Source organism: Mobula hypostoma, chromosome 4, assembly GCF_963921235.1.
Source record: "Mobula hypostoma chromosome 4, sMobHyp1.1, whole genome shotgun sequence".
Lineage (NCBI taxonomy): Eukaryota > Metazoa > Chordata > Chondrichthyes > Myliobatiformes > Myliobatidae > Mobula > Mobula hypostoma.
The window spans coordinates 204,114,212-204,258,390 of NC_086100.1; the positions used below are offsets into that span (position 1 = coordinate 204,114,212).

General features: G+C 44.2%; 2 protein-coding genes across 6 annotated transcripts; one reads left to right on the forward strand and one right to left on the reverse strand.

Moving 5' to 3' along the window:
• Positions 1 to 45,352: 45,352 nt before the first annotated feature.
• On the reverse strand, positions 45,353 to 92,246 carry LOC134345912 (uncharacterized). 4 transcript variants are annotated; one of them, XM_063047253.1, is made up of 4 exons: positions 92,114 to 92,246; positions 91,617 to 91,853; positions 64,638 to 64,706; positions 45,353 to 51,733 (listed from the first exon to the last, which is right to left on the reverse strand). In XM_063047253.1, the coding sequence occupies exons 1-4, from the start codon at positions 92,187 to 92,189 to the stop codon at positions 51,420 to 51,422; spliced, it is 696 nt and encodes a 231-aa protein (XP_062903323.1). In that variant the 5' UTR covers positions 92,190 to 92,246; the 3' UTR covers positions 45,353 to 51,419. The 4 variants fall into 4 exon arrangements, 3 of the variants coding, with proteins under 3 accessions (XP_062903323.1, XP_062903325.1, XP_062903324.1); XM_063047255.1 differs by having other exon boundaries at positions 45,353 to 51,896; XR_010017790.1 differs by lacking the exon at positions 64,638 to 64,706 and having other exon boundaries at positions 45,353 to 51,896; positions 91,617 to 91,932.
• Positions 92,247 to 92,327: 81 nt separating this feature from the next.
• On the forward strand, positions 92,328 to 119,982 carry LOC134345039 (gastrula zinc finger protein XlCGF57.1-like). Of its 2 annotated transcripts, none has more exons than XM_063045176.1 (3): positions 92,328 to 92,446; positions 116,801 to 118,322; positions 119,221 to 119,982. In XM_063045176.1, exons 2-3 carry the CDS (start codon positions 117,205 to 117,207, stop codon positions 119,393 to 119,395), a joined length of 1,293 nt encoding a protein of 430 aa, XP_062901246.1. In that variant the 5' UTR covers positions 92,328 to 92,446; positions 116,801 to 117,204; the 3' UTR covers positions 119,396 to 119,982. The 2 variants fall into 2 exon arrangements, with proteins under 2 accessions (XP_062901246.1, XP_062901245.1); XM_063045175.1 differs by lacking the exon at positions 92,328 to 92,446 and adding an exon at positions 112,923 to 112,968.
• The last annotated feature ends 24,197 nt before the right edge of the window (positions 119,983 to 144,179 follow it).

Below are 144,179 nucleotides of genomic sequence, written 5' to 3' on the forward strand. Positions count from 1 at the left end.
GGGCAACATACATCAAAGTTGCTGGTGAACGCAGCAGGCCAAGCAGCATCTAGAGGAAGAGGTGCAGTCGACGTTTCAGGCCGAGACCCTTCGTCAGGACTAACTGAAGGAAGAGTGAGTAAGGGATTTGAAAGCTGGAGGGGGAGGGGGAGATGCAAAATGATAGGAGAAGACAGGAGGGGGAGGGATAGAGCCGAGAACTGGACAGGTGATAGGCAAAAGGGGATACGAGAGGATCATGGGACAGGCGGTCCGGGAAGAAAGACAAGGGGGGGGGGTGACCCAGAGGATGGGCAAGAGGTATATTCAGAGGGACAGAGGGAGAAAAAGGAGAGTGAGAGAAAGAATGTGTGCATAAAATGAGTAACAGATGGGGTAAACGGGCAGACTGTTTTTTAAATGGAGAGATAATTCAAAGTTCTGAGATGCATCGGAACTTGGGAGTCCTTATACAGGATACCCTTAAGGTTAATCTCCAGGTTGAATCGGTAGTGAAGAAGGCGAATGAAATGTTGGTATTCATTTCTAGAGAAATAGAGTATAGGAGCAGGGATGTGATGTTGAGGCTTTTTACGGCGCTGGTGAGACCTCACTTGGAGTACTGTGGGCAGTTTAGTTTTCCTTATTTAAGAAAGGATGTGCTCACGTTGGAGTGAGTACAGAGAAGATTCACTAGAATGATTACGGGAATGAGAGTGATAACATATGAGGAACGTTTGTCCGCTCTTGGACTGTATTCCTTGGAGTTTAGAAGAATGCGGGGAGACCTCTTAGAAATATTTCCAATGTTGAGACGCATGGACAGAGTGGATGTGGCTAAGTTGTTTCCCATGATGCGGGAGTCCAGTACGAGAGGGCATGATTTAAGGATTGAAGGGCGCCCACTCAGAACAGAAATGCGAAGAGATTTTTTTAGCCAGGGGCGGTGAATCTGTGGAATTTGTTGCTACGGGCGGCATTGTAGGCCAAGCCATTGGGTCTATTTAAGGCAGAGATTGATAGGTATCTGATTAGCCAGGGCATCAAAGGTTATGGTGAGAAGTTGGGGGAGTGGGACTAAATGGGAGAATAGATCAGCTCATGATAAAATGGCAGAGCAGACTCCATGGGCCGAATGGCCGACTTCTGTTCCTTTGTCTTATGGCCTTATGGACAGACATATTCTACTAAGGGGGAATATAGATGGAAATGATATTACTTTCTTTCAGAAAATTACTGATATTGTGGTAACGGAAACAAAAGGTCTCTAGATATGTCGGGGAGACTTTAATTTACCATTACAACCAAAGTTAGACTCTTCCAATAGAAACACTTATGAAACAAAGTCCTTACATAAGAAAGATAACACCGTTTATGAAGATGTTGGTCTAATTGATATATGGATGGACCTTTTCCCCGACAAGAAGGGATTACACTCATTATTCTGCCCCTCATTCCGTATATACAATAATAGCCTATTTCATAACATTAAAAAAAGACAAAGACAAAATAATAACCTGTCGAACTGGGACAATCGATGTAAGTGACCACACACCTATATATATATCTGTTGATTTTGACCTACAACCAAGGAATACTATTTGTAAACTAAATTCAAGTCGACTCAATGATCACTATTTTAAGGAAGAAATTAAAATAGAAATTAGTCTTTACTTAGAATTCAATGACAATGAGAGGTTTCACCTCCCATTCTATGGGATACGCTGAAGGCTGTCTTAAGAGGGAAAATTATAACGATATCTCCATATAAGAAAAAAAAGAATAGAACATTAGAGGAATTACAAAATGAGCTGAAGGAACTAGAAAAACACAAATTGAGTTTGGCACAGGATACACTAGAGAAAGTTTTTAAAAAATGAATGAAATTAATAGTTTGGCTACACAAGAAATTAGAAAAAAAGTAATGTTTCTGAAACAGAGACACGATGAAACTGAATCTAAATCTATGAAACCACTGGCGTGGAAACTGAAAAAAAGATAGCAGAAAATGCAATTCACAGAATAAGGGATCCAAGAACAAAAGTGATAAAAAAAAAAAGCTAAGTGAAATTCAGGAAGCTTTTGAAATGTTTTACAAATCTCTATTTCCAAAGTTCCAGGGGGAATACTAACCCAAATTGACACCTTCCAGAATTCTTTAGAGTTACCCTCTTTAACCAAAGAACAAAATAGAACGATGACTGCTGACATAACTGAAGCTGAACTAAAAACTGCAATTAGTAGACTTAAATTAAGCAAGTAACCATGATCACGGCAAGGATAAAATGGAATGTGGGTCATTTAAACCAATATCTGTTCTTAATGTGGATTATAGAATATCTATTTCCATAATGGCCAAACGATTAGAAGAGTTTCTACTCACACTGATACATAATGATCAGACAGGTTTTATACAACAACGCCAAACAGAAAACAATATACGAAGGACACTTCAAATTATGGATCATATTTTTAAAAAAATGAAATTGAAGCAATAGTGATGAGCGTGGAAGCTGAAAAAGCATTTGATTCGGTTAACTGAAATTTTCTTTACAGAGTTTTACCTAGATTTGGTCTATGTGACACAATTATTAAAACTATACAGGCACTATACGACAATCCTACTGCCATGATATTTATCTCATAGTTTTAGCCTAGAAAGGGCCATGAAACAGGGTTGTGCATGGTCATCACCACTCTTCATATTATATCTGGAACCATTAGCTCAATACATCAGACAAAATGAAGATATCAGGGGAATTACTATTAAAGGGACAGAGCATAAATTGGCCTGTTATGCGGATGACATTTTAATCTATCTATGGCAACTAACATACTCTTTACCTAAATTGATGCAGTCCTTTGAACAATATGGCTAATTATCAGGATACAAGATCAACATAGATAAAATCCAACTACATTCAAATATCTATAGCTCACCAAGAGAAATTGAAAGTAGGTATCCTTGGGTATGGCAAAGAGAGTCCGCCAAATATTTGGGCATCAGTACACCAAAAGATTTGGCAAAATTATCAGAATGCAATTATCAGCCTACATATTAAAAAATAAGAAAGATATAACAAGATGGAAACTAATTTATTTTCTTGGTCTCAGTTCAAGGATTGAATCTATTAAAATGAATATACTGCCCAGACTATTATATCTCTTTCAGAGCCTACCAATAGAGATTATCCAAAAACAATTCAATGAATGGAACAAGATTCCATCAATAGAAACATAGAAATGCATAAAATAGGTGCAGGAGTAGGCCATTCGGCCCTTCGAGCCTGCACCACCATTCAGTATGATCATGGCTGAACATCCAACTCAGAACCCTGTACCTGCCTTCTCTCCATACCCCCTGATCCCTTTAGCCACAAGGGCCATATCTAACTCCCTCTTAATTATAGCCAATGAACTGGCCTCAACTGTTTCCCCTGGCAGAGAATTCCACAGATTCACCACTCTTTGTGTGAAGAAGTTTTTCCTCATCTCGGTCCTAAAAGGCTTCCCCTTTATCCTTAAACTGTGACCCCTTGTTCTGGACTTCCCCAACACCAAGAATAATCTTTCTTCATCTAGCCTGTCCAATGCCTTTAGGATTTTATACGTTTCAATAAGATCCCCCCCCCCCAATCTTCTAAATTCCAGCGAGTATAAGTCTAGTCTATCCAGTCTTTCATCATATGAAAGTCCTGCCATCTCAGGAAACAATGTGGTGAACCTTTTTTGTACTCCCTCTATGAAAATAATGTCTTTCGACCAAGAAGGGGACCAAAACTGTACACAATACTCCAGGTGTGGTCTCACCAAGGCCTGGTACAAATGCAGTAGGACCTCCCTGCTCCTGTACTCCTGTACTTGATATATATCAAGATATATATGGCAAGGTAAAAGGCCTAGGGTTAGTCTCAAAACTTTGCAATTAACCAAGGAAAAGGGGGGATGGGGCCTACCTTCTCTTGGAGATTATTATTTTGCAACACAGTTGAGAGTCGTGATGAGCTGGTGCAACCCATCAAATGACGCTCAATGGAAAGACATTGAGGAGGGGATACTTTCCATTCCCATACAGGAAATTTTGGCTGATAATAACCTACAAAGTTACATAAATAATATTGACAACCTGTGGGTGAAATGGACTCTTAAACTATGGAAAACTATTATAAAAGGAATATGAACTAGAGAGACAACGCAATTCTTAAATGGTGTGCATATGACTCGGATTTTACGTCGAATAAACTGGATGCTAGATTTAAGGACTGGACAGCTAAATGATTAACAGCTATTTGCAATATAATGAAACAAGGAACACTGTTCAGTTTTCAATGCTCAAAGAAAAACACTTGTTAGAAACACATGTCTTTTACCGCTATTTTAGATGCGACAGTATGTTAATAGGACGGTTAAAAAGGTAACCAAGGCAAGTACATGTCTGATAGAGCTGTTTACAAAAGCATATAATTCAGATAACGTAGTAGAATAATTTCGAGCGTGTATATGGGTTTGTGAAATCTTAAAACCCATTCGAATTCATACATTAAAACAAAATGGGAGAAGGAAGGAGAGATAATAATATCCGAGAAAGACTGGACAATTATATGGAGGTATCAATGAAAGTGTACCAGTTCAGAGAAATGGAGGGAGTTCGGATGGGAAATACTTGATAAGATATTTTATTACACGCTTCAGAAATCCCATTATAAAAGTAACTCCCTTGCTTGCTGGACTATTGAAGTGGGATACATAATGCCCTACAAGGCACCTTTGAATGTAAAAAACCCTTACAGAGTAAGACCATATATTTTGGGTATATACCTCAAAAATGGTTGAAAAGAGATAAATATTTAATGAATGTATTGATGGTGGCTGGTAAAAAGACCCTTACCATGAAATAGTTATTTCAGGAAGGCCCAACTTTAAATGTATGGATGGAAAATAAATGGAAATTTACCAAATGGAGAAGATAACAACATCTGTTAATCGTAGATTGGAACAATTTCTTCATACTGGAAAAAAGAAAAATGGTTCAACTACAAAATACCTCATAGGCCTGATTTTATTCTCACAAGTCAATGAATATATTGTAAAAAAAATAAATCATTCCCTACTTTGTACATAGTTCTCTTCTTTCGATTGTTCTTTCTTTCCTCTCCTTTCTACAAGTGTATACCTCAGACAAATATTATGTGGAGATTTGTGACAAATATGATTACATGATATGTATGTACAGTCTCTGAAATACATCTTATGGAATTGTTTGTTTGATGATGAAATTCAATAAAAAATAAATTACAAAAAAATGTGTCACCGTTGATTAGATGCAATTGTGCTGGCAAGGGGAAAGCAACTTGTGTTTCCTGATTTCATTACTGGACGTTCATCGTCACGCAAACTTGCCATATTACTCTGCCCCACGCCTTCATTAACTAAGAAAACCACTTACCTGTACTGGGATCTTCCTCGTCCTTGCACAAATTTTAATATTTATGTGTGTAACTATGCTAATCTGGAGGGTTTATTACGTATTGTCGTTGTCTAGACAAGGGTTTTAGGGTGAGTAGACCAGGTTTAGTGGCGGTGTGTGGCCCAGCGTTTCTGTGGCTGTGAAGGCCAGGTTTACAGTTGTACGAGAAAGTTTATAAACCCTGTCAAATTTTCTCAATTTCTGCATAAATATGATCAAATCTTCATTAAAGTCCAAAAAACCAGATACAGAAACCAACTAAATAAAGAACAAAAGAAAAACTTTATATTTGCTCATTTATTTAATGAGAAAAAAAGTGATCTAATAATACATATATTTCTCGGATAAAAATATGTGAACCTCAAGGGTAATACCGTCTACAAAAACTATTTGGAGTCAGCTGTTCTTTCCTGTCAACGAGATGACATTGGAATTGTGTGTTGCAAAGGTTCCCTGCCCTTTTAACAATGATTCACAAAGTCAGGTTACCGACAAAACCTGCTCTGTTCAACAAAGACCTGTTTATGTGCACCATGACTCGATCAAAAAAAAAATTGTCAGCGAACCTTAGAGGAAGTACTGTAGATATGCATGAATATGTAAAAGATCTACAAAAACATTTCTAAAGTCACGAGTTTTCATCAGTCAGTAGTAAGTGAAATTGTCTATAAATGAAGGAAATTCAGAACTATTGCTATTCTCCCTAGGAGAGGGCGTCCTGCAAAGATCACATAGGAGAATCCGAAACGAGATGAAAAATAACCCAAGGGTGACAGCAAAATCATGCAGAAATCTCTAGAACTTGCTAATGTCTTGTGTGTCCACTATAAGGCAAAACAATGAGCAGGAATGGTTTTCATGGACGGACACCACGGAGGAAACCACTGTTCTCCTAAAAAATTCATTGCTGCACATCTCAAGTTTACAAAAGGCCACCTGGATGTTCTACAAGGCTCCTGGGACAATGTTCTGAGGACAGATGAGAAAAATATTGAACGTTTTGGCAAAAATGGACATTTCTGTGTTTGGAGGAAAAAGGACACTAACAGCAGAACCTCATCCTAACTGTAAGACATGATAGAAGGAGCATTATGGTTTGGGACTGCTTTGCTAGGTCAGGGACTGGAGAGATTGCAATCGCTGCGGGAATGATAACTTCAAAACTGTATGAAGACATTTTACAGGAGAATGTCAGGATAGCAAAGAGTTGGGAATTTAATAGGTGAAAGAGATACAGGACTGGAAAAGGAGAATCTAATATAGGACAGATGGGTATCGCCTCTGTCTGGAGTTACAGCCTCTTTTACTTTCTTCCATTGCCTTCTTTACTTCACCCCTACACCCTCCATCAGATTGCACTCATCACCTTGTGTTTCTCCCTCTCATCCCCACAGCCACTAAGCCTGAATCCTCATCTTAATTCCACCAGTCCTGATGAGGTCCCAGCCGGAAACGTCGTCTGTACTCTCTTCCATAGATGCTGCATAGCCTGCTGAGTTCGTCCAGAAATTTCGAGTGTGTTACTTGTTACCCTGTCACCCCCTCTCTTCTTGCCTGCTTATCACCCTTCTCTGGTTCCACTCGTCCTTCCTTTTTGTCAGTGTTATACTCTACTCTCCTATTAGATTCGTTCTTCTGCAGCTCTTTAACTTTTCCAAATCTCATCTCCCAGGTTCTGATTTCAGTTCCACCCCCTCACACCAACCTTGCCCCTCATCTACCAACTGCCAGCTTGTACTTCTACCACTTTCCTCAATTTATCATTCGAGCATCTAACTCCGTCTTTTCCGATCCTGTTGAAGTGTCATTTTATTAAAAGCTGACTGTTGTCGGTTAATTGTTGACTGCTGTCTACAATGGGCGTATTATTGCGGCTGGACATCAGCACGTGGGAGTGCTGTACACAGTAGACCTGTCTTTGTGGCAAGACTCACCCGCTAGGATTGTTGTCCATTGCAGAGCTGCCTTTGCGGCAAGACACCACCAGGTGGGAGTGCCGTCCACAGAGGACCTGCCATTCCGGCAGGACACCACTAGGTGAGATAATTGCGCACATAATATACTGGAGGAACACGCGGGTTAAGCAGCGTCAATGGAAATTAGTCAACAGCTGACATTTCCAGCTGAGACCGCTTTTCAGGACGAGAAATGAAGGACAAAGCCCAGAATTAAAAAGCGGGGGCAATAGAAGCAGGATGTCTACAAAGTGATTGGTGAAGTCCGCTGAGTGGGACAAAGAGCTAGACTGTAAGGCATCTGATTTGAGAGGAGAGGTTGGACAATGGGAGAAAGCGAAGGAGGAGTGGGAAAATAGGAGGTGATATGTACTTGAGAAAAAGAGGTAAGAGCTAGAGTCGGGATAAAAGATGAGGGAGGGGGAAGGATAAAGATTACTGGAAGGAGAAATCGATACTCATGTCATCTGGTTGGAGACTATACAAAAAAAAATATAAGGTACTGCTCTTCCACGCGGAAGTTGGCATCAACATACCATCATGGCATTAGAGGAAGCCATGGTCCGACAAGATGGAACGGAAATGAGGATAGGAATAAAATTGTTTGCGAACAGGGAAGTTCCAACTTTGGCAGATGAAAAGGAAGTATTAGAAACGGCGATTCCCCCAATTTCCGCCAGGTCTCATCAATGTGGAGGAGGCTGCATCAGGAGCACCGGATACAATAGAGGAAGTGTTGTCTCTCCTAGAAGAACCTCTTTGGGCGATGAATGGAATAAGGGAGAAGATGAATGGGCAGGTGTAGTATTTATCTCGCTTTCAGAAAAAGATGCCAGGAGGAACATTAGTGGAAAAAGAGAAATGGAGTGAGCGATCTCTCCAGAAACCGGAAAGTGGTGGGAGGTAAACATGTGTTTAGAACAGAAGTGATAGGAACAGAGTCAGGCCATTCGGCCCATCTCGTCGGCTCCGCTATTTCATCACTGCTGACCCTCCAGAACCCATTCTTCTGCCCTCTTACCGGAACAATTCACTCCCTGAATAATCAAGAACCTATCAACCTCCGCCATATTTACACTCTATAACCTGCCAACACAGCCACCTGTGGCAAAGAATTCAACAGATTCACCACCTACTGCTCTCAACCAGGCAATTATAGGCCGGTGGGACTGACAGCAGAAGTACTAAACCAATTGTATGATCTAAAGGCAAGTCCTGCCTCATGGCTTCGGCCCGAAACGTCGAATGTACTCTTTTCCATCGATACTGCCTGCCTTGCTGTGTTCCTCCAGCATTGTGTGCGTTGCTTGGATTTCCAGCATCTGCAGATTTTCTATTGTTTGTTACAATCAGTTGCATTCATTTTACGGACAGGAGGGTTGGTTTACCATTTTATCTGGAACTGAATACTTTAGTTTTGAAAACTATGAGTGTTATGTTGTACTACGAAGACCCTAACCACTGTGCTTTAAATGAATGTGTTCCATTCGTGTTCCTTCTCGTAAAATGTTTGAATAACTTGTGTTCAGGGTGTTGTGAGCGCGGCTTTGCCATGTGTCTGTGATGATGTTGCAAGTATGTTTATCAGTGCAGCTGTGTTTAATGTCATTTTCTGTACACAAATGAAAAGGAAACGAAAATGCTTGTTACTCCGGATCGGATGCAGCAATGAAAAGGAAACACACAATGAGAAACAACACAATAATAAAAATGCAATACATATAAATACATAGGTTAGCTTATATACACAGATTGATTGTATGTCCTTAAAGTGACATTAGGCTGTACATGAGGTGACTGACAGGAAATAATAAAGTGGTAGTGATTGTAGTGTGGAGGGGTGGGTTAATGGTAAGAGGTGTTGATCAAATTGGCAGCGTAGGGATCGTAACTGTTTTGAGTCTGGCGTGGATGCTACGTAGCCTCCTCCCTGAAGGAATTGGGTCAAACAGTCCGTGAGCAAGGTGCGTGGGATCCTTCATGATGCTACTGGCCTTTCAGAACACACCTCTGTATATATGTCCCTGTTGGTGGATAGGCTGATACCACTGATGCTTTGGGCAGTTTGGACCGCCAGGTCAAAGCCTTCCTGTCAGCCGTAGTGCCGTTTCCGTACCGTGCAGTGATGCAACGTGTTAGGATATTCTCCACTGCGCACCTGCAGAACGAAATGAGTATGGATGTGCATAGTCCAGCTCTGTGCAGCCTCCTCAGAAAGTAGAGGCGTTGGTGAACTTTTTTTAACGGTGTAGGCTATGTTCTGTGTCCAGGAAAGGTTGTGTGTGGTGTACACACCCGGAAGTTTGAAAGTGCTCGCAGTTTCCACGGCGTTGCCCTGATGTAAAGAGGGATGCAAGTGGTACGTGTCTCCGAAAGTCAATAACCATCTCCCTTATCCTATTGACATTGAGTAAGAAGTTATAAGCACCGCACCAGGCCTAGAGCTCTTTCACCTCCTCTCTGTCGGCCATCTCACAGTTGTTGGCGATCAGACCTCCATGTTTCGTGTCATTATCGACCCTGACGATGTGATTACTCAGGTGTTTGACCGCGGAGTTATGTGCAAGCAGTGTGTATGGCAATGGGCTCAGCACACAACGGTGGGGACACTGTGTTGAAGATGATAGGAGACAGAAACAGCTGAATTTCCTGACCATCTGACGGATAGTGACATGAGGGGTTGTGTCTGGTATTTAAAATTCTTCTTTCTGTTCTCCACTCAATGACATCTCTGTTGCTACAACCTCTGGGCCGTAATAGACGTGTCCGGTTAAAGAAAACGTTTCTGCTGTAAGTTTGGCAGCACTGGGGTTCCACAGGGGACTGTCTTGTCTCCCTTTCTCTTCACCATTTACACCCCGGACTTCAACTACTACACAGAGTCTTGTCATCTTTAGAAGTTTTCGGATGACTCTGCCATAGTTGGATGCATCAGCAAGGGAGATGAGGTTGAGTACAAGGCTGCTGTAGGAAACTTTGTTACATGGTGTGAGCAGAATTAACTGCAGCTTCATGTGAAAAAGACTGAGGAGCTGGTGGTAGACCTGAGGAGAGCTAAGGTACTAGTGACCCCTGTTTCCATCCAGGGGGTCAGTGTGGACATGGTGGAGGATTACAAATACCTGGAGATACGAATTGACAATAAACTGGACTGGTCTAAGAACACTGAGGCTGTCTACAAGAAGGGTCAGAGCCGTCTCTACTTCCTGAGGAGGCTGAGGTCCTTTAACATCTGCCGGACGATGTTGAGGATGTTCTGCAAGTCTGTGGTGGCCAGTGCTATCATGTTTGCTGTTTTGTGCTGGGGCAGCAGGCTGAGGGTAGCAGACACCAACAGAATGAGCAAACTCATTCGTAAGGCCAGTGATGCTGTGGGGATGGAACTGGACTCTCTCACGGTGGTGTCTGAAAAGAGGATGCTGTCTAAGTTGCATGCCATCTTGGTTAATGTCTCCCATCCACTGCATAATGTACTGGGTGGGCACAGGAGTACATTCAGCCAGAGACTCATTCCTCGGAGATGCAGCACAGAGCGTCATAGGAAGTCATTCCTGCCTGTGGCCATCAAACTTTACAACTCCTCCCTTGGAGGGACACCCTGAGCAGATAGGCTGGTCCTGGACTTATTTCATAATTTACTGGCATAATTTACATACTACTATTTAACTACTTATGGTTCTATTACTATTTATTATTTATGGTGCAACTGTAACAAAAACCAATTTCCCCCAGGATCAGTAAAGTATGACTATGACTATGACTATGACCAGTTCATAATCAGTCAGATGAGATATTTCAGCATATCAGGCGGTGAAATGTAAATGTATCAGAGGATTACATGTCAGAGGAAGGTGTCATAGATAATCAGCGACGTTGGGCAGTTCAAGAGTGTCTGCACCTCTACAGCAGAGCTGGCGTGCAAGCCTATCCAGCAGAAGACTTCCATGTGTCCTGGAAATGGAAAAGGAAGTCAGTTATAATGCAACATACATCAAAGTTGCTGGTGAACGCAGCAGGCCAAGCAGCATCTATAGGAAGAGGCGCAGTCGACGTTTCAGGCCGAGACCCTTTGTCAGGACGGTGTATGCACCGGTGCCATCTCTTAAACCAATATGCTGACGGGCTGTCTCATCAGTGGCAGCCTTACACAGTCCCTTGAACATTTTCCGTGGTGACATTATTAATGTTATTAATAGCATGTCACGCTGGGGGTCGAGTTCTTTGATCCTGTCGTCTGTTAACATTAAAATTTTAACCAGAATCCTGGATCCCGGGAGTCTCAATCTCTCCTTATAGTCATTGTGGAAAATAATTTATCTTACCACGAGATGATAGAGAGTCCACATTTGTGGAGCTCTGAGTTTGGATCCAGTGGCAGACAAATGTGTGTGTCCTTAGCAGAACAGGTGTGTTAGTTCAGAAAGTTCTTTCCCATCCGTCTACACTTATCTCATTTGTACAGCTGTATTATCGTTCTACTGAGAGGTTGTGGTCAGCACAGTAATCTTAGTTCTGCAGACTTGCAACTGAATTGTATGAATACAGGCTGTCAAACCACCAAGCTTCAACAGCACACAATTCCTTTAACCCCCTCTTTCCCCTCACACCCTTCTCGCTCTGCCACCCTCACCTTCTCTCTGTATCTCTCGCACCGCTCTCCACCCTCTGAATTAGAGGGAAATCAGCTTGTGTTTGGTTCCAGTAGCAGACAAGTGTGTGTGACTTTATCAGAACAGAGGAGTTAATTCAGAACGTTCTTTCCCATCGGTCTACATTTATCTCATTCGTACAGCTGTATTATCGCTCTACTGGGGGGTTGTGGTCAGCGCAATAATCTTAGTTCTACGGACTTGCAACTGAATTCGATAAATATAAGCTATGGACAAAGTCACAAAGCTTCAACAGCACACAACTCTTTTAACCCTCTCTGGACCCCACCTCCCCTTCTCTCCACTCTCACCCCTCTGAGTTACAGGGAAATCAGCTTGTGTTTATATCTAGGAACAATCCACAAGACCACAAACTCTTTTGACTTTATATTTCAAATGTTCTTAAACAGGGCCGGTGACTTTAAATGCCTTGGCGCTACCAATTCAGAGAGCTGATACATACAGTTGCAGTCAGTAGTTTACATACACCTCAGTGAAATACATCTAAACTCAGTTTTTCACATTTCGTGACATTTAATCCTAGAAATCATTCTCTGTCTTAGGTCAGTTAGGATCACTGTTTTATTTTAAGAATGTGAAATGTCAGAGAGAATGATTTATTTCAGCTTTTTTTTTCTTTCATCACTTTCCCAGTGAGTCAGAAGTTTACATACACTTTGTTAGTATTTGGTGGCATTGCCTTTAAATGGTTTAACTTGGGTCAAACATTTTGGGTAGACTTCCACAAGCTTCTCACAGTAAGATGCTCGAATTTTGTTCCATTCCTCCAGTAAGAACTGGTGTAACTGTGTCAGTTTTGTAGGTCTTCTTGCTCGCACACGCTTTTTCCGTTCTGCCCACATTTTTCTATTGGATTGAGGTTAGAGCTTTGTGATGGCCACTCCAATACCTTGACTTTGTTGTCCTTATGCAATTTTGCCACAACTTTGGAGGTGCTTGGGGTCATTGTCCATTTGGAAGACTCATTTTCGACCGAGCTTTAACTTCCTGACTGATGTCTTGAGATGCTGCTTCAGAATATCCACATAAATTTTCTTCCTCATGATGCCATCTATATTGTGAAGCGCACCAGTCCCGCCTGCAGCAAAGCACCCCAACAACATGATGCTGCCACCCCCATAATCCACGGTTGGGATGGTTTTCTTCGGCTTGCCAGCCTCACCCTTCTTCATCGAAACATAAGGATGTTCATTATGGCCAAACAGTTCAATGATTGTTTTATCAGACCAGGGAAATTTCTCCAACAAGTTAGATCTTTGTCCCCATGTGCACTTGGAAACTGTAGTCTGGCTTTTTTTTTATGGCAGTTTTGGAGCAGCGGCATAAATGTTCACTCAGGCCCTGAGACCACACAAACCACAGACACAAACACGTGCACGCACAGACACTCACTCAGACACAGGCCCACTCACTCACAAACTCACGCTCGCATACATACACGCACACACACACACACACACACACACACACTCACACTCACAGGCTCACACACACAAACACACTCACACACTCTCCACACGCACTCACACATTCACACACCCAGCCGCACGTGCTCGTGCAGAGAGGCGCACATTGACATAAATGTGCACACAGGCCCTGAGACTCACAAAAAACACAGACAGATACACGCACATCGAGATGCACACACGTGCACGCACACACACACATACAGTGCATACACACTGACACACATCAATAGAAACAAACAGGCACACAGATTCAAATACACACTCAGATGCTCACAAACATACCAGCTCGCAGAGACGATTCATGGAGACAGAAGCATGCACACAGAGACAGGCACATACAGACACAAAAGGAGACACAAACGCACGCACCACACACACATACACATGCACACACACACAAAAAAAAACTATCACATCTCCCTCAGCTCCCCACTATGTTTTCTATGCTTTCAGTTTTAGAGTAGTTTCATTCTTCTAAACTCTGCAACTCCAGGCCTAGAGCCGTCATTAATTTGGCAAAGCATTCAGACGCTGCGTCCTCTCGGGGCAAACTAAAGGTGTTTTTTTTTTCTCTGTCTCTGCTAAATGTGTTTTATATTCGGTTGAGAAGGACACCCTTCTTACCTCACAGTGGCAGGGTCCGGAATGTCTCTGATAGGGTGCACGACATCCTGGTACGAAAGGGAAATCAACGAGAAGTCGTGATACATGTTGGGACCAACGACATAGGCAGGAAGAGGGATGTGGTCCTGAAGTGTGAGTTTCGGGAACTAGGCAGAAGGCTGAAGAACAGGACCTCAAGGGTGGTGTTCTCATGGTTTCTGCCAGTGCTACGTGACAGTGATGGTAAGAATTGAAGGAGATGGCAGTTGAATGCGTGGCTGAGAAGTTGGTGCAGTGGGCAGGGTTTTTGGTTTTTGGATCATTGGGATCTCTTCTGGGGAAGGTGGGACCTGTACAGATTGGATGGGTTGCACCTGAACTCGAGGCGGAGCAATATCCTTTGCAGGTAGGTTTGCTAGCATGGTTCGGAGGGTTTAAACTAATTTGCAAGGGGGATGGGACCCGGAGCGATAGAGCAGTGAAAGAAGTGCATGGAGTAAAGCTACGGAGTAATGTTACAATGAGGTTTATGAGGCATTGGTGAGGCCGGATCTGGAGTATTGTGTTCAGTTTTGATCACCAAATTACAGGAAGGATATGAATAAGGTTGAAAGAGTGCAGAGAAGGTTTACAAGGATGTTGCCGGGACTTGAGAAACTCAGTTACAGAGAAAGGTTGAATAGGTTAGGACTTTATTCCCTGGAGTGTAGAACAATGAGGGGAGGTTTGATAGAGGTATATAAAATTATGGGTATGAATAGAGTGAATGCAGGCAGGCTTTTTCCACTGAGGCAAGAGGAGGAAAAACAACAGAGGACATGGGTTAAGAGTGAAGTGGGAAAAGTTTAAAGGGAACGTTCGGGGTAGGGGGGGCTTCTTCACACAGAGAGTGGTGGGGGTATGGAATGAGCTGCAAGACGAGGTGGTAAATGCGGGTTAATTTTTAACATTTAAGAATAAATTGGACATATAAATGGATGGGAGGTGTATGGAGGGATATGGTCCGTGTGCAGGTCAGTGGGACTAGGCAGAAAATGGTTCGGCATAGCAAAGAAGGGCCAAAAGGCCTGTTTCTGTGCTGTAGTTTCATTGGTTTCTATGGATATTTGTTGCAGGGAAATGTACTATGGACATGCGGTCGATGTTTAGGGATCTCTTGCAGGAAGTTAGGGATAAATTTGCCCCGGTGAGGAACATAAAGAATGGTAGGGTGAAGGAACCATGGGTGACAAGTGAGGTGGAAAATATTGTCAGGTGGATGAAAGCAGCATACATGTGGTTAAGGAAGCAAGGATCACAGGGGTCTCTTGAGGAGTACAGGGAAGCAAGAAAGGAGCTTAAGAAGGGGCTGAGAAGAGTGAAGAGCAGGAAGCGGGCACAAGAAGGTCTTGGCGAGTAGGGTAAAGGAAAACCCCAAGGCATTCTTCAATTATGTGAAAAACAAATCTATGATAGGAGTGAAGGTAGGACCAATTAGAGATAATGGTCGGAAGATGTGCCTGGAGTCTATGGAAGTGAGCGAGGTCCTCAATGAATACTTCTCTTCGGTATTCACCAATGAGAGGGAACTTGATGACGGTGAGGACAATATAAGTGAGTTTGATGTTCTGCAGCATGTTGATATTAAGGGAGAGGAGGTGTTGGAGTTGTTAAAATACATTAAGACGGATATGTTCCCGGGGCCTGACGGAGTATTCCCCAGGCTGCTCCATGAGGCGAGGGAGGAGATTGCTTTGCCTCTGGCTAGGATCTTTATGTCCTCGTTGTCTACGGGAATGGTACCGGAGGATTGGAGGGAGGCAAATGCTGCCCCCTTGTTCAAAAACCTTTGTACGGATATTCCGGGTAATTATAGACCAGTGATCCTTACGTCTCTGCTGGGAAAATCGGTTAATGCTGTGTATTGGATTTTCAGAAGACCTTTAACAAGGTGGCACAGAAGCGGCTACTTAACAAATTAAGAGCCGTGGTATTAGATGGAATATACTACCATCAATAAAGCAGTGGCTGAGTAGCAAGAGGTTAGCAGCGGGAATAAAGGGAACCTTTACTGCTTGGTTGCCGGTGACTAGTGACGTTCCGCAGGGATTTGTATTATGCCAATAATTTGTATGAATTGATTGTTTTCCTTTTAATAGGATGATTAAGACCGTTAGTATTCCAGGAGACAAAATTAATAATAGACTCCATAAATCCTAAAGTCAACCCACAGCGAGGAAGATTGAGGATAGGCTCGACCCACGAACCCGGAGAGGAAACAGAACATACAAAAGATACCGGGAAAAAGGACGCAACCAGTACTTCAATAATGTATATAGCCCAAAGAAAAAAAAACTAAAACGTGAAGCCCCTCCCGCCACCCCCCGCCCCAAGACCCCAAGGCAAAATCTAAAGCAGACCCGCCCGAAAGAAGCAAGCGCTAAAACTACCCCCATGACTTCCGGTATACGCTCCCTAAAAAAAGGTATAAATATGAAAAAGATCAGCTAATTGTAAAACAGTAAAAAAGTTTAAAAAAAGGTAACTCAATTAAAATACACACACAACAGAACAAAAGCCAGAAAATATATATTAAAAAAAACCACAATAAACCCCAAACCATGAATAAACAAAACAACAACAAGAAAAAATAAGATTATTAACATAAACTAGCTATAAAAAGCAAAACAAAATAAAATTTTTTAAAAAAACTACAAAATTTAAGGCCACACAGGAAATACGTAAAATGACAAAAAGGAAGAGAAATGACGCAGTTAAAAAGAAAGTTTAGCAACCATATTAAGAAATCAAAAATAAACTTTTCTGCCCAAATAAGGCACGAAAAAGTTAAAACCAACCAATTCACAGCCTCCGATCAACGGAGATAATTAAAAAAATAGCAATTAAGATGTTGAAGGTGAAAATTGATCCAGATAACTCTGGGCATCCGATGGAGAATCAAAAAAACGAAGGGCTCCATCTAACATGCGAATCCTTAGACGTGCAGGGTACAGCAGCGCTGGTCTTAAATCCATCTTATAGAATTCCGACATCACAGATCTGTAGCGAACCCGTTGGTCCCAGATTGGTTTACTGAAATCTTCCACGAATCGGAACTTAAGATCTGAAAAATCAATGAAACCTTTAGATCGAGCGAATCGAAACAGTCTCTCCTTGTCTTGAAAGTAATGAAAACGTAAGATAACATGTCTAGGTCTATCTGACCTAGACGAGTGTGATGGGATTCTGTGAACACGATCCAGTAGCGGTGGTTGGTCAGGAAATACAGTAGGGAATGCATCTTTTAAAAGTTGAGAAAAAAACTTCATGGGGTTGTTAGATTCAACAGCTTCACGCACCCCAATCATTCGTAAATTCTGCCGTCGCATTCTAGATTCCAAGTCAGAGTTTTTAAAAGTCAGAAAGTCAAGTTTCTTCTTCATTATATTAATTGTTTCTTCGATTTTCCCCATCTTAAGCTCACTTGGTTGCGCGGATTTTTGAAGATCAGATATAGCTGACTGATGTTCCGCAATAGATGTTTGCATCTTATCGATTGAATCGGCAATTTTCTGAAGATTAATTGAGATTTCCGTATGAATCAGGTCCTTAACAGAGACTGCAATTTCCGTACGAATCATCTCCCTAACAGAGGTTGAAATTTCCCTCTGAATTAACTCCGATATAGCTTTCAAAGTCACCGGTGATTCAGTCGGAGGAAAATCCATGCCTTTCGGTTTAACCGGAGGTTTACCATTCTTGCCGTTTTTCCCGTTCTTAGACATAGCAGATCTAAGATACATCCAGTTATCGGAGAGTTCAATTTAATTCAAAGTATTGCAAGAGTTGATACCTTAATGGTTAATTAAAGTATAGCTGATCATAGAAAAATAACTCAGAGGTAATGGAGCGAGTCAAGAACGCGACTTCACTCCATGAGCGCTACCGGAAGTCCCCCGAATTGATTGTTTTGAGCAAAGTTTCCAGCCAATAATAATATAGCTGGAGGAACAGATAGTTTTGAGGAAATAGAAAGGCCACAGAACGACTTAGTCGGATTAAGTGAATGGGCAAAGACGTGACAGATGAACTAAAATGTATGGTCATGACTTTGGTAGAAGAAATGAAAAGGATGATATTTTCCCCAGATGGAGACAAGACACAAACATTTGAGGATTAACGGGATATGGGAGTACTTGTGCAGGATTCTCTAAACCCAACTTGCAGTTTGAGTCTATGGTAATAAAGGCAAATGCGATGTCAGCATTTAGTTTCCAGAGAACTAGGTATAAAAGTAAGGATGCAATTTTCAGATTTATATAGTATATGCTCAAGGAGATCAGTGTTTTTTTGTCAGAATTATGTAATGGTCTTTTGGAGGTCACCTGATGTGATTTTCCCGCCGATGTGAGGTCACGTAATGACATGTGCTCCATATATAAGGGAAGATTCCAGGTGACGTAGTTAGTTTTTAGTTTGTAGATTTCAGGGTAGAACGTGCTGTGTCTCCGTTTCTGTCACGTGTTTGTTTTTGTGACGCACTTTCATTTTTAAAACGGAGTATTGCGTTCTATTGCCAGATGCCATATTATTGGACTGGAAATTTTTAGCTCGATGAGTTGATTTGCTCAATTCCAACAGTAGAAGGGAGAGTGAAGAATTTATCCAAGTACAGGATCGAAGGATCGAGAGGAGTCGGCATCGTTCGGCAGTTTAACAAAGGATCGAGCTTATTGAGTCTTTGTTGACGGAGCAGCAACCTGCATCGGGGATAACTCTTGGCAAAAAGACAAGGAGTTCATGCAAAGGTTTTTTCTCTCTCTAAAAGAATTTAAGGCCAGTTGTTTTAAACTGTTTATTTCCTGCATCGTTAATCCTGTCGACAGAACCAGCAGGAAAGTCCAGTCTATGAAGAAATCCTTCTCCAGAGAAGTCTCTCCAAATTGAACATATAAATCTGTTGGACTTTAGAAGTTATCGCTTTAAGAACTATATGTGACTTTATCGCTTTCAGAATTGTTTTCGCATTTAACGCTTTAGGAACCAGTGCCGAGTGACGAGTTGGTGAACGGCTGCATATCGGTTAAATTCCGGTTCAAGTTTTCGTTTTATTATCGTATCGTTTATACATGTTTAATAAATGTTCGGTTGTTTTTATGTAACCTGTCTCGGTTGACTGTCTCGGTGGCGTGGCTGAGGGATTGGAGCAGGGGGCAGGGATTCAAGTTATTGCATCATTGGGACCTCTTTTGGCGCAGGCGTGACCTGTACAAAATGGACGGGTTACACTTGAATCCTAGGGGGACCAATATCCTGGCAGGGAGATTAGCAGGGGCTACTGAGGTGACTTTAAACTAGAATGGTTGGGGGGTGGGAATCAAATTTAAGAGGCTAGGCGTGAGGAGGTTAGTTCACAACACGGGGATGGGAACCAGTGCAGAGAGACAGAGGGGTGTAAAGTGAGGGTAGAAGCAAAAAGTACTAAGGAGAAAAGTAAAAGTGGCAGGCCGACAAATCCAGGGCAAGCATTAAAAAGGGCCAGTTTTCAACATAATTGTATAAGGGCCAAGAGAGTTGTGAAAGAGCGCCTGAAGGCTTTATGTGTCAATGCAAGGAGCATTGGTAATAAGGTGGATGAATTGAAAGTGCAGATTGTTATTAATGATTATGATACAGTTGGGATCACAGCAACATGGCTCCAGGGTGACCAGGGATGGGAGCTCAACGTTCAGGGATATTGAATACTCAGGAGGGATAGACATGAAGGAAGGGGAGGTGGGGTGGCGTTGCTGGTTAAAGAAGAGATTAACGCAATAGAAAGGAAGGACATAAGCCGGGAAGATGTGGAATGGATATGGGTAGAGCTGCGTTACACTAAGGGGCAGAAGACGCTGGTGGGAGTTGTGTACAGGCCACCTAACAGTAGTAGTGAGGTCGGAGATGGTATTAAACAGGTAATTAGAAATGTGTGCAATAAAGGAACAGCAGTTATAATGGGTGACTTCAATCTACATGTAGATTGGGTGAACCAAATTAGTAAAGGTGCTGAGGAAGAGGATTTCTTGGAATTTATGTGGGATGGTTTTTTGACCCAACATGTCGAGGAACCAACCAGAGAGCAGGCTATTCTGGACTGGGTTTTGAGCAATGAGGAAGGGTTAATTAGCGATCTTGTCGTGAGAGGCCCCTTGGGTAAGAGTGACCATAATATGGTGGAATTCTTCATTAAGATGGAGAGTGACATAGTTAATTCAGAAACAAAGGTTCTGAACTTAAAGAGGGGTAACTTTGAAGGTATGAGACGTGAATTAGCTAAGATAGACTGGCAAATGACACTTAAAGGATTGACGGTGGATATGCAATTGCAAGCATTTAAAGGTTGCATGGATGAACTACAACAATTGTTCATCCCAGTTTGGCAAAAGAATAAATCAAGGAAGGTAGTGCACCCGTGGCTGACAAGAGAAATTAGGGATAGTATCAATTCCAAAGAAGAAGCATACAAATTAGCCAGAGAAAGTGGCTCACCTGAGGACTGGGAGAAATTCAGAGTTCAGCAGAGGAGGACAAAGGGCTTAATTAGGAAGGGGAAAAAAGATTATGAGAGAAAACTGGCGGGGAACATAAAAACGGACTGTAAAAGCTTTTATAGATATGTAAAAAGGAAAAGACTGGTAAAGACAAATGTAGGTCCCCTGCAGACAGAAACAGGTGAATTGATTATGGGGAGCAAGGACATGGCAGACCAATTGAATAACTACTTTGGTTCTGTCTTCACTAAGGAGGACATAAATAATCTTCCAGAAATAGTAAGGGACAGAGGGTCCAGTGAGATGGAGGAACTCAGTGAAATACATGTTAGTAGGGAAGTGGTGTTAGGTAAATTGAAGGGATTGAAGGCAGATAAATCCCCAGGGCCAGATGGTCTGCATCCTAGAGTGCTTAAGGAAGTAGCCCAAGAAATAGTGGATGCATTAGTGATAATTTTTCAAAACTCGTTAGATTCTGGACTAGTTCCTGAGGATTGGAGGGTGGCTAATGTAACCCCACTTTTTAAAAAAGCAGGGAGAGAGAAACCGGGGAATTATAGACCGGTTAGCCTAACGTCGGTGGTGGGGAAACTGCTGGAGTCAGTTATCAAGGATATGATAACAGCACATTTGGAAAGCGGTGAAATGATCGGACAAAGTCAGCATGGATTTGTGAAAGGAAAATCATGTCTGACGAATCTCATAGAATTTTTTGAGGATGTAACTAGTAGAGTGGATAGGGGAGAACCAGTGGATGTGGTATATTTGGATTTTCAAAAGGCTTTTGACAAGGTCCCACACAGGAGATTTGTGTGCAAACTGAAAGCACACGGTATTGGGGGTAAGGTATTGGTGTGGGTGGAGAATTGGTTAGCAGACAGGAAGCAAAGAGTGGGAATAAACGGGACCTTTTCAGAATGGCAAGCGGTGACTAGTGGGGTACCGCAAGGCTCAGTGCTGGGACCCCAGTTGTTTAAAATATATATTAATGACTTGGATGAGGGAATTAAATGCAGCATCTCCAAGTTTGCGGATGACACGAAGCTGGGTGGCAGTGTTAGCTGTGAGGAGGATGCAGGGTGACTTGGATAGGTTGGGTGAGTGGGCAAATTCATGGCAGAAGCAATTTAATGTGGATAAATGTGAAGTTATCCACTTTGGTGGCAAAAATAGGAAAACAGATTATTATCTGAATGGTGGCCGATTAGGAAAAGGGGAGGTGCAACGAGACCTGGGTGTCATTATACACCAGTCATTGAAAGTGGGCATGCAGGTGCAGCAGACGGTGAAAAAGGCGAATGGTATGCTGGCATTTATAGCAAGAGGATTCGAGTACAGGAGCAGGGAGGTACTACTGCAGTTGTGCAAGGCCTTGGTGAGACCACACCTGGAGTATTGTGTGCAGTTTTGGTCCCCTAATCTGAGGAAAGACATCTTTGCCATAGAGGGAGTACAAAGAAGGTTCACCAGATTGATTCCTGGGATGGCAGGACTTTCATATGAAGAAAGACTGCATGAACTGGGCTTGTACTCGTTGGAATTTAGAAGATTGAGGGGGGATCTGATTGAAACGTATAAGATCCTAAAGGGATTGGACAGGCTAGATGCAGGAAGATTGTTCCCGACGTTGGGGAAGTCCAGAACGAGGGTCACAGTTTGAGGATAGAGGGGAAGCCTTTTAGGACCGAGATTAGGAAAAACTTCTTCACACAGAGAGTGGTGAATCTGTGGAATTCTCTGCCACAGCAAACTGTTGAGGCCAGTTCATTGGCTATGTTTAAGAGGGAGTTAGATATGGCCCTTGTGGCTACAGGGGTCATGGGGTATGGAGGGAGGGCTGGTGCAGGGTTCTGAGTTGGCTGATCAGCCATGATCATAATAAATGGCGGTGCAGGCTCGAAGGGCCGAATGGCCTACTCCTGCACCTATTTTCTATGTTTCTATGTTTCTAAGTATTTCACATATTCAAAGGAATGGGCAGGCTGCTATATTATACAAAAATAAATACTGGAAATTGGCAGACGAATCGATGCATGCCGGCTGGAAATGAACGAGAGAAAGACAAGCGTGAGGTAAATTGTTAGGAGAGCGGGGGAGAGAGGGAAAGGGACCGAGAGAGAGGGAAGAGAGGGAGACAGCGGGAGGAAGAGAAAGAGAGGTGAAGATAAAGAGAGAGAAGGGGAAAAGAGGGAGAGAGCGGGAAGAACAGAAAGAGAGGGGAAGATAAAGACAGAGGGGGAAGAGAGAGAGAGAGAGGAAGGGAGAGAGAGGAAAGTGAGAGTGGGAAGAGAGAGAGGGGAAGAGAGATAGAGGGGGAGAGAGAGAGAGGGAAGAGAGGGAGAGAGCGGGAGGAAGAGAAAGAGAGAGAATGATAAAGAGAGAGGGGGAAGAGAAAGAGAGGGGGGAAGAGAGAGAGGAAGGGAGAGAGAGTGGGGAAGAGAGGGAGGGAACAGAGGGGAGGAAGAGAGATAGAGGGAAGAGAGAGGGGGAAGACAGGGAGAGAGCAGGAGGAAGAGAAATAGAGGGAAAGATAAAGAGAGGGGGAAAGAGAAAGAGGGGGAAGAGAGAGAGGAAGGGAGAGAGAGGGGGAAGAGAGAGGGGGAGGGGGAGAGAGAGACAGAGAGAGTGAGAGGGGAAGGAAAAAGGGAGGGGGGGAGAGAGAGAGAGAGAAGCCGATAGGCAAACGGAGAAATAGATAGGTCAAGCAGGCAGAAAGACAGCCAAAAACAGATGGATAGATTTCAGGATTGTGCAGTTTCTCCAGTATCTCCTAGTCTCTGGTACAGTGTGAGAGTGTGGAGATCATTCTGTACCTGTCAGTCTATGCTTCTGAGTGAGAGTGTGGAGTTCATTGTGATCTCTCAGATCGCTGTGTAAAGAATTGCTTTCCGATGTTAGTCTGAAATCGCCCTTAACCAGTCTCCATGTTTCCTTGCAGATGGATTAATTTTGATGTCGTACTTGGCATCCTACTTTACCCTTAACAATTCTGAACATTTCTGTCATATATCCTCTCATTATATGTCAACTTAGGCCAAATAGATTTAATTCTCTCAATCGTTTCTGCATAACTCACACCCTGCAGTCCTGCAGTGAGAGGCTACTTCCTTGCCCTTTCTCCTAAACTGTCTAAGTGCTTCTGCATCCTATCTGTTTCCTGAACATACCTGCCCCTGCACCAATCTTCATATCATCTGCAAACTTGGCAAGCAATCAATCCATTTCATCATCTAAATCATTTATATTCAGCAAAATGTAGTAGTCCTAACACCAATCCCTGCGGAACACCACTAGTCACTGGCAGTCATCCAGACGAGGTTCCTTTTATTCCCACTTGCTGCATCCCTCTTCTTATCACATGTTTTTCCAACTCGATCTTCATTAATGTTTCCCTTATCTTATGCACGATACACATTAAGCTTACTGGTAAGTAGTTAAAAAGGTCAGTGCTGTCACCCCTCTTATATACCAGGAAAAATTTAGGCCTTTTCAAGTCCTAAAAGACTTCATCAATCTTCATAGAGTTCTGAAAAATTCTTATTTTGTGTTTGCATTTTTAATCATAGACTTCTTTAAGTACCCTTGGATATCTGTTGTCTGACACTGAGATTTATCAACGTTCAACCTTTTCAGCTGAAACAGGAACTTACTTACTAAGATCTCTGAATCAGCTCAAGCAACTTTATTTTTAACATCTTTGCAGGTGAATACTTTAGCAAAATAAGAACTAAGAGTATCCGTTGATTCCTTCTCTTCATAATTTAACACCACACTATTATTCCTAATGCACTTAAATTTCCACTTAACATTTCTTTTATGACAGAAGTATTGACAAAATCTCTTGGTTAATTTTAAACTTATCAACAATCTCCTTCTCAACCTGTCAATTTGAATTTCCCACTTGACTCTAGCTCTCATATTTTCATATGGTCTATGATTAAAATGTATTACTATTTTTTTCTGCATTCCTTACTTATTGTCTTTTCTTCAATATTTTTATAAGTCTTTGCTCATCCATGTAGTTGACCTACTGCTTTATTTTTGCATCTCCTGACCTTGGGTATGAACGTTTCCTGCACTACATGTATTACCCATTTAAATCGATGTTCATGCAATAAATTATTTTCAATCATTTATGGACAAATTGTACTCTGCATACAGTAGATCACCTCTAAATCGAAAGGAACTGTCTGAATGTGTCTCTCAACTAGAACAACAATTTTGAAAAATAGGCCATGTTCTGGGCATCAGGTGGGCAGCTAGCTCGTTTCGAGCAGTTTCAGTAGTGTGGCAAAATTATGAAGCACTGTGTTTTCATTTTGAAAAAAAAAGGCAATGAAGGATGGAACAAGATCTAGGAGTGACAGAAAAACCTATGAAGGTCAGTTGAAAAGACGCTGTTCAGAACAGTTTCTATTGGACTTAGCTCTAATGTATGACACGTTGCCTGAACTTGGTTTACTGTCAGAGTGTTTACAGAAACGCACTACTATGATTGCTTATGCAGACAAACCGATCCAACTGATGAGATCACTGAATGGACTGAAAGAGCAAACTGGTACAAAAACTCTAGAAGCTCAAGAGGCAATTGAAAAGGGGGAGTTTGGAGAAATTACCTTAACAAGCAACAACGAAATTGTCTCCATTAATTTTCTATAGTTTCTTACTTATGCTTGTAAATCACATGGACCTCCTCTAGTTCAGTGGAATGATGAGCCGTATGTCACATCATGGCTGCGGTACCACTGATCAGCAGATGACTGCAGGACAAGAGTTGCTTCAGACCCCCGAACATGCATTTCGCCTGACCTTTTGTTGAAATTGTTGTGAAACTTCTCATTGGTGGCATTTGGTAAGTAGGTAATTACTTTCAAATTGGTAAAATACATGATTACCGTCTTTTATACACTGAAATGTAGTGATAAGCTATAATCTTGTTAATGTTTTAACTATCACTATATTTCTGTGGAGCTCTGGAATACATATATTTCTTTCATGTTGGTTTAGTGCTAGACATTATAAGAAGCCCTATTCACATCATACACGTCACACCCAATTTGGGGTGGATCAGTCACCAGGTCCAGAGGGACTACATCTCAGATACCTGTGACAGGTTGGTGAAGAGTTACCGGATGCATTGGTCATGATCTTTCAAGAATCTCTTGACTCTGGCGTGGTCCCAGAGGACTCCACTCTTTCCGAAGGGAGAAAGTCAAAAGAAAAGGAAGGAGAGGCCAGATAGCCTAACCTCAATACTTGGGAAAAAATGGGAGTCTTATTAAGGATGAGATTTCAAGGTCCTTGGAGACTTATGATAAAATAAGCATGATTTCTATGAAGGGAAATTTTCCTTGACAAATCTGTTAAGATTCATTGAGGAAGTAACAAGCAGTGTGGACAAAGGAGAGTCAGTGGATGCCATTTATTTGGATTTTCAGAAGGTGTTTGATAAGGTGCCACACATTAGACTGCTTGACAAGATAAAATCCTACAGCGTTACAGGAAAGACTGGCGTGGCGAGCGGATTGACTGACAGGTGGGAGGCAGCGATTCGATAATTCAAGAGGCCTTTTCCGATTGGCTGGCAGTGACTAGTGGGGTCTGTATTGGGACCGCTATTTTTAACATTGTTTATCAGTGATTTAGACAATCAAATTGAAAGTTTGAGGCAAATTTGCGGAAGATAGGTGAAGGGGTAGAAAGTGCTGAGGAAATAATGTGTTTGCAGCAGAACTTAGAGAAGTTGGAAGAACAGGAAAACCATGTGGCAAATGGAACACACTGCTGGAAAATGTATGATAATGAATTTGGGTAAAGGAGAAAGGAGAGTATAGGGAGTTAGGAATGCAGTTGAGAAGAAGGACCATAAAGGTAGTTATCTCGGGATTACTGCCTGTGCCAGTGAGTATAGGAATAGGGTGAGGTGGAGGATAAATGCGTAGCTGAGGGATTAGAACAGGGGGCAGGGATTCAAGCTTTTGGATCATTCGGACCTCTTTTGGCGCAGGTGTGACCTGTACAAAAAGGACGGGTTACACTTCAATCCTCAGGGGACCAATATCCTGGCGGGGAGATTTGCGAAGGCTACTAGGAAGACTTCAAACTAGAATGGTTGGGAGATGGGAATCAAATTGATGACACTAGGAGAGAGGAGGTTAGTTCACAAATAGAGAAAGCTAGTAGACAGTGTGTGAGGGAGAATAGGCGGGGGACAGAGATTGGGAGCACTCAGACCGAAGATGTAGGGGAGAAGGAAGAAAACTATAACTGTTGTTTGCTCCATTAAGGATAAACAGAGAGTTTCTTAAATGCATCTATTTTAATGCTAGGAGCATTGGCTCCAAAGGGCTCCTGTACTGTGGAAGACATCCTGCCTCGTCCCTGTGCCGAAGACGCTGCGCCCCAGTGGCCTCAATGACTATAGGCTGGTGGCTTTGACCTCCCACATCATGAAGACCCTGGAGAGACTTGTTCTGGAGCTGCTCCGGCCTATGGTCAGGCCACACTTAGATCCCCTCCAGTTTGCCTACCAGCCCCGGCTAGGAGTTGAGGATGCCATCGTCTTCCTGCTGAACTGTGTCTACGCCCACCTGGACAAGCCAGCGAGCACTGTGAGGGTCATGTTTTTTGACTTCTCCAGTGCGTTCAACACCATCCGCCCTGCTCTGCTGGGGGAGAAGCTGACAGCGATGCAGGTGGATGCTTCCCTGGAATCATGGATTCTTGATTACCTGACGGGCAGACCAGAGTACGTGTGCTTGCAACACTGTGTGTCCGACAGAGTGATCAGCAACACTGGGGCTCCACAGGGGACTGTCTTGTCTCCATTTCTCTTCACCATTTACACATCGGACTTCAACTACTGCACAGAGTCTTGTCGTCTTCAGAAGTTTTCGGATGACTCTGCCATAATTGGATGCATCAACAAGGGAAATGAGGCTGAGTACAGGGCTACGGTAGGAAACTTTGTCACATGGTGTGAGCAGAATTATCTGCAGCTTAATGTGAAAAAGACTAAGGAGCTGGTGGTAGACCTGAGGAGAGCAAAGGTACCGGTGACCCCTGTTTCCATCCAGGGGGTCAGTGAGGACATGGTGGAGGATTACAAATACCTGGGAGTAAGAATTGACAATAAACTGGACTGGTCAAATAACACTGAGGCTATCTACAAGAAGGGTCAGAGCTGTCTGTGTTTCCTGAGGAGACTGAGGTCTTTTAAGATCTGCCGGACGATGCTGAGGATGTTCTACGAGTCTGTGGTGGCCAGTCCTATCACGTTTGCTGTTGTGTGCTGGGGTAGCAGGCTGAGGGTAGCAGACACCAACAGAATCAACAAACTCATTCGTAAGGCCAGTGATGTTGTGGGGATGGAACTGGACTCTCTCACGGTGGTGTCTGAAAAGAGGATGCTGTCTAAGTTGCATGCCATCTTGGTCAATGTCTCCCATCCACTACATAATGTACTGGGTGGGCACAGGAGTATATTCAGCCAGACTCATTCCTCCGAGATGCAGCACAGAGCGTCGTAGGAAGTCATTCCTGCCTGTGGCCATCAAACTTTACAACTCCTCCCTTGGAGGGTCAGTCACCCTGAGCCAATAGGCTGGTCCTGGACTTATTTCATAATTTACTGGCATAATTTACATATTACTATTTAACTATTTATGTTTCTATTATTATTTATTATTTATGGTGCAACTGCAACGAAAACCAATTTCCCCCGGGATCAATAAAGTATGACTATGACTATGATATACCAGTGCAAGCGGTTTTGAAGGATATAAACATGAGAATGTTCTTTTCTGCAAGGTGGAAAGAGAGCTATCTCAGGGTAAACCACAGCTGGAGCTGTAATAGTGAACAGAATGTTGAGAAGGAAAGAAAAAGACAGCATGAGAGAGAGAGATAGACAGAGTGACTGAATGAGGCAGAAAGAAGGAGAGTGAGAGCCAGACAGTGAAAGTAAGACAGGAAGAGCAAGAAAGGGAGAAAAGAGAGAGTGCAAGAGAGACAGTAAGAGACAGGGAAAGACACAGAGAGATGGAGACGATTACAGAGATAGAAAGAGCGAGAGAGAGAGAGAGAACTGGCTGCGTGACATTGTCAGATCTGTGACTCCTCCAACATTGCAGAAATTGGCTTTTTTAGTGGATGATCAGTATTATTTTGATTAATGTACTGCTACGACTGCGAAATTTGTTTGCCTTTCGGCAATGGAATCATAGATGTTCTCATAAAGTGTTTCGCTTTAAAACGTGTGCAGCGATTCCTTTGTTTGCAAATGCATATGTAAATACCCTGAGCTGAATTTAAAAACAACGCGGATTGACTATCAAAACAATTTTCATTATAAAGAGGCTATCAGATAAGCTTATGAATATACAGGTTGGAATCATATGCACCAAATTTGGGGGAGTGGGGAACACAGAGGAGAGTATCTGCTGACATGAGTGAAATTGCAGGATAATGTGTTACCTCCATCACGCCAGGGCAGGGTGATCAGCCAGAGATCGGGGTTCTTATTAGAAACATAGAAACATAGAAACATAGAAAATAGGTGCAGGAGTAGGCCATTCGGCCCTTCGAGCCTGCACCGCCATTTATTATGATCATGGCTGATCATCCAACTCAGAACCCAGCCTTCCCTCCATACCCCGTGACCCCTGTAGCCACAAGGGCCATATCTAACTTCCTTTTAAACATAGCTAATGAACTGGCCTCAACAGTTTGCTGTGGCAGAGAATTCCACAGATTCACCACTCTCTGTGTGAAGAAGTTTTTCCTAACCTCGGTCCTAAAAGGCTTCCCCTCTATCCTCAAACTGTGACCCCTCGTTCTAGACCTCCCCAACATCGGGAACAATCTTCCCGCATCTAGCCTGTCCAATCCCTTTAGGATCTTATACGTTTCAATCAGATCCCCCCTCAATCTTCTAAATTCCAACGAGTACAAGCCCAGTTCATCCAGTCTTTCTTCATATGAAAGACCTGCCATCCCAGGAATCAATCTGGTGAACCTTCTTTGTACTCCCTCTATGGCAAGGATGTCTTTCCTCAGATTAGGGGACCAAAACTGCACACAATACTCCAGGTGTGGTCTCACCAAGGCCTTGTACAACTGCAGTAGTACCTCCCTGCTCCTGTACTCGAATCCTCTCGCTATAAATGCCAGCATACCGTTCGCCTTTTTCACCGCCTGCTGTACCTGCATGCCCACTTTCAATGACTGGTGTATAATGACACCCAGGTCTCGTTGCACCTCCCCTTTTCCTAATCGGCCACCATTCAGATAATAATCTGTTTTCCTATTTTTGCCACCAAAGTGGATAACTTCACATTTATCCACATTAAATTGCATCTGCCATGAGTTTGCCCACTCACCCAACCTATCCAAGTCACCCTGCATCCTCTTAGCATCCTCCTCACTGCTAACACTGCCACCCAGCTTCGTGTCATCCGCAAACTTGGAGATGCTGCATTTAATTCCCTCATCCAAGTCATTAATATATATTGTAAACAACTGGGGTCCCAGCACTGAGCCTTGCGGTACCCCACTAGTCACCGCCTGCCATTCTGAAAAGGTCCCGTTTATTCCCACTCTTTGCTTCCTGTCTGCTAACCAATTCTCCACCCACACCAATACCTTACCCCCAATACCATGTGCTTTAAGTTTGCACACTAATCTCCTGTGTGGGACCTTGTCAAAAGCCTTTTGAAAATCCAAATATACCACATCCACTGGTTCTCCCCTATCCACTCTACTAGTTACATCCTCAAAAAATTCTATGAGATTCGTCAGACATGATTTTCCTTTCACAAATCCATGCTGACTTTGTCCGATCATTTCACCGCTTTCCAAATGTGCTGTTATCACATCCTTGATAACTGACTCCAGCAGTTTCCCCACCACCAACGTTAGGCTAACCGGCCTATAATTCCCCGGTTTCTCTCTCCCTCCTTTTTTAAAAAGTGGGGTTACATTAGCCACCCTCCAATCCTCAGGAACTAGTCCAGAATCTAACGAGTTTTGAAAAATTATCACTAATGCATCCACTATTTCTTGGGCCACTTCCTTAAGCACTCTGGGATGCAGACCATCTGGCCCTGGGGATTTATCTGCCTTCAATCCCTTCAATTTACCTAACACCACTTCCCTACTAACATGTATTTCGCTCAGTTCCTCCATCTCACTGGACCCTCTGTCCCTTACTATTTCTGGAAGATTATTTATGTCCTCCTTAGTGAAGACAGAACCAAAGTAATTATTCAATTGGTCTGCCATGTCCTTGCTCCCCATAATCAATTCACCTGTTTCTGTTTGCAGGGGACCTACATTTGTCTTTATCAGTCTTTTCCTTTTTACATATCTATAAAAGCTTTTACAGTCCGTTTTTATGTTCTCTGCCAGTTTTCTCTCATAATCTTTTTTCCCCTTCCTAATTAAGCCCTTTGTCCTCCTCTGCTGAACTCTGAATTTCTCCCAGTCCTCAGGTGAGCCACTTTCTCTGGCTAATTTGTATGCTACTTCTTTGGAATTGATACTATCCCTAATTTCTCTTGTCAGCCACGGGTGCACTACCTTCCTTGATTTATTCTTTTGCCAAACTGGGATGAACAATTGTTGTAGTTCATCCATGCAACCTTTAAATGCCTGCCATTGCATATCCACCGTCAATCCTTGAAGTGTCATTTGCCAGTCTATCTTAGCTAATTCATGTCTCATACCTTCAAAGTTACCCCTCTTTAAGTTCAGAACCTTTGTTTCTGAATTAACTACGTCACTCTCCATGTTAATGAAGAATTCCACCATATTATGGTCACTCTTACCCATACTTAGAGCTTAGAACTTAGAACAGAGGGAAGATCCTGCAAATAGATTTAGAATTTAGGTAGTTAGGTAGAAAGTTAAGAAGTAGGAAATCTGGGGTGGTGATCTCAGGAATAATTCAGGACCCACATGCCTGTGAGGTAAGAGATGGCAAGGTGGTATAGTGAAATGTGTGTCTAACAATCTGGTGCAAGAGGCATGGCATCAGGAACACAGATCACTGCGTTCTTTTCCAGGATAGGTGGGCTGGTGTAGGGAGGATGGGTTACACCTGTACTGAGGGGAGCTAATATTCTGACAGGGAATTTTGTTGGAGCCACTCTTGCAGTTTTCTCATTTGGCATGTGTGTGAGGAAGGGGATGTGGAGGAAGGGGATGTGGGGGAAGGGGGTGTGTGGGAAGGGGATGTGTGGGAAGGGGATGTGGAGGAAGGGGGTGTGGAGGAAGGGGGTGTGGAGGAAGGGGGTGTGGAGGAAGGGGATGTGTGGAAAGGGGATGTGTGGGAAGGGGATGTGGGGGAAGGGGATGTGTGGGAAGGGGGTGTGGAGGAAGGCGGTGTGGAGGAAGGGGATGTGTGGGAAGGGGATGTGTGGGAAGGGGATGTGTGGGAAGGGGGTGTGGAGGAAGGGGATGTGGAGGAAGGGGATGTGGAGGAAGGGGATGTGGAGGAAGGGGATGTGTGGGAAGGGGATGTGGAGGAAGGGGATGTGGAGGAAGGGGGTGTGTGGGAAGGGGATGTGGAGAAAGGGGGTGTGGAGGAAGGGGATGTGGAGGAAGGGGATGTGGAGGAAGGGGATGTGGAGGAAGGGGATGTGTGGGAAGGGGGTGTGGAGGAAGGGGATGTGGAGGAAGGGGATGTGGGGGAAAGGGATGTGTGGGAAGGGGATGTGTGGGAAGGGGATGTGTGGGAAGGGGATGTGTGGGAAGGGGATGTGGAGGAAGGGGATGTGGAGGAAGGGGATGTGTGGAGGAAGGGGGTGTGGCGGAAGGGGGTGTGGGGGAAGGGGATGTGGAGGAAGGGGGTGTGGAGGAAGGGGATGTGGGGGAAGGGGATGTGGAGGAAGGGGGTGTGGGGGAAGGGGATGTGTGGGAAGGGGGTGTGGAGGAAGGGGATGTATAGGAAGGGGGTGTGGAGGAAGGGGATGTGGGGGAAGGAGATGTGAAAGAAGGGGATGTGGAGGAAGGGGATGTGAAGGAAGGGGATGTGAAAGAAGGGGATGTGAAAGAAGGGGATGTGGAGGAAGGGGATATGGAGGAAGGGGATGTGTGGGAAGGGGATGTGTGGGAAGGGGATGTGTGGGAAGGGGATGTGTGGGAAGGGGATGTGGAGGAAGGGGATGTGGAGGAAAGGGATGTGGAGGAAGGGGATGTGTGGGAAGGGGATGTGGAGGAAGGGGGTGTGGAGGAAGGGGATGTGTGGGAAGGGTATGTGGAAGAAGGGGATGTGTGGGAAGGGGATGTGGAGGAAGGGGATGTGTGGGAAGGGGATGTGTGGGAAGGGGATGTGGAGGAAGGGGATGTGGAGGAAGGGGATGTGTCGGAAGGGGATGTGGGGGAAGGGGGTGTGGAGGAAGGGGGTGTGGAGGAAGGGGATGTGGGGGAAGGGGATGTGGAGGAAGGGGATGTGAAAGAAGGGGATGTGGAGGAAGGGGATGTGGAGGGAGGGGGTGTGTGGGAAGGGGATGTGGAGGAAGGAGATGTGGAGGAAGGGGGTGTGGAGGAAGGGGGTGTGGAGGAAGGGGATGTGTGGGAAGGGGATGTGTGGGAAGGGGAAGTGTGGGAAGGGGATGTGTGGGAAGGGGATGCGGAGGAAGGGGATGCGGGGGAAGGGGATGTGTGGGAAGGGGATGTGTGGGAAGGGGATGTGGAGGAAGGGGATGTGGAGGAAGGGGATGTGGAGGAAGCGGGTGTGGAGGAAGCGGGTGTGGAGGAAGGGGATGTGGGGGAAGGGGATGTGGGGGAAGGGGATGTGAAAGGAGGGGATGTGAAAGGAGGGGATGTGAAGGGAGGGGATGTGGAGGGAGGGGGTGTGTGGGAAGGGGATGTGGAGGAAGGGGATGTGGAGGAAGGGGATGTGGAGGAAGGGGATGTGGGGGAAGGGGATGTGGGGGAAGGGGATGTGTGGGAAGGGGATGTGGGGGAAGGGGATGTGGGGGAAGGGGAAGTGTGGGAAGGGGATGTGTGGGAAGGGGATGTGTGGGAAGGGGATGTGTGGGAAGGGGATGTGGAGGAAGGGGATGTGTGGGAAGGGGATGTGGAGGAAGGGGGTGTGGAGGAAGGGGATGTGGGGGAAGGGGATGTGGAGGAAGGGGATGTGTGGGAAGGGGATGTGGAGGAAGGGGATGTGGAGGAAGGGGATGTGGAGGAAGTGGGTGTGGAGTAAGGGGGTGTGGGGGAAGGGGATGTGGAGGAAGGGGATGTGGGGGAAGGGGATGTGGGGGAAGGGGATGTGGAGGAAGCGGGTGTGGAGGAAGCGGGTGTGGAGGAAGGGGGTGTGTGGGAAGGGGATGTGTGGGAAGGGGATGTGGAGGAAGGGGATGTGGGGGAAGGGGATGTGTGGGAAGGGGATGTGTGGAGAGGGGATGTGGGGGAAGGGGATGTGTGGGAAGGGGGTGTGGAGGAAGGGGATGTGGAGGAAGGGGATGTGTGGGAAGGGGATGTGTGGGAAGGGGATGTGGAGGAAGGGGATGTGGAGGAAGGGGATTGGAGGAAGGGGATTGGAGGAAGGGGATGTGTGGGAAGGGGATGTGGAGGAAGGGGATGTGTGGGAAGGGGATGTGTGGGAAGCGGATGTGGAGGAAGGGGGTGTGTGGGAAGGGGATGTGGAGGATGGGGGTGTGGAGGAAGGGAGTGTGGAGGAAGGGGATGTGGGGGAAGGGGATGTGGGGGAAGGGGGTGTGGAGGAAGGGGGTGTGGAGGAAGGGGGTGTGGAGGAAGGGGGTGTGGAGGAAGGGGATGTGTGGGAAACAGAGATATGGATCAGTAAGTAGCATTGAGCAGAAGGTAGAGACGAGGTCGAGAAACTCCATCAGGAAGTCAAGATGGGGCATTGTTAATGGGCACAGTGGCACCAAGGGGCTGAAGTGTGTTTATTTCAGTGCAGGATGTACCAGGATTACTCTGTGACACATTACAATGATCTGGCTGAGAGAAGGGTAGGAGTGATAGCTAAACATTCCAGGATTCAGATGATTCAAACAGTCCAGAGGGAGGTGAATGAGGTTGGGGAGCTGCAATGCTGATCAGGCAAAATGTCACAAAATGTCATCCAAAAGGCTCATCCAGTAAAATAAGGACACAGGAATAATAAAGGTGCAAACACTGTTGTGGGATTATACTATAAACATCCCAATTGACAGTGAGAGAGATCAACAGATATGTCAGCTGGTTATGGACTGATGTAAAACAATAGAATAGCTGTCGTGGGTGATTAATCTCCCCAGAATGACAGGATCTCCCTTGCAGCCTAAGGCTTGAATGGGGCATTATTTGTTAGGTGTGTTCAGAAATGTTTCCTGAAACAGTATGTAGATGGTCACCAGGGAGGGGTACATACTTGACATTGTATCGGGAAATGAGCCTAAAGAGATGACTGGAGTTTCATTGGGAAAGATTTAAGAATTATAATTCTGAAAGGTTTCAGAGAGTTATTGATAAGGATAAGATTGAACCTGTAGGTTAATAAATGTAAATTTGTGCATCAGAAACAAAGGTGATGAACTGAGAGCTTGGATACATACATGGAGTTATGATGTAGTGTCCATTACAGAGACTTGGCTGGCACCAGGGCAGGAATGGATTCTCAATATTCCTGGATTTCACTGCTTCAAAAGGGATTGACTCTTTTGAGTCAATATGGCTGGAAGTCAGGAACAGTAGAGTTACTGCTACTTGGGGTATTCTATAGGCCTCCAGATAGCAGCCGAGATACAGAGGAGCAGATTGGGACGCTGATTTTGGAAAGGTGCAAAAATAACTGGGTTATTATCATGGGTGACTTTAACTTCACTAATATTGATTGGCACCTGATTAGTTCCAAGGGTTTAGATGGGGCAGAATTTGTTAAGTGTGTCCAGGATGGATTCCTGTCACAGTATGTGGACAGGCCCACCAGGGGGAATGCCATACTAGATCTAGTACTAGGTAATATACCGGGTCAGGTCACAGATCTCTCAGTGGGTGAGCATCTGGGGGACAGTGACCACTGCTCCCTGGCCTTTAGCATTATCATGGAAAAGGATAGAATCCAAGAGGACAGGAAAATTTTTAATTGGGGAAAGGCAAATTATGAAGCTATAAGGCTAGAACTTACGGGTGTGAATTGGGATGATGTTTTTGCAGGGAAATGTACTATGGACATGTGGTCGATGTTTAGAAATCTCTTGCGGGATGTAAGGGATAAATTTGTCCTGGTGAGGAAGATAAAGAATGGAAGGGTGAAGGAACCATGGGTAACAAGTGAGGTGGAAAATCTAGTCAGGAGGAAGAAGGCAGCTTACATGAGGTTTAGGAAGCAAGGATCAGATGGGTCTATTGAGGAATATAGGGAAGCAAGAAACGAGCTTAAGAAGGAGCTGAGAAGAGCAAGAAGGGGGCATGAGAAGGCCTTGGCGAGCAGGGTAAAGGAAAACCCCAAGGCATTCTTCAATTATGTGAAGAAAAAAAGGATGACAGGAGTGAAGGTAGGACCGATTAGAGATAAAGGTGGGAAGATGTGCCTGGAGGCTGTGGAAGTGAGCGAGGTCCTCAATGAATGCTTCTCTTCGGTATTCACCAATGAGAGGGAACTTGATGATGGTGAGGACAACATTAGTGAAGTTGATGTTCTGGAGCATGTTGATATTAAGGGAGAAGAGGTGTTGGAGTTGTTAAAATACATTAGGGACAGATAAGTCCCCGGGGCCTGACGGAATATTCCCCAGGCTGCTCCACGAGGCGAGAGAAGAGATTGCTGAGACTCTGGCTAGGATCTTTATGTCCTCGTTGTCTCCGGGAATGGTAGCGGAGGATTGAAGGGAGGCGAATGTTGTCCCTTTGTTCAAAAAAGGTAGTAGGGATAGTCCGGGTAATTATAGACCAGTGAGCCTGATGTCTGTGTTGGGAAAGCCGTTGGAAAAGATTCTTAGAGATAGGATCTATAAGCATTTAGAGAATCATGGTCTGATCAGGGACAGTCAGCATGGCTTTGTGAAGGGCAGATCGTGTCTAACAAGCCTGATAGAGTTCTTTGAGGAGGTGACCAGGCATATAGATGAGGGTAGTGCAGTGGATGTGATCTATATGGATTTTAGCAAGGCATTTGACAAGGTTTCACACGGTGGGCTTCACTAGTATATCTGCCTCCACCACTGACTCAGGCAGTGCATTCCACGTTCCAACCACTCTGAGTAAAAAACCTTCCTCTAATATCCCGCTTGAACTTCCCATCCCTTACCTTAAAGCCATGTCCTCTTGTATTGAGCAGTGATGCCCTGGGGAAGAGGCGCTGGCTATCCATCCTATCTATTCCTCTTATTATCTTGTACACCTCTGTCATGTCTCCTCTCATCCTCCTCCTCTCCAAAGAGTAAAGCCCAAGCTCCCTTAATCTCTGATCATAATGCATACTTTCTAAACCAGGCAGCATCCTGGTAAATCTCCTCTGTACCCTTTCCAATGCTTCCATATCCTTCCTATAGTGAGGTGACCAGAAATGGACACAGTACTCCAAGTGTGGCCTAACCAGAGTTTTATGCAGCTGCATCATTACATCGCGAGTCTTAAACTCTATCCCTCGACTTATGAAAGCTAACACCCCATAAGCTTTCTTAACTACCCTATCCACCTGTGAGGCAACTGTCAGGGATCTGTGGATATGTACCCCCAGATCCCTCTGCTCCTCCAAACTACCAAGTATCCTGCCATTTACTTTGTACCCTCCCTTGGAGTTTGTCCTTCCAAAGTGTACCACCCCACACTTCTCCAAGTTTAACTCCATCTGCCACTTCTCAGCCCTCTTCTGCATCCTATCAATGTGCCTCTGCAATCTTCGACAATCCTCCACACTATCTACAACACCACCAACCTTCGTGTCGTCTGCAAACTTGCCAACCCGCCATTATACCCCAACATCCAGGTCGTTAATAAAAATCACCAAAAGTAGAGGTCCCAGAACAGAACCTTGTGAGACACCACTGGTCACAATCCTCCAATCTGAATGTACTCCCTCCACCACCCTCTGCCTTCTGCAGGCAAGCCAATTCTGAATTCACCTGGCCAAACTTCCCTGGAACCCATGCTTCCTACGTTTCTGAATAAACCTACTGTGTGGAACCTTGTCAAATGTCTTACTAAAATCCATATACATCACATCCACTGCACCACCCTCATCTATCTGTCTGGTCACCTCCTCAAAGAACTCTATCAGGCTTGTTAGACACGATCTGCCCTTCACAAAGCCATGCTGACTGTCCCTGATCAGACCATGATTCTCTAAATGCCTATAGATTGTATCTCTAAAAATCCTTTCCAACAGCTTTCCCACCACAGACATAAGGCTCACTGGTGTATAATTACCCGGACTATCCCTACTCCCTTTTTTGAACAAGCGGACATCATTCGCCTCCCTCCAATCCTCCGGTACCATTCCCGTGGACAACGAGGACATAAAGATCCTAGCCAGAGGCTCAGCAATCTCTTCTCTCACCTCATGGAGCAGCTTGGGGAATATTCCGTAAGGCCCCGGGGACTTATCTGTCCTAATGTATTTTAACAACTGCAACATCTCCTCTCCCTTAATATCAACATGCTCCAGAACATCAACCTCATTCATATTGTCCTCACCGTCATCAAGTTCCCTCTCATTGGTGAATACCGAAGAGAAGTATTCATTGAGGACCTCGCTCACTTCCTCAGCCTCCAGGCACATCTTCCCACCTTTATCTCTAATCGGTCCTACCTTCACTCCTGCCATCCTTTTTTTCTTCACATAATTGAAGAATGCCTTGGGGTTTTCCTTTACCCTACTCACCAAGGCCTTCTTATGCCCCCTTCTTCCTCTTCTCAACCCCTTCTTAACCTCCTTTCTTGCCTCCCTATATTCCTCAATAGACCCATCTGATCCTTGCTTCCTAAACCTCATGTATGCTGCCGTCTTCCACCTGACTAGATTTTGCACCTCACTTGTCACCCATGGTTCCTTCACCCTACCATTCTTTATCTTCCTCACTGGGACAAATTCATCCCTAACATCCGGCAATAGATCTCTAAACATCGACCACATGTGCACAGTAGATTTCCCTGCAAAAACATCATCCCAATTCACACCCGCAAGTTCTAGCCTTATAGCCTCATAATTTGCCTTTCCCCAATTAAAAATTTTCCTGTCCTCTTGGATTCTATCCTTTTCCATGATAATGCTAAAGGCCAGGGAGCAGTGGTCACTGTCCCCCAGATGCTCACACACTGAGAGATCTGTGACCTGACCCGGTTCATTACCTAATACTAGATCTAGTATGGCATTCCCCCTGGTCGGCCTGTCCACATACTGTGACAGGAATACGTCCTGGACACACTTAGCAAACTCTGCCCCATCTAAACCCTTGGAACTAATCAGGTGCCAATCAATATTAGGGAAGTTAAAGTCACCCATGATAACAACCCTGTTATTTTTGCACGTTTCCAAAATCTGCCTCCCAATCTGCTCCTCTGTATCTCTGCTGCTACCAGGGGGTCTATAGAATACCCCCAGAGAGTAACTGCTCCCTTCCTGTTCCTGACTTCCACCCATATTGAGTCAGAGGAGGATCCTGCTACATTACCCATCCTTTCTGTAGCTGTAATAGTATCCCTGACCAGTAATTCCACCCCTCCTCCCCCTTTTCCACCTTCTCTATCCCTTTTAAAGCACTGAACTCCAGGAATATTGAGAATCCATTCCTGCCCTGGTGCCAGCCAAGTCTCTGTATTGGCCACTACATCATAATTCCATGTATGTATCCAAGCTCTCAGTTCATCACCTTTGTTCCTGATGCTCCTTGCATTGAGGTACACACATTTCATCCCTTTTACCTTACTGTCTACACCGTTTATTCTGCTTCTCTTTCCTCAAAGCCTCTCTGTATGTTAGATCTGGCTTTACTCCATGCACTTCTTTCACTGCTCTATCGCTCTGGGTCCCATCCCCCTCGCAAATTAGTTTAAACCCCCCTCCCTGAACCGTGCCAGCAAACCTACCTGCAAGGATATTGCTCCCCCTCGAGTTCAGGTGCAACCCATCCAATCTGTACAGGTCCCACCTTCCCCAGAAGAGATCCCAATGATCTAAAAATCTAAAACCCTGCTCCCTGCACCAACTCCTCAGCCACGCATTCAACTGTCATCCCCTCCAATTCTTACCATCACTGTCACGTAGCACTGGCAACAATCCTGAGAACGCCACCCTTGAGGTCCTGTTCTTCAGCCTTCTGCCTAATTCCCGAAACTCACACTTCAGGACCTCATCCCTCTTCCTGTCTATGTCGTTGGTCCCAACATGTATCACGACTTCTGGTTGCTTTCCCTCTCGTACCAGGATGTCGTGCACCCGGTCAGAGACATCACCCTGGCACCCGGGAGGCAACAAACCATGCGGGTGTCCTTCTCACGTCAACAAAATCTCCTGTCTGCTCCCCTGACTGTAGAGTCTCCAATGACGACAGCTCTCCTCTACTCCGTCCCACCCTTCTGCACCACAGGGTCAGACTCAATGCCGGAGGCCCTGCCACCGTAGCTCACACCTGGTCGGTCGTCCTCGCCAACAGTATCCAGGACGGTAAACTTATTATTCAGGGGACTGGCTACAGGGTTGCTCTGCACTACCTGTCTACTCACCTTCGCTTTCCCCCCTCTGACTGTCACCCAATGACCTGCTTCCGACAACCTAGGTGTGACTACCTCCCGGTAGCTCTCATCTGTGACTGCCTCATTCTCCCTTATGAGTCGAAGGTCATCCAGCTGCTGCTCCAGTTTCCTTACATGGTCTTCCAGAACGCCCAGACGTATGCACTTCTGGCAGATGTGACTCTGCGGGAGAGGGGCGTTCCCCCAAGACTGCCACATCTCACATGAGAGGCACATCACCGTCTCAGGAGACATTGTAAAAACTAACTGCGAGCTAGCTTGCCCTCCATCTCTTCTCGTCGAAGCCTCTCGAGTCAAAGCCTCAAAGCTCCACTCCTTCACTAGCTCGCTCACTCACAGGCCGCTTCGCTTGCGCTATCCCTCTATTTATCTGTTTGAGCTTTTCAAAATGTTTGGCCACCTGACCTCGACTGCCCAATCAGCTGCTTTCTGCTGAGTCTGAGCTATTCAAATCTTGATTGTCTAATCAACGGCTTTCTCCTGATCTATTCAAATCTTGATTGACTTGATTGCACAGACCAACTGCCAAAACTGCCAGAATCTCTCGAGTCAAAGCCTCAAAGCTCCACTCCTTCACTGGCCCACTCACGCACTTAGGACGGATAAGTCGCCGGGGCCTGACGGAATATTCCCCAGGCTGCTCCATGAGGCGAGGAACGAGATTGCTGCGCCTTTGGCTAGGATCTTTATGTCCTCGTTGACCACGGGAACGGTACCGGAGGACCGGAGGGAGGCGAATTTTGTCCCCTTGTTCAAAAAAGGTAGTAGGGATAGTCTATGTAATTATAGACCAGTGAGCCTTACATCTGTGGTGGGAAAGCTGCTGGAAAAGATTCATAGAGATAGGATCTATGAGCATTCAGATAACCATGATCTGATCAGGGACAGTCAGCATGGCTTTGTGAAGGGCAGATTGTGTCTAACAAGCCTGATAGAGTTCTTTGAGGAGGTGACCAGGCATATAGATGAGGGTAGTGCAGTGGATGTGATCTATATGGATTTTAGTAAGGCATTTGACAAGGTTCCACACGGTAGGCTTATTCAGAAAGTTAGAAGGCATGGGATCCAGTGAAGTTTGGCTAGGTGGATTCAGAATTCGCTTGCCTGCAGAAGGCAGAGGGTTGTGGTAGAGGGAGTACATTCAGATTGGAGGATTGTGACTAGTGGTGTCCCACAAGGATCTGTTCTGGGACCTCTGCTTTCCGTGATTTTTATTAACGACCTGGATGTTGGGGTAGAAGGGTGGGTTGGCGATTTTGCAGATGACACAAAGGTTGGTGGTGTTGTAGATAGTGTAGAGGATTGTCAAAGATTGCAGAGACACATTGATAGGATGCAGAAGTGGGCTGAGAAGTGGCAGATGGAGTTCAACCTGCAGAAGTGTGAGGTGGTACACTTTGGAAGGACAAACTCCAAGGCAGAGTACAAAGTAAATGGCAGGATACTTGGTGGTGTGGAGGAGCAGAGGGATCTGGGGGTACATGTCCACAGATCCCTGAAAGTTGCCTCACAGTTGGATAGAGTAGTTAAGAAAGTTATGGGGTGTTAGCTTTCATATTTCGAGGGATAGAGTTTAAGAGTCGCGATGTGATGATGCAGCTCTATAAAACTCCGGTGAGGCCACACTTGGAGTACTGTATCCAGTTCTGGTCACCTCACTATAGGAAGGATGTGAAAGCATTGGGAAGGGTAAGGAGGAGATTTACCAGGATGCTGTCTGGTTTAGAGGGTATGCATTATGATCAGAGATTAAGGGAGCTGGGGCTTTACTCTTTGGAGAGAAGGAGGATGAGAGGAGGCATGATAGAGGTGTACAAGATAATAAAAGGAATAGATCGAGTGGATAGCCAGCGCCTCTTCCCCAGGGCACCACTGCTCAATACAAGAGGATATGAATTTAAGGTAAGGGGTGGGAAGTTCAAGGGGGATATCAGAGGAAGGTTTTTTACTCAGAGAGTGGTTTGTGCGTGGAATGCACTGCCTGAGTCAGTGGTGGAGGCAGATACACTAGTGAAGTTTAAGAGACTACTAGACAGGTATATGGAGGAATTTAAGGTGGGAGCTTATATGGGAGGCAAGGTTTTAGGGTCAGCTCAACATTGTGGGCCGAAGGGCCCGTACTGTGCTGCACTATTCTATGTTGTATGTTATTTTCGAAAGATTTATTGAATTGTCGATTCTTGCTGACTGGACACCAAAAAAATGGCTGTTTGTACCGTAATATACAATCTGAACATCAAATCCTCCTCAGTGCTGTCGACGCGGGCATTTATAGCAGCATCCGCTCCAGGGGATGAGCGACAACGTCGAGCGAATTCTCGTCTTGATTTGAAACAGTACTTTTCAGGGAGATCTACGGGATAGAACCAGTCGTCACCAAAATAACAGTGGAGGTTATAGAAACTTAACGTGAGGTTTTGTTCTGTCTCCTTGGCAAACAAATCTTAAACGTAGCCAATATTTTGGGGTAAAATATATTTCGTGCTCTTCCTCATTATATCGTGCTGTGGCTACAATCTGTGTAAACCGGAGAAAGCGAGTGTAATTTTATTTCAGATAGACAGAATAAAATTAGTACATTTTCTCCAAACCTCTCAGCTTCATTTTTTTTGTGTGTCTGCGTTCAAGGTTAAACGTGAACCGTGTTCAGCCGATGATTGAATAAAGAAAGTAAAGAGTAATTGTCGTGTGAATTCAGTGACTGGAGGTAATGGTCCCACCTGGGTATCTCATTGTGTCATGACGTCATCGCTTACCAAGCGATTGGCTCTACAGCGTTAAACAGCTGAGCTGTTCTGATGTCTGTTCCCAAGCATAACACTTTAAGTATGTGTTTAGAATATATTGGATATTTTTAATAAGGCGCTTCACAAATTTAACATTCGCTGTTTAATGCATATTTTTGATGGCTGGGAATTATTCTTTGTGTTTCTTTTCTTTTTCACCAGACTATACAATCAGAAAATAAATGTACATCACAGTTGAGGTTATCTCCAGCCCGGAGGAGAAGTTGTTAACCCCTTGAAGTTCTGCAGTTGCCGGCTTACAGATACACCCTGTTATTTGTTTGTGTTAAATGAAAATGAGGTAAGTTTTTTTTTAAAGCGATGATTATAGAGATAAGATTTAAATACACACGTAGCTTAAATAACAGCAAATTGGTCCAAGGATCGAATCAAGTTCTGCGAATGAAGAGGGATGCACCCAAAGCCTGGGGAATCTACACAACTATCCACTCAACTCACAGGCACTCAGTTGTGTCATTTAATGGAGAGTCACATAGAAATTTGGAAAAGTGGGATAGACGAACCAAACAAGTTGTATGCAGTGCTTTAACGTGAGAGCAATCCAAGGCAGAATTTCGTTGTACAATGCGGTTCAAGTTCAACTGCAGAAATATCTGTGTTTCCGTCCTTTCGTCATCTTCTCAGTGGGCACTCTGATGCTATCGCTGCTCTTCCATAAACATCACTGAGCAATCTCTGATGTAACGTCTTCTCCATCAACGCTTCATGATGCATTTCTGGTGACAAGGACTTGGTCGATGAAACATTGGTCCCAGAGACAGCTGAGAGCATAACGACCTTGGTGCGCAAGTTCAGTGATAACCACAGGTGCCTTTACTGGTAGATTAGTTGGCGTGACGATGTTTCGCCACACGTCTCCTTGAACTGTAGTAATTCTAATCTCGAAACAGGCTCGGCCCAATATGTACACAGAGCTCTCAGTTTAACAATATTGAGCAAATCACTGCTGTAACCTGCCACGAACATGATTTCCCAATATGTCAGAGTGGCGTGGAGGGAAATCGTCCGCCAAATGGAAATTCCAGATACGACCTAATAACGAGGCCAACGTTAAGTGTGAAAGATCACAAGCCGGTCTATCGATCTGTGATTGAATATTCTACAATACCGTGCGGGGAAATGATCAATGCCAGGGCAGAATATCTGGAGGATCGGGTTTCCACCTTCGTCTTATCTGTAGGGTTGCATTGTTCAAACGCTCTCCAACCATGCAATCCTTGGTAGAGACTTGCACCAGTACTGCCAAATGCACATCCGAATGCAGAATCTAAGGGAATAAACGGGACCTTTTCAGAATGGCAGGCGGTGACTAGTGGGGTACCGCAAGGCTCAGTGCTGGGACCCCAGTTGTTTACAATATATATTAATGATTGGGATGAGGGAATTAAATGCAGCATCTCCAAGTTTGCGGATGACACGAAGCTGGGTGGCAGTGTTAGCAGTGAGGAGGATGCTAAGAGGATGCAGGGTGACTTGGATAGGTTGGGTGAGTGGGCAAATTCATGGCAGATGCAATTTAATGTGGATAAATGTGAAGTTATCCACTTTGGTGGCAAAAATAGGAAAACAGATTATTATCTGAGTGGTGGCCGATTAGGAAAAGGGGAGGTGCAACGAGACCTGGGTGTCATTATACACCAGTCATTGAAAGTGGGCATGCAGGTACAGCAGGCGGTGAAAAAGGCGAATGGTATGCTGGCATTTATAGCAAGAGGATTCGAGTACAGGAGCAGGGAGGTACTACTGCAGTTGTACAAGGCCTTGGTGAGACCACGCCTGGAGTATTGTGTGCAGTTTTGGTCCCCTAATCTGAGGAAAGACATCTTTGCCATAGAGGGAGTACAAAGAAGGTTCACCAGATTGATTCCTGGGATGGCAGGACTTTCATATGAAGAAAGACTGCATGAACTGGGCTTGTACTCGTTGGAATTTAGAAGATTGAGGGGGGATATGATTGAAACGTATAAGATCCTAAAGGGATTGGACAGGCTAGATGCAGGAAGATCGTTCCCGATGTTGGGGAAGTCCAGAACGAGGGGTCACAGTTTGAGGATAGAGGGGAAGCCTTTTAGGACCGAGATTAGGAAAAACTTCTTCACACAGAGAGTGGTGAATCTGTGGAATTCTCTGCCACAGGAAACAGTTGACGCCGGTTCATTGGCTATATTTAAGAGGGAGTTAGATATGGCCCTTGTGGCTACGGCGATCAGGGGGTATGGAGGGAAGGCTGGGGCGGGTTCTGAGTTGGATGATCAGCCATGATCATAATAAATGGCGGTGCAGGCTCGAAGGGCCGAATGGCCTACTCCTGCACCTATTTTCTATGTTTCTATGTTTCTATATTCTAGTAGGCGTCAAGTTTACCACTATCAAATGTAAGATTGTAAGGTACAGGAGCAGAATCAGGTATTCGGACTATTAAGTGTCGCACATTGTGTGTCGACAGGAGGAAATTCGGACGTGATTAAAGTATTTCCCCGAGGGCAGAAGAGGGAATCCCGGCCGGTGAGGGAGAGGTAAGTCAGACGGTAGTATGAGGTCACCTGTGCAGACGGTGCCAGTGTCAATCTGTCTGTCTCGTTGACTCTGTCTTTCTCTCACATGCATATCTAACATTGTATCTGAGGCTTGAGATTCACTTTATGCCTCCCTGAATCTATTCATCTGCCAATATAAAACAGTTTATTTTTGTTATTTAACAAGACTGCCATTTCTTTGCAGGTTGTAAGATTTCTTCTCAATGTTCGTTTGACCTTTGGCAGATTTGAGATGCTCACAAAAGTCTATTACATCAGAAACATCAAAAGAAAAAATCTTGAGGAACTCAGCAGAGTTTTTACAGCATTGTCTGTGTGTGTGTGTTGTCCTCGGTTCCAGCTTCTGCAGAGTTTCTGATATTTGTACATCAGGAACGTGCTCATCTGACCACTGCCAGCGCGGCTTTGTTCTGTTCATTGTATCTCTGTCTGTATCTGTGTGTGCGTGTGTGTGTGTGTGTGTGTGTGTTTGTTTTGTGAGTGTGCATTTTTGTGTACCTATGCGTGTGTTTGACAATGTGTGTAGCCAGGAGGGATGCGAAGCACTGAAGGAGAGCTCAAACTGGAAAACCATAAGGACAGAAGTTCGGGATGGGACAGTATTGGTGAACTCCTTACAGATGAATATCAGGCATCAAAAACGTGAACTCAGTGAAGGTGGCTGCTCCGTGACTGCCATAAGGAGGTGGCTGGGAACGGACCCAAGTGCAAGACACAGACACTGAAGTCTAGGGACAGGACTAGGATACAGGGTGAGGGCAAGGACATGGATACGAAAACCGGGAACCCGGAACAGGACTGGACAAGAGAGCTAGGAGCCTGGGCTTGGACTCTGAGCCAGAGACTGGACAAGGACCCAGAACCTGGGTCTTGCCTCTGGATCGGACCCCAGAATTAGGCAAGGACATGACTTGGCTGGCAGGCAGGACGAGGCTGGAGTCTTCAGACTTGAGCCGAGGCTGGAGACTGGTGGAGGAGCGGGTAGTGTTGAGCAAGCAGAGACTGCAGAGAGACTTAAGACAGTTTAGGGGAATGGGCAGAGAAGTGGCAAATGAAATACAATGTTGGAAAGTGTACGAATAAAATCAATGAAATTTTTTTGGATGAAAGAAATTTTTTTATTTCGGTCAGTAGAAATATAACAAAAACATCATTTTTCAACAATGATGTCATAAAACAAAATTAAATAATAAATAAAATTAAATTAAATAACACAGACCTGAAGAATGTAGGCGGAACCTACAGCTCATCACACCTACCCCTCTTAATTATACAATAACATATTCGGCATCAATCATCACATCAAAACAAAATTTTTCCTAATCTTTTAACACAAAATCCAATTCCAAGTTTCATTTATTTACATTACTCCCATTCATTTTAAATCATGTGTTTTATATTTGTACATTAAATTATTTTTAAATAATTTTTAAACTTAAGTATGGTACATGTTTTTAAATTCTCACTACAACTGTTCCATAGATTTACCCCTCTGACTGAAATACAATCATTTTTCTACATTTGTTCTTATCCTTTGTTTTTGAAATGTACCTATCCCTCTCAAATCATGCTGACGTTGTCATTTTAAACAATTTTGAATACTATGTGGTAACTATCCATTTTTTACTTTATACATAATTTGTATTATTTTAAAATCTACGAAATCTCTGAATTTTAAAGGGTTTAGTTGAATAAATAGTGGATTGGTTGGCTCATCTTATTTACAATTCGTATGACTTTCTTTTGGAGTTAAAAATAAAATCGAGTTTGTAAATGTTTTCTATGTATTTCCCCATAACTCAACACAGTAAGACATGTATGGGATGATAAGTGAACAGTGTATAAGTGTATATAAATGTAACGTTCCGTTATATTGGCTCGTGTATGTCTAGGGGAAATCCAGCCCAGCACCTGCTTCAACACTCCCCTCAGGGTCAGTCGCCGCCTGATTCAATCACAACATCAATCATCAGCCAGCACACCCAGTAAATTTTAACAAATACACTTTATAGATATTACTAATTCTATGACATTAATATACATTTGATACAGAGAGGAAAGTAATGAAAAAAAAAGGCGCCAACACTTATCAAAGTCCAAGTTCTTCATGCGCTACCGTTGGAGCTCAATTCGACATCAGACGACCACCCGGATCCTGTCGACTCACAGCTCGGGATCACCCTGAGTGATTGACCGGAGCCTCTCCACACGTCCGCCGTCCTCCTCGTCCCTCCTCCGACTCTCTGTCTCTCCCCCGACTCCCCGTCTCTCCACTGTCCTCCCTGTTTCTCCTCCGTCTCCCCTCCGACTCCCTGTCTCTCCTCCGACTCCTCGTCTCTCCTCCGTCCTCCCCGTCTCTACTCCGTCCTCCCTGTCTCTCCTCCGACTCCCCGTCTCTCCTTCGACTCCCCGCCAAAACTCAGTCCACAGTCATATCATACAGCATGGTATCCGAAAACAAAACGATACATAACCACCCATTGGCTACTAGAAGGCTGCTATCTCAATTTAAAGTAAAACGAACTGCTAGCGCAAACTCTCTTCAGCGTTAAAACATAACAAAGCCACATTCCCCAGATTAACATAACAAAGTCGCCATTTTAAATGTAACAAAAGAAAGACCCCGTACATAAAGATTCCTGATTTAAGAAATCTTGCACTTTGTACAGTATTGCAATAAATTTTCCCGTTTTTGCTTTGACATAATTTTATGTGGTTTCCAGCTTAATTTATTATCCGTTACCACTCCTAAAAATTTTGTTTCAGATGCCTTATCAATTTTGATATCATTTATTCCAAGTTTACTATATGAGTTTGACACACAATTTCCAAATATTATGAATTTAATTTTACTTAGTTTTCGTGATAATTTGTTAGTATCAAACCCCTTCTTTATAATTTTTAATTCTTTCTCCATTGGATCCAAAAGTTGTTTCTGATGTTCCCCACTACAAAATATAGTTGCATCGTCAGCAAATAATATACATTTTAATGTCTGAGAAACCATACATATATCGTTTATATACAAAATAAACAGCAATGGACCAAGCACTGAACCCTGTCTTTGGAACTTCACTTTCCTTTTGTACTATCTAAATTGAATAGACAGATGGTTAATCCAATAATTAAACATACATTACAAATATGGTTTCAATTGCGTAAATTTTTTGGTTTGAACAAATTTATATTATCAAGCCCTATTATATCTAATTTTTTTTTCACCCCTTGGTTATGGATCAAGCCTTTTTGATATGGAAAATGAAAGGTATAACATGTTTTTGTGACTTATTTCTGAATAACTGTTTCATGTCTTTTGAACAGTTATCTAATAAATTTAATTTGTCCAGATCCCACTTCTTTAGATATTTACTCATAAGAACTTTTTAAATACCACGCTGCCTACCTTCCCAATTTCACACCCTACTGATGCCATTGACAAAATTTTAGGTTTAAATCCCTTTCAGAACAGATTAATAGAAAACATAGAAAACATAGAAAATAGGTGCAGGAGTAGGCCATTCGGCCCTTCGAGCCTGCACCACCATTTATTATGATCATGGCTGATCAGCCAACTCAGAACCCTGCACCAGCCCTCCCTCCATACCCCCTGATCCCCATAGCCACAAGGGCCATATCTAACTCCCTCTTAAATATAGCCAATGAACTGGCCTAAACTGTTTCCTGTGGCAGAGAATTCCACAGATTCACCACTCTCTGTGTGAAGAAGTTTTTCCTAATCTCAGTCCTAAAAGGCTTCGCCTTTATCCTCAAACTGTGACCCCTCGTTCTGGACTTCCCCAACATCGGGAACAATCTTCCTGCATCTAGCCTGTCCAATCCCTTTAGGATTTTATACATTTCAATCAGATCCCCCCTCAATCTTCTAAATTCCAACGAGTACAAGCCTAGTTCATGCAGTCTTTCATCACATGAAAGTCCTGCCATCCCAGGAATCAATCTGGTGAACCTTCTTTATACTCCCTCTATGGCAAGGATGCCTTTCCTCAGATTAGGGGACCAAAACTGCACACAATACTCCAGGTGTGGTCTCACCAAGGCCTTGTACAACTGCAGTAGTACCTCCCTGCTCCTGTACTCGAATCCTCTTGCTATAAATGCCAGCATACCATTCGCCTTTTTCACCGTCTGCTGCACCTGCATGCCCACTTTCAATGACTGGTGTATAATGACACCCAGGTCTCGTTGCACCTCCCCTTTTCCTAATCGGCCACCATTCAGATAATAATTTGTTTTCCTATTTTTGCCACCAAAGTGGATAACTTCACATTTATCCACATTAAATTGCATCTGCCATGAATTTGCCCACTCACCCAACCTATCCAAGTCACCCTGCATCCTCTTAGCATCCTCCTCACAGCTAACACTGCCGCCCAGCTTCGTGTCGTCAGCAAACTTGGAGATGCTGCATTTAATTCCCTCATCCAAGTCATTAATATATATTGTAAACAACTGGGGTCCCAGCACTGAGCCTTGCGGTACCCCACCAGTCACTGCCTGCCATTCTGAAAAGGTCTCGTTTATTCCCACTCTTTGCTTCCTGTCTGCTAACCAATTCTCTACCCACATGAATACCTTACCCCCAATACCATGTGCTTTAAGTTTGCACACTAATCTCCTGTGTGGGACCTTGTTAAAAGCCTTCTGAAAATCCAAATATACCACATCCACTGGTTCTCCCCATCCACTCTCCTAGTTACATCCTCAAAAAATTCTATGAGATTCGTCAGACATGATTTTCCTTTCACAAATCCATGCTGACTTTGTCCGATGATTTCATCGCTTTCCAAATGTGCTGTTATCACATCTTTGCTAACTGACTCCAGCAGTTTCCCCACCACCGACGTTAGGCTAACCGGTCTATAATTCCCCGGTTTCTCTCTCCCTCCTTTTTTAAAAAGTGGGGTTACATTAGCCACCCTCCAATCCTCAAGAACTTGTCCAGAATCTAATGAGTTTTGAAAAATTATCACTAATGCATTCAGTATTTCCTGGACTACTTCCTTAAGCACTCTGGGATGCAGACCATCTGGCCCTGGGGATTTATCTCCCTTTAATCCCTTCAATTTACCTAACACCACTTCCCTACTAACATGTATTTCGCTCAGTTCCTCCATCTCACTGGACCCTCCGTCCCCTACTATTTCTGGAAGATTATTTATGTCCTCCTTAGTGAAGACAGAACCAAAGTAATTATTCAATTGGTTGGCCATGTCCTTGCTCCCCATAATCAGTTCACCTGTTTCTGTCTGTGGGGGACCTACATTTGTCTTAACCAGTCTTTTCCTTTTTACATATCTATAAAAGCTTTTACAGCCAGTTTTTATGTTCCTTGCCAGTTTTCTCTCATAATCTTTTTTCCCCTTCCTAATTAAGCCCTTTGTCCTCCTCTGCTGAACTCTGAATTTCTCCCAGTCCTCAGGTGAGCCACTTTTTAAATAGCATCTATTTAGATTAGATTAGATTAGATTATGAGGACATGCAGTCCTCTTTTATTGTCATTTAGTAATGCATGCATTAAGAAATGATACAATATTTTTCCAGAATGATATCACAGAAATACATGACAAACCAACTGAAAAACTGACAAAAACCACATAGTTATAACATATAGTTACAACAGTGCAAAGCAATACCATAATTTGATAAGAACAGACCATGGGCACGGTAAAAGTCTCAAAGTCTCTCGAAAGTCCCATCATCTCATGCAGACGGTGAACCACCATCGCCACAAACTTGCCGATGTAGCATCCGACCACAGTCCGACTCCGAGTCCGCCCGAAAATTCCGAGCCTCCGGCCAGCTCTCCGACACCGAGCACAATTTCTGCCGAGCGCTTCGACCCCAACCCCAGCAACAGGCAATAGGCAAAGCCAAGGATTTGGGGCCTTCCCTTCTGGAGATTCTCGATCGCACAGTAGCAGCGGCAGCAAAGCAGGCATTTCAGAAGTTTCAGGTGTTCCTCTGCGCTTCTCACGGCTGTCTCCATCAAATCAGGATTGTGCATGGCCCCTAGTTAACACATACGATATCATTCAGAACGGCCGCGCGCACTGCATCGCACCGCCATCTTCTCCTCCCTTCCTCCATATTTACGATATAATTATGAAATTACAGCCAGGTATATCTGATAAAATTAAAAATGAATGGGAAAGGGAACTTCAACTTTGCTGACCTATAGAGAAATGGGATAAAATTTTTCAATTAGTTAGTTCTTCCTCTATATGTGCCAAACATATGCTAATACAATTTAAAGTAGTGCATAGGGCCCATATGTCTAAAGATAAATTAGCCCGTTTTTATTCACATATGAACCCTACCTGGACAGATGTCACTCTGAGGTGGCTTTCTGAACTCACATGTTTTGATCCTGCCCTCTTTTGGAAAAATTCTGCCAAGATATTTCTGATATTATCTCAACAGTTATGTATTTTGACTTACAACCCCATCCCGTTACGGCAATTTTTGGATTGCCAATGACAGAACATAGTTTTTTTATCCTCTTCAGCCTGTCAGATGATCGTATTTTTTACTTCAATGGCCAGAAGATCCATTTTATTGAACTGGAAAGAGACCAACCCTCCTACCACATTTCAATGGTTTTCCCAAACTATATCATGTTTAAATTTAGAAAAAAAATCAGAAGTGACATTTTTGATCCTTTGGTTAGGTTTGAAGAGACTTGGAAACCATTTATTCAAAATTTTCTTATGATGTAATTTGACCATTCTGAATCCTTCTTATTAACTTAAAATATATGAATAGAGGAGCGGAGTTGACGACATTATTGAACGTATTTGATTTAAGACATTGGTCCAGCCTTGTTTTGTTCCGTTTGCTTTTTTTTGGGGGGTTTAGTATTTAGTTTTATTTTTGTTTTTTTGGGGGGGTTTTTCTTTGTATTATTTTTTTTCTTTTTATTTCTTTTTATTCTATGATTAACTATATTAAGAGCTTGGAAGTCTATTGCACCTGTATGATTTGAAATCTTTTTTGTACATGTTTATCAACAATAAGATTATTCCAATCTCTCTGTATCAATATTGTTATTCTGTTTATAATTTTGGAAAAGTAATAAAAATATTTAAAAAGAAAAGAAAGAAAGAACTTTGTGGAACCCCACAAGTTACCCTCAAAAGTTTTGAATTTGAGTTATTTATATGTACGTACTGATACCTGTATTCCAAATAACTACTTAAACAGTCATGTGCCACCTCTCTAATACCATATAGTCCTCATTTTTTTAACAATAATTTATGGTCAATGGTGTCAAATGCTCTTTTTAGATCAAGGAATATTCCCACTGTGTATTCATTTCTTTCTATAGCGTTTCATATTTCTTCTACAAAATCTATTAATGGTATTGTAGTGGTATGTTCATGCACTTTGAACATAGAACATGGAACATAGAATAGTACAGCACAGTACAGGCCCTTTGGCCCACAATGTTGTGCCGACCCTCAAACCCTGCCTCCCATATAAGCCCCCACCTTAAATTGGTGGAAGAAATAAACAGGCAGACTATTATTTAGATGGGAAGAAAATTGAAAATGCAGAGATGCAGAGAAACTTGTGAGTGTTCGTGCAAGATACCCTAAAGGTTACCCTCCAAGTTGAGTCGGTTATGAAGAGGGCAAATGAAATGTTGGTATTCATTTCTAGATGTACAGAATATAAGAGCAGGGATGTGATTTTGAGGCTTGTGTGCAGTTTTGGGCTCCTTATTTTAGAAATGATATACTGACATAGGAGAGGGTTCAGAAGTGATTCACGAGAATGATTTCAGGAATGAGTGGGTTACCATATGAGGAACGTCTGGCAGCTCTTGGGCTATATTTCCTGGAGTTCAGGAGAATGACGGGAGAGCTCATAGAAACATTCCCAATGTTAAAAGGCCTGAACAGATTCAATATAGCAAAGTTATTTCCCATGGTAGGGGATTCTAGGAAAAGAGTGCATGACTTTAGGATTGAAGGACGTTGTTTTAGGACTGAAATGAGGAGAAATTACTTTACTCAGAGGGTGGTAAATGTGTGGAATTTGTTGCCACAAGTGGCTGTGGAGGCCAAGTCATTGGGTGTATCTAAGACAGAGATAGATAGGTTCTTGTTTAGCCAGGGCATCAAATGGTATGGGGTGAAGGCAGGGGAGCAGGAATGACTGGAAGAATTGGATCAGCCCATGATTGAATGGCGGAACAGACTTGGTGGGCCAAATGGTGCATATCTCATGGTCTGAACTGTCACATCTCCCACACTTTTATTTTGATAGTACAGTTTTATTCCTTCTGAACAAATTTCTGTTTCAGTTAATCAGTTTAGCCATTCAAAACATTAAGTCATTGATCATTAGCATACTGTTTAATTATGCATTGAGCTCTGCACCTGCAGAATAATCAAGTTTTTTTTTGAAAAGCGGTCTATTACTTAATACGCTACTTTTTTAGTGAAATACAAAACATTCTCAGGTTCTTTCCTTGATTTACAAAATGAATGTTTGGAAATCTAAAATTTATCTTTCTAATGATACACTAATGTTGAAGACCAAAAATAAACATCTAAAAATAGTTAATATATAAATCTAGGATGCCTGAGGGCTTTGCACAGTCTTGCATCACCTACGCTTTATTCGCCTACCTGTAGCGCAGTTTCACTGTGATTGAAACATTGTGGTCTGTCTCTTTAAATCTAGCATCACAATCTACTTTGGATGGCGAAAAGGAACAGAGTTCATGATTACTGTATCTAGATACTTGTGGCAATTCTAAACCAATGTCAAATGTTTGTCTCAGAAAGACGTAAACGAAGTCAGCCAATTCATCTACTGAAGCGGATTTCCCACAGCCACATCCTTACACTTATTCCCGTGTACCGAATTCTCTGCCACAAGCCAGTGCTGTGTCTCCTGTCTGCACACTGGGGTATTTCCCCTTTGACAAACATAATGCTGGATAAAACTGAGTAGCCTGGGTAGAGCTGAGAAGCCTAGAATATATATATACACACACACACACACACACACAATTACACCCAGACTCCGTCTCTCACACACACTCAATCATACACAAGTACACATAGATGCAGTCCGATTGTTAAATCATTATTGAACCAAATGGTAAGTTACAGTCCAACAGACAAACTCAACAGGTTCAGCTGCATTTGTAGAGCAGGTGGGGGACGTTGAAGAACTGTAGACAATCCCTTCCCCCAACAAACGCTGCTCAGCTCAACCCATCTGAGACCCTCCTGTAGACTATCTGTTGTCCGAGCTTCCAGCATCTCCAGACTCTGGAGTGACAGGGCTCTTGACTGGGTTCACTTCGACATCAACTGCTGCCTGTGCCTGTCTGTAGGTGTATCTGTAACTTCACATCTTGAAACATTATCAGGATGAACGGCTTGTCGTGTGTGGAGTGTTTGACTGCTCTAGGCCTGTATCACTAGAATTAAGAAGAATAACGGTGAATTGATTGAAACCTATCGAATGCTGAAACGTTTTGATCAAGTGGATGTGGAGAGAATGTTCCCTGTGGTGGGAGAGTCTCGGGCTAGAGGACACAGCAATGGCGGGAGGTGAGGGGCATCCATTTAGAATGGAGATGAGGAGAAAATTCTTTATCCAGAGAATGGAGAATCAGTTAAATTTGTTGCCACAGGCATCTGTGGAGGCCGAGTCTTTATATATATTTAAGACAGAGGTTGACAGATTCTTGATTGGTCAGGGCATGAGGGATACAGGGTGGAGATGGGGACATAGAGGAAACATGGATCAGCCATGCTCAAATGGTGGAGCTGACTCGATGGGCCAAATGGCCTAATTCTACCTCAGTACTTAACTCCGTGCACTTGTATTAATAACTTTGCATTAAAACATTCGGCTGAGCGGTGAATGGGGAAGGACCAAAAATGAACTCACCAAAACCAAGGGTGCGTTACCTCATAGGGCATTTTAATGGTCTTAAGGAAGAGATTTCAAGTTGTAGTAATGTAACTGAAATAACAGGAGACGGAGATGCCTTGACACAGGTTGCCATGGCTATCAGGAGTACAATTGTGGCAAAACTCCCCCAGAGTTCCCTCTAATCGTGCCAGGTATTTATTGTTTATGACGTGTTGGCAAATACTGCTGAGAAGCCTCATTATTAAGTGTTCACAATGGCAGCAATTATAGTTTTATATTCAGACCACAGCACTGCTAGTCAATCTTTGTCACATGTCCCGCTGGTTGATGAGCTCCTTCAGATGACTAGTTACAGTGGCTGGGATGGCTGCAAGTGGAGGTGGCCATGTCTTGGCCACAGTGGCAGATCCCTGGAGAGCAGTGAATGAGCTTTTGGGGTGAGGACCTCTGTGTGTATGTGTGGAGGGGTGTACTGGGTAGCCGGGCCACGAAAGGAGCGTGGAATGACCTTTGCGAAAGTGGGCAGAAATAAGCCATTCGACCCCACGACTGTGCCAATCAGTAAGCACGCATTGGTCCTAATCACAGTCATTGGCAGCAGGTTGGAGCTTAGGATGAGGGAGGTATGGATACACCGTCGGTATGTGGGCAAAGCCACACTGGGGCTGACGTGCATCGATTCGGTTCATTTGTTTAAGGAGAGACTGGAACTGGAAGCAGTCGAAAGGAGATTCATTGCTCCGATACGTGGAGTGACAGATCATGAAAGGCATAGATAGAGATCCAGTATTATTTTCGCTGCATTGAAATGTATAAAACCAGAGGGTATGCAATTAAATTGAGAAGGAATGCATTCGAACAAGATGCAGGGATGTTTTTTTTTTTAAACACAGAAAATGGTTGATACCTGGGACGTGCTGCCTGGGTTGGTGGTGGAGGGACATACCATGGTGTTGCTCACGGGGCTCTTGGATAGGGACATGAATGAGCAGGAAAGTAGAAATCCATATTGTGTAGGCAGAATGGAATCATTTTGTTGGGTTTGATTACTAACATAATTAGTTGGCACAACGCTGTGGGCTGGCGGGCCGGTTCCTGTGCTACGTTGTTCTAATGTCTAATTTGTGTGCAAGTTGCTCGGGCTGGTGATGGAATGGGGGTAACCTTACTGAAGCAGGGCGGTCCCCAAGGGCACAGGACAACATGGATCTGGTGATGTTTTAGCCTTTGGGAGAGTCTCGATCGACAGGTCAGTATTACCAGATTGGCAGGAAAGGTATGGCCACATTAGTGGGATTTTATTACAGAGCACCCAATAGTCAACGAGACTTGGAAGAGCAAATCTGCAGAGAGATAGCAGGCAACTGCAGGAAACATAAAGTTGTGGTGGTAGGGGATTTTAATTTTCCATACATTGATTGGGACTCCCATACTGTTAGGGGTCTAGATGGTTTAGAGTTTGTAAAATGTGTTCAGGAAAGTTTTCTAAATCAGTATATAGAGGGACCAACTAGAAGGGATGCAATATTGGATCTCCTGTTAGGAAACGAATTAGGGCAAGTGACAGAAGTCTGTGTAAGGGAGCACTTTGGTTCCAGTGATTATAACACCATTAGTTTCAATTTGATCATGGACAAGGATAAATCTGGTTCTAGGGTTGAGGTTCTGAACTGGGAGAAGGCCAAATTTGAAGAAATGAGAAAGGATCTAAAATGTGTGGATTGGGACAGGTTGTTCTCTGGCAAAGATGTGATTGGTAGGTGGGAAGCCTTCAAAGGGGAAATTTTGAGAGTGCAGAGTTTGTATGTTCCTGTCAGGATTAAAGGCAAATTGAATAGGAATAAGGAACCTTGGTTCTCAAGGGATATTGCAACTCTGATAAAGAAGAAGAGGGAGTTGTATGAAATGCATAGGAAACAGGGGGTAAATCAGGTGCTTGAGGAGTATAAGAAGTGCAAGAAAATACTTAAGAAAGAAATCAGGAGGGCAAAAAGAAGACATGAGGTTGCCTTGGCAGTCAAAGTGAAGAATAATCCAAAGAGCTTTTACAAGTATATTAAGAGCAAAAGGATTGTAGGGGATAAAATTGGTCCTCTTGAAGATCAGAGTGGTCAGCTTTGTGCGGAACCAAAGGAAATGGGGGAGATCTTAAATAGGTTTTTTGCGTCTGTATTTACTAAGGAAGCTGGCATGAAATCTATGGAATTGAGGGAATCAAGTAGTGAGACCATGGAAACTGTACAGATTGAAAAGGAGGAGGTGCTTGCTGTCTTGAGGAAAATTAAAGTGGATAAATCCCCGGGAACTGACAGAGTGTTCCCTCGGACCTTGAAGGAGACTAGTGTTGAAATTGCGAGGGCCCTGGCAGAAATATTTAAAATGTCGCTGTCTACGTGTGAAGTGCCGGAGGATTGGAGAGTGGCTCATGTTGTTCCGTTGTTTAAAAAAGGATCAAAAAGTAATCTGGGAAATTATAGGCCGGTGAGTTTAACGTCAGTAGTAGGTAAGTTATTGGAGGGAGTACTAAGAGACAGAATCTACAAGCATTTGGATAGACAGGGGCTTATTAGGGAGAGTCAACATGGCTTTGTGCGTGGTAGGTCATGTTTGACCAATCTGTTGGAGTTTTTCGAGGAGGTTACCAGGAAAGTGGATGAAGGGAAGGCAGTGGATATTGTCTACATGGACTTCAGTAAGGCCTTTGACAAGGTCCCGCATGGGAGGTTAGTTAGGAAAATTCAGTCGCTAGGTATACATGGAGAGGTGGTTAATTGGATTAGACATTGGCTCCATGGAAGAAGCCAGAGAGTGGTGGTAGAGAATTGCTTCTCTGAGTGGAGGCCTGTGACTAGTGGTGTGCCACAGGGATCAGTGCTGGGTCCATTGTTATTTGTCATCTATATCAATCATCTGGATGATAATGTGGTAAATTGGATCAGCCAGTTTGCTGATGATACAAAGACTGGAGGTGTAGTAGACAGTGAGGAAGGTTTTCAGAGCCTGCTGAGGGACTTGGACCAGCTGGAAAAATGGGCTGAAAAATGGCAGATGGAGTTTAATACTGACAAGTGTGAGGTATTGCACGTTGGAAGGACAAACCAACGTAGAACGTACAGGGTTAATGATAAGGCACTGAGGAGTGCAGTGGAATAGAGGGATCTGGGAATACAGATACAAAATTCCCTAAAAGTGTCGTCACAGGTAGATAGGGTCATAAAGAGAGCTTTTGGTACATTGGCCTTTATTAATCAAAGTATTGAGTATAAGAGCTGGAATGTTATGATGAGGTTGTATAAGGCATTGGCGAGGCCGAATCTGGAGTATTGTGTTCAGTTTTGGTCACCAAATTACAGGAAGGATATAAATAAGGTTGAAAGAGTGCAGAGAAGGTTTACAAGGATGTTGCCGGGACTTGAGAAACTCAGTTACAGAGAAAGGTTGAATAGGTTAGGACTTTATTCCCTGGAGCGTAGAAGAATGAGGGGAGATTTGATAGAGGTATATAAAATTATGATGGGTAGAGATAGAGTGAATGCAAGCAGGCTTTTTCCACTGAGGCAAGGGGAGAAAAAAACCAGAGGACATGGGTTAAGGGTGAGGGGGGAAAAGTTTGAAGGGAACATTAGGGGGGGCTCTTTCACACAGAGAGTGGTGGGAGTATGGAATGAGCTGCCAGACGAGATGGTAAATGCGGGTTCTTTTTTAACGTTTAAGAATAAATTGGACAGATACATGGATGGGAGGTGTATGGAGGGATATGGTCCGTGTGCAGGTCAGTGGGACGAGGCAGAAAATGGTTCGGCACAGCCAAGAAGGGCCAAAGGGCCTGTTTCTGTGCTGTAGTTTCTATGGTTTCTATGGTTTCTATGGCAGGTGCAGGTAGGCAGGAGCAGCAATCATTTAACACTTTGAGAGATGGGTGCTTCTGGCAGAGGGTGGAGGATCTCTGGATTTCTTGGTCCTGATGTGAGGTGGAGGACGGATCACTGGTGCATGGAAGATTAAAGGAAAGGGGGATTGGGACAGAATGGGAGCTGAGGACTGGCAGACCACAGTACGTGTGCTTGCAACACTGTGTCTGACAGAGTGATCAGCAGCACTGGGGCTCCACAGGGGACCGTCTTGTCTCCCTTTCTCTTCACCATTTACACCTCAGACTTCAACTACTGCACAGAGTCTTGTCATCTTCAGAAGTTTTCTGATGACTCTGCCATAGTTCGATGCATCAGCAAGGGAGATGAGGCTGAGTACAGGGCTATGGTAGGAAACTTTGTCACATGGTGTGAGCAGAATTATCTGCAGCTTAATGTGAAAAAGACTAAGGAACTGGTGGTAGACCTGAGGAGAGCTAAGGTACCAGTGACCCCTGTTTCCATCCAGGGGGTCAGTGTGGACATGGTGGAGGATTACAAATACCTGGGGATATGAGTTGACAATAAACTGGACCGGTCAAAGAACACTGAGACTGTCTACAAGAAGGTTCAGAGCCGTCTCTATTTCCTGAGGAGACTGCGGTCCTTTAACATCTGCCAGACGATGCTGAGGATGTTCTATGAGTCTGTGGTAGCCAGTGCTATCATGTTTGCTGTTGTGTGCTGGGGCAGCAGGCTGAGGGTAGCAGACACCAACAGAATCAACAAACTCATTCGTAAGGCCAATGATGTTGTGGGGATGGAACTGGACTCTCTCACGGTGGTATCTGAAAAGAAGATGCTGTCCAAGTTGCATGCCATCTTGGACAATGTCTCCCATCCACTACATAAGGTACTGGGTGGGCACAGGAGTACATTCAGCCAGAGACTCATCCCACTGAGATGCAGCACGGAGCGTCATAGGAAGCCATTCCTGCTTGTGGCCATCAAACTTTACAACTCCTCCCTTGGAGTGTCAGACACCAAGCCAATAGGCTGGTCCTGGACTTATTTCCTGGCATAATTTACATATTACTAGTTAACTATTTATGGTTTAATTACTATTTATTATTTATGGTGCAACTGTAACGAAAACCAATTTCCGCCGGGATCAATAAAGTATGACTATGACTATGGCATTGAATTGTGGGACACGTTCGAGAGGCCGATTTAACAACCCCTACCTCTAATTCTTGGTGTTCTCATTGCTCCTCACATCCCCAAAGGCTCCACCTAATGACTGATTAATAGTGATAAAACCAACGTGCATCTTGTTGGGACGTGGGGGTAATCTCACGCGGGAAAAGAGAGAGCAAACTCAACAGGCAGACAGCACTTGAGGTCGGGTTCAAACCCACGTCACTGGCACTGCAGGCTGGCGGCTCCACCCACTGTGCCACGTGGTGATTTATAGTCCCTCAGGGCTTTCTAAGGGGACATTTACCACACAGAATGCAGTGGTTCACCGAGGTGGTGCCTTGCCATTGGACACATGACATCTATATGAAAGGAATTTATTTTAGAGGAATGAGTTCACTCTAATATAGATGCCATGTGTCCAATGGCGCAGATTTGATACTCAGTCTCTTGCAGGGGCCTGTTAAAAACCGTACATGAAGCGGAAAGCGGGAAAAAAAAGTCATTCGTAACAAAGCAGTGAAAGTCACTACCAGCTCAGCCTGACCCCTTCACAGAATTCATCAGACCCCTGTCTGATTCACAGGAGCAGAGCTTGTAGACAACACCAGCGATGGCAATGAACACTGACTGACAGTGAGTAAGGTTAAAGCTGGAATGACACACAGAACGACGTGTGAAATAGAGCAATCTCTGGTTACACTGGGACGTCAGGCACTGGACAGTACTGTCAACAAGCAGGAAAGGTTTGACTGAAATATATTTGCCTGTTTGCCTTTCCCCAGATGCATCAGAAAATTAACCACACACCAGCACCACTCCAGCGGTGACCCCAAACACATTCCTGGCTATCGCTCCACCTGACAGTCCGCTCGGAGAGTTCTGCAAAATGATGACGAGGAGATACTGAGATATGATGGAAACTACTGAGTAACTGAAGGGCCGAGGTAGAGTGGCTGTGGAGAGGATGCTTCCTACAGTGAACAGAGATGAGGAGGGATTTCAGCCAGAAGTTGGTGAATCTGTGTCGGATGAGGGGCCAAGTTATTATGTATATTTAAAGCGGAGTTTGACAGGTTCTTGATTAGTCTGAGCATTAATAGTTGTGGGAAGAAGGCCGAAGGCAGGTGGATGGGGCTGAAGGGATAATAAACCAGCCACAATGGAATTACAGTGCTCAATTCTGCTCCGATATTGTTGGGTCTTGTCCACTTATAGTAACCCAATGGAACAAGACACAGTAAATTTCTATTCTACTTTGATTAACTTTGCTAACTAGGGGTTTTGGTTTATTACAATTACAATCTCAAATGCAGATTCAAAATCTTAGTTGGACACAGAAGGTATTTTGCTATATAGCGTGGAAACATGGTCCTTATTCCAACTGGCCTACACTGACTAAGACTACAGTTCAAGGTAGTCCCAGTTGCCCAGATTTGGCTCCTACCTAGCCACACCTTTACCTTTCTTATCCACATAAATTTTAAACGTTGTTACCGTCCCTGTCTCAGCCTCTACCTAGCCACACCTTTACCTTTCTTATCCACATAAATTTTAAACGTTGTTACCGTCCCTGTCTCAGCCTCTACCCCGGCAACTTGTCCCATATACCAATCACCTTCTAAGCGATAATGTTGCCCTTGAGGTTCCTAATAGATCTCTTCTCCCTCACCTTCAACCTATGCCCTATAATTACTAATGTCCCCACTCCGGTGAATAAAATCTGTGACCAATTTTTATCTGTGTGCTCACATGATTTTACTCCTATATCCAGTCTATTTAATATTTAAATTAACCCACAAAATTTATGGATTAAACAGCACACTCATTGGATTGCCTTTTGCCTCTGTTTTCAGAAGCTCAGGTGTTCATCCCAAAGCACTCGTGTGGGTCAGAGACAACTGTGTTCAGTGTGTTAGTAGAAAACTCAGTGGGGGGAATTGTTTTGGTGGGTGGAGATTGTTCACAATAGAAAGGGCTTATAGCATTTACAAATCAGAACATTTGTCAATGAAATTGTGAGACTGAACTATTCCCTAACTGGGAATGAAACACAGAACTTGCAGCAGTATATCATACATGTTATACTCAGCTCTATCAACCCACGTTGGTCCAGGGGAAACCGCCATCTAACCACCAAACTGTGTCTCACGTTTGCGTATGCACCCTGGCACAAATGCACACCGTAAAATATCAGTCAATATACAATGCACGTTTAAACAATTACACTTCATAAATTTCACGGTGACAATGGGGTTAGTGGAGTAACAAAAATATAAAATAAAAAGGTGCCAAGAATACAGATTATACAGTTCGTGCACACATTGGAGCTCACGCAATATCCTCGGTCCACCATTTGATTTCCCCTAAACTCCACGACCCTCGGACTGGGAGCAACCCGCGGTGGTCTACCAGAGCGCTTCCCGCACGTCCTCCCTCTTCGCTTCTCCTCGCCGAACTTTGCGTGCACCAACCCCGGGTCCCACACATACAGATAGAATAACAAGACCCCCATTTGTTAGTCCCCCCGTTATCAGTAGTTATAACTCAAACATTTCAGCTACAGAGAACATTACCTCATAGTTAACATTACAGAGAAGCCATTTCATTAGAACACTTCAGATAAGCCATTTTATAATTAGCAGTTAACATTACAGTTAATATTACTGAGAACCCTGCATACAAATAAGCCCTTTGTCCCTTGATATGTCTGCCGACCATGGCGCCACTGAAAACGCACCTCCACCTGCAGAGCACCTATATCATACATTCATCCTCTGCTCCTGTGTGTGTTTGAGTGCCTCCTAAACATCTGCACCCTGTCTCCCTCCACCAGCCCCATGGGGGCCCTTTCCAGATATGCACCACTCTGTTTAAAAATAAAACTTGTCCTGCACATCTTGTCTAAATTTTCTGCTCTGGTTCATAAAATCATGGTCTCCAGGGTGACATTTCCTCAGTGGCACAAACACTCTATCCACTTCTGTCGTAACTTTATAAAACCTCTCATCAGGACTCCTCTCCGCCACCAATGCTCCATAGAAAGCAGTCCAGCTTTGTCCAACCTCTCCTCCAGGCAGCATTCAGCTGAACATTTTCAGCCCCCTCACAAAAACCCCCATGTTCTTCCAGTGATGCGGTGAGCAGCTCGCATACAGCACTCCAGACGAGACCTGAACAAAGCCCCATACACTGCATCATTACTTCCCAAACTTTAAACTCAACATAAGAACGTAAGAAATAGGAGCAGAACGAGCCTGCCCCAGCATTCAGTAAGATCATGGCTGATCTGTCTGTAAACTCAGCTCCATCTACCTGCCTTTTCCCCAAAATCCTTAATTCCACTACTATGTAAAAATCTATCTAACTGTATCTTAAATATATTTTGTGAAGAAGCCTCAACTGCTTCCCTGGGCAGAGAATTCCACAGATTCACCACTCTCTGGGAAAAACAGTTTCTCCTCATCTCCGTCCTAAATCTTCTCCCCTGAATCTTGAGGCAATGTCTAGCATCAACTAACTATGGAAACAGCTGTCCTACTTCCATCTTATCTATTCTTTTCAAAAATTTTGTACATTTCTATGAGATCCCCTCTCATTCTTCCGAACTTCAGAGAGTATAGTCCCAGGCAACTCAATCTTTCCTCATAGGTTAACCCCTTCATCCCTAGAATCAAACTGTTGAACCTCCTCTGCACTGCCTCCAAAGCCAGTATATCCTTCCTCAAGTATGCAGACCAGAACTGCATGCAGTACTCCAGGTGCGGCCTCACCAGTACCCTGTATAGTTGCAGCATGACCTCCCTGCTCAACACCCAGACCGATGAAGGCACGGATGATATGTGTCCTTTCCACTTGTGTTGCCAATTAATTGTCCTCTCATTCCTACTAAAATTGATATTTTCCACACAAGGACCCCCGCCCCCACCATTCAAAAGACATGACAAGAGAAATTTGCCTTCTCTCACCGGAAGAAGATGCTGAAGTTTCCAGGGTATGTTGTGAACCCTCTGGACTTTTGCCTCCAGTGTGGTTTTCTGCACAGTGGATTACATAGAAACACAGGTAACAGGAGTAAGGATGCGTCATTCAAGCCCTCAGAGTGCCCCACCCTTTCACAGGATATTGGCCAACTCCATCTACTAGGAGAGAAGCTGCTGTATTTTTAACCATCTGCCGGACTATCACCCAAACACCTTGGACCATCTACACTCCTGGTCACACTCTTCTATGAAATAAGAAGTTCTCAGGGGACGCTCACGGTGACCAGGTCTCTGGCACTGAGCCTGGCGCTATTGTGCAGGAGGAAAGCAGGGAGAAGAGGAATGCGGTAGTCGTAAGGGATTCGATAGTCAGGGGAACGGACATGAGATTCTGTGAGCCTAATAGAGATACCCGCATGCTGTGTTGCCTCCCAGGTGCCAGGGTACTGGATATCTTGGATCGGGTCCAGAATATTCTGAAGGGAGAGGGCGAGCAGCCAATTATCTTCGTACATGTTGGTACCAATGACATGGATAGGAGAAGGGAGGAGGTCCTGAAGAGAGATTTCCGAGAGTTAGGAAGGAAGCTGAGAAGCAAGACCCCCAGGGTAGTAATCTCAGGATTGCTACCTGTGCCACAGGCTAGCGAGGGCAAGAATAGTCGGATCAGGCAGATGAATGCGTGGCTGAGAGACTGGTGCAGGATGCAGGGCTTCAGATTCTTGGATAATTGGGATCTCTTCTGGGGGAAATATGACCTGTTCAGAAAGGCCAGGTTACACCTGAACCCGAAGGGGACCAATATCCTGGTGGGAAAGTTTAATAGAGCTGTTAGGGAGGGTTTAAACTAATTTGGCAGGGGGGATGGGAAACGGAATGACAGAGCGGAGGAAGGGGAAAACAGAAATAAATCTAAGATAGTGAGCAGTAAAGATGTCAGGAAAGACAGGCAGGTGATGGGGCAAATTTGTAGCCATTGGGATGAGTTGCAGTGCAATAAAGTTGCAGTGCAATCAAAGAAAAAAATACCAAATATTGGTCTTAAGGTGTTATACTTAAATGCATGCAGCATAAGCATTAAAGTGGATGATCTTCTTGTACAGCTACAGATTGACAGATATGATATTGTGGCCATCACTGAGACCTGGCTAAAGGATGCATGTCTCTGGGAGCTGAACGTCCAAGGATACACGGTGTATCGGAAGGATAGGAAGGTAGGCAGAGGGGGAGGCGTGGCTTTATTGGTAAGAAATGATATCAAATCATTAGAAAGAGGTGACATAGGATCGGAAGGTGCAAAATCTTTATGGGTTGAGCTAAGAAATCCCAGGGGTAAAAGGACCCTGATGGCAGTTACATACAGGCCTCCAAACAGCTGCAGTGATGTGGACTACAAATTACAACAGGGGTGTATGGGGTGTCAGGGAGGGGTAGCACCTCTGGTGGGGGAACATGTCGCATCCTTTTCAGGGTGGTTAGTCCACCTTTGGTCGCCACCTGGCACTCAGCTCTCACCTGTGGCTCTCCGTAGCTGTTTGCATGCGACAGCGGCCACGCCCCGGGCAACGGCTTCAACAAGCCGGCTAAACCAGCTGAGGGTAGCTGATGGGTCTCAAACCCTCGGTGAGATAGGGAGTTGTCTATCCCAGCATGTGAAGACAGACTCCGGCGGACTGAGCGGACAAGACCAATGGAAGGTCCAACGGTCAAGAAGGCGGTCTCTGCAAGCGTCGTGGAACGTGTAGAGCAGAACAAGACACACCACGTCCTGGTCATCCACTGCACCTAGTCCCATCTCCAGCCGTCTTGACTCTTGTCTTGCCACTGGATCCAGTTGGGAATTGGGATGAGAGAGTGAGGCTGACACTTGCGCAACTCTCCCTCACTTAAATCCAAATCACACGCTAGTCTCGACACCATCATAATGGTGTCGAGGTCTTCATCGACGACAACGATGGATGAACAACAACAACAGGAAATAGAAAAGGCTTATCAGAACGGCAGTGTTATGGTAATTGTGGGGGATTTTAACATGTGAGTGGATTGGGAAAATCAGGTCGGCACTGGATCTCAAGAGAGAGCATTTGTAGAATGTTTGCGAGATGGCTTTTTAGAACAGCTTGTTGTTGAGCCCACTAGGGGATCGGCTGTACTGGATTGGATATTCAGTAATGAACCGGAAGTGATTAGAGAGATTGAGGTGAAGGAACCCTTAGGAGGCAGTGATCATAACATGATTGAGTTCACTGTGAAATTTGAAAAAGAGAAGCCGAAATCTGATGTGTCGGTGTTTCAGTGGAGTAAAGGAAATCATAGCAGCATGAGAGAGGAACTCGCCAAAGTTGACTGGAAAGGGACACTGGCGGGAAAGGCAGCACAGCAACAGTGGCTGGAGTGTATCCGAGAAGTGAGGAAGCTGCAAGACAGGTATGTTCCGGAAAAAAGAAATTTTCGAATGGAAAAACATGCAACCGTGGCTGACAAGAGAAGTCAAAGCCAAAGTTAAAGCAAAGGAGAGGGCATACAAGGAAGCAAAAATTAGTGGGAAGACAGAGGACTGGGAAGTTTTTAACAGCTTACAAAAGGAAACTAAGGAGGTCATTAAGAGGGAAAAGGTTAACTATGAAAGGCAGCTAGCAAATAATATGAAAGAGGATATGAAAAGCTTTTTCAAGTGTATAAAGAGTAAAAGACAGGTGAAAGTAGATATAGGACCGATAGAAAACGATGCTGGAGAAATTGTAATGGGAGATAAGCCAATGGCGGAGGAACTGAACGAGTATTTTGCATCAGTCTTCACTTAGGAAGATATCAGCAGTATACCGGACTATCAACGGTGGCAGGGAAGAGAAGTGTGTGCAGTCACAATTACGACAGAGAAAGTAGTCAGGAAGCTGAATAGGCTAAAGGTAGATAAATCTCCCGGACCAGATGGAATGCACCCTCGTGTTCTGAAGGAAGTAGCTGTGGAGATTGCAGAGGCATTAGCGATGATCTTTCAAAAGTAGATAGATTCTGCTATGGTTCCGGAGGACTGGAAGATTGCAAATGTCCCTCCACTATTTAAGAAGGGGGCAAGGAAGCAAAAAGGAAATTATAGACCTGTTAGTTTGACATTGGTGTTTGGGAAGTTGTTGGAGTCGACTGCCAAGGATGAGGTTACGGAGTAGCTGGGGGCATATGACAAGATAGGCAGAACTCAGCATGGATTCCATAAAGGAAAATCCTGCCTGACATAGCTATTACACTTTTTTCAGGAAATTACCAGTAGACTAGACAAGGGAGATGCAGTGGATGTTGTATATTTGGATTTTCAGAAAGCCTTTGACAAGGTGTCACACATGAGGCTACTTAACAAGAGCCCATGGAATTACAGGAAAGTTACATACGTGGATAGAGCATTGGCTGATTGGCAGGAAACAGAGAGTGGGAATAAAGGGATCCTAGGGATCCTATTCTAGTTGGCTGCCGGGTACCAGTGGTGTTCCACAGAGGTCCGTGTTGGGACCGCTTCTTTTTACGTTGTATATCAACGATTTAGATTATGGAATAGATGGCTTTGTGGCTAAGTTTGCTGATGATACGAAGATAGATGGAGGGGCCGGTAGTGCTGAGGAAACAGAGAGTCTGCAGAAAGACTTGGATAGATTGGAAGAATGGGCAGAGAAGTGGCAAATGAAATACAATGTTGGGAAAGTGTATGGTTATGCACTTTGGCAGAAGAAATAAATGAGCAGACTATTATTTAAATGGGGAGAGAATTCAAAGTTCTGAGATGCAACAGGACTTGGGAGTCCTCGTGCAGGATACCCTTAAGGTTAACCTCCAGGTTGAGTCGGTGGTGAAGAAGGCGAATGCAATGTTGGCATTCATTTCTAGAGGAATAGAGTATAGGAGCAGGGATGTGATGTTGAGGCTCTATAAGACGCTGGTGAGACCTCACTTGGAGTACTGTGGGCAGTTTTGGTCTCCTTATTTGAGAAAGGATGTGCTGACGTTGGAGAGGGTACAGAGAAGATTCACTAGAATGATTCCGGGAATGAGAGGGTTAACATATGAGGAATGTTTGTCTGCTCTTGGACTGTATTCCTTGTAGTTTAGAAGAATGAGGGGAGACCTCATAGAAACATTTCAAATGTTGAAAGGCATGGACCGAGTGGATGTGGCAAAGTTGTTTCCCATGATGGGGGAGGCTAGTACGAGAGGGCATCACTTAAGGATTGAAGGGCGCCCATTCAGAACAGAGATGCGAAGAAATTTTTTTAGTCAGAGGGTGGTGAATCTATGGAATTTGTTGCCATGAGCAGCAGTGGAGGCCAAGTCATTGGGTGCAGTTAAGGCAGAGGTTGATAGGTATCTGAGTAGGCAGGGCATCAAAGGTTATGGCGAGAAGGTGGGGGAGTGGGACTAAATGGGAGAATGGATCAGCTCATGATAAAATGGCGAAGCAGACTCGATGGGCCGAATGGCTGACTTCTGCTCCGTTGTCTTATGGTCTAAGTTAATCTGGAAAGAGTACAGTAAAAGTAAATACAAGGATGTTTGGCAGGACATGAAGACCCGCTTTAGAATGAGTGGTGATGAAGGTTACAAATGTCACTGAAAATGTGTATGGTAAGGTCTTTTATCCAGGGTCTGGTAGTCCAAAACAAGGACATACGTGTTTAGGGTAAGAGGGAATGATGTAAAAGAACTCGAGACACAGGGTAATGAGTACATAGCACGAGCTGCCAGAAGAAGTGGCTGAGGAAGGTACAATCGTATCGTTTAAGAAACACCTGGATAAGGATATGGGGTTCGGTGGTGCATGGGCTGAACACAGGAAATGGGAAGTAGCTGGATGGGCACTGTGTTCAGCGCAGATTGAAGGGATTGTGTCTGCGCTGTATCTCTCTCTGAGACTGTGACTCAGAGAGAGAGATCAATACCACCGTCAATCCATCACATACATTTACGAGCCTCTCTCCACTTTGAATGACTACATTTCTGCCCTTGTTATAACAGGTTGCTGTTTTATCATTAAATAACTACCTGAAGTTGATATTGCTTGTGGTTTGAGTCAACTGATAAACAGTAGCAGGAAAGTGCAGGGCTTATTTGATTTGCAATGTCAAAAGACGCCCATTTCAAGAAAAGTTATTTCAAATAAAACTCAGCTGAAATTTCAGAAAATATTTGAAGATACGTTATAGTTTTTGAGCGCTATTAACTTCAACCTTAAGTCTGATAGGCAAGGAGGGAGCTGACATCTGTCACATAATGTTGCTGTGAATCAGTGTCTGTAGACATAACGGAGGCGCCCTACTTGGCAGTTGAGGAGGTGGGGCCCCTGCACAGGATCAGAAAAAGCTGCTGACATTTGTAAACATCATGGGCATTCTGTTCCCCTGCATCGAGGGCACATTTGAAATGCAATGTTTTGAGGCAGCACCCATCGTTAGGATCCCCCATCATAAAGACCAAGTTATCTTTTCGTCATGGAGGAGGCACAGAAGGTTGAAGACACACACTCAGCGTTTCAGGACCAGCTTCTACATCAGATTTCTGATTGGATAATGAATACCTACTTACTATTTCCCTCTGTTTGCACTACTTCGTTATTTATTGTTCCATATACTTACCATGATTCATAGTTCTTTTTCTTATGTTGTATTGCAATCTACTGCCACAAAACAGCAAATTGCAAGATATATACGGATTCTGTATCACTCCAGTTTTCATGTAGAGAGAATGATTTAGTGACAGTACAATGCAGTATTAAAATCACTCTTCTGGCAAAGTAATGCCAAAAGAAAAACAACAACAGTAAAACACTACTGGGAACAAACATGCGGAGTTCCTTGAGATTCCAAACCATGTCATACCAACACAAGTGGGCCACTCAGCCCTCTGAGTCCATGCTATCTTCCAGCAGTGTGATCACCTCCATCCCACTCCCACAGACCGGGCATGCTTCCGATGTGTCCAGTGCTGCAGAGTGGTACAAGGTTTACTACAGTCACATGTACCATGGTACATGTCTTCTCTTGCATACTGTTTACACAGATCAATCATTACACAGTACATTGGGCTGGAATAAGGTAAAACAGTAACAATGAAGAATAAAGTGTGACAGCTACCAAAAAAAAAGCACAGCACAGGCAAACACTCCAGGGAGATTGTAAAGGCAAGATTCCATCTCATCGGACAAGAGGTCCATTAACAATGAGATGGAACCTGTCCTGATGCCTGTTGGTAGGTGCTTTCACGCTTTGTATTGTTTGTCCAAGGGGAAGGGTAGCAGAAGAGAAGAGAGAATGTCCATTGTGGGTGGGGTTTTGATTATGCTGGCTGCTTTATCGCTGGGTGTGTTCACCACTGGTCCTCTGTCCATCAGGGAGGATTAACTGAAAAGTTAGTTTCTTTTACCGGTTTATTTGGATTTAACAGAATTTTATGAAAAAGAGAATGCAAACGCTGGAGATGCTGGAAATATTAGATTTTTAGGAAAGGAAATCCCAGTAAACTCTCAAGCGGTCAGGTAGCCTCAGTGGAGCAAGAAATGATTCAAATGGAAATCCTCTGTCAGAATTGGTTGAAGAATTCTATCCCTCTCCAGTGATGGTTCATTTCACATTCAAGTGTCGCATTGTTGCTCTCCCGCCTCCCCGTCCCTCATTGGGATGTCAACCGCTGTTTCTCCTTTCACAGACGCTGCCTGACCTGCTGAGTGTTTCCAGCGTTTTCTGGCAATACTCCTGAACGCTGTGTTCCTTGAAACTCTGTAAACACTCCAAGATTAGTTTGTTTGGTTTGTCCAGCAACTGTATTTTATTCCCACGGGGGTGGTTTCCTTAACTTCGTGAAGTTACATTCGTACTGCTCAGGGTTCTGTGTTCTGAGAAACCTTTCTACTTCTCAGAACTTTAGAGGCTTCATTTTCCAATAGTCCATGATGCTAAATGAAGCTGCACTGTGAAGACCGGCTTTGAACGATCCTGCTTACAAGCCTGGGCACGGTATGCCCCTCGGTTATTGGGGTAGATAAACAGACAAGGCTCTCCGTTATTTTAACCGACATGTTCTTCCTGTTCTTCAGTCACCAAAGCTCTGGCAAACATGGCATGGAACATTATTTGTTGCAGACTTAAATTAACAATTGAGACAAATTGTCTACTAAATAATGCCATCACGCTATTCATTATTTATGTTACTCTGCTCCAGATTCACTGACCCTGATGACCATAGTAGACAGAACGGCATAGCGTGACAATTGAAAAATAAAAATTGCTTAGGAGGTCGACTGGAGTGGAATATAGATGGAAACTTTTACTTCTCTCGTACAGTGACCTTTGCAGAAAGCTGCTGTTTTCCTTGGTTTCTTTGTTATAAACCTGACAAGTATAATTTCCACCGTCAACCTTCCTTAATAACTTGATGGTGTAGTCCTGTCCTGTGTGCAGATCATTTGTACTATCTATATTCAGCACTGGGAACTGACTGGGCAGAACAACTTAATGTCAGAGTTGTAACAGTTTCTGCTACAGCTGGGCCCCGTGGCTGAATCCTGATCTTGTCTGGTCCATCCAGATGAAATTGGAAAAAAAATTCTTTTTTTCTGATAACCGACATTGAATGCAAACTAATGTAATGAGCTACCTGCACACGTATAATTAACTTGTAGCTAGACCTCTGCACTGCCGCTGTTGTAATCATTGCTTACAATACTTTTATACCTTCCTGCGTCATTTCTGCGAACACAGGGTATGGTCAGATTCGCTTTATCTGAAGACAGAGATATTCTGCCATTATCCTGGATGGGTCTGTTGTCTTTAAACCATGTCCTCTCTGAGCTGTGGCCTTGGTATCACAAATGAGTACAGCTGAATTGTTTTCCACAGGATTTGAGCTGACGATGGTTACACTGACATGAGACATGAGCTCTGTAAATAGGAGTAAGAGGGGAATGAAAGAATCCTTTCTACTAGGAAAGAACACTGAGGCTGTCTACAAGAAGGGTCAGAGCCGTCTCTATTTCCTGAGGAGACTGAGGTCCTTTAACATCTAACAACAGGAATTCTGCAGATGCTGGAAATTCAAGCAACATACATTAAAGTTGCTGGTGAACGCAGCAGGCCAAGCAGCATCTATAGGAAGAGGCGCAGTCGACGTTTCAGGCCGAGACCCTTCGTCAGGACTAACTGAAGGAAGAGTGAGTAAGGGATTTGAAAGCTGGAGGGGGAGGGGGAGATGCAAAATGATAGGAGAAGACAGGAGGGGGAGGGATAGAGCCAAGAGCTGGACAGATGATAGGCAAAAGGGGATACGAGAGGATCATGGGACAGGAGGTCCGGGAAGAAAGACAAGGGGGGGGGTGACCCAGAGGATGGGCAAGAGGTATATTCAGAGGGACAGAGGGAGAAAAAGGAGAGTGAGAGAAAGAATGTGTGAATAAAAAGGTGTAACAGATGGGGTACGAGGGGGAGGTGGGGCCTTAGCGGAAGTTAGAGAAGTCAATGTTCATGCCATCAGGTTGGAGGCTACCCAGACGGAATATAAGGTGTTGTTCCTCCAACTTGAGTGTGGCTTCATCTTTACAGTAGAGGAGGCCATGGATAGACATGTCAGAATGGGAATGGGATGTGGAATTAAAACGTGTGGCCACTGGGAGATCCTGCTTTCTCTGCCGGACAGAGCGTAGATGTTCAGCAAAGCGGTCTCCCAGTCTGCGTCGGGTCTCACCAATATATAAAAGGCCACATCGGGAGCACCGGACGCAGTATATCACCCCAGTCGACTCACAGGTGAAGTGATGCCTCACCTGGAAGGACTGTTTGGGGCCCTGAATGGTGGTAAGGGAGGAAGTGTAAGGGCATGTGTAGCACTTGTTCCGCTTACATGGATAAGTGCCAGGAGGGAGATCAGTGGGGAGGGATGGGGGGGACGAATGGACAAGGGAGTTGTGTAGGGAGCGATCCCTGCGGAATGCAGAGAGAGGGGGGGAGGGAAAGATGTGCTTAGTGGTGGGATCCCGTTGGAGGTGGCGGAAGTTACGGAGAATAATATGTTGGACCCGGAGGCTGGTGGGGTGATAGGTGAGGACCAGGGGAACCCTATTCCTAGTGGGGTGGTGGGAGGATGGAGTGAGAGCAGATGTACATGAAATGGGGGAGATGCTTTTAAGAGCAGAGTTGATAGTGGAGGAAGAGAAGCCCCTTTCTTTAAAACAGGAAGACATCTCCCTCGTCCTAGAATGAAAAGCCTCATCCTGAGAGCAGATGCGGCGGAGACGGAGGAATTGCGAGAAGGGGATGGCGTTTTTGCAAGAGACAGGGTGAGAAGAGGAATAGTCCAGATAGCTGTGAGAGTCAGTAGGCTTATAGTAGACATCAGTGGATAAGCTGTCTCCAGAGACAGAGACAGAAAGATCTAGAAAGGGGAGGGAGGTGTCGGAAATGGACCAGGTAAACTTGAGGGCAGGGTGAAAGTTGGAGGCAAAGTTATTAAAGTCAACGAGTTCTGCATGCGTGCAGGAAGCAGCGCCAATGCAGTCGTCGATGTAGCGAAGGAAAAGTGGGGGACAGATACCAGAATAGGCACGGAACATAGATTGTTCCACAAACCCAACAAAAAGGCAGGCATAGCTAGGACCCATACGGGTGCCCATAGCTACACCTTTAGTTTGGAGGAAATGGGAGGAGCAAAAGGAGAAATTATTAAGAGTAAGGACTAATTCCGCTAGACGGAGCAGAGTGGTGGTAGAGGGGAACTGATTAGGTCTGGACTATATACCTCTTGCCCATCCTCTGGGTCACCCCCCCCCCTTGTCTTTCTTCCCGGACCTCCTGTCCCATGATCCTCTCGTATCCCCTTTTGCCTATCACCTGTCCAGCTCTCGGCTCTATCCCTCCCCCTCCTGTCTTCTCCTATCATTTTGCATCTCCCCCTTCCCCTCCAGCTTTCAAATCCCTTACTCACTCTTCCTTCAGTTAGTCCTGACGAAGGGTCTCAGCCTGAAACGTCGACTGCGCCTCTTCCTATAGATGCTGCTTGGCCTGCTGCGTTCACCAGCAACTTTGATGTATGTTCCTTTAACATCTGCCGGACGATGCTGAGGATGTTCTATGAGTCTGTGGTGGTCAGTGCTGTCATGTTTGCTGTCGTGTGCTGGGACAGCAGGCTGAGGGTAGCAGACACCAACAGAATCAACAAAATCATCTGTAAGGCCAGTGATGTTGTGGGGATGGAACTGGACTCTCTCACGGTGGTGTCTGAAAAGAGGATGCTGTCCAAGTTGCATGCCATCTTGGTCAATGTCTCCCATCTACTACATAATGTACTGGTTGGGCACAGGAGTACATTCAGCCAGAGACTCATTCCACCGAGATGCAGCACAGAGCATCATAGGAAGTCATTCCTGCCTGTGGCCATCAAACTTTACAACTCCTCCCTTGGAGGGTCAGACACCCTGAGCCAATAGGCTGGTCATGGACTTATTTCATAATTTACTGGCATAATTTTACATATTACTATTTAACTATCATGGTTCTATTACTATTTATTATTTATGGTGCAACAGTAATGAAAACCAATTTCCCCTGGGATCAATAAAGTATGACTATGACAATCATATCAGCTGGGGCTCTGTGCACCAAGTTAAGATTGGCAAATGAACTGGAGATTATGAGCAGGAGGGCACGTCCATTGATGTGCCCATTGTTATGTCTCAATTATATCAATGACTTCAATCATAATATGGATCCTGGATTAGCAAAGCTACAGGTAATACCAATATTGGGTGTGGTAGACTGTGTGGAAGACTATCCAATCTTGCAGCGAGATCCGGCCGGGCTGAAAACCTGTTGGATGTAATTTAATGCAGGCAAGCGTGCGTCGTTGCACTTTGGGAGGGAGAAGCAGCGTTACCTCGTGCACAGCAGGACATTGAGGAGTAAGGCAGAAAAGAGGGCTCTGGGAATTCTGATCTATGTTTCTTTGTAAGTAGGATCACAGGTAAGCAGGGTCATAAATCAAAGTATTGAGTAGAGAAGTTGGGATGTTATGTTGAAGTTGTCTTCTACATTTGTGACCAAATTTGGAGTATTACCTTCAGTCCTGGTCACTGACAGACAGTGAATGATATTATTAACAATGAAAGAGTACTGAAAAAGTTTACAAGGCTGCTGGACCTGTGTTATAAGGAAAGGCCAAAGAGGTTGAAAGGTGTGGAACGTGGGAGGTGAGGGGAGATGTGATAATGGTATGGAAAATATGAGGTGCATTGATCAAGAAATCAAGCAGTGTTTTTTTCCTCACTGAGGTTGGGTGAGACCAGAACTCGGTCATAGGTTAAGTGTGAGAGGTGAGATTTTTAAGGGGAACATCTTCTTTTATAGGGTGACGCGAGTGCTGAACGAGCAGCTAACGGTGGTGCCGGTTCGATTTCAACATTTAAGGAAATTTTGGATAAGCACAATAATGATTGGGGGTTGAGAGTTGTGGTCTGGGTGCAGGCCGCTGGGGACCAGGCTGAACAATAGTTGTGCAAGTCCTTTTGCTGTTCTGTGGTATCGTTGACTATGTGATGCTACATAGGAGTAACTGAATTCCCCAGCATGGTTCATACATCACTGACCACAGGGCTTTTTCTCCTGTTTCTCTGATGCATTGTGAAATCTTTGTTCTACGTCAGAATGACAATCAGACAAATGGATCTCTGACTACAATTCGCAGCATTCGCCCGAGCCCACCTTCTTTGTGTTCATTTTGAAGCTTAGTGAATAGGATCCTGTACTGTCAGCGACCATACAGTATTCAATATTCCTATAAGGGTGATCTGTGCAAGGAGAACAATCTCAATCTCACATTCTTGTTCTGAAATTGTCTGGTCCAGAGGCCATGTCAGACGGTTAGCACTCTCTCCAATGCTACCAAATTATTCCTGTTGTATGGCAGCCAGAACTGTGCAGCCTGCTGTAGCCATTACCTTAACAGATATACTGAGCCAAACCTGACACAATTTAGCCCACCTGGCTCCAATCCAATCCCTGGGGTTAAGATGCAATATGCCAACAGAGTGTTACAAAGTTAACTACATACGTTGCTTTTTAACTTCAGATTAGTCACCTCCGAAGGAAAATAATCCAATCTTGCAGGCGGGAGGAGGAGATAACAGCGCGCCGTGCGTGCGCAGCTCTCCGGTGAAAATGATATCGTGTCTGTTAAATAGGGGTCGTGGACAATTCTGATTTGATGGAGACAGACGTGAAAGCACAGAGGAACATCTGGAGAAATTTCTGAAACGCCGGTTCGCTGCCGCTGCTACTGGGTGATCGAGAATCTTCCAGAGGGAAGGCCTCAAAATCCCCGGCTTTGCCAGCTGCTGGCAAACAAGGCTGAGGTCGAATCGCTCGGATAGAGATGATGCTCGGTACTCGGTGTCGGAGGGCTGATCAGAGGCTCGAAGTTTTCAGACGACTTAACAGCGGCCAGAGCGTGAGTGGGCCAGTGAAGGAGTGGAGCTTTGAGGCTTTGACTCGAGAGATTCTGGCAGTTTTGGCAGTTGGTCTGTGCAATCAATTCAATCAAGATTTGAATAGATCAGCAGAAAGCTGTTGATTAGACAATCAAGATTTGAATAGCTCAGACTCAACAGAAAGCAGCTGATTGGGCAGTCGAGGTCAGGTGACCAAACATTTTGAAAGATCAAACAGATAAATAGAGGGATAGCTCAAGCGAAGCAGCCTGTGGAAACTGGCCAGTGAGTGAGTGGGCCAGTGAAGGAGTGGAGCTTTGAGGCTTTGACTCAAGAAGCTTCGACAAGAGGAGGCGGAGGACAAGCTAGCTCGCAGTTAGTTTTTACAATGTCTCCTGAGATGGTGATGTGCCTCTCGTGTGAGATGTGGCAGTCTTGGGGGAACTCCCCTCTCCCGCAGAGCCACATCTGCCAGAAGTGCATACAGCTGGGCGATCTGGAAGACCGTGTAAGGAATCTGGAGCAGCAGCTGGATGACCTTCGACTCATAAGAGAGAATGAGGCAGTCATAGATGAGAGCTACAGGGAGGTAGTCACACCTAGGCTGTCAGAGGGGGGAAAGCGAAGGTGAGCACACAGGTAGTGGCAGAGCACCCCTGTAGCCATTGCCCTGAATAATAAGTTTACCGTCCTGGATACTGTTGGCGGGGACGACCGACCAGGTGTGAGCCACGGTGGCAGGGCCTCCGGCACTGAGTCTAACCCTGTGGTGCAGAAGGGTGGGACGGAGAAGAGGAGAGCTGTCGTCATTGGAGACTCTATAGTCAGGGGAGCAGACAGGAGATTTTGTGGACGTGAGAAGGACACCCACATGGTTTGTTGCCTCCCGGGTGCCAGGGTCCGGGATGTCTCTGACCGGGTGCACGACATCCTGGTATGACAGGGAAAGCAACCAGAAGGCGGATGAGTTGAGGGCATGGATTGACACGTGGAATTATGACGTTATAGCAATTAGTGAAACTTGGCTACAGGAGGGGCAGGACTGGCAGCTTAATATTCCAGGGTTCCGATGTTTCAGATGAGATCAAGGCAGAGGAATGAAAGGTGGGGGAGTAGCAGTGCTTGTTAGGGAAAATATTACAGCAGTGCTTAGGCAGGACAGATTAGAGGGCTTGTCTACTGAGTCCTTATGGGTGGAGCTGAGAAACAGGAAAGGTATGGCCACATTAGTGGGATTGTATTACAGTCCACCCAATAGTCAACGAGTATTGGAAGAGCAAATCTGCAGGGAAATAGCAAGCAACTGCAGGAAACATAAAGTTGTGGTGGTAAGGGATTTTAATTTTCCACACATTGATTGGGACTCCTATACTGTTAGGGGTCCAGATGGTTTAGAGTTTGTAAAATCTGTTCAGTAAACTTTTCTAAATCAATATGCAGAGGGACCAACTAGAGGGGATGCAATATTGGATCTCCTGTTAGGAAACGAGTTAGGATAAGTGACAGAAGTCTGTGTAGGGGAGCCTTTTGGTTCCAGTGATCATAACACCATTAGTTTCAACTTGATCATTGGCAAGGATAGATCTGGTCCTAGGGTTGAGGTTCTTAACAGGAAGAAGGCCAAATTTGAAGAAATGAGAAAGGATCTACACTTCACCTGTGAGTTGGCTGGGGTGATATACTGCGTCCAGTGCTCCCGATGTGGCCTTTTATATATTGGCAAGACCTGACGCAGACTGGGAGACTGCTATGCTGAACATCTACGCTCTGTCCGCCAGAGAAAGCAGGATCTCCCAGTGGCCACACATTTTAATTCCACATCCCATTCCCATTCTGACACGTCTATCCACTGCCTCCTCTACTGTAAAGATGAAGCCACACTCAGGTTGGAGGAACAACACCTTATATTCCGTCTGGGTAGCCACCAACCTGATGGCATGAACATCGACTTCTCTAACTTCCGCTAATGCCCCACCTCCCCCTCATACCCCATCTGTCACTTATTTTTATACACACATTCTTTCTCTCACTCTCCTTTTTCTCCCTCTGTCCCTCTGACTATACCCCTTGCCCATCCTCTGGGTGCCCCCCCCGCCCTGTCTTTCTTCCCAGACCTCCTGTCCCATGATCCTCTCGTATCCCTTTTGCCTATCACCTATCCAGCTCTTGGCTCCATCCCTCCCCCTCCTATCATTTTGGATCTCCCCCTCCCCTTCCAACTTTCAAATCCCTTACTCACTCTTCCTTCAGTTAGTCCTGACGAAGGGTCTCGGCCTGAAACATCGACTGCACCTCTTCCTAGAGATGCTGCCTGGCCTGCTGCGTTCACCAGCAACTTTTATGTGTGTAGCTTGAATTTCCAGCATCTGCAGAATTCCTGTTGTTTAAGGATCTAAAAAGCGTGGATTGGGACAGGTTGTTCTCTGGCAAGGATGTGATCGGTAGGTGGGAAGCCTTCAAAGGAGAAATTTTGAGCGTGCAGAATTTGTATGTTCCTGTCAGGATTAAAGGCAAAGTGAATAGGAATAAGGAACCTTGGTTCTCAAGGGATATTGCAACTCTGATAAAGCAGAAGAAGGAGTTGTATGACATGTATAGGAAGCAGGGAGTAAATAAGGTGCTCTTGAAGATCAGAGTGGTCAGCTATGTGCAGAACCAAAAGAAATGAGGGAGATCTTAAATGGGATTTTTGCATCTGTATTTATTAGGGAAATAAGGGAGGAGGGGTGGCATTACTGGTCAGGGATATTATTACAGCTACAGAAAGGGTGGGCAATGTAGCAGGATCCTCTTTTGAGTCAATATGGGTGGAAGTCAGGAACAGGAAGGGAGCAGTTACTCTACTCTGGGTATTCTATAGGCCCCCTGGTAGCAGCAGAGATACAGAGGAGCAGATTGGGAGGCAGATTTTGGAAAGGTGCATAAATAACAGAGTTGTTATCATGGGTGACTTTAACTTCCCTAATATTGATTGGCACCTGATTAGTTCCAAGGGTTTAGATGGGGCAGAGTTTGTTAAGTGTGTCCAGGATGGATTCCTGTCACAGTATGTGGACAGGCTGACCGGGGGAATGCCATATTAGATCTAGTACTAGGTAATGAACCGGGTCAGGTCACAGATCTCTCAGTGGGTGAGCATCTGGGGGACAGTGACCACTGCTCCCTGGCCTTTATAATTATCATGGAAAAGGATAGAATCAAACAGGACAGGAAAATTTTTAATTGGGGAAAGGCAAATTAAGAGGCTATAAGGCTAGAAATTGTGGGTGTGAATTGGGATGATGATTTTGCAGGGAAATGTACTATGGACATGTGGTCGATGTTTAGAGATCTCTTGAGGGATGTCAGGGATAAATTTGTCCCAGTGAGAAAGATAAAGAATGGTAGGGTGAAGGAACCATGGGTGACAAGTGAGGTGGAAAATCTAGTCAGGTGGAAGAAGGCAGCATACATGAGGTTTAGGAAGCAAGGATCAGATGGGTCTATTGAGGAATACAGGGAAGCAAGAAAGGAGCTTAAGAAGGGGCTGAGAAGAGCAAGAAGGGGGCATGAGAAGGCCTTGGCGAGTAGGGTAAAGGGAAACCCCAAGGCATTCTTCAATTATGTGAAGAAAAAAAGGATGACAGGAGTGAAGGTAGGACCGATTAGAGATAAAGGTGGGAAAATGTGCCTGGAGGCTGTGGAAGTGAGCGAGGTCCTCAATGAATACTTCTCTTCGGTATTCACCAATGAGAGGGAACTTGATGATGGTGAGGATAATATGAGTGAGGTTGATGTTCTGGAGCATGTTGATATTAAGGGAGAGGAGGTGTTGGAGTTGTTGAAATACATTAGGAGAGATAAGTCCCCGGGGCCTGACGGAATATTCCCTAGACTGCTCCATGAGGTGAGAGAAGAGATTGCTGAGCCTCTGGCTAGGATCTTTATGTCCTCGTTGTCCACGAGAATGGTACCGGAAGATTGGAGGAAGGTGAATGTTGTTCCCTTGTTCAAAAAAAGGTAGTAGGGATATTCCGCGTAATTATAGACCAGTGAGCCATACGTCTGTGGTGGGAAAGCTGTTGGAAAAGATTCTTAGAGATAGGATCCATAGACATTTAGAGAATCATGGTCTGATCAGGGACAATTAGCAAGCTTTGTGAAGGGCAGATCGTGTCTAACAAGCCTGATAGAGTTCTTTGAGGAGGTGATCAGGCATATAGATGAGGGCAGTGCAGTGGATGTGATCTATATGGATTTTAGTAAGGCATTTGACAAGGTTCCACACGGTAGGCTTATTCAGAAAGTTAGAAGGCATGGGATCCAGGGAAGTTTGGCCAGGTGGATTCAGAATTTGCTTGCCTGCAGAAGGCAGAGGGTGGTGGTGGAGGGAGTACGTTCGGATTGGAGGATTGTGACTTGTGGTGTCCCACAAGGATCTGTTCTGCGACTTCTACTTTTCGTGATATTTATTAACGACCTGGATGTGGGGATAGAAGGGTGGGTTGGCAAGTTTGCAGACGACACAATGGTTGGTGGTGTTGTAGATAGTGTAGAGAATTGTCAAAGGTTGCAGAGAGACATTGATAGGATGCAGAAGTGGGCTGAGAAGTGGCAGATGGAGTTCAACCCAGAGAAGAGTGAGGTGGTACACTTTGGAAGGACAAACTCCAAGGCAGAGTACAAAGTAAATGGCAGGATACTTAGTAGTGTGGAGGAGCAGAGGGATCACAGGGTTCATGTCCACAGATCCCAGAAAGTTGCCTCACAGGTGGATAGGGTAGTTAAGAAAGCTTATGGGGTGTTAGCTTTCATAAGTCGAAGGATAGAGTTTAAGAGTCGCGATGTAATGATGCAGCTCTATAAAACTCTGGTTTGGCCACACTTGGAGTACTGTGTCCAGTTCTGGTCACCTCACTATAGGAAGGATGTGGAAGCATTGGATAGAGTACAGAGATTTACCAGGATGCTGCCTGGTTTAGAAAGTATGCATTATGATCAGAGATTAATGGAGCTTAATGAGAGGAGACATGATAGAGGTGTACAAGATAATAAGAGGAATAGATAGAGTGGATAGCCAGCGCCTCTTACCCAGGGCACCACTGCTCAATGCAAGAGGACATGGCTTTAAGGTAAGGGGTGGGAAGTTCAAGGGGGATACTAGAGGAAGGTTTTTTACTCAGAGAGTGGTTGTTGCGTTGAATGCACTGCCTGAGTCAGTGGTGGAGGCAGATAGACTAGCGAAGTTTAAGAGACTACTAGACAGGTATATGGAGGAATCTGAGGTGGGGGCTTATATGGGAGGCAGGGTTTGAGGGTCGGCACAACATTGTGGGCCAAAGGGCCTGTACTGTGCTGTACTATTCTATGACTCAGAGTCGGACTGTGGTTGGGCATGGCAGGGAGAATTTTCTTCCTTCTCCCGTCTGCGCGGCATGTGGGACATTCAAGAGACTTTGAACTTTTACTGTGCCATGGCCTGTTCTTCATCAAGTTATGGTATTGTTGCACTGTTGTAACTATATGTTATAAATATGTGGTTTTGTTAATTTTTTCAGTCTTGGTCTGTCCTGTGTTTTGTGATATCACACTGGAGGAATATTGTATCATTTCTTAATGCATGCATTACTAAATGACAATAAAAGAGGACTGCGTGTCCTCATAATCTAAAAAAAGAGTATAGGAAAGAATGGAATAAAAGCACCTTGAGTTTATAACTTGACAAGTAAAATCACCAGTGAACGCAAGAATAGCGAGTTTTAGCAACAAAACCAGCAGGTGTGATGTCAAACAACTACCTCTACATCTGCAGCTATTCATGCTGCCAACACAACAAAATGCACACCATGAAAGAACGGAGCTCCAACCTCGCCTGATATATTACCGACCTAATACAACAATGAGCCTTGTTGCCACAGCTGTTATCACGTTGTAAGCAATGCAGGTGTAATTGCCAGTGTGATTCAAAGACAGACCTGCAATAATCAGCTGTTGCCCACTTAACCAAAATGTTGAATTATCTCGATTCCATTGAAACTGAGCAGCGGGGTCTGAAACAGCAGAGCAAAAAAAGCTCTGAGCTGGTGGATGAGCGCGGTGATTCTGGTCAATCAAAAACAAGTGTTTCAAAAATAATACACAAGCTTGAAAAACTGCCAGACTTTGAGCTTCTCACACCAGCAGATGCAATCTCCATGGCTCTTCACACAGCTTTAGACTACCTGGACAACACAAACACCTATGTCAGGATGCTGTTCAGCGACTACAGCTCAGCATCTAATACCATCATTCCCACAATCCTGATTGAGAAGTTGCAGAACCTGGGCCTCTGTACTTCCCTCTGTAATTGGATCCTCAATTTCCTAACCGGAAGACTACAGTCTGTGCGGATTGGTGATAACATATCCTCCTCGCTGACGATCAACACTGACGATCGCGCTCCTCAGGGGTGTGTGCTTAGCCCACTGCTCTACTCTCTGTATACACATGACTGTGTGGCTAGGCATAGCTCAAATACCATCTGCAAATTTGCTGATGATACAGCCATTGTTGGTAGACTTTCAGGTGGTGACGAGAGAGCATACAGGAGTGAGATATGCCAACTAGTGGAGTGGTGTCGCAACAACAACCTGGCACTCAATGTCAGTAAGATAAAAGTGCTGATTGTGGACTTCAGGAAGGGTAAGACAAAGGAACACATACCAATCCTCAAAGAGGGATCAGAAATTGAGAGATTGAGCAGCTTCAAGTTCCTGGATGTCAAGATCTCTGAGGATCTAACCTGGTCCCAACCCACTGATGCAGTTCTAAAGAAGGCAAGACAGCGGCTATACTTTATTAGCAGTTTGAAGCGATTCAGTATGTCAACAAATACGCTCAAAAATTTCTCCATTTTTACCACCATTCACAACCTTTCTATTTGCGGCTTTGCTTGAACTTTTAATGTCATTTATTTTCACCCCAGCCACACTGTCAGCTCTGGCACTCTGGTTCCCATCCTCATCTGCAAATTTGCTAATGTTACTTTTAATCCCTTCATCTAAATCATTAATGTATATTGTAAATACCTGCTGTCCCAGCACTGAGCCTTGCGGTACCCCACTAGTCACTGTCTGCCATTCTGAAAAGGACCCATTAATCCCTACTCTTTGTTTTCTGTCCGCCAACCAATTTTCTATCCATGTCAATACCCTACCCCCAATACCATTTGCTCTAATTTTGTGCACTAACCTCCTATATGGGACCTTATCGAAGGCTTTCTGAAAGTCCAGGTACACTACATCCACTGGCTTTCCCATGTCCATTTTCATAGTTACATTCAAAAAAAATTCCAGAAGATTAGTCAAGCATAATTTCCCCTTCGTAAATCCATGCTGACTCGGACCTATTCTGCCACTGCTATCCAAATGTGCTGCTATTACGTCTTTTATAATTGATTCCAGCATCTTCCCCAGCACTGATGTCAGACTAACTGGTCTATAATTGCCTGTTTTCTCTCTCCCTCCTTTCTTAAAAAGTGGGATAACATTAGCCACCCTCCAGTCCTCAGGAACTGATCCTGAATCTATAGGACATTGGAAAATGATTACCAATGCATCCACGATTTCCACAGCCACCTCCTTCAGTACCCTGGGATGCAGACCATCAGGCCCTGGGGATTTATCAACCTTCAGTCCCATCAGTTTACCCAACACCATTTTGTGCCTGATGCAAATCTCCTTCAGTTCCTCTGTTACCTTAGGTCTTCCGGCCACCATTACATTTGGGAGATTGTGTCTTCCCTAGTGAAGACAGATCCAAAGTGCCTGTTCAGCTCATCTGCCATTTCCTTGTTCCCCATAATAATTTCACCCGTTTCTGTCTTCAAGGGCCCAACTTTGGTCTTAACTAACTTTTTCCTCTTCACATACCTAAAGAAGCTTTTACTATCCTCCTTTATATTCTTGGCTACCTTACCTTCGTACCTCATCTTTTCCCCCTGTACTGCCTTTTCAGTTATCTTCTGTTGCTTCTTAAAAGTCCCCAATCCTCTGGCTTCCCACTCATCCTTGCTATGTTCTACTTCCTCTCTTTTATTTTTATACTGTCCTTGACTTCCCTTGTCATCCACAGTCGCCCCTTACTCCCCTTAGAGAGAGATGAAATCTGACGCCAGTAATATAAAAGGATTTTTCAAAATATTTTCCAGATATAGTAAGCGTAAAAGAGAAGAGAGAGAGTGGATAAGGGACTGCTGGAAAAGAACCTCAGAGCGTTAGTAATGAGGAACAAAAATGTAGCAGATGAACAACTATTTTGTGTCAGTATTCACTATGGAAGGCAATAACAGTATGCAGGAAATTCAAGAGTGTCAGGAAGCAGTAGTGAACAGAGCAGGCCAGGCAGCACCTCTTCCTAGAGGTGCTGCCTGGCCTGCTGCATTCACCAGCAACTTTTATGTGTGTTGCTTGAATTTCCAGCATCTGCAGAATTCCTGTTGTTTTAGTAGTGAACAGAGTTGCTATTGCCTAGGAGAAGGTTCTGGGGAGGCTGAAAGGTGCGGAGATAACTAACTCATTGGACCAGATGGACTTCACCCCAGTGTTATGAAAGACATAGCTGAAGAGATTGTGGAGGCATTAGTCATGATCTTTCAAGAATCACTAGATTTTGGAATGATTGTGGACGATTGGAAAATTACAAATGCCACTTCACTACCTAAAAACAGAGGGAGACAGGAGGATGGAAAGCGTGGACCTGCTCTCCTCACTTTAGTGTGGAGGAAGGTGCTAGATACCATTATTAAGGATGACATTCTGGTACTGGGAGGGACATGATTAAATAAGCTAAGGTTAGCATTGTTCCTTTCAGGCGACATCTTGCCTGACAAATCTGGAATTCTTTAAGAAAACAGCGGGTAAGATAGTCAAAGGGGAGTCACTGGATATTGTTGATTTTCAGAAGGTCTTCGACAAGATGCCACACATGAGACTGTTTAACATGGTAGACTCCCAAGGTATTGCACGAAATAACAATGATGGATGACTGGCCGACTGGCAGGCGCAAGGTGTGTGAATCGATGTGATCTATTCTTGTTGGCTGCCATTGGTGCTCCACAGGGGTCGGTGTGGGTCCACTACTTTTCACATTATATCTCAATGATTTGGAAGATGGAACTAATTGCTTTGCAGATATTACAGAAATAGGTAGTGGAACAGGTATTATTCAGGAAGCAGGGAGTATGCAAAAATACTGAGACAGATTGGAAGGATGGCCAAAGAGCCAGATGAAATATCACACAAGGGGGTGTCTCGTCGTGCAGTTTGGTATAACTAATAAGGGTGCAGACTATTTTCCAAACCGAGAGAACATTTAATAATCAGAGGTACAACAGCACCCGGGAGTTCTTGCACAGGATTCCCTAAAGATCATAAGGCCATAAGAGATAGGAGCAGATTTAGGCATTTGGCCCATCGAGCTTGCTCTGCAATTTCAAATCATCCATTTCCCTCTCAGCCTCATTCACCTGCTTTACCATCCCCCCTCCCCATATTCCTTTATGCCTTCACTAGTTACTAATCTGCTAACCCGTGCCTTAAATATACCCAAGGATGATCTGCACAGCCGCTGTGGCAAAGAATTCCACAGATTCACCACTCTCTGCATAAAGCAATTCCTCCTCATCTCCTTTCAAAAATCAACATCACTATTCCGAGGCAGTGTCCTCTGGCCTTAGTCTCCCCACCATAGGAAACGTCCACTGCACATCAACTCTATTGAGACATTTCAACATTTAATACTGTTTAATGCTTCCTACCTCATTTTTCTGATTTCCAGCAAGTACAGCCCCAGAGCCACCAGACCTTCCCTATATGATATGTCCTTCAAACCCGCAATCATTTTGGCTAGTGTCCTTTGAACCATCTCTAACGTCAGCATATGATCTCTTAGCTAGGCGGCCCAGAACCATTCATTATATTCCAATTGAGGCCTCACCAGCATCGAATAAAGCCTTAACATTTTATCACAGCTTTTCTATTCCAATTCTCTCGAAATGAAGACCAACATCATATTTACCTTCCTCACCACTGACTCAACCCCCAAATTAACATTTAGGGAATACTGTATGGGGGCACCTAAGTCCCTTTGCACCAGAGACTTATGACTTCTCTCTCAATTTAGAAAATTGTCTATGTATTTATCTCTTCTACTGTATTTGTATGCTCATACACCTCCAAACACTCTATTCCATTGGTCACTTTTTGCGCATTACACCAACCAGTTTAAGTTATTCTGTAGCCTCTCTGCTTCCTGATCATTACCTGTCTCTTCACCTATCTTTGTATCATCTGCACACTTGGACACAAAGCCATCAATTCTTTTCATTCAAATCTCTGACAGTAAAAGAAAAAAAATAGAAGTGGTCCCAACACAGTCCCCTGAGGAAAACCACTAGTCATCGGCAGCCAACTGGAAGAGGCTCCCCTTGTTCTGACTTTTTTACCTCCTGCCAATTATCCAACTCTGTATCTGTGATTCTAGCATGGATAAGGCAGGGGCTGACTGTTATCAGGCAAAGAGTGAAAACAAAGGGAGCCTTTTCTGATTGACTGCCGGTGACGAGAGGTCTGTGTAGGGTCTGAATCTTTTTACATTGTTTGTCAATGATTTAGATGATGGAATTGATGGCTGTGTTGTGAAGTTTGCAGACCATATGAAGACATGTGGAGGGTCGTCTAGATCGGAGGACGTAGAGAGGCTAGAGAAGGACAGAGAGATTTGGAGAGTGGGTAAAAGAATGGCACCTGGAAAGGCAGTGTCTAGAAGTGTATGGTCATCCACCATGGTAGAAGAAATAAAACTGATGACTATTTTCTAAATGGAGAGAAAATACGAAGAATGGAAGTGCAAAGGGACTTGGAAGTCCTTGTGCAGGATTCTCTTAAGGTTAATTTGCAAGCTGAGTCTGTGGTGAGGAAGGCAAATGCAATGTTGGCATTCATTCCAACACAAGAATATAAAATAAGATGTAATGTGTGACCGGTGAGGCCACAGATGGGACAGATGTTTAGTTTTTGACGTCTTAGAAACGATGTGCTGATACTGGGGAGGGTTCAAACGATGTTCACATAAATGACTCCAGAATTGATTTGCTTATCATATGAGCTTTCAATGGCTCTAGGGAAGTACTCACTGCAACTGAGAAGAATGAGGGGTGACCTCATTGAAACATGTCAAATTGTGAAAGGCTTTGAATGCGTGGATGTGGAGAAGATGTTTCTATAGGGGCGGAGCATAAGATCAGATGACACAGCCTCGGAATAGTGGGGCTTCCTTTTAAAATGGAGAAAAGGAGGTATTTCTTTAGCCACTGACTCGCGAATCTGTGGAATTCTTTGACACAGGCCGCTATGGAGGCCAAGTCTCTGTATATTTCAGGCAGAGGTCGATAGGTTCTTGATTGGTCAGGGCATGAAGGGATATGGGGAGAAGGCAAGAGATTGGGGCAGAGGGGAAAATTAGATCAAATTGGATGATGAAATGATGCAGCAGACTCGATGGGTAAAATGGCCTAATTCTGTCCATATATCTTATTGATTCTCATAGCCATGATGTAATGCAGAAGCTTCGTACTGTATTGATCAGACAGCACTTGGAGTATTGTGAGCAGATTTGGGCCCCTCTTCTGAGAAATTGTGTGTCAGGATTGGAGAGGGTCCAGAGGAGGTTAACATGTAGGTTTCCCTCCAAGCTGTGCAGGTGAGCGTCCGGGCAGTAGTTGAAATGTTCCCACGCATATAGGTTTCGTTGCCACGCAGCTTGAATTTTCTTTTATACTGTATAATTTTCATTCAAAGTGCGGCACATTTTTCAGGCTGTTTAAGAATATTCAGCTCAGAGGAGTGGCTGGGCCGAACAATTAAAAAAAAATGAGGGATTGTTCTTCACAAGAAAGATTCCAGGACTGAAGAGGGTGAGGAATGTTTGATGCCTGTAGTCACAGGAGTTTGGAAAACTGAGGTGACATCTCATTGAAACCTACTGAATATTAATAGTTCTAAAGTCCTAGATGGAGTGGATATGGCCAGTGCGTGGGCTGTATGACTATGAATCTATAGTATACCTCTCTGCTGATGGAAGATAAACTGGCGTAAATGTCTGACATTGTTACAACAAGCATAATGCATACTACTGAACAATGCAAAGCTCCTCACTCAGTAATCCAAATCAAAGCAACAATGAAATGCCTATACAGCTTTCGAACATGAGTGTATATTGGTAACCAATGCCAGTATCCTTGCGTTTTCACGTGTAAAAATAGCAACACTGAAGGTGAGCTCAAAGCACACGACCATAAGACAAAGGAGCAGAATTGGGCCATTTTATCCTTTTTTTCTCCTCCTCAACCCCAGTTCCCAACCTTCTCCCTGTAACCTTCGATGTCATGTCCAATCAAGAACCCATCAATCTCTGCCTTAAACACAACCAACAACCTGGCCTCTACAGCTGCAGGTGGCAACAAATCCCACAAATTCACCAGCCTCTGGCTAAAGAAATTTCTCCACATCTGTTTTAAAAGGACACCCCTCTGTCCTGAGTCTGTGCCCTCTTGTCCTAGACTCCCCCACCATGGGAAACATCCTTTTCACATCTACTCTGTCTAGGCCTTTCAACATTAGAAAGGTTTCAATGAGATCCCCCATCATCCTTTTGAGTTTCAGTGAGTACAGACCCAAAGACATCAAAAGTCCCTTTCATTCCTGGAATCATCCTCGTGAACCTCCTCTGGACTCTCTCCAATGCCATACAATTCTTCTAAGATGAGGACACCCAAGTCCCTTTGCATCTCAGCTTTTTGGATTTTCTCTGCATTTAAAACACAGTCCACACATTTATTTCTACTACCAATGTGCATGACCATGTATTTCCAACATTATATTTCATTTGCCACTTTCTTGCTCATTCTCCTTATCTGTCCAAGTGCTTCTGCATGCTACCTGTTTCCTCAACATTACCTGCCCCTCCACCAATCTTTGTATCACTTGCAAGCTTGGCAACAAAGCCATCTACTTCATGCAAGTATTTATTTTAACAATCTGGAAACTGTCGTAGAGATCTGGCAAAGAATAGTGTCCTCTGCATTCAATTCTGAACATACACTGGAGACTTAATAGACTTTAGACCAAATCTGCCTTGTCTGGTGCTGATGCAGGGCTGTGGTCAAGTTGTGACAGGGCATATGTTTGCCTGTTCTGGAGAATCTGGGAGCACAGATCCGAGGCAGAACAGGTGCCCATGGTTTGCTGAGAACATTATTGATCTCTCAAAACCGCATCTGAAGAAATGTGTTACATTTCTCTCTCCACAGCTTTTACCTGGCTTGCTGATGTTTCTGATTGTTTGTCTTTTTTTTAATTTCAGAGTTATACCATCTGGGTTATTTGTCTTTCAGTCACTGGAGAAAAATGTGACAATTTACTCTGTGGTTGTTTGAGATGGATGTGCAGAATCTGAATGCTCAGATTACACGTCACTGGCTGCATCATCAGATTTTTTTTCAGGATCATTATCAGTGGTTAAGTAGATTTCCTGGAAGCTGCATTGCCCCACGAGTCAACGGGCATGGCTCACCCGAACTCCGTCCTTGCCAACAGCAACAGGAACAACTTTCCAGTTAAACATATGAACCATTACACACGTGACATTTGATCAGTTTGATCTTTTCATCAGGAGCCAAAGCACATTCTTTTAATCCCCGATGAACACATTTTTTTTTCACAATCTCTGTCTTCCTATTAAACGTTTCATATTTCATCGCGGGATTATCTTCTGATTCTGAACATCTGCGTTATATGTCTATTTCCAAAGAAACTTTCAGGGTTCCAGAGCGGTGACATTGTGGGCAGTGCATCCCTGGGCGTCACAGGACAATTCAGCTGACGTGCAGGGGTTAAACTGCCCACAAGATCACACAAAGCGACATCAGCTCAATTTATTTTTCCAAAAATACTTTATTCAGAAGTATTACAATATAAAGTCATTTACATAAACACACACACACACAGAGCTACTAAAGGATTAATATCATTCAAACGCGGGATGAAAGGATTCATTTTGTGACTGGGAACGCCTTATCGTCTGGTCACTACTGACGTCACATCAGGTTTTACATAAAGCTATACTAAACGGAAATAAGTGAAAAAATTGAGGGGAAAAAACTCCTCTATCAAAGAATAGGTTTTTTTTAAAGTAAACTGGCGTAATCAGGCGAGGCGTGACCGTTGGGCTGAGCCGGGACACTCGGCCTTGGGTTCCACACCCACAAGCCCCCTCGATCTTATTTTATCCAGCCAGCCGACGCCTTTCCGGCAAGATCCCACAGTAAATAAAGGACAGGGTCATCCTATGAATTGGCTAACAGTTCCCGATTAACAGAAGATAAACCTCCAAGACGTTAGTGACTTACAGAGTACCAAATTAAATTGGACAGTAAAGATAAAACACAGGATTAAAGAGAAAAATAGAAGCCCTACAGCCAACGTCTCACTTACCAGTGACTTGGAGAGTGATGGTCGCTGAGGTTTGCGAGCCTTTGGTTGGGACCATGTTCACCTGGTATTCCCCACTGTCATACTTGTTCACCAACTTCAGCAGTAGCGACCCGTTGTTAGTGAACAGCTCGGCTCGCGAATAAGAATTATCAACAGACAGGGTTTGACCGATCCACTGGCAGACCGTTTTCTCGTTAAAGGTCCAGCTTCCACTGGAGATCTCATCCGACGGCCACACTGAAAAAAAACGCATTTCCACCCACGGTTGCATTTATTTGTCTGTGCTCCACCATGATGGTAAAATTCAGAGACTCACCTGGGGAAGAGAAAATGTTATGAGGGTAAAGCGACAAACAGACGGAGAAATGTGCTTAGCTCAGTGAGTACAGACTTTTAAGATCTGTACTCGGCTCAATAAGATCGTCTCTTGTCAACTGATCTTCTTTCCTACATCCCACGTCCACCCTCTGACCACTAACCGTCCCAGCGACCCTCACCAGCGGTTATGAAGAAACAAAGAACAAGCGCTGCGTTCGGCATCGGCATCGGCATCGGCACCGGCACCGGCACCATATCGAGAGAACAGCATCCGCCTGCTCCCGCACTCGGAGGCACAAACACACCTCTCGGTCTCCCCGCCACGTCATCAGAGGCGGCACCGCTCATTGGACCAAATTTCCAGCGAACCAACATGCGCACACACGCCAGTCATATACGACCAACACACATCAAAGTTGCCGGTGAACGCAGCAGGCCAAGCAGCATCTATAGGAAGAGGCGCAGTCGACGTTTCAGGCCGAGACCCTTCGTCAGGACTAATTGAAGGAAGAGTGAGTAAGGGATTTGAAAGCTGGAGGGGGAGGGGGAGATGCAAAATGATAGGAGAAGACAGGAGGGGGAGGGATAGAGCCGAGAGCTGGACAGGTGATAGGCAAAAGGGGATACGAGAGGATCATGGGACAGGAGGTCCGGGAAGAAAGACGGGGGGGGGGGGGTGACCCAGAGGATGGGCAAGAGGTATATTCAGAGGGACAGAGGGAGAAAAAGGAGAGTGAGAGAAAGAAAGAATGTGTGCAAAAAAATGAGTAACAGATGGGGTACGAGGGGGAGGTGGGGCCTTAGCGGAAGTTAGAGAAGTCAATGTTCATGCCATCAGGTTGGAGGCTACCCAGACGGAATATAAGGTGTTGTTCCTCCAACCTGAGTGTGGCTTCATCTTTACAGTAGAGGAGGCCGTGGATAGACATGTCAGAATGGGAATGGGATGTGGAATTAAAATGTGTGGCCACTGGGAGATCCTGCTTTCTCTGCCGGACAGAGCGTAGATGTTCAGCAAAGCGGTCTCCCAGTCTGCGTCGGGTCTCACCAATATATAAAAGGCCGCATCGGGAGCACCGGACGCAGTATATCACCCCAGTCGACTCACAGGTGAAGTGATGCCTCACCTGGAAGGACTGTTTGGGGCCCTGAATGGTGGTAAGGGAGGAAGTGTAAGGGCATGTGTAGCACTTGTTCTGCTTACACGGATAAGTGCCAGGAGGGAGATCAGTGGGAAGGGATGGGGGAGACGAATGGACAAGGGAGTTGTGTAGGGAGCGAACCCTGCGGAATGCAGAGAGAGGGGGGGAGGGAAAGATGTGCTTAGTGGTGGGATCCCGTTGGAGGTGGCGGAAGTTACGGAGAATAATATGTTGGACCCGGAGGCTGGTGGGGTGGTAGGTGAGGACCAGGGGAACCCTATTCCTAGTGGGGTGGTGGGAGGATGGAGTGAGAGCAGATGTACGTGAAATGGGGGAGATGCGTTTAAGAGCAGAGTTGATAGTGGAGGAAGGGAATCCCCTTTCTTTAAAAAATGAAGACATCTCCCTCGTCCTAGAATGAAAAGCCTCATCCTGAGAGCAGATGCGGCGGAGACGGAGGAATTGCGAGAAGGGGATGGCGTTTTTGCAAGAGACAGGGTGAGAAGAGGAATAGTCCAGATAGCTGTGAGAGTCAGTAGACTTATAGTAGACATCAGTGGATAAGCTGTCTCCAGAGACAGAGACAGAAAGATCTAGAAAGGGGAGGGAGGTGTCGGAAATGGACCAGGTAAACTTGAGGGCAGGGTGAAAGTTGGAGGCAAAGTTAATAAAGTCAACGAGTTCTGCATGCGTGCAGGAAGCAGCGCCAATGCAGTCGTCGATGTAGCGAAGGAAAAGTGGGGGACTGATACCAGAATAGGCACGGAACATAGATTGTTCCTCAAACCCAACAAAAAGGCAGGCATAGCTAGGACCCATACGGGTGCCCATAGCTACATCTTTAGTTTGGAGGAAATGGGAGGAGCAAAAGGAGAAATTATTAAGAGTAAGGACTAATTCCGCTAGACGGAGCAGAGTGGTGGTAGAGGGGAACTGATTAGGTCTGGAATCCAAAAAGAAGCGTAGAGCTTTGAGACCTTCCTGATGGGGGATGGAAGTATATAAGGACTGGACATCCATGGTGAAAATAAAGCGGTGGGGGCCAGGGAACTTAAAATCATCGAAAAGTTTAAGAGCGTGAGAAGTGTCACGAACATAGGTCGGAAGGGATTGAACAAGGGGTGATAAAACAGTGTCGAGGTATGCAGAAACGAGTTTGGTGGGGCAGGAGCAAGCTGAGACAATAGGTCGGCCAGGACAGGTAGGTTTGTGGATCTTGGGTAGGAGGTAGAAACGGGAAGTGCGGGGTGTGGGAACTATAAGGTTGGTAGCAGTGGATGGGAGATCCCCTGAGCGGATAAAGTCGGTGATAGTGTGGGAGACAATGGCCTGGTGCTCCTTAGTGGGGTCACGATCGAGGGGTAAATAAGAGGAGGTATCCGCGAGTTGTCGCTGTGCCTCGGCAAGGTAGAGGTCAGTACGCCAGACTACAACAGCACCCCCCTTATCAGCGGGTTTAATAATAAGGTTAGGATTAGTGCGGAGGGAGTGGAGAGCAGAGCGTTCCGAAGGAGTGAGGTTGGAATGGGGACAAGGTGCGGTGAAGTCGAGACGGTTGATGTCCTGTCGGCAGTTGGCAATAAAGAGATCCAGAGCAGGCAGAAGACCAGAGCGGGGTGTTCATGAAGAAGAGGAGGGTTGAAGACGGGAGAAGGGGTCATCGGTGGGGGTGGAAGAGTCCTTGCCGAAGAAGTAGGCTCGGAGACGGAGACGGCGGAAGAAAAGTTCCGCATCATGACGAACACGGAACTCACTGAGGTGTGGGCGAAGGGGGACAAAGGTGAGGCCCTTACTGAGAACAGAGCGTTCTGCCTCCGACAGTTGAAGGTCGAAGGGGATGGTAAAGACCCGGCACGGATGAGAGCTGTGATCAGAGGGGGGAGGGGGGAGGCTGGGTGTGTTAGTGGAGAGGGGAGGGTTGGGGTGAGAGGAAAATGGAGCCTCTGAGGGCCCAGGAGCTGACGGTGGGATCTGAGGGAGACGGGATTGCAGAGTATTGGTGGGGGAAGGGGAGACAGGAGTCACAACAGCAGCACATAAAGACCCGGCCTGGAGTTCAAGGCTGGAGTCGCAGTTGGTGGTTGCGCAATCGCTGTGAAGGTGTCCATGGTCGTTGCTGGAGTTCGGGTTTTGAATATGTCCTGAGGTGTTGGAGCCGCCGAGATCAATGGCTGGGGCCGCAATTGAAAGTTCATGCCTGCTAGCGTCGGGGCCGGCAGGCTCTGGAGTCCGTAGATGTAAGATCTTGCGATCTTTGCCTAACATGACAAAGTCAAAAAAACGGCGATTGCAGGCGTGAATCCGACGGAGGATGAAATAACGGGTAGGACCATTACAGACGGTGAAGAAAGTGTCCCGAAGGTGTGGAAGGGTCTGGGATAGGGACACCAAGTACCTCCTCATATACGACCCTGGTTTTCCTGCCGGAGCTTTTACCCTGTCTGCTTACAATTCGTTCTGCACTGTTATCATCCCACCCATCTGCGCCTCTGCAGCTTCCCATCTCAGAATTAGGTCTATTATCACCGGCATGTGTCGTAAGATCTGCTACCATTGCCGTTGCTTAGGAGTTATTATTTTCATGTAACACAGAGCGTCATAGGAAGGCATTCCTGCCTCTGGCCATCAAACTTTACAACTCCTCCCTTGGAGGGTCAGACACCCTGAGCCAATAGGCTGGTCCTGGACTTATTTCCTGGCATAATTTACATATTACTATTTAACTATTTGTGGTTTTATTACTATTTATTATTCATGGTGCAACTGTAACGAAAACCAATTTCCCCCGGGATCAATAAAGTATGTATGACTAAAAGGTGAAAAGCTGAAGTGAACATGAGGGGGAGGGGTGACTATGATCCATATTGTTAGCGTGTTGAGTTTACCAGGAGACGAAGACTGCAGGGACGAGATGTTTTCTGTTGACTAATACACTGTGTGTGGACCCCGCTGGCAATTCTGGTGTTGTGACCCAAGTCGAGACAAACACCACGCTGCCCACTCCACCAACAATACGGCACAGCTGGACACAAAACAGGGGACTTTACATCTCACAACACTGGATTCAGTGATGAAACCCGTGATTCATGTTGTCGTCCATTATGGTGTTTGTAAATACGAGCGCACTCCCACAGGAGACGTCACACTGTCACCACCCCCCACGCGCCTGACGTCACGCATGGATTCCCCACACCGGCATCTGCCCTCACGTGCGCAGTGCCTTACGTCACACAGGCGCAGCTGCGCTCGAGCTTGGTCGGTTTAACGACTGAGCTACTAATCACGTGCACAGAGGGTTTAGGATCTGTGCTGCTCACAAAATAAATGTCCACTTTTTGATTTATTTCCAATTCCCTCTGAGAGAAACTCGGGGCGTTTCTGAAGCGTCTCCTGCGGCCGGAGTCTGATGAATCGCTGACAGGTAGGAGGAGACTACTCGGCCCGTCGGTTTGATGCCGGTTCCCCGGGTTGGGAGGAGGGATTTTATTGAAAGGATGAAGATGGTGAGACAGGATGTTCGTCCTGGTGGGGGACAGGAGGGGCTCATCTGTGGAAATGTCTGAGCCCACGGTGGTGGCGAGCAGAGGGATTCACCATATTGGGGGGCAAACACCGGCAGACTGCTGTCCTGCAAGCGGGGCCAATGGTCCGGGCAAAGTGACAATTATTTGGTCTTTGTTGAGATTGTAGCTGGAACATGGTGTAAAATCCCGCTCCCCATACTGACACGGGTTACACAGACCAAAGAACAAACTGCCGGGGGAATTCAGTGGCTCGGGCAGCATCTGTGGAGGAATATGGACCGTCAACATTTCGGGCCGAGACCCTCCCTCTGGACTGAGAGTGAACGGGAAATAGTCAGAGAAAAGAGGTTGGGGTGGGGGATGGGGCAAGAGCTGGGGCGTGAGAGGTGGATCCGGGTGAGGTGAAAGGTGGGAAGGTGGAAATAGTGACGGGGGTGGGAGGTGAGTGTTTGGGGCAACACGGGGCTGCAGAAGATGGAAGTTAATTCCATAGATGATTAACAAAGAGGTTAGAGAGTATTTGTTATAGAGAGTGCCATGAAGATTTACCAGACTGATCCCTGGAGTTCTGGGGTCATCAGACGAAGAAAGATCACATGTGATAACTCTTTCATTTAGAGAATCGAGGACTGAGAGGTGAACACATTGAAATGCACAACATTATTACCGGTTGAACCAGGGATCCCAGTCTCTGAAAAAGGGGGCGGACTGTCTGGGACAGAGATGAGAGGAAATGTCTCTACTCTGAGGGTGGTGAATATTTGTAAATCTCCACCAGAGAGGGCGGGGAAGACTCAGTGATCATCCTCACATAAAACAGAGGCCGGCAGATCTGTGCAGACCGAAAGGATCGAGGAAATGAGGATCAGGCAGAAACATGTGGCTGAGATGGGAGTGCAGCTGCCATCTTGTTGATGGTTAGAGGGGCTGAATGGCCACAGATAGAAAAGAGCAGAGAGATTGAATAGACCTGAGAGGTAATCTCAATACACAGAGGTAGTGAGTACCTGGAATGAGCTGTTCAGTGTTTGCATTGTTGGTTATCTACCTCGGCTTCAGTATCCTCACCGTGTTTGGAAATTCCCTCTCACTGCCGTCTATCTGTGAGCAGCTGGAAATTAAAGAAACACTCAAGATGCTGGAGACCTGAAATCAGATCAGAAATTGTTTGAAGCTATTCTGACACAGGGTGTTGGAGCTGAAACATTAACTTTGTTCCTCTCCACAGATATTCTTTATCTGTTGAGTGTTTCTTGTATTTGCCGTTTTTTTTAGAACATTTCATTGAAATGATTTAAGTCTCCTGGAAAATGGACTTGTGTAGGATGCACAATGTAATTCATTCTCTTACAGCACAGAAACAGGATTTTTGGCCCACCTAGTCTGTGCCATTTTCTGCCTGGACCCATCCACGTGCACCCAGACTATAGATGTCAATACCTTCCTCATCCATGTACCCATACAAACTTATGATTATGAAGACACGTAGTCCTCTTTTATTGTCATTTAGTAAAGCATGCATTAAGAAATGATATATTATTTCCTCCAGTGTGATATCACAAAACACAGAACAAACCAAGACTCAAAACACTGACAAAACCCACATAATTCTAACATATAGTTACAAACAGTGTAACAATACCATAACTTGATGAAGAAGTCCATGAGCACAGTAAAGTTCAAAGTTTCTCAAATGTCCCACATCTCACGCAGACGGGAGAAGGAAGAAAAACTCTCCCTGCCATGCCGACCACAATCCAACTCTGAGTCATCCGAAAACTTCGAGCTCTGATCAGCTCTTCGACAGCGAGCACTGAGTGCCATCTCTGTCCGAACGATTCAACCTCCTTCTCGGTTGCCAAAAGCAGGCAAGGCCGGGGATTTTGAGGCCTACCCTCCGAAAGATTCCCGACCACACAGTAACGACAGCAGCGAACGAGCATTTCAGAAGTTTCTCCAGATGTTCCTTTGTGCTTTCACATCCATTCTCCATCAAATCAGAATTGTCCACGGCCCCTATTTAACAGGTACAATACCATTTTTCACCAGAGGGCTGCACACACGCGGCGCCCTCCCATCTTTTCATCCCGCCGTCTTCTCTTCAAAGCTGCAATTGAACCTGCATCACCTCCTGAGTGAAGTAAAAATCACAGCGAACAGGGTTGTTGGAACAGATCAGTTCGGAACACTCCTGGGTACCGGCTTCCAGAGAGAATATGCTCACTCTACGACCATCCTCTGCCTTCTCTGTCAGGTCATTTCGGTGTCCACAAAGCCCAGTTCCCCTGGATCTAAGTTCCTGCCAACGTGACCTGGCCTAATTTGGGGAACGTTATCAAAATTCTTACTCAAATCCAGTTGGCACTTCTGCGTGAATTTCAGTAAATACTCCCGAATACCTGGAGTGAAGTGAACAGAGAAGAGATAAGCACAGAATATATGAAAAAGTGAAAAAGACCGAAAAAATGAAGTTCCATTGGAACAAAGAGATTGAAATTCCGTGTGTGTATCCTGGGCAGAGCCAACTCTTCCAGTCATCCCCACTCCCCTGCTTTCACCCCATACCCTTTGATGTCCTGGCTAATCAACAACCTATCTATCCCTGTCTTAAATACACCCAATGACTTGACCTCCGCAGCTGCTCGTAGCAACAAATTCCACAGATTCCCCCCCCCCCGCCGACTAAAGTGATTTCTCCGCATCTCAGTTCCAAATGGACATCCTCCAATTCTGAAGTCGTGCCCTCTTGTCCGAGAATCCCCTACCATGGGAAATTAACTTTGCCATATCTAATATGTTCAGGCCTTTTAACATTTGAAGTGTTTCTATGAGATCCCCCTCATCCTTCTGAACTCCAGGGAATACAGGCCAAGAGCTGCCAGAAGTTCCTCATGCGGTAACCCTTTCATTCCTGGAATCATTCTCAAGAACCTTCTCTGAACACTCTCCAATGTCAGTATATTATTTCTAAAATAAGGATCCCAAAATGCACACAATTATCTGTGTGATCTCACGAGTGCCTTATAGAGCCTCACCATCGCATCCCTGCTGTTATATTCTATACCCCCAGAAATGAATGCCAACATTGTATTTGCCTTCTTCACCAGTGACTCAACCTGGAGATTAACCTTTAGGATATCCTGCACAAGGACTACCAAGTCCATTTGCATCTCTGCATTTTGAATTCTCTCCCCATCTAAATAATAGTCTGTCCATTTATTTCTTCCACCAAAGTGCAAGACCATTCACTTTCCAACTATGTGTTTCATTTGCCACTTCTTTGCCCATTCCTCTAAACTATCTAAGTCTCTGTGCAGGATCTCTGTTTCCTCAACACTACCCGCTCCTCCACCTATCGTCGGCAAATTTAGCCACAAATTCACTAATACTGCAGTCCAAATCATTGACATACATCGTAAAAAGCAGCGGTCCCAACACCGACCCCTGTGGAACTCCACTGGTAACCGGCAGCCAGCCAGAATAGTATCCACTTATGTTTTCTCTTTTTCTGCCAGCTAACAATGTTCCGCCCGCACTAGTAACTTCCCTGTAATTCCACGGCCTCTTATCCTGCTAAGCGGCACCTTGTCAAAGGAATTCTGAAAATCCGAGTATACTATATGTACTGCATCTTCTTTGTCTACCCAGGTTGTAATTTCCTCAAAAAATTGCAGTAGGTTTCTCAGACAGGATTTTCCTTTCAGGAAACCATGCTGGCTTTGGCATATCTTGTCATGTGTCTCAGGTGTTATGTACCCATCGGGTTCATATTTTCTGTGGACTGTCACTTTAAAATGCCAGGAGAATGAGACTGACTTTTGGACACCGTTTGAGGGGAGAGAGAGATGATGGACTATCGATGTTATGGTTTCTCTGCAGCGTGTTTACTTTTTACAAGGACAGTTACAGACACAGAGAAACACATGCTCAGAGTCAAGATGGATTTGATCGATGAAAGACACCAGTGAGTGAGGTCCTGGTTTACACTTTCAGTAGCCCAAAAGGGGTGAGTTGAGATTGATCCTGAGTATTGATGAACAACTCTCACAAGTTTTCTGCAACTAGAACAAGTTTGCGGGAAGAAAAGAGAGGAGAGGTAGGTTTGAAACAGAAGAAACCTAGTGACAAAGAGATCACTGTTTGGACTCTCTGTTGGAGTTATTTCATATGTCGTGGAACTGGATAAGTGGCTATCACGTTGTGTGTTTAGGGTAACCTTGTGGAATCTACCAGTGTGTTGACCCTTGCCTGGGTGATGGTTCCCGTGAAGAGGGTCCCCTTAGTGATAAGCTACTGTTGGTGATAATCCATACATGGATTCTGTTTGAGTATCCTGTGGCCACCACTTTGGAGCGACCTGTAGCTGAATTCAGGTGTAGTACCAACTGTGTTGAAAGGATATTGGTTGAAGATCACTGTCGCTGATACTTCGTGTGTGGAGTGGACAACTTCAGGGATGAAACCTACAGCCCTTGTTATTCGGTATTGCTATTGTAGAATCTGTGAAATATCGACGTAATTACCTTCTTGCAACATTCGCCTTTTGGATTACAAATTTCTCTCATTAATTAACCTGAACATTGAACTGAACTATTTTACATTCCATCGTAAGACTGTATCCCTTACCACCTAAGCTTGAAGTTTGGGTTTTATATTTCCACACCTATACGTGCTTAATCTCTGCTAACCTCACAACAAGCTGGAAGAACTCAGCAGGTTGGGCAGCATCCGTGGAAAAGATCGGTCGACATTTCGGGCAAGGTTCCGACCCGAAACGTCGACCGATCTTTTCCACGGATGCTGCCCAACCTGCTGAGTTCCTCCAGCGTGTTATGAGTGTTGCTTTGACCCCAGCATCTGCAGATTATTTTGTGTCTCTGCTAACCTGTTTGATTTATCTGATTTTATGTTACTTTATTGCGTAGTTACTTTCTTTCTTTTTCTTTTTAAATCTTTTTATTGAGTAAGTATACAAAAAAGGTAAGCCATATAAACATTAATACAATGTTAAAGTACAATAAAATTCCAAAAGATAACAATACCAAAAAGAAAATACTACAAACAATGTAATTTAAGCATAAGAAACCAAGATAACATAATAGTATACTAGATTTTATATATATCAATGGAAAAAAAAAAGAAAAAAAAACCCCCAAAAAAAAACCCACCGTGCAACTACCTAAAAGCAAAGCAAAGCAATGGGCTAACTTGAAACCAAACAGAGTTAAACTTAAAATCACGTCCTCAATCCCGACCTCCATTAAAACAGTGAAAAAAAAACAAGAAGGGTAAATATTACATTAAATGAAAATATCGAATAAAAGGTCCCCAAATCTGTTCAAATTTAAATGAAGAATCATAAAGGTTACTTCTAATTTTCTCCAGATTCAAACATAAAATCGTCTGAGAAAACCAAAAAAAGGTAGTTGGAGCATTAAGCTCTTTCCAATGTTGTAAAATACATCTTTTCGCCATTAAAGTAAGAAAAGCAATCATTCTACGGGCTGAAGGGGAAAGATTACTAGAAATTTTAGGTAGTCCAAAGATAGCAGTAATAGGGTGAGGAGAGATATCTATATTTAATACCTTAGAAATAATATTGAAAATATCTCTCCAAAAAGTTTCCAAAGTAGGGCAAGACCAAAACATATGAGTTAAAGAGGCTATCTGCCCCGAACATCTATCACAGAAAGGATTAATATGCGAGTAAAAACGCGCTAACTTATCTTTGGACATATGTGCTCTATGAACCACTTTAAATTGAATTAGGGAATGTTTAGCACAAATAGAGGAAGTATTAACTAATTGTAAAATCTGCCCCCAATCATCCACAGAAATGGTAAGCCCCAATTCCTGTTCCCAATCTACCCTAATCTTATCAAATGGAGCTTTCCTAAGTTTCATAATAATATTATAAATCATAGCCGATGCACCTTTCTGACATGGATTAAGGTTAATTATCGAATCTAAAATATATATAGGAGGAAGCATTGGAAAGGAAGAAAGTATAGTACTTAGGAAATTTCTAACTTGTAAATATCTAAAAAAATGTATTCTTGATAAGTTATATTTATTAGATAATTGTTCAAAAGACATAAGGGAACCATCTAAAAATAAATCCAAAAACCGTAAAATACCCTTAGTCTTCCAAGTTTGAAAAGCGCGATCCGTAAAAGAGGGAGGAAAAAATATGTTGCCTAAAATAGGAATCGCTAACCCGAATTGATTAAGATCAAAAAATTTTCTGAATTGAAACCAAATGCGCAAAGCATATTTAACTATCGGGTTAGAGACCTGCTTAAGGCGTTTCGAATCAAAAGGAAGAGAGGAACCTAAAATAGAACCAAGTGTATAACCCTGAACAGATTGTAATTCCAATGCTACCCATTTAGGAATAGATAGTATGTCCCGGTCAAGTAACCAAAATTTCATATGTCGAATATTAATAGCCCAATAATAAAATCTAAAGTTAGGTAATGCTAAACCTCCATCTCTCTTAGCTTTCTGTAAATGTATTTTACCCAGTCTCGGATTCTTATTCTGCCAAATAAATGAAGAAATTTTAGAGTCAACTTTATCAAAAAAAGATTTAGGAACGAAAATTGGTAATGCCTGAAACACATATAAAAATTTTGGCAAAAAAAACATCTTAACTGCATTAATACGACCAATCAAAGTTAAATATAAGGGAAACCATTTAGATGAAAGTTGAGTAATATGGTCTATTAATGGTAAAAAGTTAGTCTTAAATAAATCTTTATGTTTACAAGTAATTTTAATCCCAAGATATGAAAAGTAATTATTAATCAATTTAAATGGAAATTTATAATATAAGGGAAGATGTTTATTAATCGGAAAAAGTTCACTCTTACTAAGATTTAATTTATAACCTGAGAAAAGACCAAATTGTGCTAATAACTCTAAAACAGCAGGAATGGATCTCTCAGGATTAGAAATATATAAAAGTAAATCATCAGCATAGAGTGATAATTTATGGGACTTTAATCCCCGAGTTATCCCAGTAATATTTGAAGATTCTCGAATAGCAATTGCAAGAGGTTCTAATGCAATATCAAATAATAGGGGACTAAGAGGACAGCCTTGTCGAGTACCACGAAAGAGAGGAAAAAAAGGTGAGTTTAAGGAGTTAGTACGAACCGAGGCTACAGGGGAGTGATATAACAGTTTAATCCAGGATATAAATTTCAAGCTAAAATTAAACATTTCAAGCACCTTAAATAAATAAGGCCATTCTACTCTATCAAAAGCTTTCTCGGCATCTAAAGAAATAACACACTCAGGAACATTTTGTGAGGGAGTATAAACGATATTTAACAATGTACGAATATTATAAAAAGAGTAACGACCTTTAATAAAACCCGTTTGGTCTTCCGAAATAATAGAAGGAAGTACTTTTTCTAGTCTATTTGCTAATAACTTAGAAAAAACTTTAGAATCAACATTTAATAAAGATATTGGTCTATAAGATGCACATTGAGCAGGGTCTTTATCCTTCTTTAGTATTAAAGAAATTGATGCTCTATTAAAAGATTCCGGAAGTTTACCAAGTTTCAAAGAAGCCTCAAAAACCTTATAGAGCCAAGGAATCAATAAAGAAGCAAAACATTTATAAAATTCAACGGTAAACCCATCAGGGCCAGGAGCTTTCCCCAGATTCATAGAAAAAATAACATTCTTAATCTCATCCATTGTAATGGAAGTATCTAATAAAGAAGACATATCCTGTGAAATCTGAGGGAAGTCTAACTTATCTAAAAAATCATTCATATATTTAGAATCTCGAGGAGACTCTGATTGATATAAAGAAGAATAAAAATCACAAAAGGTTTGATTAATCCCCACATGATCCAATATCAATCGATCATTTTGGTTATAAATCTGATTGATTTGAGATTTAACATAATTAGATTTCAATTGATTAGCCAGCAGCTTGCCAATTTTATCACTGTGAACATAAAAATCACTTCTTGTTTTCTTTAATTGGTTTACAATCGAGGACGAGAGTAGTAAACTGTGTTCCATTTGAAGTTCAGTTCTTTGTTTGTATAGCTCCTCAGAAGGAGCCATAACATATTTCTTATCAATTTCTTTAATCTTGTCCACAATTGCCATCTCCTCCTGCTTCTGTTTCTTCCTCAAAGCAACGGAATACGAAATAATCTGACCCCGAATATAGGCTTTAAAAGTGTCCCAAAGAGTGTTAACCGAAATATCTTCTGTATGGTTAATTGTAAAAAAAAGCTCAATCTGTTCATTCATAAAATTAACAAAGTCCGAGTCCTGAAGCAACAGCGAATTAAAACGCCATTGTCTATTGTTTGGTATATTGGCCATAATTTTAATAGAAAGCTTAAGTGGAGCATGATCCGAAATGGTTATAGAATCATAATCACATTTAATCACTGAAGGAATGAGACGAGAATCAATGAAAAAATAATCAATTCTTGAATAGGAATGATGAACATGTGAAAAGAAGGAAAAATCTTTTTCCTGAGGATGCAGAAAACGCCAAATGTCCGTCGACCCAGAATCAGAAAGGAAAAAGTTAATCAAATTTGCAGATTTATTAGGTAAAGTCCGTAAAGGAGCCGAACGGTCCAAAGCTGGAGATAAACAGGTATTAAGATCTCCGCCCCAAATCAATGAAAACTCGTTCAAATTCGGAAACTGATCAAACAATGATTTATAAAATTCCGGACAATCCATATTAGGAGCATAAACATTAACCAAAACTACTTTTTTATTAAATAGTAAACCACTAACCAGTAAAAATCTACCATTCGGATCAGAGATAATATCCTGTTGTATAAAAGTAACTGAGGAGTCTATAAAAATAGAGACGCCTCGAATCTTAGCATTGGAGTTCGAATGAAATTGTTGTCCCTTCCAGAATTTGAAAAAACGTAGTCTGTCCCCCCTCCGTACATGGGTCTCTTGTAAAAATAAAATTTGTGCTTTAAGTCTCCGGAACACTTTAAAAACTTTTTTCCTTTTAATAGGATGATTAAGACCATTAGTATTCCAGGAGACAAAATTAATAATAGACTCCATAAATCCTAAAGTCAACCCATAACAAGGAGGATTGACAATAGGCGCGACCCACAAACCCGGAGAGGAAACAGAACATACAAAAGATACCGGGGAAAAGGACGCAACCAATACTTCAATAATGTATATAGCCCAAAGAGAAACAAACTAAAACGTGAAGCCCCTCCCACCACCCCCCACCCCAAGACCCCAAGGCGAAATCTAAAGCAGACCCGCCAGAAAGAAGCAAGCGCTAAAACTACCCCCATGACTTCCGGTATACGCTCCCTAAAAAAAAGGTATAAATATGAAAAGGGTCAGCTAATTGTAAAACAGTAAAAAAATAAGTAAAAGAAAGTTAGCTCAATTAAAATACACACAGAACAGAACAAAAGCCGGAAAGTATATATTAAAAAAAACCACAATAAACCTCAAACTCATGAATAGACACAGCAACAAAAAAAAAATAGGATTATTAACATAAAATGATTATAAAAAGCAAAACAGAATAAAATTTAAAAAAAACTACAAAATTTAAGGCCGCACAGGAAATACGTAAGATGACAAAAGGGAAGTAACCACTCAGAATCCCCTGGGAAAAGAAAGAAATGACGCAGTTAAAAAGAAAGTTTAGCAGCCATATTAAGAAATCGAAAGTAAACTTTTCTGCCCAAATAGGGCACAGAAAAGTTAAAACCAACCAATTCACAGCCTCCGATCAACGGAGAAAATTTAAAAAAAGGCAATTAAGATGTTGAAGATGAAAGTTGATCCAGATAACTCTGGGCATCCGATGGAGAATCAAAAAAACGAAGGGCTCCATCTAACATGCGAATCCTTAGACGTGCAGGGTACAGCAGCGCTGGTCTTAAATCCATCTTATAGAATTCCGACATCACGGATCTGTAACGGACCCGTTGGTCCCAGATTGGTTTACTGAAATCTTCCACGAATCGGAACTTAAGATCCGAAAAATCAATGAAACCTTTAGATCGAGCGAATCGAAACAGTCTCTCCTTGTCTTGAAAGTAATGAAAACGTAAGATAACATGCCTCGGTCTATCTGACCTAGACGAGTATGATGGGATTCTGTGAACACGATCCAGTAGCGGTGGTTGGTCAGGAAATACAGTAGGGAATGCATCTTTTAAAAGTTGGGAGAAATATTTCATAGGGTTGTTAGCTTCCACGGCTTCCCTGACGCCAATCATTCGTAAATTCTGCCGTCGCATTCTAGATTCCAAGTCAGAGTTTTTAAAAGTCAAAAAGTCAAGTTTCTTCTTCATTACATTAATTGTTTCTTCGACTTTCCCCATCTTAAGCTCACTTTGTTGCGCGGATTTTTGAAGATCAGATATAGCCGACTGATGTTCCGCAATACATGTTTGCATCTTATCAATTAAATCGGCAATTTTCTGGAACTTAGTTGAGATTTCCGTATGAATCAGGTCTTTAACAAAGCCCATAATTTCTGTACGAATCATCTCCCTAACAGAGGTTGAAATTTCCCTCTGAATTAACTCCGATATCGCTTTCAAAGTCACCGGTGATTCAGTCGGAGGGAGATCCGTAGCTTTCGGTTTAACCGGAGGTTTACCATCCTTGCCGTCTTTCCCGTTCTTAGACATAGCCGATCTCAGTATCATCCAATTGTCAGAGAATTCAGTTTAATTCAAAGTATTGTAAAAATTGATGCCTTAATAGTTAATTAAAGTATAGCTGACCATAGAGAGAAAAAACTCAGAGGTAATGGAGCGAGTCAAGAACGCGACTTCACTCCATGAGCGCTACCGGAAGTCCGCGTAGTTACTAATAAAATAGAATTAGTTAACAGCAAAAACAGATTCCAGGTGTGTTCCATTTCTGCTGGTTCTTAAACCCGTTATGGGGTATGTAACAAAATTTGGCTCCCCGGCGGGGAATTGAACCCTGGTCTCCCGCATGACAGGCAGGGATACTAACCACTATACTACCATCGCCTCTGTCTTTCTGCTTCTTCAGCTTCGAGCTGATTCCAACAACTTCCCAATCACTGATGCCAGGCTAATAGGACTATAGCTTCCTTTCTTCTGCCTCCCACCCTTCTTAAATTGCAGATGACATTTGCAATTTACCAGTCATCTGGTACAATGCCACAATCTGTCAATTCTTGAAAGATCATTGTTAATGCCTCAGCAATCTCTCCACTTACTTCCTTCAGAATCCGAGGGTGCATTATATCAGGTCCAGGAAATTTATCTGCACTCAGACCATTAAGCTTCCTGAGCACCTTTTTAGTTGTAATTTTCACTGCACAAACTTCATTTCGCTGACACTCTTGAATATCTGATATACTGCAGATGAATTCCACTGTGAAGACTGATGCAAACTACTCGTTCAGTTCCACTGCCATCTCTGCATCTCTCATTACAATACCTCCAGCGTTATTTTGTATTGGTCCTATATCTGCACTTGACTCTCTTTTACCCTTTATATACTTAAAACAAGTCATCAGCTTCCTCTCATAATTCATCTTTTCCTTCAGAGTGACCTTCCTAGATTTCTTCTGCAAGTTTTTAAAAGTTCCCCAATCCTCTATCTTCCCACTAGCTGTGGCTTCCTTGTATGCCCTCTCTTTTGCTGTTACTTCGGCTCTGACTTCACTTGTCAGCCATGGTAGTGTCCTTCTTCCCTTTGAAAATGTCTTCTTATTTGGAAAAATATCTGTCTTGCACTTCTCTCATTTTTCACAGAAACTCCAGCCGTTGCTGCACTGTTGACCTTCCTGCAAATTTCCCTTTCCAGTCAACTTCTGCCAGTTCCCCTCTTATACCATTGTAGTTTCCTTTATTCCACTGAAATACTGACACATTGGATTTTACTTTTCCCTCTCAGCTTTCAATGTGAACTTGATCATATTGTGATCAGTGTTCCCTAAGCGTTCCTTAACCTTAAGCTCTCTTATCACCTCCGCATCATTGCACAACACCCAATCCAGCACAGCCGATCTCCAAGTGGCCTCAACAACAGGCTATTCTAAAAAGCCATCCTTTAGACATTCAACAAATTCTCTCTCTCAGGTCCAGTACTGACCTGGTTTTCCCAAATCCACTTTTTGTTAAAATCCCCAACGATTATCATGACATTGCCTTTCTGACACGCCTTTTCTATCTCTTGCTAAATTTGCAATCCACATCCCGGCCGCTGTTTGTAGGCCTGTATACAACTGTCATTCGGGTCGTTTTATCCTTGCCGTTTCCTAATTCAACCTATGGAGACTCTACTCCTTCCAATCCTATGTCATCTCTTTCCAATCATTTAATATTATTTCTTGTACACAGGGCCACACCACTTCATTTGCCTACTAACCTATCTTACTGATACACCTTATATCCTTGGACGTTCAGCTCCCAATGACAGCCATTCTTTAGCTAAGTTTCACAAATGGCCACAATGTCATATTTGCCAAACTGTAGCTGAATTTCAAGATCATCTGTTTTATTCCTTATGCTGTGTGCATTCAAATACAACACTCTCAGTCCAGTATTTGTTGCTTTTTGTTTTAATTGTACCACGACTCTATTGCCCTGTAACTCATGCCACTGGCTTTGATTAAGCTTTATCTCCTGCCTGTTCTTTCTATGATCTCTGTTGCAAGCTTTCTTTGATTTATTTCTGTTTTCCCCTTTCTCAGCCCAATCACTCTGGTTCCTATCCCCGTGCCAAATTCGTTTAAATTCTCACTAACAGCTTTATTAAATGTTCCCACTAGGATATTGGACACCTTTGGGTTCAGATGTAACCCGTCCTTTATGTATCGGTTGTACCTCCCCCGGAAGAGGCCCCAATGATCCAGGAATCTGAACCCCCACCCCCTACCCAGTCTCTCAGCCACACATTAATACACATGATCATATCTATTCCTTCATTGCTAGCACGTGGCGCAGGCAGCAATCCTGAGATTACTAGCCCAGAGGTCTACAGGGGTCTGTGTTGGCAACGTTTCTGTTTACGTTCTATGTCATTGCATCAGATGACAGTATTGATGGCCCTGTGGCCAAATTTATGCACGTAGTTGACTATTGAAAGACCTGGATAGAAAGGTCGTGGAGGGCTATGGGATCTGGTTATCACAATGCCATAAATACAACTTAAATATGCGAACGATAGGCTTGCTGCACAGCTTGAGATTCTAAATTGGAGAAGGGCGCTTTATTAACAAAATCCTCACAGCCCACAGTGACTGTGCACTGATCCCAGCAACGGAACTCACCACTGCAGCCCCACAGTGCACTATGTACTGATTGGAAAGCTACGAAATCGCATGTGAATAGCCTCCCCTCTCCCATCTCCACTGTTCCTGCGTCACCAGCAGACTGGGACATCTCACATCTCGCTGCCTCCGCCAGGCCATTAAACTGTGAACAACTGTGGTCAGAGACTGATCTCTGGGTTACTCCAAACGCTACCTCCTTCCAGTCTGAAACAACCCGCTCATTCAGCCACACACTACCGGCAGTTTATCGATCTCCAACCAAAATGTCTAATAACCTACTCCTGATGTTCAATACTATTTTTGACTCTGAGTTTACCACCGTCAAATGCCAGGAGGGACATAATAATCAGAAAGTCTCTAGTCGCAGCCGTGCAAATAAAATGTGATCTTAGTGGGTGTGTGGCGCATGTTCAGAATGCAAAGGAGACAGACAAACAAACTGAGCCAAGTCACAGACTGATGAAGGGGAGGAAGGATCCATTTTGATACAGAGAGGGAAGCAGAGAGTTTGATATTGTGCCTGATGCCGGAAGTTTAGCCAGTTAGAAGATGAAGTCTTGTTGCTCCAAATTGTTTTGAGCTGTGACAGTGTTTTTATCAGAAGGCACCATGGAGACTAAATTATCTGAGTTGAAATGTTGTCCTTCACCCACTGGCGTGCTTTGTAAACTTTTAACAGTGTAACAAAGTCAAAAGATTTGTGTATGGGAATCACAAACACAACAGCACGTTAGTTCCGCTGTATCTGTCAGTTCACCAGTGCTTGAATGCCGCCGATCCTTGAATGTGGAGGCGGGGATGCTGGAGAAGACAGCGCCCCACTCGCTACAAGGAGAGCCCAATCACGTGTCCATGTCTGTGATCTGACTGGATACATTGCCGTGTTGTTGATAGCAGTGAGATGTCATTCACCGGCTCTCATTTTGGAAGGGATTCAGTCGGCCAGCGCAGATACACTAACAGCTTCGCACTGGGGAGCGGCTATTCACCTGCTCTGTGTGTGTGAACAGACTCATTCAGTTAACCCACCTTGTGATGCTTCGGTGTTCACAATAAATAGAGACCACATTTCTGTCCAGAGTGAGCAAAGAGTTTTACTCAATCATTCCATCTGCTGCTTCACATCGGGGAGGAAGTTCAAATCAGCTCTGTGTTAAATGCTTAACGATCACGGTGACTGAAGGCAGCTGCAGGTTCTTGAGGGAAAGTTACTGTCAGAATTTGCAGTTCTTGCGGCTGCTCATCGCACCCAGGACTGAACCCTAGTCACTGAGCATTGAGGAGTCCATTCTGCTGTTGTTAGCCTTAAACTACACTGGTGTTTAATATTGTGGAGCTGTGAAAGATAAATCAATTCTCTATCTAATCCCGTGTCTCAGGTACTTACTGTCTCTACCATACTCAATGTACACTAGAGAGGCCACTCGGCCCATCTTGTCCCTGCCCATGTTTCTGTTCCATATCAGTATATCAAAATTTATCCCTCCTGTTCCCCTCTCACTCTCCCTGTGATGACAGGTTGCAACTAGTCACCACCCCGTCGGAGAAGAGATTTCCCTTGAATTTCATAGAATTACAGAAATCTACAGCACATTACAGACCCTTTGGCCCACAATGTTGTGCCAACCATGTAACTTACTCTAGAATTGCTGAGAATTACCCTACCACATAGCCCTCTATTTTCCTAAGCTCCATGTACCTGTCTAAGAGTCTCTTAAAAGACCCTATTGTATCTGCCTCTACCACCATCACTGGCAGTGCATTTCAAACACACACCACTCTTTGTTGAAAAAAAACTTCTCTCTGACATCTCCACTGTACCTACTTCCAAGCAACTTAAACCTATGCCCCCCTTGTGTTAGCCATTTCAGCCCTGGGAAAAAGCCTCTGGCTATCCACACGACCAATGCCTCTCACCATCTTGTATGTCTGCATGAATTTCCTGCATGATTTTCTCCAGGCCGAATAAGACGATGAGCTCACTATGGTTTTGATGTTCTTCAGGGCTCCAGACGAAGGTGGTTAACTCCTTCCCTGCTCTTTTCAACATTTTAGGTCATTTTCAACAATTTCAAAGGACTATGCCTCAGACAGCTGGGTTGTTGCAAGTACGAGGAAATCTGCAGATGCTGGAATTTCAAGCAACACACATAAAAGTTGCTGGTGAACGCAGCAGGCCAGGCAGCATCTCTAGGAAGAGGCACAGTCGACCTTTCCGGCTGAGTCTTGACAAAGGGACTCCACCCGAAATGTCGACTGTACCTCTTCCTAGAGATGCCGCCTGGCCTGCTGCATTCACCAGCAACTTTTGTGTGTGGGTTGTTGCAATGCACCTCTAAAGTCTGACAGCAGACTAGTTGAGTTAATCTTCGATGAAGCAGAGTCAGAAACCAGAGTTATCAGCCTGAGTCACGGTTTTGGGGGTCCAGAAAGAGATGGGGTCTAGAGTTTACAAGGAGCAGGAAGAGGAATCAGACCAGCAGGATGTGGCTACAAATGAAAGGTCAGAAACATCTTGAAACTGATTGATCGCAAAAAAAGGTGGTAAATATCTGCAAAACACTAGTGGAAATCAACAGATCAGGGAGCAAATGTGGAGAGGAATAAATAGACAACGTTTAGGCAGAGCACCTTCAGAATGCCTAAACTGTGTACTCCTCTGCTTAGCTGCTGCCTGAGCTGCAGAATTCCTCCAGAATTTTGTGTGTATGTGTCTACATTTCCAGCAACAGCAAAATCTCTTGTGTTTTATATCTGCATTTGTGTTCTACTTTGGCATTAGACAAGCGGAAAGTTTGCTGATATTAAGTGCATTGCTTATGGGAGCTGGTTTCTGCGTTAAAACAGCTGCTGAGGTTTCTACACAAAAAAAAAACAAGAGGTACGGACATGGAACCGCTGCTTGCAGAAACTTTTAATGGCACAGTGATTACCCTTAAAGCTCTGCAAAACGACTTTCGCCGTCGCTGAGGCAGCGATGGAATGCGCAGGCGTCAGGATTGCGGGTGTTCTCGAATATCGCGCATGCGCGCAGCGCACAAAAGCCCTCAAGAAATCGCGACCAGGTAAGCAATAGGAATTCTGCAAATGCTGGAAATTCAAGCAACACACATCAAAGTTGCTGGTGAACGCAGCAGGCCAGGCAGCATCTCTAGGAAGAAGTGCAGTCGACATTTCGGGTGGAGTCCCTTTGTCAGGACTCAGCCGGAAACGTCGACTGTGCCTCTTCCTAGAGATGCTGCCTGTCACCAGCAACTTTGATGTGCGTGGGAGGGTTTGCGAGTGGGGATTTTCAAAACTGGCTTCGGGACAATTGCTGTGTGCTCCTGACACCGTGGCCGGAAATCCCGGGACAGTCCTGTTCTCGTCCCTCTCTCTCAGCCCTACGATCGGTACACGGGCCCCGGGGAGATTCCGGCTGATAAGAGAATGGGAACTGATGGATCTCTCGGACGGAGCTGAGCTCCAGCTATCTAAATGCAAGGATTTTTGGAAATCTGACTTTTTAAAGCATCATTTATCAAGGAAATCACATATGGACGGTGTGCAAAAGCTCTGGTGAGAAAATCCTTCATTACCCGCCACAGGCCTGCTACATAGGTTGTGTGAGAGAACAAATGAACTCGATCGAACCCAAAGGAGATAGAAACATAGAAAATAGGTGCAGGAGTAGGCCATTCGGCCCTTCGAGCCTGCACCGCCATTCAGTCTGATCATGGCTGATCATCCAACTCAGAACCCTGTACCAGCCTTCCCTCCATACCCCCTGATCCCTTTAGCCACAAGGGCCAAAGATCAAAGTTCTTATCGACAGTGATTTGCTAGCTGTTACTAAGAATACCTCTCTGTATAAAATTCACTGTGCGCATGTTGTCACTGGGTAAAAAAATGGACAATATGTGCACACTGGAGGGGACATTGGTGGGAAGGTGGGGAGACCTCCAGTGTCCCCGATGCCCTCACCTACAAGATGTGCATCCAGCTGCAGCTTGTAACTCTGCATTTTAAGGAGTTAGAACTTGAAATGGATGAATTCCAGATAAACCAGGAGTTGGAGGGGTTGATAGATATGACATGAAGAGAGGTGAGTTACACCCAAGGCACAGGACACAAGAAACTGGGTGAGAGGAAGGATAATGAGGTTAAATAGCAATCGCAGAGTACTCTTGTGGCCGTCCCACAGAACAACAGGTGGACCACTGTAGAAACTGTTGGAGGGGATTACCTGGCAGAGGAAAGTCAAAGGGGTGACAGGGAATTTGTTAGTTAGGGGAACAGAACAAGATGGGACTAATACTCTAGTGGTAAGGCTTATGTTACGCCTCCATCTAAATGTGCAATGTGTAATTTATAGTAATTTATAATAAATTGTTTGTACATAGAACAGTCAATATAACATAGAAATCAATTAATCAGTCTGGTGGACTGGTAGAAGATCATGTCCTGGAACCTATTGGTCCTTTTGCTGTGTTACCATTTCCAGGATGGTAGCAACAGAAACAGTTTGTGATTGCGGTGTCTCTGTAACTGTCCTGTATAGTGGGAAGTTCGCATCTACAGATGTGCTGGGCTGTCGGCACCACTCTCTGCAGGGTCCAGTGATTAAGGGAAGTACAGTTCCCATACCAGGCAGTGATGCAGCCAGTCAGGATGCTCTCAATTGTGTCTCTGTAGAAAGTTCTTAGGATTAGGGGCCCCATCCCAAACTTCTTCAACCGCCTGAGGTGAAAGAGGTGCTGTTGTGCTTTTTTCACAACACAGCCGGCATGTACAGACCATGTGAGATCCTTGGTGATGTTTATGCCGAGTTACTTTAAGCTGTTTACCCTCTCAACCCCAGAACCTTTGATGTCAGTAGGGGTTAGCCTGTCTCCATTTCTCCTGTCGTCCACAATCAGCTCCTTTGTTTTTGTGACAATGAGGGAGAGCTTGTTTTCTTGACACCAAATGGTTGAGCATGGTGTGATGAATGTTCTGAGCTGTGTATATCACAATGCAAGGAGCATCATAGGAAAGCCAGATGAGTTCAGGACAGGGAATTATGATATCGTAGCCATTATTGGGACTTGGTTGCACCCAACAGTCTGAGGGATTTAGAGGAACAAATTTGTAGAGAGATTGCAGACAATGCCAAGAAACAAAGGTTGATTCAGTAAGTGATTTTAACTTTCCATATATTGACTGGGACTCCCATACTGTAAAAGGACTAGATGGGGTAAAGTTTGGCAAATGTGCCCTGAATCAGTACGTAGAATTCCTGATTTAGAAGTGTGCAATAAGTGTTAGGAAATGATCTGGGGCTGGTGACAGAAATTAGTGATGAGATTCATGAGATTCAAAGTAAGTATGGAAAAAGAGAGGTCTGGATCACAGGTTGAGATTCTAAATTGGAGAAAGGTCAATTTTGATGGTATCAGAAAGGATCTGACAAGTGTGGTTTGGGACAGGCTGCTTTCTGGCAAAGCAGTACTTGGTAAGTGGCAGGACTTCAGAAGTGAAATTTTGAGGGTGTCTAGTTTGCGTGTGCCTGCCAGAATAAAAGTTGAAAGGTAACTGGTGCAGGGTATCTTAGTCTTCAAGTGATATTGAGGCCCCAGATATTTTGTTCCTCTAAATGCCTCAGACTGTTGGGTGCTACCAAGACTCATTAATCACTACAATGTCATAATTTCATGCCCTGAGCTCATCTGACTTTTTTTTGTCATCCTATGTTGGTTTCTTAAAGCTTCTCAATAGTTTTTGCTCTTTTGTTTGCTCTCTCTTTGGCTTTTATGTTGGCTTTGGTTTCTCATTTCAGCCACCATTGTGTCCTCCTGCCTTTCCAATGCTTCTACTTCTTTGGGATGTATTGATCACCCAGCTCCCGAATTGCTCCCAGAAACTCCAGCCATTGCTGCTCTGTTGTCACTCCTACTTTTTCTCTTCCAAACAAGTTTGGCCAGCTTCTCTGTCATAGAAACATAGAGAGAAGTTCAGGATGGAAACAGGCTATTTGGCCCATCTAGTCAATGCCGAAAAAAATTTAAGCTGTCTAATACAGCTACCTGCAGCAGGACCATTGCCCTCCATACCCCTACCATCCAGGCTCCCATCCAAACTTCTTTTAAATGGTGAAACCCAGCTCATATTCAACACTTGTGCTGGCATCTCATTCCACACTCTCACAACCATTTCAGTAAACAGCTTTTCCAAATGTTCCCATTAAATTTTCACCTTCCCCACTTAACCATGACCTCTGGTTGTCATCCCACCCAACCTCAGTGGAAAAAGCTGCTTGCATTTACCCTGTCTATACCTTCATAATTTTGTATACATCTAACAAATCCTCAAGGCAATGTATAATTTCCTTGTTTATGTTTAGAGCCATTTTTAGTTGTACAAGATGAGGATGATGTACAATGTACAAGATGTACATTGATCGTGTGGCGAGCCAGAGGTTTCTTCCCAGGACTGAACTGGCTAACACGAGAGGACATAGTTTTAAGGTGCTTGGAGATAGATACCGAGGAGATGTCAGGGGTAAATTTTTCACAAATAGACTGGTGGGTGCCACTGCCAGCTATTTGCATGAAAGTGTTTCAGTGAGTGTGGGGCCAGAAACCCATGCAGCTCATTGGGAACAGGGAATAATACTGATGGAGAGAGTCAAACTGAGCCAGGTCACAGATTGGAGATGATAGAAATGCCCCATTCTTATAGAGACAGGAAGAGCCACAGAGAGCTTGATGGTCATTCCAGGTACCAGCACTGTGCCCTGTTAGAAGATAATTTCTCTCTGCAACTTAGATTGAACTTTACTGTAACATTGTGATGCCAGATCACACCTTGATAACTCAAGTGATCTCATCTGAAATGTTGTCCTACACCCACTGATGGATTTTGTAAAACTCATTACAGGTTAAAAATGACGAGGAATTTGTCTACAGGAATCTTGATCACAACACACCAGTTTTGCTGTCTCTGTCCAGATATTTAAGAAGTGGAACAAAGGGATCAGTCGATCATCCTTCCTGTTCAGACTGTGGGGAGGGATTCACTCAATCATCTGACTGACTGGCATACCTGTCATTTTACACAGGGGAACCCAATCATCTGCTCAGACAGTGGGAGTGGATTCAGTTGATCATTTCACCTGAAGTTACATCATCAGGTTCACGCTGGGACAAGGCCATTCACCTGTTCTGTGGGTGAGAAGGGATTCAGTCAGTCTTCCCACCTGTGGACACCAGTCAGTTCACAGTGGGCAGAGGCTGGTCATCTGCTGAATTTGTGGGGAAGGATTCACTTGGTCATCTGACCAAATGGCTCACCGGCGAGTTCACAACGGAGAGCAGCTGTTCACCTGCTTGGACTGTGGGAATGGATTCACCTCCTCATCTAAACTGAAGATACATCAGCGAGTTCACACTGGAGAGAAGCCGTTCGCCTGCTCGGACTGTGGGAAGGGATTCACTCGGTCATCCAACCTAATGGCACACCAGTCGGTTCACACCACTGAGCGGCCGTTCACCTGCTCGGACTGTGGGAAGGGATTTACTTGCTCATCCCAACTGAAAGTACATCAGCGAGTTCACACTGGGGAGCGGCCGTTCACCTGCTTGAATTGTGGGAAGGGATTCACTAAATCATCTCACCTACTGAGACACCAGTCAGTTCACACCGGGGAGTGGCCATTCACCTGCTCAGTCTGTGGGAAGGGATTCACTGAATCATCTTCCCTACAGAGACACCAGTCAGTACACACTGGGAAGTGGCAGTTCACCTGCTCAGACTGTGGAAAGGGATTCAATCGGTCATCTCACCTAGTGACACACCAGTCAGCCCACACAGGGAAATGGCCGTTCACCTGCTCAGTCTGTGGGAAGGGATTCATTTTGTCATCTCAACTGCAGGTACATCAGCGAGTTCACACTGGGGAGAGGCCGTTCACCTGCTCAGATTGTGGGAAGGGATTCACTTGCTCATCTCATCTGAAGGTACACCAGCGAGTTCACACTGGGGAGCGGCCGTTCACCTGCTCAGACTGTGGGAAGGGTTTCACTTTGTCATCTCAACTGAAGGTACATCAGCGAGTTCACACTGGGGAGAGGCCATTCACCTGCTCAGAATGTGGGAAACGATTCACTCAGTCATCTCAACTGAAGGTACATCAGCGAGTTCACACTGGGGAGAGGCCGTTCAACTGCTCAGACTGTGGGAAGGGATTCACTTCGTCATCTCAACTGAAGGTACATCAGCGAGTTCACACTGGGGAGAGGCCGTTCACCTGCTCAAAGTGTGCGAAAGGATTCACTCAGTCATTTCAACTGAAGGTACATCAGCGAGTTCACACTGGGGAGAGGCCGTTCACTTGGTCAGTGTGTGAGAAGGGATTCACTCGGTCATCTCAACTACAGAGACACCAGCGAGTTCACACCAGGTAGGGGCCGATCACCTGCATGCTAGATATTTGTCCATCACCATTGCTGAATGCAATTTTGAGAGTGACTGTCGGTGCTGAACTCTGCAATTATTGGTGCTGTTCACAACACCCAGTTCTGCACCCTGGTCACTGGGCATGGGAGGAGTTTCTTCTGCTGCATATTCACTTTTAATGGGACTGGAGTTTAATATTCAACCAGACAAAGAAATCAGTTCTATTTTAAACTCTGTCTCTGGTACTTAGTGAATTTATAACACATCTAGTGTACAGTAGAGAGTCAACTCAGGCCGGCTGGACCCTGCCAGTGATTCTGTTCCACGAAAGTCCTTTTAAATCCTCCCCTGTTGTTCCCCTCTCACTCTCCCTGTGGTGATGGGTTCCAAACAGTCACCACTCTGCGTGAAGAGGTTTCCCTTGAATGTTCTGCACACTGAAGAAGTCAATATGACTGCAGTTCTGTTTGAGATGTTCTTTGCCCCTCAGATCTATGGGCTAAGGAAGAATGGTTTTATCTATTGAGGGAGTTGTTCCTGCTTTTTTATCCTGTAATATTATATCTGATGGTTATTATGGATTGTCCTATCTGAAATAATGTATTGATTATCAAATAATTTGTTAGATTTTGACTCTAAAACTGGATCAGGCTTGAATTTATGGTGTCTTTATGAAGTGTTGGACGGCATTCTTGAGTTTGTATTTTAAAGCAAGATTTTGGTGAATGATATTTGCCACTAGATTGTACCTTTGTAAGTAATCAGATTGAGTTAAACTGCTGCAGGATCCTGCAATATGAATTGTGTCTGGTTTCTCTTGGGATTTTCTGTACTTACTGTCTTGCTTGTTTGTATTTCATGTATTTTTGATCTTTTTTCCTTTTGTTAACCACCTTGTCCAGTATCTCTGCAAGGAACCCCTCTGTTTCTGAGAAGAGGTCTCCAACTCTCAGTCAGGTGCTCGATGCTTCCTTGTCACCATCTCGTCTGCTCAGATCATTGGGATGTCTCCCACGGAGGGTCATACTCATTCCACTGGTTAATGTTTTCTTCCATAGTGATGATTCATTTTTCTGAGTTAGCCTCTCATTTAAATTTTCTGGTATGTATTTATTATCACGATTGCATGTACACTCATGGAGTGCTGAATTTTGTTCATTTTTGATGAAAATATATACTTAGAAGTTTTATCTGACTGTTGTGTGATTACTTTTCTTCATATGTGTTATTTCTCTTCCTCCTTCTGTCCAAGGTTATGTTAATTTAAGTGGGTTTGAGTGTAAATAGTCTTTTCTAAAGTTCTTATTTATCTTTGTAAAATTTACTGATTGAAATGGGACCAAGATATTTTTATTTTAAAAAAAATGTCAGTATTGGTATTGATGAAAATATTTATTGCCTTTGTATTTCTTAAGTATTGTGCTCTGTTTGGCCATTTTTTTTTTAAACCTTGAACTAAATTTTGTCAAAGGTTTTCCCTGTGTTGCACTACTTTCTATTTTCTTTGTTTGCTGATATCCCAGATACATGGGTATCAAGATTCCCGATGAAGGGTCTTGACCCGAAATGATGATTCCCATCCATAGATGCTGCCTGACATGCTGAGTTCCTCCAGCACTTCCTGTGTGTAGTTCTCTAGATTTCTAGCATCTGCAGGTCCTCTCGTTTCCCAGTTACTTATATTTCTTGAAAGAACAAGCTGGTAGTGGGGTTTGAAAGAACAAGCTGGTAGTGGGGTTGTGTGGCTCTGTTGGTAAAGTATTAAATTAAATCATTAGAAAGAGGTGGCATAGGGTTGGAAGGTGTAGAATCTGTGGGTAGAATTAAAGAACAGCAAATGTAAAATGTAAAGGTGGGCACGTGGCCAAGTGGTTAAGGCATTGGACTAGCTACCTGAAGGTCGTGAGTTCGAGCCCCAGCCGAGGGAATGTGTTGTGTCCTTAAGCAAGGTACTTAATCACACATTGCTCTGCGACGACACTGGTGCCAAGCTGTATGGGTCCTAATGCCCTTCCCTTGAACAACATTGGTGTCGTGGAGAGGGGAGACTTGCAGCATGGGCAGCTGCTGGTCTTCCATACAACCTTACCCAGGCCTGTGCCCTGGAGAGTGAAGACTTTCCAGGTGCAGATCCATGGTCTCGCAAGACTAACGGATGCCTTTACTTTACTAAATGTAAAAAAAAATCCCTGATGGGAATTGTATAGAGGCCAACAAACAGTATGTGGTCCACAAATTAAAATGGGAGATATAAAATGCATGCCAAAAGGGCAATGATAGAATAGTCATGGGGAATTGTTATGCAGGTGATTAGGAAAATTAAGATGGTGTTGGTCTCGAGGAGGAATTCCTAGAATGCCTACAAGATGCTTTTTTAGAGCAGCTTGTGGTTGAGCCCACTTGGGGATCAGCTATTCTGGACTGGATGTTGTAAGGAACTGGAATTAAGTAGGTCACTTAAGTTCAAAGAACCCTTAGGGGCAAGTGATCTTAATATGATCAAATTCACCCTGACATTAGAGAAAGAGAAGCTAAAGTCAGATGTGGAATAAAGAGAATTAGAGAGGCATGAGAGGAAAAATTGGTCAAAATTGATTTGAAAAGAACCCGGGCAGGGATGAAAACAGAGCAGCAACGGCTGGAATTTCTGGAAGCAATTCGGAAGGCACAGGATATAGACATCACAAAGAAGAGGTAGTATTCTAAAGGTAAGGTGACAAAACCGTGGCTGATAAGAGAAACCAAAGACAACATAAAAACTAAAGAGAGGGCATAGAGCAAAAATTACTAGGAAGTTTCAGGATTGGGAAGCACATAAAAACCAACAGAATGCAACTAAAATAATTAAGGAAAAGATGGAATACATAGCTGAGCTAGCCAGTAATATTAAAGAGGATACCAAATTTTGCTTCTGGTACATAGAGTGTAAAAAAGAGGTGGAAGTGGATATCAAACCACTGAAGAAATGATGCTGGAGAGGTAGTAATGGGGTGGGGGTGCAAGGTGATGGCAACTGAACCGAATAAGTATTGTACATCACTCTGATCTGTCGAAGACACTGGCAGGAATATGGAAGTCCCAGATGTCAGTGGTCAGAATGTGTAAAGTTACGTTACTCGGGAGAAGGTTCTTGGGAAACAGAGATGGTCTGAAGTTAATAAGTCACCTGGACCAGATGGTGTACACTCCAGAGCTCTGAAGGAGGTGGCTGAAGAGATGTAGAGGCATTAGCAATGACCTTTCAAGAATCGTGAAGGAAATTATATCCTAAGAAGTTCTTTCCTTCACAACTCCCCCCTCCCAGTTTCACCTATCACTGACCACTTCCTCCACCCCTTTCATCCCCACACTTCTTCCTCTGACGTCTCATCTTTTTTTTCCCCAGTCCTGATGAAGTTTCCCGGCCCGAAACGTCGACTGTTTACTATTTCCCATATATGCTGCCTGGCCTCCTAGGTTCCTGCAGCATTTTGTGTATGTGTTGCTTGGATATCCAGCATCTGCAGATTTTCTCCTGTTTTTGATAAAAGCAAAAGTGGGGTCATATAATATAGCAAGAAAATAGTGGGAACTTAGAGGATTGGAAAGCTTTAACATAACCAGCAGGAGACAAGTTAAGAAAAACACACAGGGAGACAAGATGATAAGGTAAGGTAAGTGAGCCAATAATATCAAGTATCAAAAGTTGTTCAGATATATAAAGAGTGAAAGAGAGGCAAGAGTTGATATTGTACTGTTGGAAGATGATGTTAGCAAGTTAGCAACAGAGCAAAGAAATAGCGGCCGAATGTAATAAGTATTTTGTGTCAATCTTCACTGTGTAAGACACTAGCAGTATAAGACCATAAGGCATAGGAGCAGAATTAGGCCATTCAGCTCATCGAGTCTGCTCCACTGTTCTATCACGTCTGATCCCGGTTCTCACTCAACCCCATGCACCTGCCTCCTCTGCGTATCCTGTAATGCCCTGACTGATCAGCAACTATTGGCTTCTGCCTTAAATGTACCCATAGACATGACCCCCACTGCCGTCTGCTTCAGAGAATTCCACAGGTTCACTACTCTCTGACTAAATAAAATCCTCCTTAACTACTATGAAAGTTCACTCCTCAGTTTTGAGGCTGCGACCTCTGTTATGGCTACCCGACCATACGAAAAGTCCCCTCCTCATCCACCCTGTCTAGACATTTCCACACTTGGTGGGTTTCAGTGAGATTTAACACCCACTCCCTGCATTTATTAAACATAGGTCAGTGCAGGAGTACAGACCCAAGGCTGGCAAACACTCCTCATATCTTAACCCCTTCATTCCCAGAATAATCTTCTTGAACATCCTCTGGGCTCTCTCCAACAACAACACACCTTTTCTAAGATATGGGTTCCAAATACTCAAAGTGCGGCCTAAGTAGTGTCTTATAAAGTGTCAGCATTATGTCCTTGCTTATATATTCTACTTCACTTTAAATAAATGCCAACATTGCATTTGCCTTCTTTACCACAGACTCAACCTCTAAATTAACCTTCAGGGAGTCTTGCCCGAGGACTCACTTCCTTCTGTACTTCTGTTGTTTGAACCTTCTTCCAAATCAGATAATAGTTCACTATTGTTCCTTTTGCTAAAATGCATTATCGTACATTTCCCAATATTATATTCCATCAGTCACTTTTTTGCCCATTCTTCAAATTCCATTATCCAAATCATTAACAAACAATGTGAAAAGTAGCGGACCAAATACTGACTATGAAGATCACTAGTCACTGCTAGCCAACCAGAAAAGGCCCCTTTCATTCCCACTCACGACGCCTTGGCTGTCAGCCATTCCTCTATCAATGCCAGTATTTCTTCTGATTTTTATCCCGTTTAGCAGTCTCATGTGTGACACCTTATCAGATGTCTTCTGAAAATCCAAGTAAGTGATATCCAGTGCCTCTCAACAGACAGGATCTCCCGGTAGCCAGCCACTTCAACTCTGCTTCCCATTCCCATTTGGCTATGTCCATGCATGGCCTCCTCTATTGCCATGATGAGACTAAACTCAGGTTGGAGGAGCAACACCTCATATACCATCTAGGTAGTCTCAAGCCCCTTGGTATGAACATAGAATTCTCCAACTTCCTGTAAATCCCTCCCCTTCCATTCCTCTATCTCTATTTCACTCTGCCCCCTCGCCCAGCTGCCTATCACCTCCCCCATGGTTCCACCTCCTTCTAATACCCATTGTGTTTTCCCCTAATCCTCCTTCATCTTTCTTGCCTGTCACCTCCCTGCTTCCCCTCCCCCACCCCACCCCTTTCCCCTTACTGGTTTTTCACCTGGAACTTACCAGCCTTCTCCTTCCCACCCTCCCCACACCTTCTTTATAGGGCCTCTGCCCCTTCCCTCTTCAGTCCTGACGATGCTGCCTGACCTGCTGAGTTCCTCCAGCGTGTTGTGAGTGATCCAGTGCCTCTCATTTATCCATCCTGCTTATAACTTCCTCGAAGAACTGTAACAGATTTGCCAGGCAAGACTTCCCTGCACAGAAGCTATGCTGGCTTTGACTTATTTTATAATCCTAGTACCCCAAAACCTCATTTGTTATGAAAGACTCCAACACTTTCCCAGCTACTGAGGTTAGGCTAACTGTACTATAACTTGCTTTCTTTTGCCTTCCTCCTTTCTCATATGGTGGATTGACATTTGTAATCTTACTGTCGTCTGGCACCATGCCAGAATCAAGTGATTCTTGACAGGTCGTGACCAATGCATCTGTTATCTCTTTTGCAACTTCTCTCAGGACTCTGGGATGTAGTCCATCTGGTCCAGGTGACAATCCGCTTCAAGAACCTGAGTTTGACTAGCACGTTTTCCTTTGTAATAGTAATAGCACTCACTCCTGCTCCCTGACACTCACGGGTCTCTGGAACACTGCTGGAACACTGCTTTGTCTTCCACAGAGAAGATGGATGCAAAGTACCTATTAAGTTCATCTACCAACTCTTCCCCATTTCTACCTCATGAGCATCATCTTCCAGTGGTCCAATATCAAGTCGCCTCCTGTTCGCATTTTTTAAATAATGGTTAATATTATTGTGCAGTTTGCCCTCATATTTCACCTTTTCCCTTCTTATAGCTTTTTCTTAGTTGTCTTTTGTTGGATTGTAAAAGCTACCGAATTATATAACTTCCTACTCAATTTTGCTACCTTATAAGCACTTTCCTTGGCTTTTATACAGTCCTTAACTTCCATTGTCAGCCACGGTAGCCTCGCCCCACTGTTTGAGAACTTCTTCTGTTAGAGACATCCATTCTGTACATTATGAACTATTCTCAGAAACGTCAGCCATTTCTGCTCTGGCGTCATCCCCACGAGTATCCTTCTCCAGTCCACCTGAGAATCGCCTCTCTTATGCCTCTGTAATTCTGTTTATTCCATTGCGATATTACGCATGTGACCCGTGCTTTTTCCTCACAATTTGCAGCAGGAATTCAATCATATTATGATACTGCCTTCTAATGGTTCCTTCACATTAACCTCCCTCATAAGGTCCAGGTTATTACACAACACCCAATCTGAGATAGCCGTTCCCCGAGTAGGCTGAACCATCAGCTGCTCTAAAAAGCCATTTCCTAAGCATTCAATACATTCCCTCTATTGGGATCTGACTTACCCAATTCTCCTGCAGATTGATATCACCGACTACAATTGTGTCATTAAATTTATTTCATAAATACCAAACATTCAGGAGTATCTGGGGCAGAAGTGAGGATAAACGCTTTTACCATGGAGAGAAGGTGTTTTGGAAGCTGAAAGGCCTGAAGGTAGATAAGACTCCTGGACCAGTAGGTGAACACCCCAGGGTTCAGAAAGAGGTAGCTGTAGAGATTGTGAAGGCATTAGAGTCATAGAACACTACAAGACAGGAAAATGCCATTGTAGCGACCCACTTTCTGGCACACACGAACCGGCTCACAACAGCGCGCGCAGGCAGAGGGCCGGCCCCAAAAAGGGCGCCAGGCTATCTTCAACAGCAGGGGGAAAATCCCAGGCGCGGAAAGTGTCTGAGAATTTGCATTCCCCACAGTAATCCCGCCCAGGGAGGGCGGGAACGGGAAGGCTTTAAAGCAGGCCGCGAAGTTTGAATAAATGTCTTTCATCGCAACTCCAGCTCACCGACTCCGTGTGGTTATTCCAGCGCTGTGTGTAGCACACCGCTACATTTGGTGACCCCGACGGCCCAAACCATATTAGAAACACAGAAACATAGAAAATAGGTGCAGGAGTAGGCCATTCGGCCCTTCGAGCCTGCACTGCCATTTACTATGATCATGGCTGATCATCCAACTCAGAACCCTGCACCAGCCTTCCCTCCATACCCCGTGATCCCCGAAGCCACAAGGGCCATATCTAACTCCCTCTTAAATATAGCCAATGAATTGGCCTCAACTGTTTCCTGTGGCAGAGAATTCCACGGATTCAGCGCTCTCTGTGTGAAGAAGTTTTTCCTAATCTAGGTCCTAAAAGACTTCCCCTTTATCCTCAAACTGTGACCCCCTCGTTCTGGACTTCCCCAAGATCGGGAACAATCTTCCTGCATCTAGCCTGTCCAATCCCTTTAGGATTTTATACGTTTCAATCAGATACCCCCTCAATCTTCTAAATTCCAACGAGTACAAGCCTAGTTCATCCAGTCTTTCTTCATATGAAAGTCCTGCCATCCCAGGAATCAATCTGGTGAACCTTCTTTGTACTCCCTCTATGGCAAGGATGTCTTTCCTCAGATTAGGAGACCAAAACTGCACACAATACTCCAGGTGTGGTCTCACCAAGGCCTTGTACAACTGCAGTAGTACCTCCCTGCTCCTGTACTCAAAACCTCTCGCTATAAATGCCAGCATACCATTCGCCTTTTTCACCGCCTGCTGTACCTGCATGCCCACTTTCAATGACTGGTGTATAATGACACCCAGGTCTCGTTGCACCTCCCCTTTTCCTAATCGGCCACCATTCAGATAACAATCTGTTTTCCTATTTTTGCCACCAAAGTGGATAACTTCACATTTATCCACATTAAATTGCATCTGCCATGAATTTTCCCACTCACCCAACCTATCCAAGTCACCCTGCTTCCTCTTAGCATCCTCCTCACAGCAAACACTGCCGCCCAGCTTCGTGTCATCCGCAAACTTGGAGATGCTGCATTTAATTCCCTCATCCAAGTCATTAATACATATTGTAAACAACTGGGGTCCCAGCACTGAGCCATGCCATACCCCACTAGTCACTGCCTGCCATTCTGAAAAGGTCCCGTTTATTCCCACTCTGCTTCCTGTCTGCTAACCAATTCTCTAGCCACATCAATACCTTACCCCCAATACCGTGTGCTTTAAGTTTGCACACTAATCTCCTGTGTGGGACCTTGTCAAAAGCCTTTTGAAAATCCAAATATACCACATCCACTAGTTCTCCCCTATCCACTCTGCTAGTTACATCCTCAAAAAATTCTATGAGATTCGTCGGACATGATTTTCCTTTCACAAATCCATGCTGACTTTGTCCGATGATTTCACCTCTTTCCAAATGTGCTGTTATCACATCTTTGATAACTGACTCCAACAGTTTCCCCACCACGGACGTCAGGCTAACCGGTCTATAATACCCCGGTTTCTCTCTCCCTCCTTTTTTAAAAAGTGGGGTTACATTAGCCACCCTCCAATCCTCAGGAACTAGTCCAGAATCTAACGAGTTTTGAACAATTATCACTAATGCATCCGCTATTTCTTGGGCTACTTCCTTAAGCACTCTGGGATGCAGACCATCTGGCCCTGGGGATTTATCTGCCTTTAATCCCTTCAATTTACCTAACACCACTTCCCAACTAACATGTATTTCGCTCAGTTCCTCCATCTCACTGGACCCTCTGTCCCCTACTATTTCTGGAAGATTATTTATGTCCTTCTTGGTGAAGACAGAACCAAAGTAATTATTCAATTGGTCTGCCATGTCCTTGCTCCCCATAATCAATTCACCTGTTTCTGTCTGTAGGGGACCTACATATGTCTTTACCAGTCTTTTCCTTTTCACATATCTATAAAAGCTTTTACAGTCTGTTTTTATGTTCCCTGCCAGTTTTCTCTCATAATCTTTTTTCCCCTTCCTAATTAAGCCCTTTGTCCTCCTCTGCTGAACTCTGAATTTCTCCCAGTCCTCAGGTGAGCCACTTTTTCTGGCTAATTTGTATGCTACTTCTTTGGAATTGATACTATCCCTAATTTCTCTTGTCAGCCACGGGTGCACTACCTTCCTTGATTTATTCTTTTGCCAAACTGGGATGAACAATTGTTGTAGTTCATCCATGCAATCTTTAAATGCTTGCCATTGCATATCCACCGTCAATCCTTTAAGTGTCATTTGCCAGTCTATCTTAGCTAATTCACGTCTCATACCATCAAAGTTACCCCTCTTTAAGTTCAGAACCTTTGTTTCTGAATTAACTATGTCACTCTCCATCTTAATGAAGAATTCCACCATATTATGGTCACTCGTACCCAAGGGGCATCTCACGACAATATTGCAAATTAACCTTTCCTCATTGCTCAAAACCCAGTATAGAATAGCCTGCTCTCTCGTTGGTTCCTCGACATGTTGGTTCAAAAAACCATCCCGCATACATTCCAAGAAATCCTCTTCCTCAGTACCTTTACCAATTTGGTTCACCCAATCTACATGTAGATTGAAGTCACCCATTATAACTGCTATTCCTTTATTGCACAAATTTCTAGTTTCCTGTTTAATACCATCTCCGACCTCACTACTACTGTTAGGTGGGCCAGAGATGACCGACGCCGCATCTGTTCACGCAGTTTCGTTACAACTGCCAAGCTTTTGGCCGCTGAGAACCCGTCTGTGCTTGGAATAGGCAGAAGCACAATTCCACATTCGGCAGATAACCTCGGAGTCCACTCGCTACTACTCCGTGCTGAGCTCTCTCGACCAAGAGACTGCTGCACAAGTTGTGGAGTTTATACAGTCGCCCCCGGAGGACAGCAAATACACAGCATTCAAAGCCCTGCTCATAAGGACTTTCGGACTCTCGCGGCGCGAACGAGCACGCCGCTTAATGCACCTGGATGGTTTGGGAGACAGGCCGCCATTGGCATTAATGAACGAAATGCTGGCCCTGGCTGAAGGACACAAAACCCTGCCTCATGTTTGAGCAGGCGTTCCTAGAGCAACTGCCTGAGGACATACGCCTGCTGCTGTCCGACACAGATTTCAGCGACTCCCGGGAGGTGGCGGCCCGAGCAGATGTGTTGTGGAATGGCAAGAAAGAGAGAGGGGCATCCGTCGCACAGATCACCAAGCCGCGTGCCCAACGACAGACCAGACCAGGCCCGGCAGCAGAGCCTACAAAACCCGGCGACAGGAGTAAGGAGCCCAACGAACAATGGTGCTTCTACCACTAGCGGTGGGGCACAGAGGCCCGCCGCAGTAGACCACCCTGCAAATTCCCGGGAAACGGCAAGGCCCAGCCGCCACCGATCGCTACGGCGGCTGGCCATCAGGACAGCCTCCTGTACGTCTGGGACAAGCAGTCGGGACGCCGCTTTTTGGTCGACACCGGAGCGGAGATCAGCGTTTTACCTCCAACGAGTTACGACACCCGCAACAGAGAACCGGGACCCACCCTGAGGGCCGCAAATGGCAGCACAATACGAACCTACGGCACCCGCACGGTGCGGCTACAGTTCAGCTCCAGCCGGTTCACGTGGGACTTCACTCTGGCCGCGGTGGCCCAACCACTCCTGGGGGCGGATTTTCTGCTAGCCCACAGCCTGCTGGTCGACCTGCAAGGGAAGCGACTAGTCCACGCCAAGACTTTTCAAACGTTCTCCCTGAGTGAAGCGAAGTTGCCAGCCCCACACCTGGACTCCATCACGCTGTCCAACGATGAATTCACCAGGGTCCTGGCGGATTTCCCATCAGTACTGACACCGCAGTTCACGGCAGCCATGCCCAGACACGGAGTACAGCACCACATCCCAACCCAGTGACCACCCCTCCACGCCCGTGCTCGAAGGCTTCACCCGGACAAGCTCCGACTGGCGAAGGAGGAGTTCAAGACGATGGAGGAATTGGGGATCATACGACGGTCCAACAGCCCATGGGCCTCCCCCCTGCACATGGTGCCTTAGGCAACGGGGGCTGGAGACCATGCGGTGACTACCGCAGACTGAACGAGGCTACAACGCCAGACCGCTACCCTGTGCCGCACATTCAAGACTTTGCAGCAAACCTACACGGCGCAAGTATCTTTTCCTTTCTTTCTTTTTAAATCTTTTTATTGAGTAAGTATACAAAAAAGGTAAGCCATATAAACATTAATACAATGTTAAAGTATAATAAAATTCCAAAAGATAACAATACCAAAAAGAAAATACTACAAACAATGTAATTTAAGCATAAGAAACCAAGATAACATAATAGTATACTAGATTTTATATATATCAATGGAAAAAAAAAGAAAAAAAAAACCCCAAAAAAAAAACCCACCGTGCAACTAACTAAAAGCAAAGCAAAGCAATGGGCTAACTTGAAACCAAACAGAGTTAAACTTAAAATCACGTCCTCAATCCCGACCTCCATTAAAACAGTGAAGAAAAAACAAGAAGGGTAAATATTACATTAAATGAAAATATCGAATAAAAGGTCCCCAAATCTGTTCAAATTTAAATGAAGAATCATAAAGGTTACTTCTAATTTTCTCCAGATTCAAACATAAAATCGTCTGAGAAAACCAAAAAAAGGTAGTTGGAGCATTAAGCTCTTTCCAATGTTGTAAAATACATCTTTTCGCCATTAAAGTAAGAAATGCAATCATTCTACGGGCTGAAGGGGAAAGATTACTAGAAATTTTAGGTAGTCCAAAGATAGCAGTAATAGGGTGAGGAGAGATATCTATATTTAATACCTTAGAAATAATATTGAAAATATCTCTCCAAAAAGTTTCCAAAGTAGGGCAAGACCAAAACATATGAGTTAAAGAGGCTATCTGCCCCGAACATCTATCACAGAAAGGATTAATATGCGAGTAAAAACGCGCTAACTTATCTTTGGACATATGTGCTCTATGAACCACTTTAAATTGAATTAGGGAATGTTTAGCACAAATAGAGGAAGTATTAACTAATTGTAAAATCTGCCCCCAATCATCCACAGAAATGGTAAGCCCCAATTCCTGTTCCCAATCTACCCTAATCTTATCAAATGGAGCTTTCCTAAGTTTCATAATAATATTATAAATCATAGCCGATGCACCTTTCTGACATGGATTAAGGTTAATTATCGAATCTAAAATATATATAGGAGGAAGCATTGGAAAGGAAGTAAGTATAGTACTTAGGAAATTTCTAACTTGTAAATATCTAAAAAAATGTATTCTTGATAAGTTATATTTATTAGATAATTGTTCAAAAGACATAAGGGAACCATCTAAAAATAAATCCAAAAACCGTAAAATACCCTTAGTCTTCCAAGTTTGAAAAGCGCGATCCGTAAAAGAGGGAGGAAAAAATATGTTACCTAAAATAGGAATCGCTAACCCGAATTGATTAAGATCAAAAAATTTTCTGAATTGAAACCAAATGCGCAAAGCATATTTAACTATCGGGTTAGAGACCTGCTTAAGACGTTTCGAATCAAAAGGAAGAGAGGAACCTAAAATAGAACCAAGTGTATAACCCTGAACAGATTGTAATTCCAATGCTACCCATTTAGGAATAAATAGTATGTCCCGGTCAAGTAACCAAAATTTCATATGTCGAATATTAATAGCCCAATAATAAAATCTAAAGTTAGGTAATGCTAAACCTCCATCTCTCTTAGCTTTCTGTAAATGTATTTTACCCAGTCTCGGATTCTTGTTCTGCCAAATAAATGAAGAAATTTTAGAGTCAACTTTATCAAAAAAAGATTTAGGAACGAAAATTGGTAATGCCTGAAACACATATAAAAATTTTGGCAAAAAAAACATCTTAACTGCATTAATACGACCAATCAAAGTTAAATATAAGGGAAACCATTTAGATGAAAGTTGAGTAATATGGTCTATTAATGGTAAAAAGTTAGTCTTAAATAAATCTTTATGTTTACAAGTAATTTTAATCCCAAGATATGAAAAGTAATTATTAATCAATTTAAATGGAAATTTATAATATAAGGGAAGATGTTTATTAATCGGAAAAAGTTCACTCTTACTAAGATTTAATTTATAACCTGAGAAAAGACCAAATTGTGCTAATAACTCTAAAACAGCAGGAATGGATCTCTCAGGATTAGAAATATATAAAAGTAAATCATCAGCATAGAGTGATAATTTATGGGACTTTAATCCCCGAGTTATCCCAGTAATATTTGAAGATTCTCGAATAGCAATTGCAAGAGGTTCTAATGCAATATCAAATAATAGGGGACTAAGAGGACAGCCTTGTCGAGTACCACGAAAGAGAGGAAAAAAAGGTGAGTTTAAGGAGTTAGTACGAACCGAGGCTACAGGGGAGTGATATAACAGTTTAATCCAGGATATAAATTTCAAGCTAAAATTAAACATTTCAAGCACCTTAAATAAATAAGGCCATTCTACTCTATCAAAAGCTTTCTCGGCATCTAAAGAAATAACACACTCAGGAACATTTTGTGAGGGAGTATAAACGATATTTAACAATGTACGAATATTATAAAAAGAGTAACGACCTTTAATAAAACCCGTTTGGTCTTCCGAAATAATAGAAGGAAGTACTTTTTCTAGTCTATTTGCTAATAACTTAGAAAAAACTTTAGAATCAACATTTAATAAAGATATTGGTCTATAAGATGCACATTGAGCAGGGTCTTTATCCTTCTTTAGTATTAAAGAAATTGATGCTCTATTAAAAGATTCCGGAAGTTTACCAAGTTTCAAAGAAGCCTCAAAAACCTTATAGAGCCAAGGAATCAATAAAGAAGCAAAACATTTATAAAATTCAACGGTAAACCCATCAGGGCCAGGAGCTTTCCCCAGATTCATAGAAAAAATAACATTCTTAATCTCATCCATTGTAATGGAAGTATCTAATAAAGAAGACATATCCTGTGAAATCAGAGGGAAGTCTAACTTATCTAAAAAATCATTCATATATTTAGAATCTCGAGGAGACTCTGATTGGTATAAAGAAGAATAAAAATCACAAAAGGTTTGATTAATCCCCACATGATCCAATATCAATCGATCATTTTGGTTATAAATCTGATTGATTTGAGATTTAACATAATTAGATTTCAATTGATTAGCCAGCAGCTTGCCAATTTTATCACTGTGAACATAAAAATCACTTCTTGTTTTCTTTAATTGGTTTACAATCGAGGACGAGAGTAGTAAACTGTGTTCCATTTGAAGTTCAGTTCTTTGTTTGTATAGCTCCTCAGAAGGAGCCATAACATATTTCTTATCAATTTCTTTAATCTTGTCCACAATTACCATCTCCTCCTGCTTCTGTTTCTTCCTCAAAGCAACGGAATACGAAATAATCTGACCCCGAATATAGGCTTTAAAAGTGTCCCAAAGAGTGTTAACCGAAATATCTTCTGTATGGTTAATTGTAAAAAAAAGCTCAATCTGTTCATTCATAAAATTAACAAAGTCCGAGTCCTGAAGCAACAGCGAATTAAAACGCCATTGTCTATTGTTTGGTATATTGGCCATAATTTTAATAGAAAGCTTAAGTGGAGCATGATCCGAAATGGTTATAGAATCATAATCACATTTAATCACTGAAGGAATGAGACGAGAATCAATGAAAAAATAATCAATTCTTGAATAGGAATGATGAACATGTGAAAAGAAGGAAAAATCTTTTTCCTGAGGATGCAGAAAACGCCAAATGTCCGTCGACCCAGAATCAGAAAGGAAAAAATTAATCAAATTTGCAGATTTATTAGGTAAAGTCCGTAAAGGAGCCGAACGGTCCAAAGCTGGAGATAAACAGGTATTAAGATCTCCGCCCCAAATCAATGAAAACTCGTTCAAATTCGGAAACTGATCAAACAATGATTTATAAAATTCCGGACAATCCATATTAGGAGCATAAACATTAACCAAAACTACTTTTTTATTAAATAATAAACCACTAACCAATAAAAATCTACCATTCGGATCAGAGATAATATCCTGTTGTATAAAAGTAACTGAGGAGTCTATAAAAATAGAGACGCCTCGAATCTTAGCATTGGAGTTCGAATGAAATTGTTGTCCCTTCCAAAATTTGAAAAAACGTAGTCTGTCCCCCCTCCGTACATGGGTCTCTTGTAAAAATAAAATTTGTGCTTTAAGTCTCCGGAACACTTTAAAAACTTTTTTCCTTTTAATAGGATGATTAAGACCATTAGTATTCCAGGAGACAAAATTAATAATAGACTCCATAAATCCTAAAGTCAACCCATAACAAGGAGGATTGACAATAGGCGCGACCCACAGACCCGGAGAGGAAACAGAACATACAAAAGATACCGGGGAAAAGGACGTAACCAATACTTCAATAATGTATATAGCCCAAAGAGAAACAAACTAAAACGTGAAGCCCCTCCCACCGCCCCCCACCCCAGGACCCCAAGGCGAAATCTAAAGCAGACCCGCCAGAAAGAAGCAAGCGCTAAAACTACCCCCATGACTTCCGGTATACGCTCCCTAAAAAAAAGGTATAAATATGAAAAGGATCAGCTAATTGTAAAACAGTAAAAAAAATAAGTAAAAAAAAGTTAGCTCAATTAAAATACACACAGAACAGAACAAAAGCCGGAAAGTATATATTAAAAAAAAACCACAATAAACCTCAAACTCATGAATAGACACAGCAACAAAAAAAATAGGATTATTAACATAAAATGATTATAAAAAGCAAAACAGAATAAAATTTAAAAAAAACTACAAAATTTAAGGCCGCACAGGAAATACGTAAGATGACAAAAGGGAAGTAACCACCCAGAATCCCCTGGGAAAAGAAAGAAATGACGCAGTTAAAAAGAAAGTTTAGCAGCCATATTAAGAAATCAAAAGTAAACTTTTCTGCCCAAATAGGGCACAGAAAAGTTAAAACCAACCAATTCACAGCCTCCGATCAACGGAGAAAATTAAAAAAAGGCAATTAAGATGTTGAAGATGAAAGTTGATCCAGATAACTCTGGGCATCCGATGGAGAATCAAAAAAACGAAGAGCTCCATCTAACATGCGAATCCTTAGACGTGCAGGGTACAGCAGCGCTGGTCTTAAATCCATCTTATAGAATTCCGACATCACGGATCTGTAACGGACCCGTTGGTCCCAGATTGGTTTACTGAAATCTTCCACGAATCGGAACTTAAGATCCGAAAAATCAATGAAACCTTTAGATCGAGCGAATCGAAACAGTCTCTCCTTGTCTTGAAAGTAATGAAAACGTAAGATAACATGCCTAGGTCTATCTGACCTAGACGAGTATGATGGGATTCTGTGAACACGATCCAGTAGCGGTGGTTGGTCAGGAAATACAGTAGGGAATGCATCTTTTAAAAGTTGGGAGAAATATTTCATAGGGTTGTTAGCTTCCACGGCTTCCCTGACGCCAATCATTCGTAAATTCTGCCGTCGCATTCTAGATTCCAAGTCAGAGTTTTTAAAAGTCAAAAAGTCAAGTTTCTTCTTCATTACATTAATTGTTTCTTCGACTTTCCCCATCTTAAGCTCACTTTGTTGCGCGGATTTTTGAAGACCAGATATAGCCGACTGATGTTCCGCAATACATGTTTGCATCTTATCAATTAAATCGGCAATTTTCTGGAACTTAGTTGAGATTTCCATATGAATCAGGTCTTTAACAGAGCCCATAATTTCTGTACGAATCATCTCCCTAACAGAGGTTGAAATTTCCCTCTGAATTAACTCCGATATAGCTTCCAAAGTCACCGGTGATTCAGTCGGAGGGAGATCCGTAGCTTTCGGTTTAACCGGAGGTTTACCATCCTTGCCGTCTTTCCCGTTCTTAGACATAGCCGATCTCAGTATCATCCAATTGTCAGAGAATTCAGTTTAATTCAAAGTATTGTAAAAATTGATGCCTTAATAGTTAATTAAAGTATAGCTGACCATAGAGAGAAAAAACTCAGAGGTAATGGAGCGAGTCAAGAACGCGACTTCACTCCATGAGCGCTACCGGAAGTCTCCCGCAAGTATCTTTTCCAAGGTAGACCTCGTCCGGGGATACCATCAAATCCCGGTACATCCGGACGACATCCCCAAAACAGCACTCATCACCCCGTTCGGACTTTTCGAATTCCTCCGAATGCCGTTTGGTCTAAAGAATGCCGCACAGACTTTCCAGTGGCTAATGGACGCGGTGGAACGCGACTTGGACTTTGCATTCATCTATTTGGACGAGATCCTCATAGCCAGCAGTAATCGGCACCTACGCCAGCTCTACTCCCGCCTGAGCGAATTTGGCCTTATAATCAACCCAGCAAAATGCCAGTTCGGACTCGATACCATCGACTTCCTGGGCCACAGGATTACTAAAGACGGGGCAACCCCACTGCCCGCCAAGGTAGACGCGGTCCGCAACTTCCCCCGACCCAACACAATCAAAGGCCTGCAGGAATTCGTGGGTATGGTGAATTTCTACCACCGTTTCCTCCCCTCAGCAGCCCGAACCATGCGCCCCCTGTTCACTCTAATGTTGGGTAAGGGCAAGGACATTACCTGGGACGACGAGGCCGCAGCCGCTTTCGTTAAAACCAAAGAAGCCTTGGCAAACGCCGCGATGCTAGTGCACCCCAGAACGGACGTTCCTACTGCCCTCACTGTGGACGCATCCAACACAGCAGTCGGTGGAGTGCTGGACAACTTATCGAGGGTCGCTGGCAACCCCTGGCGTTCTTCAGCAAATACCTACGACCACCTGAACTCAAATACAGTGTTTTCGACCGGGCGCTATTGGCACTATACCTGGCAATCCGGCATTTCAGGTACTTGTTGGAAGGTAGGCCCTTCACCGCATTCACATACCACAAACCGCTTACCTTTGCGTTCATGAAGGTGTCCGCCCCCTGGTCGTCCCGCCAGCAGCGACATCTGTCCTACATCTCCGAGTACACGACGGACATCCGGCATGTCTCTGGAAAGGACAATGTCGTGGCAAACGCACTATCCAGACCTACCATACAGGCCCTGTCCCAGGGGGTGGACTATGCAGCGCTGGCAGAGGCACAGCAGGCAGACACTGAGATCCCCAGTTGCAGGACTGCAGTCTCCGGGTTGCAGCTCCAAGACCTCCCCGTAGGTCCAGGTGAGAGGACCCTACTATGTGACGTAGCTACCGGCCAACCCCGCCCCGTCGTCCCAGCAGCCTGGCGCCGGCGGGTTTTCGAATCCATTCACAACTTAGCGCACCCCTCCATCAGGACAACCGTCCGTCTGGTCTCCAACAGGTTCGTGTGGCACGGACTGCGTAAACAGGTCAGTGAATGGGCCAAAACGTGCATGCAGTGCCAAACAGCCAAGGTGCAGCGGCACACCAAGGCTCCGCCGCAGCAGTTCGAACCCACCCGCCGGAGGTTCGACCACATTCATGTGGATATCGTGGGACCCCTGCCAGTGTCGCGAGGAGCGCGGTACCTCCTAACTATGATAGACCGCTTCACCAGATGGCCAGAGGCAGTCCCACTCCCCGACACCACCTCCGAATCCTGCGCCCGAGCACTGATCGCAACCTGAGTAGCCCGCTTCGGGGTACCGGCCCACATTACCTCCGACAGGGGAGCACAGTTCACCTCCAGCCTGTGGTCGGCTATGGCCAGCCTTTTAGGATCACAGCTACACCACACAACTGCCTACCACCCACAGTCGAACGGACTAGTGGAGCTTTTCCACCGTCACCTGAAGTCGGCTCTCATGGCCCGCCTGGAGAGGCCGAACTGGGTGGACGAACTTCCTTGGGTCCTGCTCGGAATCCGCACGGATCCAAACAGGATCTGCACACCTCGTCGGCCGAGTTGGTGTACGGCGCACACCTGGTCGTCCCAGGAGAGTTCATACCAGCCCCAGGGGGTCAAGAGCAGCAGTCCTGGACAGACTACGTGAGAGGCTCGGTAACCTGGCCCCCATACCCACTTCACAGCACGGACAGAGCCCAACCTCCGTACCCAAAGACCTGCAGAACTGTAAGTTTCTTTTTGTACGACGGGGCGGACACCGGGCACCGCTACAGTGGCCCTACGAGGGGCCGTTTAAGGTGATCAGGAACAACGGGTCCACGTTCGTGCTGGACACTGGGGGGAGAGAGGAGGTTTTCACGGTGGACCGACTCAAACCGGCCCATGTGGACGGCCCAGCCGGTCCAGGCTCTGGCACCGCGGCGCAGGGGCAGACCTCCCAAACAGAGGCCGCTCCAGACTGTGGACATTGGGGGAGGTATCGCCGATTCCGGGGGCGGGGGTGGGGGTTATGTGGCGACCTACTTTCTAGCACACACGAACCGGCTCACAACAGCGCGAGCAGGCAGAAGGCCGGCCACAAAAAGGGCGCCAGGCCATCTTCACCAGCAGGGGAAAATCCCGCGCGCGGAAAGGATCTGGGAATATGCATTCCCCACAGCAGTCCCGCCCCAGGGAGGGCGGGAACGGGAAGGCTTTAAAGCAAGCCGCGAAGTTTGAATAAATCTCTTTCATCGCAACTCCAACTCACCGACTCCGTGTGGTTATTCTAGCGCTGTGTGTAGCACACCGCTACACCATTTGGCCAATCTAGTCTGTGCCAAAGCATTAATCTGCTGAGTTCTAACAACTTCCACCTGGACCATAGCCCATTATATCCTTCTCATCCATGAATCTAAGCAAACTTCTCTTCAAGGTTGAAATCGTCCCTGCCATTCCTCTGGCAGCTCGTTGCACACTCTCCCGCTTCTGAACAAAGAAGCTCCCCCTTAGTTTTCTCTTAGTGAGTAATGATCTATCACGAATCACTAGATTTTGGAAGGGTTCTGGCGGTCTAGAAAGTTGCAAATGTCACTTTACTCTTTAAGAAGAGAGGGAGACAGATGAAAGGAAATTATAGTACAGTTACTGTGACCTCAGTGGTCAGGAAGAGGTTAGAGTGTATTAAGGGTGAGTTTTTTTGGTACTGTAATTGGGGACGCATGATGAAGTACGCCAAAGTCAGCAGGATTCCTTTAGAGGAAATCGTGTCTGACAAATCACTTGGAATACTTTGAGGGAGTAATAGGCAAAATCGATATAGCAGAGACAGTGGATGTTGTTTGCTTGGATTTTCAGATAATCTTTTAGAAGGTACCCCATGCAAGGCTTATTGAGAAAGTAAGGAGGCATGGGATCCAAGGGGACATTGCTTTGTGCATCCACAACTGGCTTGCCCACAGAAGGCAAAGAATGATTGTAAATGGGGCATATTCTGCATGGAGGTCGGTGACCAGTGGAGTGCCTCAGGGATCTGTTCTGGGACCCCTACTCTTAGCGATTTTTATAAATGACCTGGATGAGGAAGTGGAGGGTTGGGTTAGTAAGTTTGCTGATGACATAAAGGTTGGGGGTGTTATGGATAGTGTGGAGGGCTGTCAGAGATTACAGCGGGATATTGATAGGATGGAAAACTGGGCTAAGTAGTGGCAAATGGAGTTCAACCCAGATAAGTGTGAGGTGGTTCATTTTGTTTGGTCAAATATGATGGCAGAATATAGCATTAATGGTAAAACTCTTGGCAGTGTGTAGTATCAGAGGGATCTTAGGGTCCGAGTCCATAAGACACTTAAAGTTGCTATGCAGGTTGACTCTGTGGTTAAGAAGGCATACGGTGCATTGGCCTTCCGTGGGATTGAGTTTAAGAGACGAGAGGTAATGTTGCAGCTATATCGGACCCTGGTCAGACCCCAATTGAAGTAATTTGCTAAATTCTGGTCACCTCACTACAGAAAAGATGTGGAAAACCATAGAAAGGGTGCAGAGGGGATATACAAGGATGTTCCCTGGATTCGGGAGCATGCCTTATGAAAACAGGTTGAGTGAACTTGGCCTTTTCTCCTTGGAGCGACGGAGGATGAGAGGTGATCTGATAGAGGTGTATAGGATGATGAGAGGCATTAATCATGTGGACAGACAGGGGCTTTTTCCAGGGCTGAAATGGCTAACACGAGAGGGCACAGTTTTGAGGTGCTTGGAAGTAGGTACACAGGAAATAACAGGGGTAAGTTTGTTTTTTTACGCAGAGAGTAGTGAGTGCGTGGAATGGGCTACCAGCGGCGGTGGTTGAGGCAGAAATATTATGGTCTTTTAAAAGTCTCCTGTATAGGTACATGGAGCTTAGAAAAACAGAGGACTATGGGTTAAGTCTAGGTCGTTCTAGAGTAAGGACATGGTCGGCACAGCTTTGTGGGCCGAAGGGCCTGTATTGTGTTGCAGGATTTCTGTTTCGAAGGTGCTGTACGTGAGGCTGCTTAACAAGATCACAGATCATGGAATTACAGGAAAGATACCTGTATGGATCGAAGATTGGCTGACTGAAAAGGGAGAAAGAGTCAGAATAATGTGGGCAATTCTGTTTTGCTGTCGGTAACTAATGGTGTTCCGTAATGGTCAGTATTGAGACCGCATCTTTTCATGTTAAATCTGAATGATATGGATGACGGAATTGATACCTTGGTGACGAGCTTTGCAGTTGATACAAAGATAGGTACGGAACAAGTAGTTTAGAGCAAAGCGGGAGTACGCAGAAGGACTTCGATAGGTTTGGAGAACAGGGAACAAAGTAGCAGATGAAATACAGTGTATGCAAGTGTACGGTCATGTACAATTGGTAGAAGGAATAAGGGCATAAAAAAATAACTGGAAGAAAATTCAAAAATTAGAGGTGCATAGGTACTTGGGAGTCCTTGAACAGGAGTTCCTAAAGGTTTGCTTGCAGATTGAGTTGATTAAGGATGACAACTGTAATGTTCGCATATAAGAGCAAGGATATAATACGGCAGCTTCATAACGCATTGGTCAGTTCACTCTTGGTGTATTGTGCGCAGTTTCCGACCTCTTATCTGAGAAAAGATGTGTTCGTTTTGGAGCGGGTCTGGAGAAGGTTCACGAGGATGATTCCAGGAATGAATGGGTTAACGTATGTGGAGCGTTAGACGGCTTTGACCCTGTTCTCGCTGGTGTAGAAGAAAGAGAGGGGATCTCATTGAAACCTGTTAAATATTGAAAGGCCTCGACAGAGTGGCTGTGAGGAAGATGCGAGTCTGGGACCAGAGGCCACGGTCTGAACACATAGGACATCCACTGAGAGCAGAGGTGAGGAGGAATTTCTTTCGTCAGGTCGTGGTAAGTCTTTGGAATTCATTGCCACGGACGGAGTAGAGGCCAAGTCATTGTGGGTATTTTAAATGGATGTTCAATTATTTTTGGGAGAAGACGGGAGAATGGGTTTGAGAGAGATAATCGGGGGATTCTCTTGGGGCATTAGTTGGAGTAATTCATTTTTCAATTTTTTTTTACAGCCTTTCACTATTTATATTAAAGTGTTTATAATACTTTTATATGCCTGAACTATGATTTCTAATCGCCGGAAATGAATACCAGAGGGCAAAAGGCATCAGCCGAAGGCAGGGAAGCCGGTAATGGAAGTGGAAGGAAAGAACGAGATCCTAAACAACTTAAACAGTCTCCGCTCACTTTGGAAGCTATGTCGAAACACCTGGATGATAAATTAGATAAAAGAAAAATTCTACTTTGGAAGCAGTATTAAAGGAGGTCGAAAGCAGACGGGGAACTCTCAAGCGGGACAGTGAAAAACAACAGCAGCAAACAGCTGAACTCGATGAAGCTGGAAGACAGGGAGATCGCAGATTGGATGCACGGGAAAAGAAATTAACTTCGACTACTCAGACACTGGAACAGTATAAACTCAAGATTATTGACCTAGAAAGTCGCAGTCGTAGACAGAACCTGCGAATAATAGGACTCGGTGAAGACGTTGAGACTGGTGGTCTTACTAAACTCGTTCCTCAATTTTTAATGGGCGTGTTCGGGTCTGAAGCTTTCTCTGCTACCCCTATCCTCGATCGTGCGCACTGTGCTCCGAGAGCCAAACCCCCTAAAGAGCTGAAGTCCCGACCTGTTATAATTCGATTCCACTATGTGCAAACCAAGGAGCATTTAATTCGAATTGCCCGGCGGAAAGGGGTTATTATACACGGGGACCTCACGTTTCGGCTGGTTGAAGACTATAGTCCCGAGGTGTGCGAGAAAGATTGACAATAGACAATAGGTGCTGAATTAGACCATTCATCCCTTCGAGCCTGCACCACCATTCTGAGATCATGGCTGATCATCTACTATCAATACCCGGTTCCTGCCTTGTCCCCATAACCCTTGATTCCCCTATCCATAAGATATCTATCTAGCTCCTTCTTGAAAGCATCCAGAAAATTGGCCTCCACTGCCTTCTGAGGCAGCGCGTTCCACACCTCCACAACTCTCTGGGAGAAGAAGTTCCTCCTCAACTCTGTCCTAAATGACCTACCCCTTATTCTTAAACCATGCCCTCTGGTACTGGACTCCCCCAGCATCTGGAACATATTTCCTGCCTCTATCTTGTCCAATCCCTTAATAATCTTATATGTCTCAATCAGATCCCCCCTCAATCTCCTTAATTCCAGCGTGTACAAGCCCAGTCTCTCTAACCTCTCTGCGTAAGACAGTCCGGACATCCCAGGAATTAACCTAGTGAACCTACGCTGCACCTCCTCCACAGCCATGATGTCCTTCCTTAACCCTGGAGACTAAAACTGCACACAATACTCCAGGTGTGGTCTCACCAGGGCCCTGTACAAATGCAAAAAGATTTCCTTGCTCTTGTACTCCATTCCCTTTGTAATAAAGGCCAACATTCCATTAGCCTTCTTCACTGCCTGCTGCACTTGCTCATTCACCTTCAGAGACTGATGAACAATTACTCCTAGATCCCTTTGTATTTCTTCCTTACCTAACTCCACACCGTACAGATAATAATCTGCCTTCCTGTTCTTGCTCCCATAGTGAATAACCTCACACTTATTCACATTAAACACCATCTGCCAAGTTTCTGCCCATTCACCCAGCCTATCCAAATCACCTTGAATTCTCCTAATATCCTCATCACGTCACACTGCCACCCAGCTTAGTATCATCAGCAAACTTGCTGATGTTATTCATAATGCCTTCCTCTAAATTATTGACGTAAATCATAGACAGCTGAGGTCCCAATACCGAGCCCTATGGCACCCCACTAGTCACCACCTGCCATTCCGAGAAACACCCATTCACTGCTACCCTTTGCTTTCTATCTGCCAACCAGTTTTCTATCCATGTCAATATCCTCCCCCCAATGCCATGAGCTCTGATTTTACCCACCAATCTCCTATGTGGTGCCTTATCAAATGCCTTCTGAAAGTCAAAGTACACCACATCCACTGGATCTCCCGCGTCTATCTTCCTGGTTACATCCTCGAAAAACTCCAATAGATTAGACAAGCGTGATTTGCCCTTGGTAAATCCATGCTGGCTCGGCCCAATCCTATCACTGCTATCAAGATATGCCGCTATTTCATCTTTAATAATGGACTCTAACATCTTCCCCGCTACTGATGTTAGGCTAACAGGTCTCTGTTTTCTCCCTCCCTCCTTTCTTAAAAAGTGGGATAACATTAGCCATTCGTCAATCCTCAGGAACTGATCCTGAATCTAAAGAAATTGGAAAATGATCACCAATGCATCCGCAATTTCCAGAGCCACCTCCTTTAGTACCCTAGGATGCAGACCATCTGGGCTTGGGGATTTCTTAGCCTTCAGTCCCATCAGTCTACTCATCACTGTTTCCTTCCGAATCTGTTTCAGTTCCTCTGTTACCCTGTGTCCTTGGCCCATCCATACATCTGGGAGATTGCTTGTGTCTTCCCTAGTGAAGACAGATCGAAAGTACTTATTGCTTTTTAAACCGGTGATGTCCGAACTTTATCAAAGAAAGTTTCAATCAGCTGTACTATTTCCAGCCCGTTTAAGGATTTTTCTGCCTGACAAATCACGGAAATGGTTTAAATCCATGGAAGAAGCTCAACAATTCCTTGACAACCACCGTTCGATCCCAGCTGTCTAATAAATTTACTGTCGCTTCATGTCTCTATTCATTTGGTTTATAAGTTAATACTCAGTTCATGGATTTAGACTTTTGAAGTTTGAAGATTTTTGCCATTCACACGGTTCCACACGGTAGGCTTATTCAGGAAGACAGAAAGCATGGGATCCAGGAGGATACAGAATTGGCTTGCCTGCAGAAGGCAGAGGGTCGTGGTGGAGGGAGTACATTCGGATTGGAGGATTTTGACTAGTGGTGTCCCACAATGATCTGTTCTGGGACCTCTACTTTTCGTGATTTTTATTAGCGACCTGGATGTGGTGGTAAAAGGGTGGGTTGGCAAGTTTGCAGACGACACAAAGGTTGGTGGTATTGTAGATAGTGTAGAGGATTGTCAAAGATTGCAGAGAGACATTGATAGGATGTAGAAGTGGGCTGAGAAGTGGCAGATGGAATTCAATCTGGAGAAGTGTGAGGTTGTACACTTTGGAAGGACAAACTCGAAGGCAGAGTAAAAAGTAAATGGCAGGATTCTTGGGAGTGTGGAGGAGCAGAGGGATCTAGAGTACATGTCCACAGATCCCTGAAAGTTGCCTCACAGGTGGATGGGGTACTTAAGAAAACATGTAGTGTGTTAGCTTTCATAAGTCGAGGCATAGAGTTTAAGAGTCGCAAGGAAGTGATGCAGCTCTATAAAATTCTGGT

What these genes read in the sequence shown, in the direction of transcription:
- LOC134345912 (XM_063047253.1), bottom strand. Translation starts at nt 92,189, where the DNA reads ATGGTGCCGGTGCCGGTGCCGATGCCGATGCCGATGCCGAACGCAGCG. An exon ending in CATCACTCTCCAAGTCACTG is followed by an intron (nt 64,707 to 91,616) that starts GTAAGTGAGACG and finishes TCCACTGTGCAG; the next exon opens with AAAACCACACTGGAGGCAAA. An exon ending in AACTTCAGCATCTTCTTCCG is followed by an intron (nt 51,734 to 64,637) that starts GTGAGAGAAGGC and finishes TGTGTTAACTAG; the next exon opens with GGGCCATGCACAATCCTGAT.
- LOC134345039 (XM_063045176.1), top strand. Translation starts at nt 117,205, where the DNA reads ATGGCTCACCGGCGAGTTCACAACGGAGAGCAGCTGTTCACCTGCTTG. An exon ending in CACCAGCGAGTTCACACCAG is followed by an intron (nt 118,323 to 119,220) that starts GTAGGGGCCGAT and finishes CACCTTGTCCAG; the next exon opens with TATCTCTGCAAGGAACCCCT.